We start from the raw sequence: 143318 nt of genomic DNA, 5'->3' as shown, positions 1-143318 counted from the left end.
GAGAGAGGAAAGAGAGCTCTGCTTTGAGTTGCTGCCACTTAAAAAAACAAAAAGCAAAGCAAAGCAAAGCAACAACCCAACAAAAAAAAAAACCAAAAAACCAAAGCTCACAAGAAAAACAAAACCCTGCATGTGCATTATTGCCAGCTGAGAGTTACCATCAGTGATGAAACCATTACTAACACACACTATTAGATCTCTACAGATCACTCCCTGTATCCTCTGATTCCTGCTGCATCTATTGCCCTTGCTTGGCTCAGTCCTAACCACCTTTCTGTCACACCTACGCCCCATGCCCTAGATACATTCTCTCTCCTGTTGTCAAAATTTTTTTTTTTTTGTTTCTCCATGAAAAAGGAAGAAATAGCAGTCTGACTTCACTGCAGCAGGCTAAAGGGTAGCATCAGATATGGCAGAAAAGCTGAGGAAGACAGCAGAAAGAGTGCTGAAGAGTAAAATAACTTTTCTTATAGAATATTAGAAATTAATTGTGTAGGCATAAGTTTAACTGTAGCTCACTTACAGCTTAGCATGAGTTGGGTCCTGCTCAAAAACTAGCATAGGTGCACTCTAAATGAACTCTGTTTGCTAACATGAATGGCTAAGCAGAGGATAAACAAAGACTGGTTATCTTCAAATAAGGACAGAGACCCTGGAGAGCCCCAAGGCTGGCCCAAGCTGTAAGATAAGAGCTGCCTACCTGGACATGGAGAAAGACTTCAATGAGGTGTTGGTGGACCCCAAAGATTGCCAACAGACCCAGAGGAGCAGGGCAGGTGAAGATCTGGTGCACAGCTAGTGAGGGTATAAAGGGCCAGGGATTTCTTGGTCCAGGATCCCTCTCCAGAGACACACAGATCGAGCATCCATGTGCGGCAGCTGAAGCAAGAAAAGGCACGGATAGGAATGATGGCATTGGAGACCATAGCTAGGGGACATTGCTTTGGAACAGGGTCTATGCTAGGACAAGTACAGGATCTGGTGAAAAACCTACAAGGGCAACAGCAGCAAGCTGAGAGAGCAAGTGGTGTGTACCAGGGTTTATAGCCACTAGAATACATTTCATCAAGAATTTTAAACTGGAACCCAGATCCCCAAACCTCCATATTTGTGTTTTTAGCACTTTATTCTGAATCCCGCAAAGGCTGAAGTGTCTTTCTTGGGTATCTGTGAGGTAGCAGACCTATAAAAAAGGTAAGAGCCCTTTATTCCTCCTGTTTACTCAGGCAGCTTAAATAGGAGTATCTCTGCTCTAGATCTGGGATACCACTTTGCTAGGGGCCTAGCTGGAAGCCTCTGTGATATGTATTAGAATATACTTGGGGTTTTACCTTTTAGGCACAGATACAAAAATATACCTGGGAAAAAAGTGTCAAAATTAGGACCCGACCATTTTTATTTAAAGCTGATGAAAAATGATGCCTAAGAATTGAAAGCTCTTTAGCTGAAAATCTAGTTTCTGTCTGGATATACCACTATATGGCATCATATATCAGGTTCCAATTATACCCAGCAAATTCTGAATTCTCCTGCCAAGAGAATTCAGAGATTCACATCACTCCCAAAGCACCACAGAAGAGTCTGATCTCTGCTCCTCCATATCAGTCACAAAAGCCATAGGCCTCATGAGAAACAGAGTGTGTTCAGGTACTTTAACTACAGGGGCAAATGGAAGAATAAAGCATGTGTAACTAATGATTAATTTGTCCTGCTTATGCCCAAATTGTGATACCTGGATTCTGACTGGCCCTTGACAAGTAATTCTGACTGCAAGTTAACCCAATGAGAGGCATCTTCCCAACACAAAAAGGATACTGACAGAGGAGCTCTGGTGCACCTTGTTTAGCAAGTTTAAGGATATCCCTGATGCACAGCTGACAAATGTGTCATGTGCCACGTTGCTGCAAACTCTGGACTATTACTTTAAATTTCTAGTGAAGGTAGCTTTAAGCAAAGGTGCTGCTTTGTGCAGGGTAGCTTGAAGCAGAGGCACATGTTCTTTTGTCAGTTCAGTTGGGTGGAAAGTCATTCCTAGGAATCGCAAACCAGGCACCTAAAATTAGTCAACATTTTTTACCACAACCTACCTTCAGCTCCCTGTGTCCTCGTTCCAATGTGGATAACAATACTACCTTCTAACACAGGGCTGTCATAACAAGGAATTCCATTAACATCTGTGGATATCTCAGTTATTAGAGGGGAAAACATCAGAGAAAAGCTTGTAGGGAACAAGCTTAATGTATCAATTCAAGGTATGCTGTAATGCATATAGACCACCACATTTGGAGAGAGGGTTGTTAGTAAACAGGGATTTACATTTGAGGGATGCACAAATGATACCCAGGCATTGTGTATCCCCCTAATGAATTAGGAAAGGAAAAACATCACATATGAACATGTAAATTAAACCCACGCTGTAATGCATAAAGAAGATGTTATGGGACACCACTCTTCTGGAACTTTCTAATTCTTTATGGCACAGCAACATGTATTTTTAATGTGGGGTTTTTTGAGGTAACATCCTTAGCAAAGATAATTTTTGACAAGTAACATGTTTCTGTAGTTCAGTTCTGGGAACCAGCAAAGACCAAGAGGTCTATACAGCTAACAAAAGCTTGCTTCATAACCAAAAGACATAACTGCAAAAGACTTCAGCTTCCATTATCACCTTATTATAACTAGGTCGGAATAAATAAAGCAGTAGATTTAGATTTTAAAGGATAATTATGAATTTAGTATGAATGAAGGCTAGATAAGGTTGCCAGTTGAGAGAAGGGTCACTGAAAACCCAAAAAGTATTTTTTTTTCCTTTTTCAGATTACAAAGCTGAGCAGTAAAACAGCATAAAGATCTGTGCAATAGTAAACATGGCAACAAGGTGCCTAAAGGACACAAGTGTGAAGAAAATTCAGTCAGAATTTAATGAAATCAGGTAAACTGAAAAAAAAATAAGGTGGTCTGGATAAAATAATACAAGCTTTTTCAGATAGCTGTCATCTGGGAGAAAAAAAATGGAGGGGTGATGAATGGAGAACAAATAAATGCATTTGCTAATAAGCAGAAAAATAATACAGTGTGTACTTTGTTAACAAACCAAAACAAAGTTTTTGCAGTCATGCACCCTTGGTTGACACTTTTAATCTACAATACGATGGTTTAAAATGCCTTTATTTTCATAAAAGCTATGAGCACAATTTTATTTTTCACAATCAACTTGGGTAGAAGTAGCACCATGCCTAACAGGGGGGAAAATATTCTTCATTCCAGGGCAAAAAACATTAAAAATCACATCAGGTTGTCTGAAAAATCAATCCCTAAAGTGGCATGTAAACATGAACAAAGACTGGCAAAAGCTTCCTCAACTGTAAGCAGTTTAAAAACAATTGTCACAGTCCAATGACATTTAAACCATGAAAAAAAACATGCGAATCTGGGAGCAAAACTGAAAGTATGTAGAGGCTTAACTCAAAATCACCATATCTGGGTATTTCTTGAAGAGAAAACCCCACAAACAAAACAGGGTCACGGGAATGGGAATGCACCTCTAAACAATCTGCCTTTGCAATGGCAGCATATTCCCAGAACTCCAATTTAATACCCTGCTTTGGTTTGGATTTTGAATAATCCAAAACTGCCTTTTTTTTTTTTTTTTTTAAGAGACTCCGGAGATGTAAACATGTCAAGGAGAAAGGGAGGAAGCATAAAAGGCTTCCTCATTGAGGTTGTGCACATTGAGGTTGTGTTGCTGTGGCCTCACTAGCAGCTTTGGGGGTTCCCGTGTCCCATCCCCGGTCTGGAGCATGGCTCCCTCTGCTCGGGAAAGCACCTGGGTATTTCTGTAAAGCAGAGCAATAATCCTCTCTGTGAATAACGCCGGAAGACAGGCAGCGCGCTAACCCTCAGACTGAGAAATTTGACTCACAAATCAGATAGACCTAGGTTTGCGAAGTTCCAATACGTGGAGATAAAACACTTTTGGTACAAAACTTGGCCGTGGGCACGTGAAAGTGTCGCGGATTAAGCCCAGCTGGAAATTAAGCACCACAGCTGCTCGCTCAGCCACCCCACTCCCCCACCCTCTCCCCCAGTGGAATGGGAAGGAGAATCAAAGTAGAACACGTAGGTTGAGATAAGAACAGTTTAATAATTGAGAACAAAGTACAAATAAAAAAGGTGAATATCCCTTTGGCCAGTTTGGGTCACCTGTCACGGTTATGCTCCCTCTCAGTTTCTTTTGTGTACCTTTTCCCCAGCAGAGCATGAGACAGACACACAGAGACAAAAAAGGGGATAAACGCGAATTAGGATAAACACGACATAGCAAAAATCAAAGCATCAGTATATTATCAACATTATTCTCATTCTGAATCAAAACCGCGGCACGGTACAGGCTACTGAGAAGATATTTACCCCAGCCCAAACCGGGGCAGAAAGAAACAACTTGATGGAAAGGGTGAGCAGTGTCACGTTATCCAGGCGACTGATGTAACACCGTCACCGCAGAAGAACTGATCACCCGCCGCCTGCAGCAGTTAATCTGCTTTCATGCTCGCTTTCACTGCGCTTCATCCCTCCCCCAGCCCCTGGGCCGAGCCCCGAGGCTCAGCCCCGCAGCCGCAGGGCCCTTCTGCCTCCCCATGCCCGGGGACCGAGCGCTGCCGCGGGGGTGTTTCTGCGGGGCACGGGCCGGAGCCGAGGCCGCGCCCGCAGGCACTCGCCTCGGCTCAGACAAAGCGGCCCCGGCCCTGACCCGGGGCACCTGCGGCGCGGCTCCCCCGCCTCCGCCGCACTGCTACCTCCCCTGCCTCCCTTCCCTCCCTTCCCTCCGCCGGCCCCGCACGCTCCCCCGCCCCCGCCCGGCCCGGAGGCGGGGCGGGCTCCGGGCGGTGCCTCCCGCGGCGGGGCCGAGGCGGCTCCTTCCGTCGGTAGCCGCGGCTGCAGCATGAGCGGGCCGGGGCTGCCGGGGCCCGGCGGCGGCGCGGGGCTGCCGCCGCTGCCCAAGAGCCTGAGCGGGCTGCTGAACTCCTCGTCCTCGGGCGGCGGCGGCGGCCAGGGCGGGCGCTGGCGGGACCTGGAGCGGCTCTACGCGCAGAAGTCCCGCATCCAGGACGAGCTGAGCGGCGGCGGCCGGGGCTCGCCGCGCCCGCCTAAGCCTCCCAACCTGGACGCGGCGCTGGCCCTGCTCCGCAAGGAGATGGTGAGCGGGGCGGGCCGGGGCTCGGCGGGGGCGGCGGACGTGGCGAGCGGCGGCGGGGGCGCCGCCACCTCCCCGGGGCCAGAACGGCGCCCGGCTCCGGCCCCGGGTGGGCGCGGGCGGCCCGGGCCGGTGCAGCCCCCGCAACGCGGCCCGGCTGCTGGTACCGGCGGCAGGGAACGGCCGGGGCCGGTGGCGGCGGGGCCGCTCCGGGTGCGGATGGGGAGCCGCTTACCGCGCCCTGCGGCACCCCTCGGGACCCGGCACCCACGCTGAAAGGCTGGCGTGAAAAAATACCCCCGGCTCGGCAGTGATTCGTGCAGCCCAAGCGGCTGTGATTCGGTGTAGTTTTCTCCAGGACTCTGTTTTGGTCCTGTAGCGCGGCGTTATTATAGCGAAATTCTTCCGGGCGACCTGGCGCACCTTTTGATCAAACACTAACTGGGTGTTGGTGCTTTGCTCGTGCAAGCTGCAGCTGTAATGACTAATAATAGCCTAAGCCTCGCGCGCTGAGGATTCTGTAGAATCAGTACAAGAAGGACGAGGAGCTGCTGGAGAGGGTCCAGCGGAGGGCCACAAAGATAATTAGAGGTCTGGAGCATTTTTCCTGCCAAGTGGGACTTCAGGAGATGGGCCTGATTAGTGTGGAGAAAAGAAGACTGAGAGGGAATCTCATTAATATATATGGAATATCTGAAAGCTGAGTCTCAACAGGATGGTGCCGGACTCTTTTTGGTGGTGCCCAGCAACAGTGTGAAGAGCAATGGCCATAAACTTAAACACAAGGAGTTCCACCTCAACATGAGGAAGAGCTTTACATTGAGGGTAGCAGACCACTGGAACAAGCTGCCCACGAAGCTCATGGAGTCTGCTGTCCAGAGACATTCAAAACCGACCTGGACAAGTTTGTGTGTCATCTGCTCGAGGTGACCCTGCTTTGGCAGGAGGGTTGGACTGGATGATCTCCAGAGGTGTCTTCCAACTCTAATAACTCTGTGAAGCATATAAAATATTATATTGCTGACAATCTGCCAAGACTGTCTTTCTCAGGCTAAAAATGTGTTTAAGGACAAGAAGCTTTTTTGAAAGGTCCTTCTGTGGATTTAGAAGGACAGTATAGTGTGCTGAAATCTTAGTCTGCCACCAGTGTTTCAATAGTTAGAGATAATTCTTAAAACTGTGTATTAGAATTGCCAGTTTGCATTAAAGCTCAGGAAGAATGGGCGTCTGTTGACTGATGGGGCTTTCTTCTGCAGTGCTGTAAAAGGAAACAAGGACATATGGTCTTAGTCGTCTTAAGCCTTTCCAAAAAAGCAGAGATAACTCATTAGGCAAGTCTAATCTATTTTTTTCCTAATTGGAAATCAAATTTACATACTTCTCAAAGTCATTTGATAACTAGACTTCCCCTTTAAACTCCAATACTCTGTTGTTCTTGATGATAATTTGATAAAATACTTCTGAAGAAAAAGATACTTCTAAACACATCAAAGACTTTCAAGCAACATGGTCCTTGGTTCCAGATGTACTTGTTCGTGGCCTGTGCAAATTAGAGAGACTCTTGTGTACCAACAAGCTGTCTTTCATCAGGAAGATAAAAGCACTTTATTACTGATACTGAACACTCTTTATTGCAGCAAAGATATTTTTTTTGAGTAATGGGTTTGCTTTAAATTTTCCATGGTGAGTGAGGAAGAAATGCACAGAGCATCTTTTCCTGCATGATCAAGCAAGGTACTGTGTATGTAAGTTTTTAAAGCTGAGAAAGTGATGAACTTGGATGCTTTGGAGTGGGAGGGAGGAAAGGAGAGGTCATTTCAGAACTATGATCATAAGGAACAGAGTTATCACATGGAATTGTGCACTATAGGTTGGCTTATCAAGAGTCAAGCACAGCTTGGCTGACATTAAAAACTGTGGTAATGCTATCAGGTTGGACATTTCTCCAGGCTTTTCTTACCGCGGGGATTATACTTTAAAGTTTTGAAGAGGCTGCATTTTTCTCAGTAGACTTCTTGTTTGATTGCTTGATATTAGTGGCAGCAACAAAATATAAGATATTAAACATAACCATTTGGTTTAAAGACCTGTTATGTTAATTCTGCTGAGCAATTTTTCTCTTGAAGTTTGTGCTTGGCAGTCAGTAGGATTGAACTTCACAGAAGGTGCTGAAGTCTTTTATGGGGCTGAAACAGGAGAGCTGCTGGTGACAATGCTCCCACTTTTCTTGGGAGACAAAGGTCGCTGGTCTCCAGGTTGACTTTTTTGGCTCGATTCACTCCTGATTGCTTTTTGAGCAGCTCTGGATTGCAGTCTTGTCCCTCAAACATTTAGCTCTCATGCAGGTCTGCCAGGTGGATTTCATGCTTGTATGTCAGAGTGTTAAGTCCAACTTCACAGAGTTCTTTCTTACCTGAGGTGAGCTGTTTAGGTTATAAAGGAAAATGGGTGAGCAAAGTAGCATAGATCTGAAGTGGTGGAAGGACTTACCTGTAATATCCTGGCAGCTAGCACAGTGTTCCGTGTCTTGTCCTAAGTCTTCACATTTAGCCCGTGCTGGACTTCATGTTTTAGCTTCATGATGTCACCAAGTAATTTGTATTGTTATTGAAAGATGCTGTAACCTGTTTTTCTTAGTGGCATTGTGGTGTGTGATTTTCTTTTCTCCCCACTTTCAGAAAGAGCTGCTGGTAGGGTAGTTCAGCAATGTCAAAGCAAGATCTTCATGGTAGCTTCTTGTGGTTTTCTTGTGTGCTGAGTGTATTTTCTTGAGTCCTGAGAATTTAGAAGCATAAGGAAAGGTAAGAGTTCTCATTCTAAGTAAAATACAGCCTGGCGTTCAGGTTGCAGTAAAGGCTGCTAACATTATTTATTTCCTCTTGACATGAGTTGTGGCAAAAACTTTTTTTTTATGAAACTGAAGCTCACTTGGAGCAGTCTGTTGGCTTAACACTTCCTTGAAAAATAAGGCTGAAATGGCTGTTTCTCTAGAATCTCTAATTGGGTTAAAATTTGCTGCAAGACAAAACCTAGTTTTAATTTGATCTGACTTGGATAGGTGACAATGTCAAGTGAACTCTCCATTTTGTTGCCAGGGAGGAAGGGAGACTGAATTGAGTTCAATGAGTAGCTGTATTTCAGTTTGCAGTGCAACATACTGGTTTTGTACCTGATATAAAGATGCAGAGATGCAGCCTTTTTTTTTACTGGTTCTTCAAATCTTTAATTTGCTCTGGAACTAATATTTGAGAAGCTTAAGGACCAAAATATTAGGTCCTTAATTATAATCAAGCCTGTGCTTGAGTGGCACATGAAAATACTCTGAACATTTGCAAGATATGACGTTTGTCCTTGTGTCACTTCTGCTTTAGTTTTGCTGCCAGGAAGTAGTGTGCTGTATTGTGCTAGACGTATGTGGCTTTGTCTGATGCCTGTGTATGCCAATATAGAAAAGAAAATTAAAGTAGAAATACTTAGCTGGGAAGTGGGGAAACCAGTCAGAGTCCCATTTAAAACTTTTACTTCAAGCAGTTTCAGACAAAAGCAGAGCGCCTGTGATGGTGTGAGAGAAAGATGTGTGAGAGACACACAGTGTTTCTGGAAGAATATCTCCCTTGCTTAATGAGGAATATAGACTTTATGAATTTATCTGCCACAGCTCCTACAGCAGTGAACTGCTTGTTGGAAGTTAAGGACGTCATTGTAATACAACATTTTGAAGAACACTTTGCATTTGTTCTGTACTATTGCATCACATCGTTCATTGTTCTTTTGTCCAGTTTATCCCGTGGGGCATCTGTCACCTTAGAAAATGAATTTTACTTTCACATTTCGTAACTGTTCAAGGTGGAAAGAAGCTAGAACCTCCTATTTAGCAACAAAAGATATACAGCATTACACTGCCATGGAAAGACAATTGTAGTAATGATTGTTTGGATTGTTCCCCCTTCAGGTTGGCCTTCGGCAGCTGGATATGTCATTGCTGTGTCAGCTCTACTCCCTGTACGAATCCATTCAAGAATACAAAGGTGCCTGCCAAGCTGACTCTAACGCAGACTGCTCGTATGCCCTGGAAAACGGATTTTTTGATGAAGAGGAGGAATACTTCTAGAAGCAGGAAGATTCTCCTCGAGGCTGACTGAACTGAGGTTCTTTTGTTCTTCTCTCCCTATAACACACCTCAACAAGAACGACTGGAATTTGTATGGATCCCTCTTCCTGAGGAGGAACACCCAGCTACCCCGAATTGTGTTAAATTCTCTTATTTTAACAGATTGTCAGTACAAGTTACTCATGCAAATACCACTTGAGCAAAGTGCTGTACTTTAACTTTTGAAGAGTCTTCAGACATGCTTGACAAGAGTTTTCAATTTAATTTGAAAGGTGGGTGTTTTCATCTTACAAACATTGGTAGCTTATAACTGGAATTCTAATTGTAGTAGACAGCAGCGACTTCCTGAGTTGTAATAAGGGGGGAGGGAAGACTCTGCTATGGTGTAAATAGCTCAAGGTGATTTTTGGGGGGGTCAGTGGCATTGATAAATGCATTTTGAACAGGCATCTGGATGCACGCACATCCTCAGCACTACTAAGCTAGTTCTGCTCTTACCGGCTGCATCCAGTTTTGTACTGGGTGAATTGTTTACACAGTTTTTTTTTTTTTTCTCCTTAAGCTAATTTATTCATAGCTTACAAGCTGTACATGTGATAGTGAATGTTATCAGCAGGGTTTTTTTTCTGTTGATCTAATTCACTTTCTTGGTACTACCACTTGGCATTAACTTTTATACTCTTCTCTGGATTTCTTGCATCGACGTAGCTCTTCGACCTGCTAAACGCTGCTCTGAAATGGTTTGCTTAGCTTTTACTGCACTGCATAGTAAAAGCACATTTTCAAACATAGTCTGTCTGCCACTATGTGGCTTGGAATATCATGAACTCTTGTGCAAGTGTTCTTGATCATATGAAGAATAAAGAAACCTCTCATATGACACAATGGGACAAATTGCAATATTTTATACTGGGTGAACTTTGTTGCTGTAAGGTAGATGACAGCTCTTTTTAAAAATGCGAAATACGTATTTTGAGCACATACTTTGCATATGTTAAAACTTTTTATACTAACTTGTTCTTTGAAATATAACTTATTTTTGTTTTCAGAACTTACTAAAGCACTTGATTAAGTTTTTATTAATTCATAGTGTGAAATGCTTAATCAGCTGAGAGTTGCCAACTATCTGAGTTTTCACCCTTCTCTATTTTAAGTAAAATCAACTCCCAATGTCATTTTAGTTTCTTAAAATTAATTCTGAAGATTGCTGTAAAGCACAGTGCCTGAATCTTGACACAAGGTAATAATTAAGGGCTTAAACCTCAAAGGGTTTTTGCATGGTTCATGTCTGGCATGCATGCGGTTTGCAGGAAGAATTGGAGAGCACATTCTGGGGTAGCTCCTCTGTTAGTTTTTAACAAAGGCTAGGATGTTTCAGTGATAAAAGCCAAGAGACTTCCAGGGTGCGTTCCCTCTAAAACTGGCTGATTTTAGTGGAATTCAAAGGCCACAAGAGTAAAGACTGTGCTGTAATTGTGTATGTGTATAAGTTCTTAATCTAGTCTGTGGTGGTGGTTGGATATTTTTTTAATGTTAATTCTGGTCTAATTGCTTCACTCACCCAAAACTAAACTGAATGATAAGGAAAACACAGATAATTCAGATAGTTATATCTGTACTTAAAAGTTGTGTGCCTATGTGTGTATACATGTATAAATATATATACACACACATATTTACATGCAACTTTATGCTTTGACTTAAGAATGTATAAGCTTTTAGTATAATTTGCTGTGCTTTTAGTATTTACATGAGGCTTTTTCTAGTCTGTTGAAGTACTGCTATTTTCTTGCTCTTTCCCCAAAAATAAAAAGCATGATGTTTAGCATAACTTTCTAATGTTGTGTGTATTTTAATTTACCTTTTCAGTGAATACAAACCCTATCCCCCTTCCCAACCCTCCCATAAGAAAACTAGGACTAGTCATCACCCTGGACTGAAGAAAGCAATTTTTGAATTGCATTGGAAAAAGTTCCACCTACCTCTATTTGGAATGGAATTTCCCGCTTCTCTGTCTTAATTGGATTTTATTTGGTTTTGAATTCAGGAGAAAATCCTGTTTCTACTCCTAAAACTAATGATTCTGTCTTACAGATCTTTAGACAGGGCCATTCCTTAATAGTCTTGGTGCTGAGAATGGACTTGAGCAAAATTCACAGTATTTTCTCTTACATAAATTAAAAAGCAAAATGATTTATGTTTCTAATCGTGCTCAAGATTTAGGTAACATGGAACGTTTGGCTGGTATTCCCTGTACCAAGGGAAGAATAAAAGTCCTAAAATATTACTCCACAAAATTTGGACTGAAAAACAGGATGGATTATAAGGACTTGCTAAGATTTCAGCACCTGTCCCTTTTAATAACACCATCTTGCTTGGGAGAGAAGTTATAGTCTGTGTTCCTAAGGAAAACTCAAATGCCATGAGGGCTGGCTAGCCAGATGAAGGTTTTAAAAAGAAGAAATTTGTTTTTAAGTCTATAAGCAGTTGTTTCAGAGGCTGATTTCTATGCCTGATGTTGCAGTTGTGAGCTGTATCTCTTTACCACATTATAACAGCACGAAGCAGGGAAATTGCTCTGAAAGAGAGGTGCTTGGTATGAAAGTGTAGCTTAAATACTGAAGAGTTGCTACAAGCAGCTTCAGTCTGAGTTTGGTGGATGGAACAGAGTCATGTTACTACAAAAGCTTCGTACCCGTGGTCCAAACCGTGTCCCAGCACAGCTTTCCCATTTTGACTCCAAACCCCAGTTCATCTCAACTCCTTAGTTTTTAAGGGTACCTTTTAAGGATACAATGAAAAAAACCCTTGGAAATTTCTCTACCCAGTGAACACTGCGCAACTTTTCCAGTGCCACATAGCACATGCAATAGTGAGCAGGCCCAGGAAAAGACAGGTTTACAAGGAAGCAAGGTCAGGCGCCTGCTGCCCAGAGGTGGGAAACTGTGAGTCCAGCAGTTCAGAGGGTAATCTACCCTGTGTGACCAGAATGGCCTTTCTCCAAAGGGCCTATAAATATGGTAAAGCAGTTAGAAATAATTGTTGGTTCTCCACTAGCTGTACTTGAAGTTTTATTTTTACTTAAACAGCATATCACTCTCATTCCATTGCTATGACAACTGCAGAGTCATACTGTCATAATTACATTACAGTTTAGTTCCCTGGAAATTTCCTTAGTCTACAAAAAGAGAAGAGTCTGGAAGGAGTGCTCTGCTTTGGAGAATGTGGGTGCCAAAACGTAGTGGGTGACTGATACTAAGGCTAATGTAACAGATGAGCATTTAGGTTCAGCTTCAGATCCTGGTGAAGTCACTGACAGTGCTATTGACTTTAGTGTGGATTGACTTCAAAGCAGGGATCTTTTCCTAAAATCAAAATTGCTATTTGTTATTTCCAAGACTATGGAACAGCTGCATACTAAGATAAAGGAGATATTCAAATACACACCACAAATGTATTACTAAAAGGTGCTGCTTTCATGCACTGAAATGCAGTAGGCAATCATTGGAATAATTTCTAAAAAGCATGAATGTTGCTTCAAAGAAAGAGTTTTCCAATGAAGGTGGGGCAATATTGCACTCAGTTTATGTGTCGTTTAGATGCTTGCTAAAGTCGAGGATTTAGTACAATATTTGGTTAGTCATGAAACTGGAAGACTAGGAGAAGAACTAGGCAAAAATTATTATAGTATTTGTAATTAATTTAGTCCCTAATCATAGGTAACCAAATCATTTTATGTGGCTTCTAAATAATTTGATTTTTTTTAAATTATGTTTACAATTTCTTGTAAAGAAGAGAGTTTGCAAATTTTAAATGCAATGAAGAGAGTAGCAGAGTGCTTATAATTGATCACCTAGTACCTATTTACAAACCCAAGATTTTGTGTCACACTTAGCCTTCATCCTAAGGAAACAAAGTGCATGCAGTAAATCTGTCCGGGCACTTTCTGTCAGTCTGCTTGCTATAAACTAGATCTGATAGGACTGAAGTTGGAAAGTTGCTCTGTTCTTAGAAACCTTTTAAGAATTTGGAGCTGGAGGGGAGAGAGAGACTTAACTGCTTCTTCCTTGGACAGGATCACAGGATCCCAAAGGATCCCCTTTGGCTTCTGTTTGGCCACCCGGCTGCCGGAAGGCAAAAGCTGGGTGGTCAGGCAGCTGCTGGCAGCTCTGCAGTAGCTGGGGCACTGCAGCGCTGGGTGCCAGGGGGGCCTGTGGGAGGGAGGTGAGTCTCAGCACATCTTTTAGAGAGTGAGGATGAAAACTGCATATACATCAAGGGGCTCTGGGAAACCCCCAGGTGCTGCCTTCAGGACTCAGTGGGATGCTGGAAGAGCAGTGGGGAAGAATGTAAAGAGTTTCTGGAGGTGAGAGCTTGGCACAGTTTGGAAGAGATGCTGAGGTCCCGGGACAGGAGTTCTTTAAAGTCCCTTATTTGATTAGTTCTGCTGCTGACACCTTGGGGGATTTTTCATGTCCTTTTTTGACCTGTTTTAGAGACTTGTCATGTATTTTTAACAGGACAGTCATTTGTTGCAGGTACACACTCTTGCTTAACTGAAAAGAACATGTTTTCTTTTACTTTATTTAGCTGCCTAGCTAAAGCCATCCATTTTCCTTGAGGAATTAGATGGCTCTGAGGGCAAAGGAAACGAATTCCCCCACTCTGCTGTTCAGCTGCCTGCTGGAAAGGAATGTGAAATGGAAGGATTAATCAAGTATGTGCCAAAGGGAACCCTAACAACAGGTCTTTTCTCCAATGTACAGCTCTGTGACCTTCAGCGACTTAGAAAGAATTTACTCTGTTTTTGTGATGCCTGCTTGTACAGGATACATTACCACAGCAGTTTGAGGTTCATATTCCTTTTCATATACGACATGCATTTTCTCAGAAAATAACTCCTCAGAAGTACATTTTTCCATCCATTATCTTTGGTTTATTTGAAGTTACTACATTTAACTTTGGACAACGCTGCATGACCTAAGGAAATAACTTGTTTGTTTTTTTAGCAAAGTAGTTAAAATATTTCTCTTATTTGCAAAGTCATCTTCTATTGATTTTAACATTTTCTGTGAGTTTCCAAGCTCCCTATGTGGTAAAGCCTCTTAACTGCTTATTCTATGATCCTGGCCACGCCAACTCTGCAGGTAGCTTTACAAACACTCAGGGTCTGCTGTGGAGGACTAGGTTCTGCCACAGCTGAAAGAGCCTGGGGGATCTGTGCACAGGGACACGCTCTCCTGAGCTGAGGTGGTGTGGAAAAGCCGAGGTGGCCGCACAGAACCGAGATGTGCTCTAGGGATTAAAGCCTAGGCAAGGCTGGATGTGTGCTGGACTGGCACCTGCAGCTTGTGGGGCAATTGTAAGGAACCAAGAGGATTAGCACGGGGTTCTCACTGAGATGACTCACTCAGCAGTGAGTTTGGCTACTTGGTTTTAAATGACGGAGGAACTTTGGAGGGGATGAATATTCACTGCAAAAGTCTCTTTCCCTTCGGTTTTTGGCCCCTTCTATTTCATCTGTTCTATTCACAAAATTTAACTAAATTAATGTGGAAACGACCAGCCCCCTAAGTAATGAAGCCCACATATGATTTCAGAGGAATGTGCTTTTAGCAGTAGAATTTACATTTTTCAGATAAGGTTGGTATGCAAGTTAAAAAGACAAAGCCATCTGCTACTGAAATACACAGACTTGTGACTATTTTGGCTCTTCTCTGACCTTCTGCCACAGATTTTAAATGCATTTGTGCTAAGACTTTATTAAGATAATGTCTTCAAGAGAATGTAATCTTTCAGAATACCTCAGTTGAATATGCAAGGAGAAATCCCATGCAAATAATGGATTGTTAGAATTTAGTGGCTGAAGCAGATTGTTTGGAATTGTTGGTGCATAAAGAGTTCGGTTCTGTGTCAAACCACTGCCTTAAATTCACGTTAGCAGTTCGATCCTCCTTGCAGTGCTAACAGCTCACTTTCAGAAGTCACAAGCATTTCTTCCACAGGTCAGAAATGTCCCTGTGATTATCTGAGTAGACACATGAGTAAGAGTTTGTGAGCTCCTTTTGGCTCAGGATAGCAGGCGCTGTCACAAACAATAAAGTTGCCTGTCTGAGTCCTACCAGCTCTTGCTTAAACTCTTCTGACTCGTCAAACAGCAGAACCTTTTAAATCATTTACAAGCAGGCAGTGTAATAAGGTCTTTACTTCAGTTATGAAAGCACCTGGATGGCAGGGACAGTACATTTTGATGGTTTTTTTCCTCTCAACTCTTTACAGTATCTTTGGTTACCTGAATCTTGATTTTAACGAAGTACTAATTATTTGTACTGAAAGGCCTCATGGATAATGGAAAATTCAAACATTGCATGCAGAGGTGAACTAACAAGCAAAGTTTTGAAAAGGTAAAGTACAAGCTTAAACAGGACCACATTTTAACCTGTTCCATTACTCCTAAACAACATCAAAGGCTGTATTGTGGAATAAAATAACTTCTTATATGCTATGTTGCACTAAAGGTAAACAACTGAAATATTAAAATAGTTTGGTATAGGGGAAGGACATTTTATCAGAATCAGCTGAAAAAATTAGTATATAAAATCAGAGAGAAAATTAATTTATAGCATTAGAGTATCAAAGCTCTGTTACTATCTGGATCTTGTCATGTATGAACAATCTTGGATCTTTAAAATAACCTTGCTCTTTCTGACTGATACTTAGTCAGGATGCTCAAATTGGAGAAGCATGTCCTTAAATACCTTGCATCATTCATATAACCTGTAGAGAGCATGGAATATATAGCACCTATTCCCTGTATAATTTGTGTGCATTTTTAGAAGAGGAAAGACATTTATGAACATTTCTAAAGAGTTCTAGTGTATTTTTGGAGACCATCATTGCACAATTGCTTGCATACAGGATTAACCCTTAAGGATAAATAAGAGAAGTAGAAATTTGCAGTAATCTCTGTGGGGAAGAAGGAATTCTGGGTTTTGCATATATTTTATCCTGTCTCATGCCCTTTCTTATAGGGTTTGCTTGAGGTCTGAGTTCTCATATGTAAATAGGTTTTGTCTTGTCTCCAGTGCTTTGTGTGGTTACACAATGGGACTTTTCACTTATCACTAGCCAGTCATTCAAAAAGTCCTTTCTGTTTCCCTTGCAAATACAGGATTGTTTGAAGTTTTCAATGTTCCTTCTTCTCATAGAGAATAATACTCTTTTCTGTGCTTTCAAATGAAGGTGTGTACAGGCAGAATGCATCAATCAGTGTTAGAGAAGCCAAGCAAGCATATCTCATTATTACTGAAGACATTTATTTGTATAAGCATCTGCTAAAATGTGTGCCCACTAATGAAAATTTACACTACAATTTCTTTTGCAAATGAGGAGAGAGTTTGTAGGGATGCATTTATTCTCCAGGAACAGAGCTCTCAATGCACCATGCCCATTCTCTCATTCTCTGAATTACTTTCATTTGTAGGCACTAATTGTATTTTTGTTTCAGCTTAATGGTGTGTTACCCAGTGCTCATGTCCTTACAAAAAGTCTGTAGTAGATACGAAGTAGATAGAAGCCTGAAGTGCAGGCTGCCTTGTTCATTTAAAATTAAATCTTCAATGCTTTGTGGTCCTTGCAGCCAAGGAATTTGTTAGATTTTCGTGTCACTGGTTCAGCACGTCTAAGCAGGTGGTAGTGAAACCTGGAGAATAAAATTGAAGGACAGAAACTTTCTAAAAGACCAAGCCACCATCTTCACAATGGATTCCTCAAGTAAAATATTGTATTTTCACAAAATCATATTGCTTGAATAAATGGTCATAGTTGAAATACAACTGGGCATCAAACTACTACATGCAGTGGGAGCTGACAGGTCTTCTAATTTAGGAAAGGCAGCTTAGGTTTGGTCTCTGAGAGCCAGAATCTCTGCCTGCCAGGGAGAACATCTGTCAGGAGTGCCTATCCATCCCAGTGGCTGCGGAAGGACCAGATGACCTCTGAGATCACTTCTAGCCCTGTCTGATTCTGTGAAAACAAAACTTCCCGAGGGGGTGGCAGAGGCAGCTGCCTGCTCAGGACAAAGAGCTGAGCCTTCAGGAGCAGCTGCTGCAAGGAGTTTAGAGGAGACAGCACTTTCCAATATAATGGCATGAAATGACAGATGGCACCTTCCACCCTGCCATTATAGTGAGAAAGGATCTGCACACGAGGGCTTCCTGTTTTGCCATCCTCTATTAAGTCGTGTTGGAGAGAATTAAAAACACCTCTCTGAACTTTCAAAGTGCTTGTGCAGCTGAATTAGATTAGAATCACCATGCTGGCATTTTGTTACATAAAAGTAGCTGAGTAACAATGAGAGAAGGGAGACGTGATCTCTACATACTTCTGATACTGTTTTGTCAGGGACATGACTTTTTTTTTAAACTGATACAATCTGTTCTGTTGCACAGTACTCAAACTATTGTGGGAGGAAGGTGCCTTTCTTGCTGGTGGCCTTTTCTTTCAATGTAGGACCTTTAAACAGACAGAAGCTGCACCATTTCACACATAGATAAGGCAGAAAATGCACAGGCTGTAGAAACAGGATTGACCTTCCCTCTCCTATCTACACATACACACACATCATTTACATAAATTGCACAATTCAGTTGAGCAGAAAACTATTTTAGGGGAAAATCCACTAAAAGAAGTGCAGAATACATTTGAAAATATGGGAGTTCTAGTACAAAGTCTTGTCATGTGGTTGTGTAGAGAAATGAATACCTGCCATTTTGTTTGTCCACAGCAAAGTTCATTTGCTTCTCTAAAGAAAAGGGTTCAAATACTGTCCACCATTCCTGAAAAAATTCTTCATGAATCATCAGTGTTTATTTTCATTTTGCTCCCTCCCAGGACAAAATGAGTAAGAGATGGATTGTGCTTTCCTTGCTGTGCAACCCATCTGCCATTTTCACACTACTAAGTAGGATAAATGTCCTTAGAGGGAAACAGATTCCTGCTTTGGACAAATTTATAAGGCGTATGCGCAATGTAATACATTCTCCTTTGGTCCCTATCCTGCAAAATCCAAGACATTTTTTCTGGTCCTGGTATGTGGCATGTTATTATCCACTGGATGTTCTCAATAGGAAATGTTTTCTTCCTAGTTATTATTACACTTCTGTTGGCTTTTGATTTTCAGTGATCAAAAGAATGCTGTAGCCCTACTAAGAGAGAGACTATCTCTACTCTAGCCAAGACATGATACATATGTGGCTTTGATGGTTAAAACCAAAGCTTTATTCTGGAAGAGAAGTGAGAGACCAAAGAAAGGATCAAAGTTAAGGAGTGATGCATGTATGACAGTATCAGATGGGCTGCAGCTTGCCCGGCAGGGAATCACTATAAAGGTAACATCCACAGATGCTTACAGAGTGAATATGCAGTTCTGAGGAAGGAGTGCAAGGTGAGTAGAAGTGCTTATATGTTGTTGAGGTCTTCTTTTCTTGTTTAAATCTGTGCAATGTTATTGAATTTGTTTACTGAAAAGATACCAATGATTTGTACTATATTTTAAGAAATATTTTTCTACACAATGTACCAGTGCTTTCTACCTCAAAGTCTCAAACTGTCAAATAAAATACCTTATTTTTTCTTTTAGATAGCTGAAAGCAAGATCAGCTAATGTGCCAGTTCCCTTTGCTCCAAGTTTTTAAACCAATTTCAGATTTATTTTGGCAAACAACAGCTGCAATAACTTCAAAATCATAATAAGGGATCAGTGATTTGCTGTATATACTCCTAGAAGTCTTCATATGTGTACATTCCAGAACTGCATGCCAGCAAGGGTCAGAATTAAAGCTCCCCTTATTATAACAAAGACTTTAAACATGTCACCTTTAATATTCACATTCTCTGGCTCCTGGCATGTCTGTTTCCTATCTGACATTCATGGTGTTGACTGACTCCTAACAACCTGCAGCTGAAAGGACTTAATGCTTTTCATCTTTCTAAGCAGACATGAACAATTTAATCCTCCCCCAAATCCTGTGATGGTGGAGATACAATCATTTTATGGAGCCACATATATGACTTGCTCAAGGTCACAGCACTGGTCAGCCTTTGAGCCAGGATTAGGATTCAGGTATTAATTCAGGTCCCCAGTCCTGTGCTCAGAGAGCCACGGCACGCACTTCTGTGCAGCAAAACAGTTCTTCTGCCTAAAAAAATGTCCTCAGAATTACAGTCCAAGATTGTAAGAAATCAAAGGGATCATCTGGATTTATTTCAGCAGCAGCCAGCACATGTAAAACCTCTTAAGTTCACACTCTTATGCTTCTATGTAAAGGAATTTAAACCACATTTTTACCCAGGGGAAAAAAAACAAACAAACCTAAACAATAGCTATTATTCTAATGAATAGCAATTAAAACATCATTAGCAGTATTCCCAAATTGCTTTGCAGACCTGTCATTTGTCTACACAGATCTCAAAAAAAGCTTTACAAATTTAGGACAGCAGATCAAGATTTTATGAAGCTCCTTATGTTCATATCTTCTTTCTTGCCACCTCAGTAATACAGTAAGCATTATCAGAAAGACTAAGAAGGTCAGAACAGCTAAGAGGCAGGAGAGAAAGTGGGAATCTTGTTATATATAACTTCCTGCAAATTTTAACTGCAGAAACCTGAGTTTCAAATTAATTAATAAACAAAAATCCTATTGATTTTTAGCAGTGGAGGAATGCATTCATTCTCCCTCCTGCCACATGAATTTTTGCAGAGCTCAACAAGATGCAGAATAATCCCAGCTTGTGGGACTGTTTAGGTTTATAAGAGATGTCATCCTGAAATAATTTGAATTTTATAGCTTTCGTGGTTGTATCTTGAATTGACCTTGATACCAAGTCACTAAAACAAATATTTTGTGGTCTGTTTTTCATCACTAATTTCATTCTCCAAACTGAAGATGGATGTTAATTTTTAAAAGCTTGGATTTGTGATTTTAAAAAACAAAAGTTAATCACAGTACACATATGTAAGAGTGTCTGTGTGTTCCTTCCAGTTTTGAAATCAACAGTGGTTTTCTCAACCAACTCCAGATTGGCACTGCAGTGCTTAACACCCGTCGGCTGGGGAGTGCTCAAGGAATGCAAAAGCAGGCAAGCCCTTGAGAAACAAGGGCATGCTTGTTTTATGAGAAATCAGCTAATAGTTTTCCAGTACAGATGTCCTGTTTTACTTTCAGTTTGGTGAAGACTGGGGTAACAAATGGCAGCTTATATGCCTCTGAGATAGGACTTGCGTGGAAGAAAGGGCTCCCTTGTCTGCATGCGCAGGAGGGCACAAGGGTGGTAGCCCTTGCACCAGCAAAGCCTAATGCAGCACACACTAATGCAGAATGAAGGGAGAAGCTCTGCTGTTGCACTGCTCTTCCTGTTCAGTGACTCATTCTAGCACTGTGCAATTGCTAATTCTGCCTTATAAAAGTGTATTTTCAAGGCTGTAGTGCAAACCATTGAGGTAATGAGGTTACTGGTATATTTTCTAGGGAAACCCCTAGACTTTACTGCTTGGAAAACATCTTTTGCTATGTTGTGTTGTCACTTAGACTGTTACAAAAATGTCTGCAATTAATACTCTTCTTTCATGTTCATCATTTGTAAACTTGGTAGTAGAATGTTTTTATATTTGCTTAATGATATACTCATAAACATCAGTACTGCATATTTTCTTACAAAATTTTCTTGAGATGCTATCTCCTTAGTTTTTATTGCCATTTTAATTTTGTAGTTGCCTGCCAGACTCCTACTTTCTCTTTTAACCCTCCTTAGCTTTTACTGTAATTCTCAAATTCTGCATACAATAATTTCTAATTACTTGCTACATGGCCTAAGGACCCACAGGAGTTCCCAGTTCCCACTGTGCAATCACTAAGCCATTGCTCAATCCAAGTCTCAGTAACACCCCTGGTTTTTCTGTGCATTTCATGCAACACAGTTCTGAATTTGCTCCACAGGCCACAATACCCCTTCGGATTCCAAGCAAAAAAAGAGTTTCTATAGGTTCACTCCCAGGCTCCTGTATTTTTAACTCAAATAAATCCTCTCCTATAACTTAATGAAACAGATTATGATACCCAGAAAGGGCTATTTGCCATCCATCTTCCAGTACGGGTAACTGTTTCATCACAAAAAGTTTATGGAAAAAAGGTAAGTTCAAAAGACAAAAAAGAGTAAAAGCAAGAGAGATGTGATGGTTTTAAACAGGCAGAACCTTAAAATAGTCTTGGCTCTCTCTGAAGCACCATATGCTTTCAAAAGCATAAAAATTGCACTCATCTGGCCCCCCCTTCCCAGTGGGTGTCCTTAAGCTCCCCCTAGATTTATGAAATATTAGTGTATTTGTGATGTTAGTTTTGGTAAAGGAGTAACTTTAACACCAAACAATGCTGAATGCCCTACATTACTAATGATGCCTCTGAAGACTGAGAATCTGTACCACACCTACTTTTTTCCACAGCTCTGTAGCTTTTAATTGTCTTCTCTTGCTTCGAAGTTGTGTAAGGGCAGTGGTGGCTTCTGGCAGCATTACAGAGCGCATAACAGATACATTATCAGCGTATGTGACACAATAGGTAAACACTGCTTCTTTCAGAATGTGTTCATGTCCATTCTAGGTGTTCTGAAAAAAACCTCAGAAAATACCTGAAATCAATTTTTAAAAATTTAAAATTAAGTTTAATTTAAGAAGACTATCCTCAAATAAAATTTATATACATTGCACTTACAATTTTACTGCTGACAACATCATGTTTACATATAATAACCTGCATTAGTTACACTGAAGTGGGCTCCACTCAGCCTCTAGATTGAAACCACTGCCAGTGCCAGTGTGGATGTCAGATGCTCACCAAAGCTGCTCTGTCACTCCCCAGTTAGGCACTGGAGAGAAAACAAAAGGAAAGGCTCATGGGTTGAGATAAGGATGGAGAGAGTTTAGTCACCAGTTACTGTCATGGACAAAACAGAGTCAACTTGGGGAAATCAATTAATTACCAATCAAATTAAGAGTCTCACATACTTCAAAATGTTGCAGTTTGGGGTTTTTTGCTTTCCCTGACAAGCTCAGGAAGTTGCGAAGTGTAACAACATAACAAAAGTGCTGTCAGCCTTTGATTTAATAAAAGAGAATCAGCAACCATTTGCTTTTCTGACCAAGTAACTTGCATAGCAGGGGCAGTTCCATCAGGCAAACATATCTGATGTCTTTTGTGGTCATAATCTAGACTTACTCTAAACCTGTTGGGAATTGAAGATGTTGCAAAATGTTTTTTGATTCATTCTGGAAAACACGGACATGAGACAGCATGTGAGGAAAACAAAGAATGGAAATAATCCCTATGGACAGTAAAGCCTTCCAGAACTCAAGCAGGAGAGTTAAATATTTGATGGAATGAATGGAAACGGATCTGCATAAAAGTGGGTTTGTGCCCTTTTTACTGTCTTGTGGAAATTGATTCTGTCAGTTCCTTTGTGGGCCACTTAGCTCTCCTTCTGCCTGCTGAGGAAGAAGGTGCAGAACTTCTATAAATGTTTCTTCATTAATTTAGGCCTAAACATTTTTGTCTGTTTGTTTATTTTTAAACTACTACTCTATTGCTGAATGGCCTCACGTTTCAATTTTTGTTTCCACTAAATGTACAGCCAGATGAGGACTGGGTGTGGGGGATGTGACTTAAATACAGAAGAAGCAGTATGCCGAACAGCCCTGCATGTTGGAGGTCAGTCCTTTCACTCTCTCTTCAGCTTTCAGAGCAAAACAGCATTTATGAGATCACACAAAATTTCAAGTATTTATGAGATCACCTAAAATTTCAAGCCAGTTTAAAACTATCATTCCTAGAGATTACTCTAGAACTAGATATTTTATTAGTTTGGATCGTTACACAAACATTCCAGAGAATGCAGCTTGGTTTTCCCACTGTAGTTTCACTCTGGAATACTTGCTTTTCTTCTAATAAACTATTTGCAAATGTTCACTTTTCTCTTTGAAAATCTGGTTTTGCGGAAATATAAATTTTGGCTTTTACATTTTTCCACTGACTCCCTTCCTCTTAAGGGAACAATTCATCCTCCTCTCTCTGCCAAAATGCACTGATTGGTAGGAGGGCTGGGTTTTTTTTAGTATACCTTTCTTCTTACAGCCACAGCTATGCAGCCAGATTTATAAAACTCTCAGGACTGTGAGACATTCATGTTTTTAATGGGAAAATAAACAACCTAAGGCTGAAGTTTTATGGCTTAGCACAGTAAACAGTCAAAGTTCTAATGGTTTTTTGTTATCTATCACCTTCTTTATCCCTATGAAAACAGGGCTTTTGGAGCCTGCTGGCAGAGATCATTCTTAGAAAATTATCATCATGTTTTTGATATTTCTTCAGTGGGCTGACATTTCAAACATCCCATCCCATTTTCTGGAACAAGTAGACCACACCATTTTCCAAAATTAGTCCAAAGAAGATGGCAAACCAAGGGAGTATTCGGTTCAAGTTCAATGTAACTGCAAAATAAACCAGAACAAATTTATCATGTACCACTTAAGAAGATCATGGAAATCATATGAGAATTAACATTAATTTATGTGTATTAGAAATCACACGAATTTGTAAAAAAGTCTCCATTCCAAAGACATGAATAAAATTAATATGAAATTTTAATTTTTCAGAAACTCAAAAGAAATCTGTTTTATGTTTCAATGATCCATGAGTTGCCTCAAATAGTAACAGATGGATCTGGTGGATATAATACCGTATATACAAAGAGATAATGGTGAGATAAGAGGTACTCTTTTTCTTCCTTTTAAATTTTTTTTTGTTTCAATCACTTTCTATTAAAGTTTAAGGAACACAGTTTTAAACTAGAGCTATTTCAGTCACGCACCTGATATACATTAAAAAGATAATAATAATGACTTCTGTAACATCAGCAGTCTCTCACACATATTCTATACATATAATGCAGTATATAAAATGCAAAAATGTACCTCTAATTGCCTGAGAGTTTGATATCAAGACAAAGACTTTAATAAATGCAAGGCACAAAGGCGTGTAGTCGTGCTCCCAAATAACAGCTGGAATTAGCAGGAGCTTTCCATAGGTGGACAACAGCAGTGCTTTGAGAAGTAAGATGAAGTCAGACTTTCCTTTCAGCATCTCAGGTGTCATCCACCACAAGGTAATAAAAATGCCAATGAAAAATGAAGTTTGTTCTGAAAGGAGATAAGAGGCATTGGAAAGAGAGAACAAAATGCCAAAAATCAAGTCCAGATCTGAATGAATTTCAGTACAATTACATGTCCCAAATGCAAAGGAGTCACTTTTTAAAAGCCACAGGCAAATACAAATGTTCTCTATCTCCTGTGTTCATTTTAATAGCCAAATATTTCTTAAACCAATTCAGTATCACAACATTCAGAATAATTCTATCACAGGATTCTATCTGTAGGATTATAATATTTGTGATTTCTGACTCCATATAGCAGAGGAAGTTAAGCATGAGAAGCTCTTCACTTCCACTTTTTAGCAACAAGAGAGGGTTTTTTTTTCAACTGTCTTGTTAGGTTGTAAGACAAAATCAATCCTTCTTTGCAAAAGGTCACCAGCAATGAACCCTTTTTGTCCAGCATGACAAAGAACACCTAGGTGAAAACACCACTGAGCTACCAGACGTTTTTTTGCCACCACTCCTGTGATATGCTGGCATTAATGCAGATGTCAAAGAAACTCCCACAATAATTGTAATAGATGAGTCACTATTGAAAAATCAGTTCAGTATTTTTACTGACATATTATAAAAACTTACTTAAAACAACATCAGACAATAAAGGATTTAAATTAAGCTCTGAATGTGTAAGAAAAATACTAGTTTTAGTCTGCAAGTTTGATTAAAACACTATCACATCTGAAAAAGTATGAGAAAAAATGGTTTAACCAGCATAGAACAAAACCTCTCCCCTGCCTTCAAGTGCAGTCTTAGAAGTATTTACTCTTTATTGTGGATGACACTGGTCTATATTTTAGTGTATTTGTTTAAAAAAACCAAACCCAAGCAGATACAGCTTTTCCCAATTGTTTACTTTAGTAAGGCTATATCACCTTAATGAATAATAAACCTTGAAGTCAACAGAAACATGGAATAAGGCTGAGCTCTATGCTGATCTTCAAACTATGTCAATAGATATCAGGCAAAGATTTCTGGATATTGCCACTTTTCAGTCTTTTCATATCTAATGCTGATCATATCAGTCTGAACTGTCATCAGGACCAAAACAGGCATTTGCATTAAATGCAGGAAAATTAGAGAGTATATGTGTAATTGTGTAACCACACTGGGTTGGACATCACATCCGTTCTGTATCAATTTTTGCAGTATGGGCTTGAAGTTTTTCAATACTTAAAGAGTATATAATACAAATCACCAGTCTTACCTAAAGAAGCTATGCCAAACATTCTATAAAAATCCCATTCTTTGGCATATCTGATTAAGTCATCAGGATCTGTATTTTGGCTTGAATCCTGTAGTTGCAACCACCTGATATAAGCTTCACAGAGCAAACAAAATACACAGAGCTTCCCATGAATCTGGTAAATGAAAGAATAATAACAGGAGTAGTATTAAATCAGCATAAATTAAAGCATTAGCAAGAAATCAGTATTTAAAATACATTTGAACACCTCTACACAAACTCTGTAGTTGTACTATAAGCAAAATGACTTCTGTTGAGCCACTAGTTTAGCATGCACAAAACTGCATGAACAATTCTGTACAGAAGAAGGTATATAACTGTGGTTAAGGTCTGATCCATACCATTTAAAACTGGGAAGGCTATTCAGCTAGGAGTGAAAAACCAAAATTGTGCCATTGATAGCATATAATTATACTATTTAAAATTTCTGTTTAAGGGCAACTACTCCAATCAGCAAACTGGTTTAAGTAGCCTTGTTCCCTGGGACAATCTCCACTAGAAGAAATTGGTAGTGTAGTTATACCAAAATATTTCTTAGCTCATATAAGGGTAAGGCACCAAAAATAAAGGGAGCAACATAGCAAAAAAAAAAAAAACAAACAAAAAAAAACACTATTAAAAATATCTTCTGAAGTGATGTCAAAAATTATGTTGTGAGGGCCAACAGTTAGCATGTTTTCACAATATACAGTGTATAAGCCAGTGCATATATTAGGTGATTTCTGGTCTTATACAGATTTAAACAAGCCATAACAATTTCCGTGCTGGATTCTACTTTTTCCATTGAAGGCAAGTTATGCCAACTGCACATCCATGCACAGGCTTTGCCAGTTTAAAATTCAACTCAATTTATTTTAATAGATGAACTTTTCAGTCAGTCCTTGCAGAAGCCTCACAGGAAACATCATTACCAATCTCTAGAAGCCAAATTATTGAAAAATATTTAGACAGATTAATGCTTGAAAGATGAAGCAAGTGTATTTATCTACACTGCTTAAACTGAACTGGCTAAGAGGTACCAACATGAACACATACTTATGCTTAGAGATTTCGCTCTAGATTAGCTTCCCTCTTCTGGGAAATCAGTCCTTAGAGAAAAAATATGCAATACTAAAACACTACACCTCTACACTCCAGACTGGCCATCCCAACTATGTAATTCTGCATCAACCACACTTAAGTGAAAGCCACCATCTTTTGCTTTGGTTTTGAGGGCATGGTTAATTACACAGAGAGAAATTTATGAGAAATTAGTACAGTAAGTTTAACTGGCACAGTATTGTTATTTTGGTATGTTATACTCCTATTGCTCATTTGAAAAAGAATTGTTTCCAACAGAAATTCAATTTGAAAATTAATTTGCAATTAGGTCTTTCTCTTACAGTGGAATTTAGCACATCATCCTTTTAGCACCAATTAATGTGACAGGCAGGTTAGAGGTTAGGTAGAAAACTGCATTAACAGTTCTTTGCAGTTCCTTCTCTTTAACGTGTAAGATGACTTTGTATTTGCTGGCAGTGCAGCATCACTTCTGTGAAGACAGAAGCTGTCTGAGTAACAGTGGGAGTTTGAGATTCCATGTGTTCTATTCATGATATAACTGGTTCAGCTTGCTGGAATCTGTGGAAGTGCAGGAGATGAACAGTCTTTAAAGTTTTATAACTATTACAACAGACTTACCAAACCTAAATATATTTTTAACAAAAAAAGCCACAAGCTAGGGACATAGAAACTTACATTTATCTTTGTATTGAAAAGAATGTGCCTGTATGCTTGTGCTTTGCATAAAACAGCATTAATCAAGATGATAACAGGATCATACTCAATGTATTTATCCACAGGTTTCTGGCAGGATTTCTGAAAATCACAAAATAAGAAGAATTAGGGGGAAAAAAGGAAAGGAAGAGTTTATAAATTTTTTCTCTGATCTTAGTAAAACTGGATAAATACAAATCAGCAATTCAATTTTTATTAGTTTTTCCCTAATGTCATCTTCATTTTCAATACAGTTTTCATCCATCCAGAAAAATTGCTGCTTCTCCCTTGACACTACACTTGACACACAGAGTTCCCTTATAAAATAGAAAGATTTATTATTGATTTTTACAGGGTTTGGATTAAGATCGATAATGAAATATGCAGGAATGGACTTAGTTATCATTTTGTGCTCCACAGATGCAAAAAACTAAACTACTTTTCTAAGACTCAAGAAATGCACCAGTATCATGCTAAAGGTTAACTGATCATGGCTCATCTACTGCATAATTTATTTGTGTTATTTTGGGTACCTTTTAGAAAGAAAATTAATTTCTTCTGTAACTTCTTTATTTTCAGAGATGCTTTATCCTCCTATCCTACCTTTTTCTTCCTTTCAAGGAGACAGTAAATGTTTTTTGCTGTTGCATTGTTCTTCCATACTGTTAAATTGTCTGTTTCAACTAGTTTTCCATCATTAGGCAAACACCAATACATTCAGAATACTGATAATGTAGTTTTCACACAGATCCACAGCCAGAGAGTCAGTTGCCACTAAGCAGTGGTAGGACACTAAAACATCACTTCTCCAACACATCTGCTGGTTCTGCTAGAGAGGTTATTTCACCCAGACCACTAGGAACTGCTGGTCATCAATCCCCTCCATCTTTATTGACTTACCTGCCTGGCTGATCACTCCTTGATTTGAGTTAGGGCTAATAAAAGGCTGTTATACTGTGAGCAGGAGGGTTAAATAATCTCACAAAAGGCTCATCTAGCAGACCTAAGGGGGAAGTAACTTCTAGCAGAGAGCTGAGGAGCAGCAGAGGAGCAGCAGCCACCACTTCAGCCCAAACAAGTGCATTGCAGAATGGTGCTCTCCTGCAGGCCAGCTTTCTCCTGCTGCTAATCCTCCAGTCTGGCTACTTGGTTCCTCCAAGCTGTCCTCAGCTAATCTTGGTCCCCCAGACCTTCACATTAGCTGCCATGCTGAGAACACAACAGTTACAGAAATTATCTCTATTTCAATTATAATGAGTGCATGGTGGTGCACTGCCAGAAGAGAAATGTCGGCACACCACTTTCTAAAATGCTGCAACGCACCTACACACAAATGCCCGGGACAGAACATATAGGTTTCTCAATTCTCATTTTTCTGTCATACAAAGATCAACTAAGTACCACACTGCTGCTCACTCACCCTGCAATAGGATGAGGAGGAGACTCGGAAGAAGGTAAAACCCATGGGTGGTGAAAAGAATAGTTTCATAATTGAAATAAAGCAAAATATAATAATAATAGTAATGAAATGGAAGATAATAAGAGAGAGATAACGCCCAGGAGAAACAAGAGCTGCACAATGTGATTTCTCATCACCCACTGGCCAATGCCCATTCCATCCCTGAGCAGTGATCGGCCCCTCCTGGCCAACTCTCCCAGTTCATTTACTGGGCACGACACTCTATGGGGTATGGAGTATCCCTTTGGCCAGTTTGGGTCAGCTCTCCTGGCTCTGCTTCCTCCCAGCTCCTCGTGCTCCTGCTGGCTAGCAGAGCATGGGAAACTGAAAAGTCCTTGACTTGGCTAGAGCACTAATAGCAGCAACTAAAACATTAGTGTGTTATCAACATTATTCTTACTCTGAATCCAAAACACAGCACCCTACCAGCTACTAGGCATAAAATTAAATCAGCCAAAACTAGGACAGTGTCCAAAGTTAACACTGCCTTGTTTTTAACAGAATTATTTCTGTAGAATCTGAGAATGCAGAATTTCACCAGCAAATTGACTCAGAAGTCCAACATCAATGTCAAGGAAAGCATCCGAACAAATGCATAAACTGAATACAGGGTTTAGGAAATGCTGCAACCTCTAATCAGTGTTTGGTCCAGTTTAAGGAAAACCTCATCTCATTTCAGTAAGTCAACACTGCATATGACAGTACACAAGTTAGAGGTAATGAATTAAAAAACTCCCTCAATTAACCAAGAATTTGATAAGTCTAAAAATAAAGTGAATTAGATGGAAAAAGGACATAACACAAGACCACAGTTACAAGATTTCATAGAGTGAAAGAGAAATTGCTACTTTGATTAGAGGCAGTGTCTTGCTGAATTTCTTTCTACTGGGAAATCATGAACCTATTCTTATAGGTAGTAATTTGCATATGTCACATCTCTGGATTGATGTAGCATTGGACAAGTGCAATTTTTTTAGTAGGTTTATTCACACAAGCACTGGGCAAAGTAAGATTATTCAACACAATGGGTGTCATAAAGGTTAAGATGAAGAGTATCCTACATAAACCCAGTTTTATTATGCTCTCAAATTCTCCTACAACAGAACATTTTCTGACCAGGACCAAAAATCTTTCTGAGTAAAGAATGGTATTTTCAATTGGAGGATCCCAATCAAACACTGATCAAAAAATTTGCAGTTAAGAGGTATTGAAAAATTTTCACTGACAGCTGACATGATTTTTAGACAATGAACATTTATCAGACCAACCATGCAGGCAAAACCAACAATTCAGAAATTTACTGCAGATATATACGGAGACTGCTGCAAATGAATACACAAATAGTGGTGTCTTCTGCCCCACAGCTTCTGGCAGCCAAATACCAAACCTTCTCTGCAGCTGTGAAAATTATGTTGAATTTAGTATTTCTGTCTCCTAGAGCTATATGACAGCCCTATTCTTAATATATTTTATATTCCTAAGACGCTTTATTTCTGAGTCTCTGTTGCAAGAAGGAAAATCCTCTGTGCTTACCCAGCCAGTGACCTAGCCAGTGTGAGTTCACCCAGGGATTTGTGAGACCTACAAACCACCTTTACTGCAAAAGATTTGTGTGTGCACTGCTACGGACTAATTGGATGATGGCTGCTGTACTATTAGTATACTACAGAACTAATATGCCCTCAAGGAAGAATTTTTTCCATACCTGGCTATTTCATTATTTTTTCCAGCTATACAACTAAAACATCTGACACCAACCTCAAATGCCTAGGAAGGAAACCTGTGAGTAAAGCCTGTCTTCAGCAAAATCAGTGCAAGCAAGGACTGATGCCGTTTAAGTACACATATGTTTCACTAGATATTTTCAGCTAGTTAAAGGGATGGAACTTTGGGGACACTGATAATCCCCAACACTTTGAGAGAAGATTGTTATGAGCAGCTCAGCTATGGAGAACTGCTTGCACACTTAAGATTTTAGTCAGGCAGTTTAACTACAATCCTGGTGCTCACGTCTAGTTCCCCACTGCTGTTCTGCACAGCTCTAGTAAGGCCTGGGCAGCATCAGTCAAGAAGGCACATCTTTAACACACCTGAGCTTTTTCATCTTCTTTGGACTTTCACAAAGATGTGCCTCAGTTATCACAAAAGCAGGAGAAAGAGGCCACTGGATTTCTCTACACTTTTAGCCATTTTTCAACTTGTGCCTTAAATATGTAATTGGCATCAGAAATAAGTAACTGGTATTTTTTCTTGAAAAAATAGACACAACTTTGATTAAAAGCTACTTTCAAATTATGTTGCGGAAGAAAAAAGTCAAGCTTCACACCATAAATTCTATTTACACATCTTCTTCTGATTTGGCAAATTTAAGGAACACTATGAGTGTTTGATAGTGACATACAAAAATCCAAAAATATACTGTGCTCCCCTAAAAAAGGATAAGTTAAAAATACATCAATATTCCAGCAAATTTAAATGGCTATTACTTTAAGAACTGTTTGACTAATCAAATATTTAGGAAGATTTGACTATGCTTCTTGTTGTTTAAAATATTCTTCCACTTTCATAACTTAGAAGTTTGCTTAGTTATCTTAAAAAATTTAAAACCAATTAGCAAAGGTAAATTAAAGAAAAAAAGAAAACTTCAAAAGTGAGTACAACCATCTTCTTCATAGAGTAGCATATGAGATTCTTTTTGATCAAAGCAATCCAAAACATTTAAGGAAAGTAACATACATTTTAGAGTCTCACTTGTATTAAATATTACCAAAAAAAAGTACTGATATGTTAATTTAAACTTCATGTTTATCAGCCTTTTATAAATCACTACTCAAAAGACATAACTCTTGCTTTGTTCATCAAAGATACTCAACTTGGAAGCAGTTTTCACAATGTGTGCCCAATACAGTATACAATTATTTGAGAAAACACCTTCTGTCCCTGAAGGATAAAGTTTCTTACGTATATGAACACAACTTTTTTTTGGATTCATCTCTCTAATTTTAAAAAATTACTTATTTTTAAATAAAAATACTTTGGGATGGGGTTTGTGGAAAGTAAAAGAATTCTTGAAGAGGAAGCCATAGGACATGACAGAAAGTAAAAATATACACTGAAGAATAAAGCTTCATCCTGATTTAAAACTACCATGAAAACCACATCAGGAATACATTTGCAAATCTCTGGGCATTAGAAATATCAATGAAACAGTCTTATTATAGTATACCCGTCTCCAGGGTTTGGAGTTTGGCAAAATTAAGATGCAATTTTTTGCTGGACTACACATACAGCAAATTGTAACATTTACATAGCTTCCACATGAACAGGGGTCCATTTGCATAGGTTCTTAGGCAAATTAAAGGCTCTTGTGAGAGTGTCCTTAATCCCAATTGCACCCTTAAATAACAAAACACATTAGCTGTGCTGCTTTCAGAAATGGATTCTTTATTAGGGATGGAGCCAAGTGTCACAGTAGAGTGAAAAACAAAACAGCCCAGTTTCAGATGCATTCAGTTTCAGAAAGCAAATTTTAAAAATTGTTTTTCCAGTAGTGAGTTGGCCTGTAAACAGTTACATAAAATTAGCATATGTTATTTTCCAGGATGATTTCTGTACTCTTGATAGATTCTTTACCATACCACAGAAATGCTTTGCATTCAAAGCAAGGCCTCTCTGCCTTGCTTAAAAAAAAAAAAAAAGAAAAAAAAAAAAAGAGCTTTTCAATTATTTTTTAATTGCAGAAAAGGGAAATGAAATGTTGAAGTGTGCACTGCTCAGGCAATTTGGCTTTCTTATTACAAAACACAAGGGGGATCCTGACTGTGCTATATATATTGCAATAAGTAATTTATTTTCCTTTGTTATGCTCCGGAGCATTTTTACATTTTATTTTTAAACATAACAACATATATGAAATTGAAAACCAAATTTTAAAAATGTTTGCATGCTTTTCCTTCTACTTCTCAATAAGCGAAGTTTGCTAATTTCTTTCTGTATTCATTGCACTTTGCAGAGTATATTTCAGGTTAGCCAAACATGTTCCCACCCCACGACCCAGAATTATTGCTGTAGTTGCAGTGTTATTTGAACAGTATTTTTTTCATCTCTGTTCTAATGGTTGGTTTGTTATATATTCAGTAAAGATTTGCTGTATTATTAACAGATCAATTAAATTTTAAGGGTCTCAAAATAATTACCAAAAACCTTCTCTAGAAGGAGCCACCTAGGCTTACTTTCACCATCGCTTGTCTCTGGAAATAGGGAACACATCACTACATCCACAGATTAGGACTAAACCCAGACCCAGGAGATGCAAAGTGAGTCCCAAACGTCACCTCCACTGGAGACAATCCTAACATGCCCACAGATTCCACACCCTCCCCTGTCACTCCTCAGTTATCACACTGAACAAAAACCATATTGAACAGGTCCAGCTGTCTCTTGTAACGCTACTTCCACAGCTAAGTATATGCAGGATGAGAAAATGGTTCATCCACTAAATGTGAATCTCCAGCAAGAAGGAACGTGCAATGCCAGAGGTCTGGGCTAGGCTTCAGCTGAAAATGGTCTTAATTAAACAAAACAGATTCAAAGAGAACTTGAGGAATTTATGGCACTTAGCCACCTTGCACAGTTATTAAGGAAAGCATGACCTTTCCAACCCAAGTGTACTGTATGGACTTCTATGTTTTATAGAAGAAAGTTCCTTCAGCATCCATTGCAAATTTATTCCCAGAGTGGATAATAACATTTGTGAGGTCTTTAATGCTTGCCCACATTAAAATTACAATATGGAGTTCAAAGAAACTTTTAATTGTATTAAAAGTAACTAAACTGAAGCAACATTAGGCTGAATTTCCAAAACTGTACTCTAATATTGTGGGCTGGAAACACATGTTCCTTAATGGAAGCTTTTAGTATTTGCCTCTGGAAAAAAATCATTCTTCTCTTCAACAAATTAACAACAGAATACAAAATCGTGGTATTTTGCTTATGCATTCAAATGTAAATCTTCCACCTCAAAATCACATCCAGATCAGGTTAAACACATCCTAAAATAAATGTAGGGCTAGACAAAAGTTGCTGCTGGGAGAACTTAGCTTCTTCAACCTTGAGATAATGTTCCAAAAAGTGATGAATGACAGAGTTGTCCTGAGAATGGCAAAGACCTTTTAGATGCAGATTTCTTAATGTATCAAGGATAACTTTAAAATTGTATTTGGGCAAGTCTGTAGGTCAGTATGAAACAGTGATGATCCTGACAATGTTCTGCTTGTTCCCAATTTTCTGGGGCCCTCTATTTTACTTACCATATGCAACAAATGTTGGGGTTGTTGTCTGTTTTTTTTTTCCTTAAGGTGTCAGTATTTCCAGGTACTACTTGAAAATGGGAATGAAACACAAGTGCTTTTTAACAAAAAAAAAAAAAATAGCCAGATGATGCCCATTGGCCTCACTTTGAGTATCAATATACAATCTTTCTATGAATTTTTCACTTCTTCTCTCTTAATGCTACAGGGATTACTCAATGCTGTCATTCCACGAAGACAGCTGAAAAATGTTCTCAGGCTGAGTGATCACACTTTCTAATCTCACCTCAGACCTTCAATTTTTCTTAAATACCTTCAGCTTTTCTTAAGTTTTTAGATGCCTACACTCTTAAGTTTTATACATAACTGATATAAATGATGTTTTACACTGATAAGAGGGGTCTTCATATATTTTTAAGTGAAGACTTCTAAGCTATCACTATTTTCATGTTTGATCATCAAGAAGATTCATAACATTGACACACTCATATCACTACTCATGAAAGTCTATGAAGGGTATCAAAGGACATTTAGTACTTGACTATTTTTCGTTGTCAGCAGCATGATGATGAACGACTTTCCAGGTCTCTGGCCAGAGCACAGCTTTGTCTGCATGGAATAGAATGCCTGCAGAGGGTTGGTACAGTGACAAAACTATCCTTGCAAATTAAAAAAGAAAAAGTAAATGAAGCATTGCTCTTTTGGAAACCATGGGGCCTTGGTAGCTGGAGACATGAGTAGAGCTTTCCTGCCCTACACAGATAAACCTGAAGTCACATCAGTTCAACTGAAAGAATCTTTTGATCTTGGCAATCTTTCAACATTCTCATCTCCACTTTATGTACCGTGAGCTAACATGTCTCTGACTCTCAGCACTGCCTGGGTGGCCAGAAATTGAGGAAAAGTTTTGTGACGATACGACATGCACCACGTAAGAGCAGCTAGAACTGAAACTGAACCATGATGACTCACAACATAGCCAGAGGAAACAGACTGGTACGAGTCAGTGAAAAATGGTACAGATCTGGGACTGCGTGGAGAAAGGTGGACAGAATTCCAAATTGCTAGGAATGTGTGATTCTTTGCTCTTTCTTTTACTCAGTTCTTTATTCTTTTTATATGAGTTTAGCATTTGTGATGCATACAGCAACTGGGACTTAAGTCTTTGATTCTACGTGGCATGCCACAAGTCCAACAGCCCAGGATCTTTAGTCCTCAAATGGTTAAATGCCAAGGGGAATGAGTGCCATCTACTGGCTCCCAGGTTGCCTTAAATCTGTTAATCAGCACCAGATTAATAAGCAAGAGGAAGTTGTAGAAGTTGTAGACTTCAATGAGGTCTCCCCTCAGCCTCCCCTTCTCCCGGCAGGTTATGCCAAGTGACCTCAGCTGCTCCTCATATGGCTTCCTCTCTACATCCTTCATCAGCTTTGTAGTCCTCCTTTAGATGCTCTCCAATAGCTTTACATCTTTCTTAATCTGCTTTGCCCAAGAATTGCCCCCAGCACTCGAGGTGAGGCCGCCCCAGCACAGAGCAGACCAGGACAATCTCCTCCCTTGCCTGGCTGGTGATGCTGTGCCTGATGCCCTGCAGGACAGGGCTGGCCCTCCTGGCTGCCAGGGCACTGCTGGGCTCATGTTCAAATTTCCATTGACCAGGACCCACATCCTTTTAAATAATCATCACTCAGACCCTGACATGTAGGTCCAGTGGCACGGGAGCTGTGTTCAACCATGGAGCCACGCTCAGATCTGCCCTTCAGCAAGAGCCGGGCCGAGCACACACAGCAGCAGACGCACTGCAGTGCCCTGCACAGAAGCACGCAGGCCACTCAGGACAGCTCCACCACTCAGGTGCACTCAAGGAACGGGAGGAAATGACATTGGGAAGCAGAGCAGACAGAAAACCTGCAGAATCACAGAATGGGTCAGATTGGAAGGGACCACACAGGGTCATCTGATCCAAGCTTCGTGCTCAAGCAGGGCCATCCTAGAGCATGTGACACAGGATTGTGTCCAGATGGTTCTTGAACATCTCCAGTGAGGGAGAATCCACAGCCTCTCTGGACAATCTGCTCCAGTGTTTGGTCACCTGCACAGTAAAGAAGTTCTTCCTCATATCCAGGTGGAACTTCCTGTGCATCAGTGTTGCATCCTGGGTTTGGGTTCACATTATGGGTTTTTTCTTTGTTAGTTTTCCAGTTCTCTGTACCCTCGTGCATCCCCCGAGTTTTCCCCTACTCCTGTGGTTTCCGTGCCCGTCTCCCCGTTCTCACGGTCCCACTCACCCCATAGTGTCGTGCCGTGTTCCCACTGGTCGCTGTAGTACACGTCATCACCGCGATGTCTGTACCCATTGGGCGGGAGGGCTCCCTGTCCGCCCTGTCCCTTCCCTATTTCATCCCACTCCTCAACATGCTCGAGGCCATTTGCGTCCGTGCGAAGCTGGGAGCGGTTGCAGCTTTTCCATCGCAGCTCTCGCAGCCAATAAAGCATCCAGCCGCCACGCGGATGGATTTGGACGAATTCCCTGCCTCTTTGTTTCTTCCCTCGCGCCGACGGCAAAGCGCGGCCAACAGCCCACCCCGGAGCGCAACAGCAAAAGCGCCCGGAAACTGCGGCGAGCCCCAGCCTCGACAAAAAGCTGAGACGCCCAAGCCGGGCATTCAGGAGCTGATCGGGGCAGACAAAAGTAAAGAGCAGCTGCGCATCAGTATCTGCCCATTGCCTCTTGTCCTGTTGCTTGGCAGCACCGAGAAGAGCCTGGCTCCATCCTCATGACACCCTCCCTATTTATATACATTGATGAGTCCCCCCCTCAGTCGTCTCTTCTCGAGGCTGAAGAGGCCCAACTCTCTCAGCCTTTCCTCCTAAGATACCTGGATTCAGGGAAAGCATGGCCGGAGCCCGGCAGCAGGGGGCGCTCCAAGGGTCTCAGGCGCCCGCGTGCCACCGGGCCCACCACCACGTGCCGCGCGCCGCGTGCCGCCGGCTGACGTCAGAGCTTCCCACGTGCATTCCTGGCCTCCCCCACCCACTGCTCGCCGCCCCGACTCACGCAGATGGAGATACGGAGCACCCCGCGCTGGTAGTCCCGGTACAGCTCCGTCGCCTCCCCGTTGCACTCGATACAGCGGTAGGCGCCGAGCGCCGCCATGGCGCGCGGGAGCACGCCCAGCCCTGTCAGCGCTTCCACACCGCCTCCTCGTTTCCGCGTTCGGGAGCGCAGCCGAGGCAGACCGCACCGCGCTGCATCCCGGGAGCTGTGGTTTTCCCGCCGCTGCCGCACGCTCGACTGCGCCGGCGGGGAACTCCATGTCCCAGGGGGCAGTGCGACAGCGGCCCCGTGGGAGGGGCGGCGGGGGCACCCCGTGTTCCCGGCCGAGGAGGCGCACATGCGCGCCGTGAAGATGGCACCTGCCGGCGCGTTGGCGCGCCGTCCGTGGGTGCCGCTGGCCGTGCTGGCCCTGCTGGCCCGGGCCGCGCTCGCCCTCACCGAGCGCTACCCGGCACTGTCCCTGTTCCAGCAGGAGCGGCACCGGCAGCGCCACGGCCCGGCGGCGAAGTGGGCGGAGCAGTACTCGGCCGAGTGCGGTGAGTCGGGCGTCGCCGCGGTGACCGTCCGCACCCCGGGCGGCGGTGCCGAGGCCGCTGGAGCGGCGGGCGGGGGCGGCGGTGCTGGTGGCGGGCCCGGGGCGGAGCGGGGTCCGGCGGCCCCTCGGCCGTGCGCGCCGCTGCCGCTCGGCTGACTCCGAGCCAGGCTGCTGGCGGGTGAGCGGCAGCGCCGAGCCCGCCGTGCCGGTGTGCGGCGCGGAGCCACAGGCTGGGGCAGCCACAGGTGAGGAAAAACTCTCACCCCTGGGACGGGCGAGCCTTAGGTACCACACGGTCCCTGCTGCCCTACTCACGTCCCGAGCCCAGCGGCTGGACTCTGCCTGCTTTTTAATTCCTGCGCTCAGTAGTATGGGGATATGCCAGCACTCCGTGCTCGTATTGCGGCGTTTCTCAGCCTCTACAAGGAGCTGCTGGAGACGGTCCGGGGGTCTGGAACGTCTCTCAAGAAGAGAGACTGTGGGAGCTGGGCGTGTTTAGTCTAAAGAAAAGAAGACTGAGGGAATTTCATTAGGCTACATAAATATCTCAAAGGCAGTTGTCAAGAGTATGGTGCCAGACTTTTTAGTGATGCCCAGAGACACGAGGAGGAGCAATGGCCACAAACTAAAATATGACAAATTCCACTTCAACTTGAGGAAGAACCACTTTGTATGAAGGTATTAGAGCACTTGGAACAGGCTGCCCAGGGAGCTTGTGGATTTTCCCTATCTGGAGACATTCAAAACCCACCTGGATGTGTTCTTGTGTCACCTGCTCAAGGTGACTCTGCAGGAGGGTTGGACTGGACGATCTTCATAGGTCTCTTCCAACTATATCAATTCCGTGTTTCAGTGAGTGAGATGCAGCTTGATTTAATTTCAGCCACAGTTACATGTATTTTACTGGTGAACTCGATGCTTCTTTTTATGAGTGCCAAGTTTGGGTAGCAGATCTTCTATTTTTCAGGTTAATTGGTGTCTTGTAATACAGGCATAGTTAAAACTATTTTTATCTGCTTGGATATCTTTTGTGTCTGGATCACGTGGCTTAATGTGTTACAATTGTTGATCTTGAGCATGGTGTGAATGGGCCATACAAAAATGCCAGTCTGAATCACAATGTGCACATAATACAGATGCAGAGAAAGGTCTATAAATTGCTTGGAATGTGATACTAAATTATGTATAAGAGAGTAACCAGTGATGTGTCATGACATCTTAACTGTCAGCATGGGTTTGTGATTTTTTTCTGCCCTTTATTTCATAAAGCCTGTGCTTGTATTGACAATTCCCGTGGTCCCTAACAACTAATATAAAACTAGTATAATCCATTTAAATAATAGACGTTGTGGAAATAACTTCTTATGAGTTTTCTGCACCTGGGTTTTTACTTTCTGCCCTCCCTCGTGTATGTACCTTTGTCTTCACATTATAAAGTTCTTTAGTTGGTTTTTATCACCTTTTTATGTGTGTGTGACCACAGTGGCTGAGAGCCATAGTACATAAACATGAAATCAGATCGTGAAAGTTATCTCAGGTAACCGTTGCTACAAACGATTCAAGCTTAAGCATAATACAAGGAGACTTTCACCCAGTGTTGAGATAAAAATCTGTATACCCTACAAGTTAATAAATGGCAAAGCACTTGATTACATCTGTTACTAGACCTGACATGAATGATTGACTCGAGGTACTCCTTCAGAGGTGGAATTGGAAGATTAGATTTTGATTTAATGGCAGATCTTTTAAAGAAACCGGTGTAACTAGGATTGATACAAAGAGTTCTGCTTGAATCATCAGGTATGTCAGGTACCTTGCATGCACTGGTAGTAAGATAGGCCTGACTCACAGAACAACATACTTACCTTCAAATAGCTGTATACCGATTCACTCCTTGATGTTTAAGTGTTAGGACTAAATGAATTGTCAATTAAAAAAAATCCCTTTAGCTCTCGGTCTTTGTTTTAGTACAACTTGCACAGAAGCTGAGATTTTCTTTTGGTCTCAAATAGTTTTCCCTGTAGGCTACTACAAGGTCCAAAGTACTTTATCTGGTTGGTGTTTCTGAAAATGAAGACAACTTCATTTTCATGAATTTTTTAGTGTGGTTCAGTTTTGATTGTGTCTGACTTGCAGACAAAGGCAGATCCATTTCTCCATATGAGTAAAGCAATTTTTTGCCCCAAGAACAGCAAGATTTGAGGGGGCCTTTCCCTGCTGTAGCTTATGTCAAGCTTGTGGCTTGGCTGTCTTATTCCCTACCACCTTGCAAAAAATTCTTTCACTAAATCCTTGCTGTTGTGACAAAAATTATTCGAGAGGTAGGCCATGCCTGCACCTCTTTGTTTTGATGTCTGAAGTGAAAGTTTCTTGTTGAGTCTGCAGCTAAAACTCTTAAGTTACTGAATCACAAGCACCAACAGGAAGAAGTAATGTGTTAATAATGCTGGCATAGCACAGGAGTGTTTGACCAATGTGAAGAGCAAAGGGCAGTGATGAAACCTCATGCTGGGAGCACTCTTTTTGGAAACAGTGAGTGGTTTGCTGCTGTTCTCACAGGACTGACTTTAAACTTTGAACTTCTGCTTTTTACCACTCTTGCTTTTGTTGTAAAACTTCTCCCACTGGTTATCATTTATGGCTCAACGTAGATCCAAGTTCCTATTTATAGGGAATGATTTTAGATGGTGCTTTGACTTCTCTTTAGAAGAAGACTGTTTCTTTTTTTAGCTCTGTGCTTGAGAGATAGGGAATTAACTGCAATCCTTAAGAAGTCAAAATATAAGAGTACACCCTGCCCCCCAGCCTTTCAAACTTAGTAGCAAGTTTAGATTTACAAACATCAAGGGAGATGATAAAATTTGGTATTTGTGACATGGTTTCAAGGAGATAATGCTGTATATTTGTTTTTTCCTGTTTATTCTTGAAACATTTAAAGATTATAGAAGCTTTAGGTTCCAAAGATTCGAAAGCTAACAATTCTATTGGAATAGCAATTAAAAATATCATGTAGGGAAAATAGTGGTTTCTGTAGTCTATCAGTCTGAGAGGGTGTTATTGATTATTATTGTTACTTCTTTATTTTTGGTATCTTAAGCTTTTTCTCAGCTATGTCAACAAGCTGTGTTTGACTTTTAGGAGAAATGAATCAGTCTTATGCTTTTTGAAATGACATTCTTAGTAGCTTACCTTTGTATATGTTCGGTCAATTACAGTTCATTATTCTGGCTGCTTTTTACAGTCTTTATGCCTCTGCAGCTTTTCTGCAGCTTTTCCACTACCTCTTTATGGTCCATTCCATTTATTTCCCTCTCTGGGATTGGAATGATAATTTTATATGTTACTTTTTGGGTGAGAGAATGGAATCAGTGCTGAAAGAGGACATGCCTATCCCAAGCTCTTGTTATTTGCTTCCAGCTTCCTCCTTTTTCACCCCTGCCCCATTTTTTAGCACCTCTTTTTATTAATCTATTTCTAACCATAAGCATAAGTAGGGATAAAACTAATTATATAAAGCTTTCATGTCAGCTGTTGCTTCTCTGGCTGTGCGGGTGTAGTGCTATGGGCAGAAAGAGCTTCATGAAAGTTGTGCCCTATGGGATGCCCAGTGGGGAAGGTGTTCGGCCAATCATGAAGAAATGTGAAACGTGGTAATAGAGCATATATGTAACTCTATGAGTTCCTAAAAGTATTTTCTCTTTCTTCTCCCAGATTCATCATTTTTGCACTTCCATGAATCGGATTGTGACATAGGAGGATCATCATCTTGTGAATCTATACTTTCCTTGAATACAGAAAAAATTTTGGTACGTTATCACAAATATACTGTGCAAAATAATTTTACTAGATTTTTGAAGTTACACATCACTTCAGCTGCATAACCAGTTAGAATGAAGTTCAGGGAAATAAATGCAAATGGATCTATTAATCAATAGGCATAGCTGCTCAAAAGGCTTAAATAAGAAAAAACTCAAGTTGCTCATAAAAGTATTACTTTGTAGCAATCTGTCATGATTCTCTAGGGCTGTCAACTAATTGAATCAGATGTTATCACTGAGAGCTAACCTTTACCTCAATCAACCAGTTATTTTTTTGTTTTGGGAGTGCAGGAGCTATAACTGAAAAAGGGGGAGATGCAGTAGTTTCTACCCATATTAACTTCCTGGGGTTTACTACAAAACATGTGTAAAAGAGTAATGATTTCTAGTCTCCAAAGAAGTAACATTGTGCAAAGATGAGAGAGACTTCAGACCATGTTTCGCTAAATGTGATACTGACCTGGCATGTGAAGAATATTCTAACGAAAGTAGAGTATTTTTTGGTAGAGAGACCTCAAGAGGATTAAAGAAGATTATTTTGGAATTTGGGTTTTCTTGCAACACTACTCTTAGCCTTTTGAGAACAAGGATTTGATGTTACATCTTCAGTCCAGTAGAGTACAGGCGTTGAAAATCTTCAAATTGTTTCCATGTGAATAAACAAAGTAGAGTTGGCAAATTTTTAGAAATTATTGGCAATGAGGGAATGTGTAAGCAATATTATGACTGGAAGCAACTTCTCCAAAGGTGGCACTTGGAATTAAAACTACTGTACTGCAAATTCACTAAGCCGATTATTTAACTTGAATATTCTCCTTGGGCTTCATCATATACCGGTCAGAAGATCTTTCTAGTCCAACATACCAGCAATTCTTTCTAACACAGTGAAATATATATGTTGGTAAGAAATTTCCCTGTTAAAAAAACCCAAACTGATTGTTTCAAAAAGAGCAAGAATTAAACCTGTTAGGATATGGTGCTATGATGAAAATTCTCCTCTTTCTTGAAGACAGAGTTACTGACAATTTTTTTGCATGTAGAATTGCAGGATGTTTAACCTGTATCTGAATTCAGGGTTTGTTGAGAAAGTGTGAAACCACTCTTTCTGCCACCCCAATGGTTCTGTTACTCTGTAATGACAAAATAGATGAGCTAGTGGTACTTCTCTTGCTGTCACATGCAGCTCAGTAATCCATAGGAAATTATTCTAATGTACTGTGAGATTCTTCTGCTTGGAGCTTATTTTCCAATATCAGTGTGGAATCTTGCTATATCTTATCTTTGTCTGCAGACAAAGATGTGTAGATCTGTATTTGTAAATCCACCAAGGAAGAGGTTGTCCTTCAGTAAAAAAGTTGTGCTGTTTTTCCTAATATTAAAACGATTATAGAAGAATAATGTTTTGCAGAGGTAAGTGTTAAAGGTCTTTACTTGAAGGTGTTAAAGGTCTTTATATTATATTGGTGATATAAAAATATTGTGTTTGTAAATGCATATGGATTGCAATGTAGATATAGTTTTCGTATTGTTATATCTGTTGAACCCTGCTCATTTTTGTGCTGTTTTATTAATGGTTTTTCTCTGTAAGGGAAATAACTGCCACACTCTGTTACTGTAGCAGTGCAGATATAGGTGGAGTAACAGTTTTCACTGTTACAGTATAATGCAGAGCTCATACATTAACTTTTTATTGCAGTAAAAAAAAAAATTTGTACAATTGGTTTGCTAATCTTTTATGCTTTCCAAAATACTCAAGCTCCTAGAGCACACCAAATGTTCTCCTCATCATTAGACACACGGCAATAATTGTGCAATGGAATTTGACCATTTAACTTTTGCACTTTGTAGATAAACTAAATGCCTGTGTTGTGGACACAATTATTGTGACTACTTTTGATTGGACAGGTAGAACAACCTCAAAGGAGCACAGTAGTGGAAATGAGCTGTTTAGTTGAATTGAAAGAAGATAACTGAGTGGAGAGAGATGTTATTTTTCCCCCTTCTTGTTTCCTAAAACAGTTTGAAAGATCTGTTGATTTAAATGAATATTTTGTATTTTTCTAACATAAACTACTCTGGTAGGCTTACAGCTGTCTATGGAAAGTACTGGTGAAGGTAAACAGAGCTTAATATTTCTACATATCTGAGGGGCTTGTCTTTGACAGTATTGGTTTCTATAGGTGCCTTATTTAGGGAACAGACATCCTAGATAAGGCTACAATTTGAACAAAGTGCAGAACTGATAGAATGTCATTGTTGAAAGGACAGACTCTTTAGTATGGCATTGTGAAGTTTAAATTTTCTATATTGGTGGAGTGATGCTCTTCTCACTGTTTATTTTCAGTGTTTTACTCTTCCCTTTGCAGGAGACAAAGGAGTAATTACAGGGTGAACAGTATAAACTTTCGTATGAATTAAGGTGTCTTAAAAAGACCTGAAAACTTCACCTTAAGCAAATGCAATACAGAAACATCCGTCCCTCGTAAAATGCTGACAGCGTTCTTTCTGAGGTTGGGTTACCCTTATGTTAGAGCAGAAAACAGCAGCATCTAACTGAAGAGAAGCTTTTCTCCCTGTGGAAGAGTAGGAATGAACTTGGTTTCAGTTACCGTAGTGAAATCGCATTAGGTTTGTGTTTTAAGGCATTCTCTCAAGGATTTAGGACATGGATTTTCTGTTAAATTCTATGCTGTTGTTTGCTGAGCACTTAAAAATGTGATGTTTTACAGAGTCAAGCGAAGTTGCTCGCTGAGCAAAAACGATTTCCATTTGCTACTGATAATGACAACACAAATGAAGAATTGGGTAAGATGTTTTATATAAGGTTTGTGCAGGTGAATGATGTGCTAATTATTAGTACTAAATGTTTTGAAAATTGGTGATTGAAGTGAAGCATTAATTTCAAATTGATCTTAATAAGTTTGAAAATACAGCAAGTTTTCTCTGGTTGTATAAAACAAATACTTATCTCGGTTGCTAAAAACCTTTCCTACTTTCTTCACTAGAATTCTTCCATGTCTGCTTAAGCAGATGTTCAAAAAGAATTCTGATTAAGTCTTTTTTAATATGCTCAGCTACTTCCTGTTTCCATTTTCTGTGATTATTGATGACTAAAACTGTTCAAACATCTAGAAAATGTTACCAATGCAATATGCTTTCTGTGAAGCATAGATCTTGCATCTGTTTCCTGTCTCCACACTCCTCCCATCAAAACTTATATGCAGCAGGAAGACTTTCTGAATTATATCCTAGGCTGCTACTTGAAGTTTTTTCAAAGCACACTTAGCACAAAAAAAGGGGGGCATTTCAAATAAATGAACAGGAAATACTTTAATCGAGGGACTCAAAAATGGAGTTGCACTGCTTCTTCAAATAGAGGTGTTATGAGGCAGCGAAGAGATTGTTGAGGATGCGTGTCAAGGAAGGCAGCAGACCATCTTTTGTATAAGAGCAAAGGGAGATTTTATTCCCCTCTAATGAACTTAATTAAGAAGGTTTTTTTGGACGTAGTTTCTACCTTCACAAATTTATCCAGGAAAATTTGGGGGCTTAATATTTTTTCATATTCCTAGACTACCCAGCTATGTTCATAGGATCCTGCAAATACCAAACTTCTATTCAGATGAAAATATCGGATACTTTTAGTATCTGTTCTGTAGACTTGGAATGCTATGCTAGAAGGTCTCTTTCCTCGTGTTTGGCATGTAGGCTGGCACCTATCTACCCACCTTAGTCCAAGGATGTTGTGGTGTGAGGAGCCTGGTTTGGTCCTTCTTGTTTGTGCATGTTGCTTTTAACTGTTCTGAGGAGAAGTAACACAAAATGTATGGGGCCTTCTGAAGGGATGTTGGGACTGAAATACTTTGGGTAATGGGCCATTGTTAACCATTAAATTTTTTCATAATGAAGTACTTGTAGTTTTGTAAGTATTGTAGTATTAAAGATTAAAAAAATCATAAAGATACCGTGTAAAAAGAAGGTGGTACTGTATCAGCTGCTAGCTGTCAGCCACTTGCCAGAGTTTCACAGACAGTTCACAGTTCAGTTTGGCTTTTTGCCAGGTGTCTTGTAGAAATTAAATACAGTTGTTATCAGCAAGACAATTGAGTGACAATGTAAGTCTTGGTTATCTTGCGTCCTCCACATTTTTTCTGAACGCTGGAATGGTTGAGTTGACTTTATTTTATGTTCCATCTTTTCTGTGTTCTGGGATTGGAACCCTAAAGATGATACTAATAACGTACAGTCTTGAAGAAGAATGAAATGACGCAAATTCAAGAGTTCTTCATCCTGTCCTTCCCCTGCCCATTTTTTTCCCTTTTTTGGTAATACTCTGTATTTGTGCCAAGTGAAGCTTTTTATGTATTGAGGAGAAAGCTTATATTGCACAGTAATATTTCCTTCTTCATAATAGAAGTGCTCTGACAATGAGACAAGCTCTGGATTAAATACACTTCTTATTTCTCTTTTATTTAACTGTTTTCCTTTTTTGATGAACTGTGCTTAGCAGCACTGCCAAAACAATGTGGCTCTGCCTGCCTGAAACACAAGTGTCTGTGTCCTATTAATAATACCTTTGCTTGAAATGACTTACTTGTCTCTTCTCATGTTTGAATGAATAATCAAGCTCAGAGGTGTCTCTTCCATTGCTAAATTCATTGTAAGTGGGGAAAGGTGAAATCTGCTTGTCGTTCCTCTGCCAGCTGTTTGAACAAACTGCCTGGGGAAAGTTCTCTCTAACTTTCATAGCTGTGGTCTTCAAGGTACTGTGTTTTGTTGGCAGTGTAGACAGCTTAGTTCAGAGTTAAGAATTGCGGGAGATTAAGACATGCAAAATGAAACAATCTTGAGATATTCAGCTGTCAGAACTGAACTTCAGTCATGCAAGCAAAACTAGAGTTTTCTAGTCTTGTGATTTGACTGTATTTTTATGTCTTGTGGAAATTACAGGAACGTATTTCTAATGGTCTGTTTCTTTTTCAAACACTTGGCTTCTGCTTCAAATTGGGGGATGCACAAAAACTTGAAAAGTTTTTCATAATTATAACATAGGTAAAGACTCAGTTGTTTTTCAGTTTCAGTTTTATAAATAATGAAATCAGGTTAGTTGAGGTATTTTTAGGTAATTCAAATGAAGGAAAACCTTATTGTGAGCTAATAAAGTTTAGCAATATGTGCACAAACAAATGGAAGTTCCTTAATCAAATTGTCAAAAAAAGTTAGTGATAGCCAGGTGGCACTTCTAATTGAGAAAGCATCCAGGACTATTTTATTTTATTTTAAAAGGTACTATAAGTACCTTTTCTGATCCTGAGTATTTGAGAAGTAAACATGGACCCTTTCCTGAACAACTTGCAAAAAGGAGAGAAAAACCCCACAAGCAGATCACAAAACCCCAAAACAGCTCTGAAGAGCACAGTACGAATTGAGTAATTAATGAATGCTAGGTAATGGCTGAGGGAATGTCATTTTGGTGGCCATTCAGGAATCCTCTGATTATTTTAATCTTCACTGCGATGTAGGAACTTAAACATTTTACAATTTGGTAGTATTTAATACTTTTTTAAAAGTCACTTTTTTTTTATTTACATTTTTAATGTTTTGTTAGCAATTGCTTACGTGTTGATTGGCAGTGGCTTGTATGATGAAGCTATACGACATTTTTCAACAATGCTGCAGGTAAGTTTTCTGCTTGGATCCCAGAAAATAACTCAATGAAAATATCCATTGCCACATATGGCTTTTAATAAAACAAATATTAAATTGAGGATTTTTAAATGAGGGTAATTATTCTACTGTCTGTTCGTTTTCTTTTCCATCCAAACATAAGCGTACTGTTAGAACTGGGTGATCAGTATCTTGGTTATTTGGTGAGTATTTTTCTCATCTGTAGGCATAAAGTTTTATGGCACTTTGACCAAAAAAGCACGTGTTTTCAGAGCCCTGACCTCTGCAGAGCTGAAGTTTTTTAGACTGTGTGCTTGTTGTGTAGGATGAGATATTTTAAAGTAGACTTTTTTGGGTGACAGCATGTTGCCAGTAACGTGAGAAAAAAAAGCCCTGACGGAGATAATTTATTACTAGTGGCAAGTAACACATTGCTTTCACAATGATAAATGATTTTGTATGCTGGCTTTATCCTTTTTCAACTGTAAGAATTTGATTAGTTTAATATATAAATAAAACATAACTAATACTTATATTATGGGTGTTCTTCCTGACCAAAATAAAGCATTCAGAATCTTCTGCAGCTAAGTAGGGGGTAGTCACATTTAAAACAAAATCAGCCCAAACAATTTATAAGCTTCAACTAAAGATGATTTAAAAATACTGCATTTTTATTGCTAAAAACCTGGAACATCTAGAAGCATGGACATACTTTTTCATTTAAACTGTTTAAAGTACACAAATGCAAGCTGAAAGCAATACTGCAAATAATAGCATGTTTTTTTTTTTTTAAAGTGTCATATGGCTTGTTCTTAAATTGAGTGGAAGTGTGGCAATTTAATGGAATTATTCCAGGGAATTTATCTGAGGACAAAAATGATGTTTGGGGTTTTTGTTAGCTTTTATTTTTATTTGGTTGATATAGATTTGTAGTGATATCTGTCTTTGATTTATTTTAATGTGAGGATTTTTTTTTTTACCCTAATGAGAAATCCTGCTTCCAAAACCACTGGATTTACGTATTGTTTCCTGTCTTTATTCAGAAGGAAACTTAATATAGGTGAAGATAAGCAAGATACACCAAGTGTAGAAAGGTACTGGGAGAAGCGTTTATGTGATAGAGTACCTCTAAAGTGCCCACATCTCAGTGTGAAGTATTCTTTAATATCATGCTTATGGTATGCCTGAAAGGCTGTAATCATGAATGTTCACTCAGTTTTCCACAAGGCAATTTTAAATACATACAAAGTGAGCATTAAAACACTGAACTGAATAAAACAGCTTTGCTTGGCCATGGTGTTAAAAGTAGGAATTTACCTACTGTTGATGTAAGCCAAGTGTAAACTTGGAATCAGCTGAGTCTGGCAAGCTGCCAGCACTGATGTGCCATGAATTGTGTTGTTTTGTCCACAGCAGAGTTTGTTTCTTGGGAAACTGTTTCTTGGCAGATGTCCCAATTAAAAAAGACTAGGCCTGTGCTACAAACTTTTGTGGGACAGCTGTGTTCCTTGCAGGCGTGCAGATGGCAATTCCTGACTGGTTTTCAGGGAGACTTGACTGTATAGGCGTTGTTGTGTTGACAAAACAGTTTTTCTGTGTAGTTCTTGAAATTTGTATGGGAATCTGTGGTTGGAGTAAATGACATCAAACAAGAAGTAGGGTGCATCCTCCCTAAGTGCCCAAGTAGGAAAGTCACAAAATTAAATCTAACTCAAAGAAAGTTGGCTTAAATTTTACAGAACTCTTTTGGTAGAATACCTCTGGTTTTAATTGCTGTCTGAATATAAATTCCATCAGGATGTCACAATATCTTGCTCCCAAATTTTAAATCTCAAATTTATATTGTATACAAAATAAGCTTTGAGTGGCAAAATTGTATGTTTCTTATCAGTTCAGTGACATGAGAGAGAAGAAATTACATAATTAAGAGTAAGGTTGCAGCTAATGGATTGGGTAACAGAGTATTCTAATAAATACTGTGTATTCTAATCTGTTGTAATGTACACTGGGTAATAGCTTCTGGTAGGTGGTCACTGGCATGATAACTGCTCTCTGTTTGGCTTTTTTACCAGACAAATACTCCAGAACAGTTCCATTAAATTGAATTGGAAGTTGTGAGCATATGAAAGTATGGACTGTAATACAATAAATTTCTTTGCCTGGCAGTTGTGATTGTTCATTGCTTAGTACTTTAGATCAGCTAAAATTAAATACATATTGAAAAAAACCAAAAAGCCCACACCACAAATTAATATTTTATTTGTTTAACAGGAAGAACCAGAGCTGGTTAGTGCAATTTATGGACGAGGGATAGCATACGGAAAAAAAGGACTACATGTGAGTAGATATTTTTTTTTTAATTAATACCCAACTGAATTATTTGAGTTTGAGCTATAAGAAAGCCTGTAATAGGAATAACTAGACTGGTTAGAACGTGTTAAGTACACCCCAAAGTCTTTATGCTGTTCTGCTTCCATGAGGAGTCTGTCCCTTGGCTGGTGCACTGTATAGCATAGAGGGGTCTAGCAGATCATACTGCTCAAGCCATGGATACTTTTGCTTTGTGAGACTGTGGAAGTAAAGCTGCATGACATAAGTGTGCCAAAGGAGAAGGTTAGGCACTGTTGTGAGTGGTAGATAATAAGGCTGTGAGCCACACCTTCTTGAAAGAGTTGCCTATTAAAATAACAGGCAGTGTCTTGCCTCTGAGAGACAGGTTTATGAAGTCCCACTGAATTAATCTCCTTATCTGTATTTCATTTGGAAATGAAAAAGTCTTTTGCAGCCTGGGAACATTGTCAGCTCTTCCAATACAGTGGATTTTGCATTGGTTTTTGATTGTTTATGTCTCTTGATAGGTAGACCACCTTAAATTTGTTAAAAAAAACCTCCAAAGTTAAATTACTTGCTTGCAATACTTACTGCTCAACTAACTTCTTGAGCAGAGAGAAATTTATGAGTAGACTGTGGTCCTTCTAGGACTTTGTGGCCAGTTGAATCATAGTTGAATGGTTGCTAGAGTTCTAGAAGAATGAATAATTGAATAACTTCTTGAAAATTTTCTTTGTACAGAATGTTTAATTATCTAGGAGTGCTGACAAGAGCTTGAAGTCCCTAATATTTGCTTGTTTTTTAGCATCAGCGTGAGTTTGTTTTCTCAGTTTAGCTAGAGGTTGATACAGCTTCACTTTGGAAAAGTTTTTGAGTGACACCTTCAAGACACAAAGATGATATTAAGCACAAAATTGCTTGGAGACAAAAGAAAAAGATCAATGAAATCTAATACAGAACGTGCTATATAATTACTTGGACTTTTTTTTTCTAATGAAGTAACTACTTCCATCCCATTAATTAAGAATGTACTTCATTGAGGACAGTTTAAAATGTTATATAGTCAGGGTGCTGTTGGTGTCACCCCATGTATCAGTACTACTTGGCTGAAGTTGCAGACAGTGCTGATGACAACATTGGTGGGTGTGAGTGTGCCTGTGTGCAGGAGTTCATGTAGGAGCTTGAACCAGCTTTGCTGCCAAGCAAGGTGCCTCTGGAGCTATAAATCTAATATTTATTCACAGAGTTATATTAATAAATTTTTAGAGGTACACCGCAAAGATGATGTGTACAAATAAAGTTTAGTTTCACTGTTTGTGGCAGACAGGTGTTTTTTCCCACCTATTTGCAGAATAATGTGTCTTGATATTTTTAGCAAAGGTGTGAAGAGCTTTTAATATAAACTGTCACACTTTTAAACACTTAGCCAATCTAGTTGTCCTTCATCTTGAGAGTATATTAGTCTAAGTTGTTCACCTTGTTTATTTTTTTCCTTTTCAGGATATGAAAAATGCTGAACTTGCTCTGTTTGAGCTCAGTAGGGTGATTAGTCTAGAACCAGATCATCCTGAAGTATTTGAACAGCGAGCAGAAGTGAGCATTTTTGTGTCTTCTCAGACTTTTGGAGAAGTTGCAATTATACAGTGTTTTCAGTTATATCTTAACAGATTGAATGGCTAAACCTTGGTGTTCTATTCTCCTTTCTTTTAAAATATACGCATTTTCTCTCAAACAGTGTAATTTGTGGAATATTTAGTTTTAAAATAAGACATAGACGATATAGAGTTACTCCAGCCAGTGGAATGGCATATATTTTGTGTAAGTGTTCAGTTTTTGACATCCTATATAACAAGATTATTTGTGTTTAAGGGTTTTTTTATAAAGTTAATCAAAATATCACTTGAACCTTACTGTTTGCACCTTCTGTTGCCTTAGTAAATCTGCTGTGAATACTAGTTGTTAAAATAACAAATTTTTAAAAAATGAAATGTTTTAGGTTTATATTTGTGCATGTAATTTAAAAATCATTCCAACCCACATATATTTTTTATTTTGAAAATCAAGTTTTGTTTTGCTAACTAAATTACAGAAAATGGATGTTAAGAAGGAGCTTTGTAGACAAATCAAAAGTATAAATATTAAAGTCAGCATGCTGTATAATGATAGCTGCCATAATATTCAGAATTTTAATGTTTTTCGTGATCTCTTAGTACATTTGTGAAACTTGATCTAAAAATGTGAAATGCATTTGAATAATTGGAAATGGACTATTTTCCATTGGGGGAATATTTTTTTCAAATAAGGCTTAGGAGAATACTTTAATGACACTTTCATTTGAATATGTTGAAACGGCTTGAAATTAAGTATTTTGCTTTGACCAACTTGTTTTTAGTTTGGAATACAGGGTTTCTGTGAATGTGGTGATGTTCATGTACACTGATAGTTTTGAGAAAAATTCTTTCAGATGTACTCTTTCATAGGGGTTTAAAAGCCATAATTACTGAAATTAATAGTGGAACTTTCCAGCCTATTCTAGCAAATACAATTACTCTGTTAAAGCTGAACATGGAAAAGAATAATGTTCATACTTCTAAAACAAGTCTATTCAGTCTGTGTACTCTAAACTGTTTTGGTTTTGTACTCTTTAGATACTGTCCCCACTAGGACGAATCAGTGAAGCATTATCAGATCTCACCAGAGCTATTCAGCTACAACCATCAGCAAGACTCTACAGGCACAGAGGTACCCTTTACTTCATATCTGAGGTTAGTGGATTTTGGGGATTCTCTTTAGCTTTGGTTGTTTGGGATGTTGTTCATTATTTTGTTGACTTCTGTGCTATTTGTACTTTTGTTCTAGAACTTCTTTTGTATTTAGTTAAAAAAACCCAAACCAATATAATAACAAAAGCCCTAATTCTCCTGCAGCTGGCTTTCTGGACAGTTCAGAGATATTCTCTAAGTATTTCATTTGTAAATCTTTTTAATGCCAAGAATCAGTGGACAAGTACCTTGCATGCACACCTCAGATTCTTTTGTGTTTGAGGAGTCGAATGTGGATAAAGATTTTGACTTGATTTATAACCTGCAGCTGCATTTAATTAGTATCGATAAACACCAGTCTAAAAAGGAAAATACTTATGGCCAAGGCAGTAAGTCTTCTACATACTTAAGAAAAAACACTTCTCACAATAAACAAAAAACCCCTACAAAAATGCTAACATCCCATTTTGCTGTGTGATCTGTGTGTTGTTCTTAAAACTTTAATGTAGAACAAGTAGCTTTATCTTCAAAGATTGTGTGAATACTAGATAGCTGATTTCCTGCTTGATTCTTCTGATTTCACTGTTTGCTTCCAGCTGTTTTTCCCTTTACCATGTTTTATACAACAATTCCTGTACAAGTTGGAAGTGTATTGTGCATTCTTTCATCTTCTGATTGGTAGTTGATAATCATTGCTGCTTAGCCCTGAGACTGATTTCATATATTAAACAAAAGTCTGAAGTTTATTTTTATGGAAATAAAAGTACGTATTCCTCTTTATCTGTTTGGTGTTTTCTGTGTCATCCGAAATTTTCTTTATCATAGGATTATGCAACAGCCCATGAAGATTTTCAGCGCTCACTGGAACTGAACAAAAATCAGCCAATAGCTATGCTTTATAAAGGCTTAACCTTCTTTCACAGAGGACTTTTGAAGGTAAAGCTATATTAAACAATAGTTCATGTAGATCAATACCCTTTATTTGAAGTACTTCCATAAAATAGTAGAAATATCATTGGTGTTGATGTATGTATTTTCTCTCACGTAAGGAAGATTTTTAAGGTAAAAGAGTGCAAGCAAAATAAAAAGATTCCATGATATGATATGTAAATACTGCAGGTCTTGTTGAATCTTATTAGGTCAGCGATAACAGACATGTTTAAGAAGTGCTTTGAAAGATATTTGTATTTAGCACCTCTGCTAGTATTCACATGATTACGTTCAAAAATTTCAAAATGAAATGGAGATTTCCTAGGTTTTGGGAAGGGGAGAGGGATGAAGAGGAAAATAATTTTAAACTCTTCCTTGAACGAGCTAGGGAGTAATCAAGGAAAAAGCCTTGCATTTATGTATGCTTATTTCATTTATATGTTGTTTCTGAAAGGCCGATTTCTAACGCGGGGGAAGATACTTGCTCCTTCAGTTTCTAAAATCAGCAGGGAAGTAAGTTCATCCCATGTCTTCTTTAAGTTTTCACCATTTTTTGACTCAAAACTTCTCTCTGTTTTAGGTGTAGTAATATTTCCCCTGTTTCTTGTTTGTAAAGTATTTAGAGATACTGCTGCTATTTTCCACAGTGGAGAGTAATTATACAAGTTTTCTGAAATCCTCAGTTTGAAAAATTAAGATGCAGTGGTGTGATTCCTGGATTCCAGCAGTGGAAGCTGTCTTTTTTTTTTTAACCTCTGGTAATAGGTTGGGGTTCATTAACGGTTGTATGCAGAATCTGGAAGGAACCCAGGACTCCTGAGTTTTAGCCCACTATCTTTGACAGGCCAGCACTGTTTTTTTAATCTCTCTTTTTTTTTTTTTTTTTTTTTTTTTTGCAGTCCACTTCCTCACTTTTTAAATATCCAAGCAGGTGTTTTTTTACCGCAGTCTCACTGTATGCTGTGAGAACATCAGACTGTCATTGAACTTTTATTGTCTGTATCTTCTTGCAGTAAGAAGAGATACTTGCAAATAATAGTCTGGATTTCTGATTTTTGCTGTAGGCAACAGAGACACCAAAAAGTGATGGTGAAAATGCAGCTAACAAAAATAAATGCTGTCTCAGTTAGCAGAATAGAAGCAACCTTTTCTTCTTTCTGATACATTTTCAACACATTTCTGCACTACCACCTCCTTCCCCCCAATTTCTTTTCTCAAAGGAAGCATCTTCCCTCTCTGATATTCATGTTCAGAGAGATTGTCACTGAGTGGTTTTTCATCCCCAGGTACACCTTAGCTTCTGGTCAGATTCAGGCTGCATTTCAAAGGAAAGCTATGCATGCAATCTGTTAGGTTTTATAAGGCTTGCTAAAAATTGAAGATTTAGGTTGAGGGTGGATGTGTTCATTTTTGAGTGAAAAGAGATTTGTTTGAATCACTGCTTTTGGGAATAATAATCTTGGTTTTAAAACTTATCTATAGGATATGAGCCTACCCATAGTTGTAGGTGGCTGTCCTACGTTTTTGTTCAATGGGTATTTTTGTGCACGTTGTAGTGCTCAGAATATATTTGATAGTTTTTCTAAATAAGAATTTCTAAATTGACTAAAGATACCAGTAACTCTTTACTTACAGCATCTAATTTATTGCACTGAAGACTTCAAGATACTTTTCGGGCATTCCTTAGTAATAGAGAGTAGTTGATTATTCCATCCTTAATTCTAAGTCTCAGTTTTGAATATTCCAGTTTGTGTAGCCACTCTAGTTTGAAAAGCTGAGTTCTTAATCGGATTCTTTGAAGAGGAATATTTCTTTAACCACATGCTTATTTTGTTAGCTTTTGTTTTTATTACACTGTATTTCTTACAACAGCAATAGTACACACAGTTGTGTGAGGATGATCACTTACTCTGTAATCCCTAAAGAGAATGTTCCCAACTGAGGAAATAACAAAGAATACATTAGGACAATTAAAGGCAAAATGCAGATTTGAAGGAGTCTTTTGGACTCCAAAACTGAAGAGGTGTATTATGAATGAAGAAGGAAGACTGTAAGGAGAGACTGCTTTGCCTTTGGGACCAGATTGTGCTTTGAAAGCAAACACTAAAGGGATTTAATCGCTGAACTCTATTAAAATACTAAAATAATTGCTTATTCCCACTGCATATTAGACAAAAGAATTCCAGCTAAACCTGTCAGAACTGTACAGAATGTTTTGGTATTTAATTTATTATGTAATAATTTTTACTCTATATATTTTGTAATAAATTCATTTTGCAATAAATTCATTTGTAATACATTTTATAATAAAATACTAGAAGGAGTGCTCATTCCCACTGTATATTAGGCAAAAGAATTCCAGCTAAATCTGTAAGAACTGTAAAGAATGTTTATGTATTTCATTTTTTATGTAATAATTTTTACTCCATAGATTTTGTAATAAATTCGTGCCTTATTTGTTCCTTCCAAAGCTTTTGATATACAGCCGTAAATTCCATAGCTAGTAACTACTGCGGATGCTGAAATTTAACAAATGTAGTAAGTTACAAATTTTTCTGTTGCTCCCTTTCTGTAGGAAGCCATTGAATCCTTCAAAGAAGCTCTGAAGCAGAAGGCAGACTTCATAGATGCATATAAAAGTCTGGGACAAGCCTACAGGTACTCATATTCAGAAGTAGTTTTAAAGTCCTTTTTTCATCTGGTCGTGTTCTTTAAAATGCCCTCCAAGTTTTACACATTTGTTACAAAGTTGTGCAGAACCAAACATGGTATTTGGTAGCTCCAGTAGCTAATGTGGCTATGTCAGGATATGTTCAATGTAAATAATTTCTATGTTTACTTTGTATTTTTAATTTAGTCTCTGGTAGCTCTTTGAGTCTCACAGACTCAATGGTTAGTTAAATGGCGGTTTTCAGTAAGATATGTTTTAGGTGTGCTAAATGATTTTTAAATGATAGAAAGTGTTAATACAACATGAGCTGTAGCTGATGAAATCATGCTTCAAATGTAGTGGCTTTGGTGTTTAAGCATTTATTTGAAACTAAAGAGCTGTGGTTAATCACTGTTCTGCTAAAAATTCTTTTTGGCAAATGTATTTAAAACTAGTAAACCTTGTTTATTTTTTTTTGAGTTGCTCTTGTTTGAATTACTGAATTAAAAAACTATGATAAACTAGATTGTATACTATTTCTGTTTTAATTTCCTCATGACAGTTTCTCTGTGACTGTTTTTACTGTCTGCTTACATGTACAGCTGTCCTGCACATGGAGTAATTAGTTAGTTTCAGTTTTCAAACACCATATGCTTTTTTTCTTACTCAGCATTTAAGTAGTTGGTAAATTTTTAAGAACATGTTTGTACTTAAAAGTTAAAAAGACCTCTCCAAGGTAATTTTTTCCAAGAATGTTTTGTGTGGAAGTTTTATTTACTTTAGTTTCTGAAGAAATACCTTAGGTATGTGTTTTTACAGTTTTAATGTCTGCTGAGGATTGTGAAGATCTGTGGTCTTCTGGGGTTGTATTTCAGAGTACATATTTCTGGGAGTAACAGACTCTGTGCAGCTCTTCTGTTATTACCACAGAAGAATAGTTGCAAAATTACTGCTTTTGCTCTAGAAATTTTCCTTTAGTACTGTGTTTCTCTTCAATGATATCTCCTTTGGACACCTTAAAATCACCTTTAACAAGTAGGTTTTTTGTCACTATTGCCTTCTGTATTTTTCACTTTCCACATTCTGGAATCACCTAGAGAGCTTGGCAACTTCGATGCTGCAACAGAGAGCTTCCAGAAGGCTTTACTGCTGAATCAAAATCATGTTCAGACATTGCAGCTCAAAGGAATGATGCTTTATCATCATGGAAGCTTAGATGAAGCACTAAAGAATTTTAAGGTAAGCAGGCCCTAAGTATACACAAAATTTAAGTGTTTTAACAAGGCCTTGTATTCAACAAGTGCAATAAAATGGACGTATTTCAAAGTTTTTCATTCTGAGTGTGTGCATTTGAACTAGAAGTATTCTTTTCTGAAGTCTGCCTTAAAAGATAAACCTTAACAATTTGTAATTAAAAATGTAATCTTGCTAAAACTAAGGTGACTTTTTTAACTGTCTTATGTGTTTGTAAAACCAAGCTCTGGCTGAAGTGTTTTATTTTTCTTTTTAAGCTGATAATTGTGTTCTTGCTAATACGTTGACTTTAAGGTTTTTTCATATTGGATTGAAGGTAAAATGTACTAGTCTGTAATTTTCATCTGAAAATAAGTTACAATGTTTATCTAATTTTTCTAGAGTATTTTCTTTTGAAAAATTCTGCATATGTTGTGATTCATCGTGCTTGCAAAAATTATGTTGCCAAAATCTTGTCTGTCTCTGCTGGCATTAAATAATTGCCTTATTTTGGAGACAGAACAAAAAAAGGCAGATGTTATTTGTATGCCCATACTCTTAAAACAAGGGATGAAATAAAATGCCTTTCCAAATGAGTCTGTGCTTATCCCAAGGAGAATACTTGATGTGCATCATTACATATGCACCTTCTAGAACCCAGTTTGTAGATAGTGATGTAATTGAAAAGGTATTTCTGAGATGGAGATACTCTTCTAAAGACATGTAATTGCTGGAAGAATTGGAGCATTCATTTCTGAATCATAAACAAGAATTTGCTGTGTGTTTAACCTACAATAAATAGCTGAATAACATAGAAGTGTACTAATGCAGGAAGTAGTGAAGAGATGAATAGTAGTGAAGACAGAAATGATATATTTCTATATAATTAACCCCAAATTATTTGTAATATTGTCAGGAGTATATTTTGCCTAATTTCACCCAGCTAACGTTGAGCTAATATTTTTAGAGCAAAGTATGCAAAGGCATATTTGCATTAGCAAGGTTTGGGTTTTCAGTTTTTTTCCCTTTTGATAAAACTGAAAATATTTTTTCTTACATTTGCTAGCAGTTTAAGTGCTCAGCAGCATTGGAAAGAAAATAATGATGGAAGTGGATCTTAATAATCAATAAATCTTAATTGATTATTGCATCTTTATTGATTATTACATTATTCTGGCCAGACACGTTGGATTATTTGAAGATATTCTTTCTGTCTCTTGATTTATGGGTGCTTTGTTCCTTTAATCTCCTAGAGATGTCTACAGCTAGAACCATACAATGAAGTGTGCCAGTACATGAAGGGTCTCAGCCATGTTGCAATGGGACAGTTTTATGAAGGCATAAAAGCTCAGACCAAAGTTATGTTAAATGATCCTTTACCAGGACAGAAGGCCAGTCCAGAATATCTGAAAGTGAAATATCTCCGAGGTAAGTTGGAATTGGTTTTTTTGGTTTGGTTTTGTTTTGGTTTTTTTTTTTTTTTTTGTTTTGTTTTGTTTTGTTTTGTTTTTTTAAGATATTCTTAAATGCTTCACGGACTCTAAAAGTGCAAGCTTGCTTGTAGTTATGGTCGTTCTAGAGAAAACTGTAGATTCTCATGAGCAGTGTTGACTATGTATGTTAAGAAAAAAGTACACTGACTTATTGTTCATCCAGTTAAAAGCTAGGTCCAAAACTGGAATATACATTTCTACATAAATGTAGACTGTTGTGATGCTTAGCTGAAAAAGGCTTATTTCTATTGTGGAAATTGGCCAATAGAAAAATTGTATTATCTAAAAATAATGACTTACTTAAGTCGTGTTATTTAACTGACAAGCATATAACCTGGTTACTGTTTTTGTGTAATGGCATAAGTAAACTGATTATGCAAACAGTATTTAATTTTATTTCTTTCCTCCAGAGTATTCTAGATATTTGCATGCACATTTGGATACCCCTCTTACAGAGTATAATACTGATACAGATCTTCCTGGAAATTTCAAGGATCACTGGGCCAAAAATCTTCCTTTTCTTATAGAAAATTATGAAGAACAGCCAGGGTTACAGCCACATATAAAGTGAGAATTTTTTTTTAAGCCTATTTTAAAGTGGGGGGGGTCTGCCATTGAATTGAGTCAGACTGAATTAATTTGTGGCATTGGGTGTAACTGCAACGTACTATCTATGTTCAGTGGACTGGAGGAGGAATGAGTGTTGTCTATCCCATCTTTAAGTGTTTCTCACACAAATGGTATTGATTTGTAAGACACAGATTTGTTTGCCAAATGCTTTCAGGACTTTTATAGCCAAGCTATGTCTGATGCATGTTTTTCTCCTCTGTAAGAGATGTGTTATTTCAGAATTTTGAAAGCTATAAGCCTGATGTGCAAGAACTCATATGCATAGCTGATCATCTGGGTTCCATGATGCAGTATGAGACACCTGGATTTCTTCCAAATAAAAGGATACATAGAGGTATGCTGAAAATGTTCTGTACATTTGAGAGGGGACGAGGGAGCTAATGTGATAATTGAATGCTGTATCTTTTCTATCTGCAAATTAGTTTTATGCTCTGTTTCTTTCAAATCAGATAGAAAGTTTAAAATAATCATTATGTCAGCATTTTCTTGACCTAGCTGGGCACTGGAAATCAGGATCTTCCAGACTTTTCGATGTTGTCCATTCTTTACCTGTAAATACATTGCTTTCTCACTTCAGTTTTCCTGTCTGTGCTGCACTGAGTATTTGGCTCTAACTGGTTTTCTGTTTCTGTTGTTGGTACCTCTGTCATCATGCCTCACCTCAGCAATGGGATTGGCCACTCTAGAAGTAATGCAAGCTGTGCAGCGGACTTGGGCAAACTCCAAAGTTCGGATGAATGGGAAGACCAGACTGATGCAGTGGAGAGATATGTTTGATATTGCTGTGAAGTGGCGAAGGTAATGGTCACAGAGGACAGAGAGCAAGCCTGGACTGGTTGTTGTAATGATGAGTGCTCCAGCTGACCAAAGGGCTTCAGTCATGGAGAAGAAAATGAACACTTGCTGCCATTCTGTAACTAGAAAAGTTCTGATAAAAGAAAAGGATGGTGTAGGTACAAGATGTGCACTTCTGAAAATACTCCATTTTTCTTCTTCTATAGAGGAGAGAAAAAATCAGAGTAGCATTTTCCAGTTGAAGCAAAGCTGTGAAAAACCATTGCAGCTAAGGCAAATAAAAACTAACAGTTTCAACTCCAGAAACATCAAATGTTTGAGTTGTATGGTTTTTATAAGAAAAATCCCTGTGTTTCAGGAAAAGTTCTTTTCCATAATCTCTGAATTCTAGCTGTTGCCTAAAATTGTTCTGTCTGTGAATAAAACTCTATTAGAAATATTACATGGATTGAAATGTGTGCCAATGTTGATGTCCTTTGTCTTTGTAGGATAGCTGACCCTGACCAGCCTGTGCTTTGGTTGGACCAAATGCCTGCCCGGAGCCTTAGCAGAGGTTTCAATAATCACATTAACTTAATCAGGTATGAGAGTTTTACCAAACAGCATTCCCACACAGACTAAGTGGTTGTACCAGAAATTCCCAACTCTTTGTGAAACAGCATTTTACATCATTGAATGTATATGTGCTTATTGTTTGACTTGAATATTTGTTTTATGATTTCTGATGGAACATTTGGGATTTGTGCACAGTTTTCCCTTATGAGATTTCCTCATCCTGAATTTCAGTTGTACAACTGAGTTATAGCAGTATCTAACAAGGATCCAGAATATGTATGTTTTTACATGCTGTTTTTATTTCCCAAATAACCTTAAATGTAAAAATTTTATTAAGTTCATCATAGTTGTAGTTTTTGTGAATGCTGCCTCTCAAAAGGGGTGGCATCATTATTGAAACAATGCTTTTCTATTAGCTTTAATACTGATTTACAGTGAAGAGGAAAAACAGTTCTTGTAGTTGTTTTCAAGGCAGGCCAAAGTAAAGTAAAAATGACAAAATAAGGAACCTGTGAAAGGTAACAGTTGCATTTCCAAATAAAGGTAAAATTTAAAAGATACAACCACTGTTGTACGTTCCATCTTCTCCCATGCTGCAAAACTCTGTATTTGTAGTCATGACAGTGCTACCTCCCTTGAAGTAGTGCAAGTGTGATAGACTCGATATGGCAACATCACTGTCAATCACAGGAGCAGAGTGTTTGTGTAAGTAAATATGTAGCCAGGTTTCATCTTAATCCACCCCCTCCTAGGAAATACTGAATCTTTGATCTGTCATTCTACTTTTATGTATGTCTACCTCTTTGTTCTTTGAGAAGCTGTACTGTAAAAGGAGAATAAGGGTAACAAAGCCTTCTCACAAATTATTTCAGGCAGAGAAAAATAGTGATGTTCTGATTAGCAGAAGCTAATGAGGGTTTGTCCTCACTCTTCCTTCCAGTCTGTGGAATGGACCCTAGCAGCCTCTCCTTTACTTGGAGTGGTTAATGCAGCATTGAACTCCAGTGCAGATCATATACTTTGCAAGATGTGCTGCGTTTTGAACAGTCTTGTGTTCAGGCTTCTCTCTTCACTCAAGCCAAGGGTTACATTTGGGCTCCAAGCTCCTTTCCATCTTTGCTGTTGCTGCATTCCTGTCTTGTTGTATGTACAATGCAGCAGAAACCACAGCCATCTGTACTTGGAGACAGAGATGCATTCCATACTTCACCTGTTTCTTCATGGTTTTATTTCTAAATGGCACAGTAAAAGCCTAACTTCTAGGTGATCTGTGTTGGCAGAAATGCATTCATGTAGCAACACTTAATTAACATCCTGAAACTAATACTGAATGTTTAATCTACGGAAATATGTCCTTGTACAGAATCTCTGTGTCATGAATTCTTGTTTTGCAGTGGCCAAGGTACTTGTTTTCCTTTCATCAGAGAGTGCTGGCAAAACTGACCATGTACTATTACAGCTGTTTTGGTCATTTTATAGGAGTCTGTAATAAGCTTCATGAACATGCAGAACTGTAGACCCACAGTGAGCCTAGCTCTAACCTTTTTGGTTTGGCTCAGCCTTTTGGGGATCTTATCAGCATTTTGGATGTGCTTGTTTCATAGCTAACTGGTGGTTTTCTGAAAAATACTGGTTTGCTGCCTTTTATGAAGAAACAGTAGATTTGAAGCAGCCTAAATACCACTGCCTTAGGAGTTGCTTGCACTTTAGTACTGGATGGTGACTGCATTCTTTTTGACTCTGGAAACCTGTTCGGTTTGGTCATTCTTCAGCCTTAAGTAATAACCACTTTCTTTGATCAGCTTTCTGTTGTGATTTGTTTCTGCTTTTGGCTCCATCCTGATTATTTCACATGATGTGAGGGATAAAATAAATGAACATATTAAGTGGTAATGGTTTTTTTTTTTATTTATTTTAGTTTTGAAGCATGTTCTACTTCACAGATTTCTAAATTACAATTTCTTCTTAAAGAATTATGCACATTTGTATAATTTCCTTTTTATGTTACTCAGCTTGTAAAATGCTGATTAAAGACACTAATAGGGCACAGAGCTAATACCCTTTTCTTGATAACTGAGATGGATTTATGGTCTTTTGACTGTCCTTCAGGAAGATATACTTTGTTTTATAGTTAGGTTATAGTTTGAAAGTTATTCTCATACTCATATGACTAAGGCTGAATTCTTTCTAAAATAGCATGGCTACCTGACAGCCAGGTGTAACAGTAGATTTAGGCTGACAAATAGCAGTTTGCATGGTTATTTTGTATATTAAAATAAAAGCTGTTCAGTCAAACAAGAAGTGTAGCAACAGAAGTTGGGTGATCTTCTAGCATTTGTAAAAGATGTAGTCATGCTGAGCTCAAGCTGTTCTCTAGGTTTTATTTCATCTGAATTATACACCAGGAATTTCTGTGGGCAGAAATACTTGGATTACTTGTCTGTTAGCACAACCTTTTTCTTTACTTGAGTTCTTTCCATTGGAAGTCCAGTATTGTTCAGTGATTCCTGTCAAATAAGTCTTGTCATGGAGACATTAGCATTCAGTGTCTGCTGAGAAAATTTGGTTTTTTTCTTTTCCAGAATGGCAAAATGTTTGAAGTGTGTCAGAAAACAAAAACCTTTTTTGTTTGTTTTGTGTCAATTTGGGGACCTTTTTAAAAACATACATAAGAAACATCTTGCATTTCACAATTGTTGATAGGATTTCAGATCTTAATGTTCTCAAGATGCAAGTGTGTCATCTGTCTCTTTGTTGGTCTATAGACAGGGGTGAATTTGGCTTATCTCCTTTCTGGCTTAAATGATCAAAGCTACTAAGTTTGATTTAAAGTAGAGAAAATGTTTTGGAAAGCTTTAGTTGTTTTCATAGACAAAGCAAGGATTTGTGATCTGCTAAACATTAATGATATGCTTAATGTCCTTATTAAAAAAAAAAGACACTCTGGAACACTGCAACTTGTGAATTCTTGGTGGTAGTGTTTACTAAACAAGAATAAAGAGTGGGAATAGACACAAATCACTTTTGACCACCCACCAAAAGTCTTTCTTGGTGCGACAGCTTCTAGATGGCCTTATAGAAGATAGGTCTGCTTTGGACGTGTTTTCCAAGATGACACTAAAGGAGAATCCACTTCCTCATGCTGACACGCTACTGCCTGTTGTACAGATATTTTTTTAATACAGATGGGAAAGGATGGGACGTACAACAAGGGCAAACTATGTATACTAGATTTGTCTTCATCCTTCCGCTTTCCCTGCCTCCCTTTCCTATGTGCAGATGTGTATGTGTTCTAATTCTGTTCAGTTTTTGAGGACTGATTGCTGGTTTCCTGAGACTAGGCCTCCTAAGGTGAGAGGCTGTCAAGTGAGACATTAGACAGGGACTTGAGCTGACAAAAAGCCCTTAAAGTGGAAAGAAAAAGCTAGGTATACACAGCTTCCTGTGATTGACAGTGGTTTTGCTTCCTCAGAGAGCGATAATGCTTGCTTTATAAAATCTTGTTTTGTAGACTGGGAGAAGAGGAACGACTCCTACAAATGCAGTAATGGTATGTAATTTTTCCTCTCAGAGTGGTTATAATCCTAACAGATTTCTACCACATTTCTACATTTTAATTTTTTTTTAACTTACTAGTCCAAGGGAAAAAGCAACACCTTTTAATGTTTTTGTTTTTTCAGTTACTACTTGTAACTGTTGGATTTAAAAGCAAAAATACTTCAATATAGAAGGACATAGGTGAATAAAGAAAAATACATGTGGACAGTCAGAGCAGATCAACATATATATTGCCAAATATGTAAACTGGACCATGTTGGTTCTCTAGATGTGCAAATTGAGAGTTCTTATCTAGTTATGTTGTATCTATGAGTCTAGGGAAGATTATATCTTGTACAAATTGATAATTATCGTATATAGATAAGATTTGCTGGAATCAGGCACACTAAAATGGAGAAATATGCATGGAATGTAGTTTATCAGAGAACAACAATTCTAATGGTACATGACTTTGAGCAAGTTCACTATGTAATCTATATTTAAAATGGGAGACTGGCAATTCACCACGTAGATAAATCCTACATGGTTCATTCCTTTAATATACAGAGCAACTGTGAATAAAATTGTGTCAGATATTAATGACTAATATTTGTGTCCTGGAATGTTGAGTTGAAAAACAAGACTTGAAAAAACCTTTTCTTTTCTTTGTAGGGGACAGGTCATTAACATGCGGTACCTGGAATACTTTGAGAAAATTCTTCATTTTATCAAGGACAGGATCCTTGTTTATCATGGGTAAATTACAGTTTTTTTGCCCCCTGCTTTGTTCTCCTGGTAATAGTGATCTGAATTTTACATAAAATTAATTTCACAAAGTTTGCAAGATTTTTTTTTTTAGTTTAGCAAGTTCTGGTTTCCTTAGCATATATAATTCTTTTAATTCTTACTGGAAATGGAAAAATGTATTCATTGCCACATAAAGAAACTTAATAGGAAAAAAACCTGTGAATTATAGTATATCTAGAAACTGATTTGTAGCCATGGTTCTGTCATGATTGGATCTCTATTCTTTTTGAGAATATGATTTATTAAAGATGTTTGGTTTCTTCCTGGTAGAATCAAGTACAGTTACTCTGACTATTGATATAAATTCCTTAAGAAGTGAGGGAAAAAAGGGAAACAAAGATGTGGAAGGTAATTTTCATTGAAACAGGTGTTTGACGAGGAGTTTTAAATGAGCAGAGAATCTTTACTATCTGTTATGTAGATGGATTGGTAGATGCTGTCCTGGAACTGAAGAGAGTTGTAGAATCTTGAATGAAATAATATGACTAAAGGTAATAAGAAAATTGATGTGAGCATCTGTACTGAATACAGTGGCTCAGTATTCTGATAACATAAAAAACTAAAAAACTCTTTTAGCTTTAAGCCTTCCAATTTTCCTCTGGCCTGGTAACTTTTATTAAATACTGAGTTCTGTTTTTCAATCTCATTATACTACTTAAATATCAAAAAATGAGAGCACAGAAAATCCTTATAACAGTTGAAAATGTTCAAGTTTTAGAAATTTATGATAGTTGCTGAAAATATGTAAGTTCTGTAGTAACTGGCAGTCTGTCCTATGTTGATAGGAAGTTTGTTCAGAGGAAGCCCAGTAGCATTTGACCTTAAACCAGACTAATTTGTGGTGTGATTTCTAATAGAATTTTGTTCTTAAAATCTGGTATAGTGTAATTAATAATTCTTAGACCAATACTGCAACAGGTTTCTTCATGATTCAGCTGTGCCTGCATCTGAAATATTTACTGACCTTTGAGGCTACCCAGATGCATCTATTTTGTGAAGGACATTTCTAACTTTAACTCTCTTCTACTTCCATCTTTCCTTACATAGACCCCCCTGCCCACACACGCTCATGCAAACACTGTTTGATGCTTTAAAGTGGCCAATAGCAAGAGTAAGACAGAATAGTTGATTAGAATAAGATAAATCTGAATACTGAAATTGAGGTTTGAAGCTGAAAAAAATTAAGCTGAGCTGATTTAGCAGAAAATTGCTTTTTGAATTATAGGAGACCATATCGACAAGTATAAAGGAACTAATTTTCTGAAAATAAATAATTAACTTTCAATAACTTACTTCACTATGGCTAATTAGGTTAAAGGTATGTCAATTTCCAGAAATTTTTCATATGTTCAACTGTTGTATTTCATATTTAATTTTTTTCCAGTGCTAATAATCCAAAAGGACTGCTAGAGGTTCGAGAAGCTTTGGAAAAGGTACATAAAGTAGAAGATCTTCTTCCTATAATGAAGGTAAATTACAAAAAAACTTTAATATATGGTAAAAAGCATAAAATGTGTTCTGGGAGATACTCAGTTCCTCAAAATAAAACCATTGTATGTAAACTTAAAATGAGTAACAGAAATACTAGTTCAGGTTACTCCAAATCTGGATATATAGGGTTGGACCTTCCCTTTGATACGTGCGAATGGGTGATGCATATTTGAAATGCTTGGCCTAACTGTGAACTGGTAACAAAATAATGGGAAACCAAAATGTTAAATGTAATTCTTTGATGCCAATCTTCTCAACCCAAGAGGGTTTGTAGTCAGATCTGCCATAGTGGGCTCACTCTGTGCCTGTATAATAGGAATGAAAAAAAAAAAATTGATGTGCCTGTAAGGTTAGGAATATGGAAGCTCTTTTTACTTTTAGGTTTATTGTTCAGCTCAGTATGTGGTGGGGCTGGCACAGGGAAGTGGGGGAATAGTTGTTCCTTGTGACTGATAGCTAAAATGAAATCCTGGATAACATTTTTGAGCTTAGGAAGACTTAGCAGAAAAGGAGTAGGAAACTTAGAGATTTTATTCCTGCTGCTGGTGGTCTTTGTAGAAAGGCTTTGCATATATGACCTGCAAAATGATTTATACTCTTATCTCAACTTGAGTAGTAAGGCTTGAGCTGGGTTTAAGTAAAAGTTGTTCTCCTTTTCCCCCCATTCCTCCAAATTAATCCAGGGTGAACATACATCTAGGGTGTAAGTATTTGGGGGTTGGGGAAACAAAGATACAAAGTATGCCTTTTTAAAGGATTGTACAGGATTTTAATCAGAGAATAAAATTTGGGAAGAAACCATTATGCTAAATAGAGACAAATTCTTTACTTTCTTATCTTATGTGTCCACACTGGAATTTTGTATCTAAGCAAAGCAGCTGGGTTGCCATAGAGCAGAGATCTCTGAAGCTGCCTTGCTGATACTCCTGACAGACTGTCTGGGTTTGGATGTGTTCTTGATACTAATGCTCACTCATGCACTACAGTTATCTTTGCAGAGGAACTATGTGGTTTAAGCACTACATTTTTCTCTGGGTTTTAAAATGTGTTGTGAATATATGTTCTTTGAAGACACCCTAATTTAAGAGGTCCTTTTTATATTACTGTCTTGTTCTTGGCTTTGAGGATGAAGCCAAATGGATACAAACCAAACCTTAACAAAAGTTTTTGCTGAAGAGGTAGTAGGTGTTGGGGTGGATGGACAGCTAAGTGTTCCCTCCTGACACACAAATATGCAATCTGGTTACTTTTTAATTAGTAGGACAGAAAAAATGCTACCAGTGGATTTTAAAAATACAGGTTACTCAAATTATGAAAATATATAAATACAGCAGACTGTACATTATTGTTTCAAAGTAAATGTCTCAACTGGCAGCAAATATTCTTCCCAGTTTCCATACCTGTACGTTTTGGTCTGGTTTGAGTCTCCTGCATCCCATTCCAAACTGTATCAAAGTGGAATGCTGTCTCATTAGAGGCTTTTTGTTCCTTTAAAATAAATGCATATTCTCTTGAAACAAAACACCCTAGGTCACAGGTTTTGGGTTAATATAAATAACTGCATGAGTAAACACTAGTGCATACTAGTCTTTATCAGTGCCTATATGAGTATCTGTCTAATAGTGAGGTAATTTGGTTATTTGGGTAGCTGGTGAATGCTGTATGTGGAAAGCTGGGCTTTTGGCTTTACTTAAAAGCAGTTTTGCCTGGTTTATACAACTCTGGCTACAGTGTTACTCTTAGATATTGTAGTTTTGTAAAATTCTTAAACCTCGAGATATTTTCCTTCTGATGAGGATAAACATCAATTGTAAGTGGATCACAGTTAAGAAACCCTTGTTTTGAGTTGTATTCTGGAATTCACACTTGGACTAATGCAGCCACTTAGTGTGTCTTAGTGTAAACATAAAATGGGGTCTCAAATTCCTGCTTTTCCATTTACATTGTCACACCAAAAGGTTGCCATCAACATGCAGCTTGGGGAGGAATCTGTACAACTTGAACTGCTTTGTACAATGGCTTTTCATAAACAGTGCATTATATTCACTATTTAGTTATAAAGTTGAATGCCACTAGGCCTCATTCAGTATTTATGGTTTCCATTCAGAAGGAAATAAAGATGAATGAAATAATACCACTGACAGTAACTTTGTTCTGTTATGTAAATTTGTCCACGTTCATTTCTAGTCCATGTATTTTATGTGCTTCAAAGCAATAGGTAGACTGTCTCTGCTACCTCTAATATTACTTTTTTTTTTCTTTTAAAAGCAGTTTAACAGTAAAACCAGAGATGGGTTCACTGTGAACACAAAAGTCCCCAGCCTGAAGGATCAAGGGAAAGAATACGATGGATTCACAATTACAATAACAGGAGATAAGTACGTTCACTGTTTTCAAGGGTTAGGGTACATTAAGCAATGATGAACTGTTAGCAATTAATTGTCTGAAATGCCATTTCTGTTCATATAAAGTGGGTTTTGTTTTTCACTAGTGGCATTTTTGTAAATAACTGAAGTTTATTCATTTGAGGGCTTGATTCCTGTTGTGTTTTCAACAAGAAGGGAATTTGGATAACACTGATGGAACTGAGATGATTCTCAAACATATAGCACAAAAGTGATAAGAGACCTTGTTTTTCAGCTTAGGCTATAAAATGCCTAAAGGGGAAAAATAACAAATACTTCAGTCTTTATACATATCAAAATGCATTTCTTCTTGTGAGACCTTGTATTTTGTGTTGACGGAGAAGTCCTGAATGGAATGGAAATTTCTGTGATCTAAGAATAGAAGACACTCTCTTCTCTTTCAGATTTTGACTTTTTTATGTTTGAGATGTTTGCAGACCTTCTATCTGCAAGTGAAAATTTAAATAGTACCTGAATGTGTGAGAATACAATCAGGAGGCTTTGGGTCACTCTCTGGGTGAGACAGTAAATGTCTCACTTTATGGATTCTGATTTCTGAAAAATGAGCAAAGCCAAAGCTTATAAGCACTGTCAAACTATAAAAACTTTAATTTAAAAAAGCTTAAATTCTATGCATTGGTATTTTTCCCAGAATTTGTGTGCTTTCAATGAGTGGCATAGAATCCAAACTTCTCTGCTAAAATATTAATGTATCTCTTGGTTTTTTTATTTTACATTCTAAATCATAGGATTATATATGATGAAAGGGCATTAAAAATATGGCCTCACTATTTTGAGAAAAACATTTTGGTGTCAGTAAATAGCCTAGCTTTGTTCTGGACAAACTTGTTCAGTGTCATTCAGTCTGTTTGGATCCATAGTTTGTAACTGCTTTATACCAAAACAATCTTGTTTTGGTAGTTTAGAAATGAAGAAAACTACGTACAACATTCTGTACAAAAATCCTAAATCTGTGAAGATATTTTTAAATTTAATATTTCTTGGTTTTTACCCACAATTTAAGTGAAATACTAATCTTTGTCAGGTATTCTTTAATGGAAATACTTCATCTCTGATTAGGTGGCGGTCTTTATATATTCTTTCAAACTTAGGATGTGATGCAGCATTTTTAATTCAGTGATTTTTGGGGATTTTTAATTAAATGGGAAGTAATGCACATGATCTCTTGCTTAAGGAAGATGATAGGAAAAAGGTGATGTGTAACTGTAGTAGGTTTGTAATTTATCCTGGATATGCATCAAGTTCTGTTCAAAAAATGTCTTACCTCCTTTTCTTTTTCATTTGCTTAACAGAGTGGGGAACATACTATTTTCAGTAGAAACTCAGACAACAGAAGAGAGAACACAGCTGTATCATGCAGAAATAGATGCACTATATAAGGACTTAACAGCTAAAGGAAAAATTCTTATTCTGTCTGCAGAGCTGGGGGTAAGGCTGTTCAAGGAATTATTAATTCCTTGAAAAAGCCTTTTATGTTTTTATACTCTCTGTTTAATAGTCTCAGTTCTAGTACTTTTTTACAGAGCTCATAGGTGATAAAGTCACTTAAGCCCAATTATGACAAGTACCATAAGAAGTTGCTATAATTCTGTCACTTAAAATTTGCTGGGCTTTCCCTGTAGTACTGGAGAATGTCCAGGCAAGATCTCAGTATTGCAGTGTGTTCTGGTTTTTTCCTATTTTTCACCTTTGTCATCATCCCTGCAATACTGTTCAGGGTTTGGCTCGTGGTGGTTACATATGAGTAACACAAATTCATGAGAAGCACTAGAATTGTGTTTGTGTTGATTTGATGTGCTAGGACAGTCTGACTACATTTGAGCTTGTGCTTTTTCTTTATCATCCTTTACTAGGTGTGTAGGTGAACTGTGTTTCACCTAAATATTAAAGATAAAGCAAAGTAGTTTGTTCAAACATCTGCTAATCAGACTTCAATTTCATAATTTGACATTTTCACATTTGAAATGGTTCTTTAAAAATACTTGTGGTAATGCAAGACTTCACAATGTGTACATTTGTAAGGTGTTACCTGGCTATTAAATTATCTTTAATTCATGTTTTTTTCTTCTCTTAGGAAGTAGATGCTGTTTGCAACTTGATCCTGTCACTAGTTTATTACTTCTATAATTTAATGCCACTTTCAAGAGGATCTAGGTTAGTGTTGGTATTCATCATGTCTGTTACCTTTAATTCCTGCCGTACGATGTCCATGCCTTGCAGTATCTTAATGTATTTTTTAATATTAATATTATTTTTAATAGAGCTGTGTGCCCTGCACAGCTTTTCCTTTTCTGCTGCTGTGACAATGGGAACTGGCTTAGTACTGTTTTAAAAGCTAGTTTGTAATTGCTAATGATAACTATTCATAGCTGCATGTATATTTAAAGTGATGACTAGTCTCAGCTCAGTCTTTATCAATATCAGCTCACACACTGAGAAGTGTTATTTTTAAATTGTAATGCTTGGTTTTCTAATCCATACTGTGTTACACCACTATAATTTCACTTAGGAAGTTTTTCTCAAATGTGTATTTAAGATGAAATATACTTTGGCATAACTTACTCTAATGAAGTACACTAAAATATTATTTTAGTAAATTGTTGCAACTGTTAGGGTCACCAAATGAAACTGCAGGATAAAGTTCCATATATCACAGAACTTTTCAACTGGAATTCTAGTTTAATGCAAACCTGCTTACATCTAAAACTATTCTGAATCTCTGTTCCACAAAGCACTTAAGCACTTAATATCTTTAATCTCACTTTTAGATACAGTTCAGCATGTAAAAACCCCTGAGACTTTGGGATTTTATAATCATTTTGCATTTATCTTACAGAATGTAAAACTTAAGGGACATTCCATCTGAGATTCACAGTTCAAAAAAAAAATTAAGTTAAATAACTGAACACCTTTACAGTGCCTCTAGCTCTATTGGAGTAGAGTTCATAAACTCTTGTGGGCTACAGCTGATCTTCTTGGGAACAGGAGTCTTTGTTTTCAGCCCTATGGAGTCTTAAGAGTGCCAAAGTCTGAAAATATGGTTCTGACTAATGTAGAAACAGTAGTAAAACTCCTTAGGTTCATAACTTCATTCTAGTGATGATGGATAGTTACAGTGATTTCACTTTTTAAATGTTTTGTGCTTGTTTTTTTTCCTTCTAAAATAACTGGCACGGTAATCTTTACTAGCCTTCTATGAAGCAATACTATGTTCCATTTCTTTTGTAGTCTAAAAGAGCATTATGGAAAGACTTCTACTCCATTTGTTGCTTTTCATTTTATTCTTTTAGTGTGATAGCTTATTCAGTGATCATGGGAGCACTAATGGCAAGTGGAAAAGAAGTATCAGGAAAAATCCCTAAAGGAAAGGCAAGTATCAAAATATCAAAGCTCAGTCTTGATGGAGAAAGTAATACTTGTAAATGTAGGGAAAGAGCTGTGAGAATGAACAGAAGTTGCATGCTTATTTGCTGGAGATGGGTCAGCTGCATGCTATGATGTCTTGCAGCCTGAGAGAGTATTGAAAATTCCATTGCTGTTCTGACAGCTGGTTAATTTGGAGATGTCATGCGCAGTAATTTGGATTAGTCAAATTGTAGCAGTTTGGTCCAACAGGAATTACAAATCTTTTACTGAAGCATTTCTAGTGTGCTGAGCTGCTCTTTTCAGCTTGCTTTGAGAAGGGTTCTGAGAATACTGGGGCAGAATTAGTGATTCTTCTGGCGCATAGCAGAAATTTTCTGTCTGTACTCTCAGCGTATTGTAGAGCTTTTAGTGCTTGATTAGTAGAAATGCATTTGCAATTTCTCTTGATTTCTCCTTCTCCTCTGTGTTCTGCTTAAGTCAAACTAAGTCCTAGTTGTCCTAGTTTTTAAGTGACTCCATTTGAGTATTATACCACCTTGTTTAATAAAGGATTTCCTTTTCTTCGACAGTTGGAGGGTGTTAGCTGTATTACCTTTTCAGCATGAAAGGAGTGAGAACACCTCTGTCTCTTTAATGTATTGTCAAAAGAATCAGTAAAATTCCAGTAAGAATCCCAAGTTGTTGAAGAAAATACCCTGCATGGATAACTGAAGAAAGGGTGATTTTATCTTTTGTTCTAGAAGGCCCTGAAAACAATGCACTCCTTTGAGTACAATGAACTCTAGTAGCTTTTAAGAGCAAACAGCATTTGCTTAGCAGCAAGAAAGCTTCTTTTCAGTACACCATTAAGCTGCTATCTTCCCCATTCTGTGAGAGTTCAAGCTAAGGTAAAACACTTCTCTGGGATTTCTTAAATATTTTCTTAGGACTTGATAGAGTAATATTTTGCTGGCTGATTTTATGCAGGCAAGCAGAGTTGCAAGATTTCTTCTAAGCAAGATTTCTGACTTACAGGAACACTGGGGACATCTTTACATTTGAGGGTTTTTCCTGAAACAGTGCCTGAGTACAAATAAACTTGTTTTTTAGAAAAGCTTTCACGACGTGGAAGAAATTGTGGAATGAAATTGGGAGATTATTTTTTGCCTGAGTTGTTAGAAGGGCTAAGCTGGTCCCAGACTTATGATAACATGTATTTTCAGGCTGCTCTGTAGTCAAGGGTGCACAGTAGCCAAGAGTCCTGCTGTTGCCTGGCAAGTCATTCAGAAGCCATGGCCAGTGTAGCTTCCAGTACTGGTTGTGTTGGGGTATGCAAACCCCACTGAGAATTTTAGTGCCTGGCTTGAATGCTGACTTCAAACAGATGGTGAGGGCACAGACTGGTTTGTAAGCTTACTCCTGTCTTGCCAAGAATATAGGTAACAAAGCCCTTCCTAAAGTTAGAGGAATGTCCCTTAATGTCTCTTCTGTTTTCTTGAATTTTCAGCTGGTTGATTTTGAAGCCATGACAGCACCAGGGTCTGAAGCATTTACCAAAATAGCAAGGAGCTGGATGAATCTAAAAAGGTAAATCCTTTTGTTCAGATGGGGACTGGGGAAATAAAATATGAAAGACTATATGTAAAATTCAAACCTATACTAAGAAATGTTACTTAGAAATTATGAGTTAAGTAAAGGATTCAGCGTATTTTTAACACTGTTTAGGAATCAATGAGAAGATTTGCATTTACATACACAGTAGTGTATTTCTAGTCTAACAGAGTAGTTAGTAGTCAGACACTCAGTTATGTATTGTCCTTTGAGGAAATTATTTGGGTTAATGTTTTCTTCATTTTGTCCAGTGGGTCAAATTTGTCTTTTTATATTTTGGCTCATCATTAGTACATCTGGCAATGAGTGAACAAAGCCAGAGGAAATTTTTGACCCTTTTTTAAAATTCCTATGGGTCTCTTCAAATTGTGTATCTGAAGTAATTTGCTTATCCTTTAGTTCTGTTTTGATTTGGAGAATAAGTGTTTTCAAAGTAGGTAGACATTTTAAATATGAAGAATTCCATTACTTAGTATAGGTGCCTGACTGTTGTGCAATGCTTCAAATTTTTGATTTTCATATGAATTTATAATTTAATACTGCGTACATTGACAAGGAATTAATATTATGAATCGGGTGCATTTGATTGGTCCCCAAGTTGTGACTCCCCATACAAAATCTAAAAATCAGGCCAGACACAACACCAGTTCTAGTATGCTTCAAGTCAGGGTCAAGACACTTAAAGGGTTCTGAGAGAATTGGCCAAGGTCCTTACAGGGCCATATCTATAATCTTGGGAACATGGTGTACATCAGGGGACATTCTTGGTTACTGCAGAAAAGGAAATCTTGAGTTCCTCTTCAGGAAGGCCAAAAGGTAACCCAGAGAAACTGTAGGCTGGTCAGCTTCATTTTGATCCCTGGGAAAGTCATGAAGTGAGTCCTCTAGGAAAGCATTTCAGTTGATACGAAGGAAGAAGTCACAGAAAACAATCAACATGAACTTACCAAATATTCTGTGACCCAATGATGGTTCTCTGTGGTAAAAACCAACTTTTGGGGATGATAACAATCAACATTGTTTATTTTTACTTCAGCGTGGGTCCCACAGTACCCTTGTACTATATCAATATAGCACATTATAATCTGGACAAAAGGACAATTAGATGGATTAAGATGATGTTTGGATAACCATGTTTAGGGGGTACTCAGCACTTTGGACAGTAAAGACTGTAATAAACCAGAAGAAATTCAGTAGAGAGCCACCAATATTGCCAAAGATCTGGAGCACATGCCTTAACAGGAGAGACTTGGGCTTGTTTAGCCTGGAGAAGATAAGGCTCTGATTGAAGAGCATCTCTGCAGGACCTGTGAGTGTTTGGTGGGAAGACAAAAAGCAGTGTGCGTGAGTTGAAACAACGTTTAGACTTGGCCTAGTCTTTTCATCAGCAGACTGCCCAAAGAGGCTGTGCAGTCTCCACCCCTGGAGATTTTCAAGACTTGATAGCATGAAGCCCTGACACCCTGAGATTTGACTTCTCGGTTGACCTTGCTTAGAACAGGATCTTGGATCCCATACCTCCTGAGGTCTGGTCCAGCTTCCTAGAGACTGTGGAACTCTGCATCTGCTCTTAGTGCCAAACATCTCACACTTATTAGTGTATTTAACTTCATTATCAGGGGTTCTGAGCCTGGTGAATTTCACTAGACTATAAAATCCCTTCCTAAGTGAAGAAGGCTAATACAATTCAAGGACATCTTTGTCAAACTTAGACTAAAAATCTACTTGTAAATGAGTAAAATTCAGTATTCATTAAGGAGTGACATTTTTAAACGACAGGTGTAGCAAGTTGTGGATTTTATTAAAAGTAGTCTCTAAGACTACTTTTAATAAAGATATTAAGATATCTTAAGATAGCTTAAGGTATTTCAGTGCTACCCATGTGTTTCTGCTTCCCTCAGCTGTACTGTTGAAACTTATGGGAATCCATGTCAAACCAGATCAGGGAAGTCATTCATGTTAAAAATAACCTTGCCAAAACAATTTATTTTTAAGCAATACCATTTTGTAGTACAGTAGAATCTAGGGAATCGCTGGGTCAAAGCAGAGATGTATAATAGGTGAGGAAATGAACCAGAGTGGAGAAAATGCTTAAGTTGACTTTGCTGAGAGAAAAAAAAAGAAGAAATCTGAAGAACTACAGCCCAAAGGACTTGATATAATAACATGAAGGTAATTAGCCTGAGAGGCTGATTTGTGTGTGGTAGACAAATAATAGTGGATATGGTAAATAAGGCTGGAAGGCTTAAAGCAATGTATTTTTCTTTAACTTCTGCTGCTTTTGAAAGCTCTTCTAAGTAGACATGGTTTTCTTTCTGTATGGTGACGGAGTAGTCATGAAAAGCAAGAGCTGTTTGTGAACAACAGATTCTGAGAATCATTGAATCGTTAAGGCTGGGAAAAAACTTTAACATCATTGAGTCCAACTGCTAATCCAGCACCACTGTGTTCACCACTAAACCATGTCCCCAGGTGCTGCATCCACACACCTTTGATGACTTCCAGGGATGGTGGTTGTACCATTTCCCTGGGCGGCTTATTCCAATGTCTTCACCCTTCCCATGAAGAAATATTTCCTAATATGCCATCTAAACCTTCCCTGGCTCAACTTGAGCCAATTTACTCTGGTCTTGTCTCTTGTTAACCTAAAAGAAGAGACCAACCCCCATGTGGCTACACCTTCCTTTAGGTGGTTTTAGAGGGCAATAAGGTCACCCCAGAGCCTCCTTTTCTCCAGGCTAAGCCCCACCTCCCACAGCTGCTTCTCCTAAGACTTGTGCTCCAGACTCTTCACCAGCTCCATTGCCCTTCTCTGGACTCAGTCCAGCACCTCATTGTCCTTTTTGCAGTGAGGTGTCCAAAACTGGGCACAGGACTTGAGGTGTGGCCACACCACTGCCAAGTACTGGGGGACAGTCACTGCCCTGGTCCTGCTGGCCACAGTATTGCTGACAGAGGCCAGGATGCCACTGGCCTTCTTGGCCTCACTGCTGGCTCATGTTCAGCTGCTGTCAACCAGCGCCCACAGGTCCCTCTCTGCCCTGCAGCTTTCAGCCCCTCTGCCCTAAGCCTGTTGTATCGGGTTGATTCTAGACGCAGGTCCCAAATTTGTTGGAGAAGGTGATGAGGTGAAGTCTGAGTTAAGTTAATGGGCTAACTTGCAGGGAAACTATAAAACTCATTAAAAAATATTTTTTTTCTCTTTCAGTATTTCACCTTCTTACAAGAGCCTACCATCAGTATCAGAGACTTTTCCAACCCTGAGAACGATGATTGAAGTACTAAATACAGACTCATCTCATTGTCTAAAAAAAACTATAGTTGTTGTATAATTTATACAAATAAAAGGTCAAGAGGTACTGCTTTGTAAATTATTTTTAATGGCAAATTATGGTTAAAATGGTTTGATTTTATTTTGGTTTTCTTAATAGAACAAACTTACTTGACTATTTATCACCAGTAAAAGAAATCTTTCTGTGACCAATAATATTAAAGAAGAAAAAAGAAGCAGAACAACTGCTTTTTCATATTAAGACACACTCTAACAGAAATAGTTAATCAGGGGCCAAACTGAAGAGCAGTAAGAAACTTGATCAGTTATGAAAATCTATTTAATAAAAAAATAGAAAAGTAATCTTCATTGGAAATAACGCTATCCTACTTCTCACTGGTTTTTTTTCAAAGCCTCTGCACAGAACACTTAGAGCTCTACCATGTGTGAGTAACTGGAGAATACACAGGCATTTCATGTAGTGCAGTCCAGTGAAGGAACAGATGTCAGCTTAAAAGAATGGAGCTCAGGGAAACATCATTAGAAAACAAAACCAAACCAATTACTTATTTGGAATTAGGCTCTTGGTGAGTAAATGTCAGAAACACAACAATCTCCCTTTCCAAGTACCCATTGATGGTGGTGGTTGGCAAAAGTTATTAAAAGAGTGACAGGATTGAAGTATATTGGGAATACTAGCTAGTGTTCCTTGAGTTGTTTTTTGTTGGACAGACTTCGCAGCATTCTGGAAAGGCAGGTTTCCTTAACCAAACCATAATAAAGGCAAATTTGACCACCTGTATGTTTAGTACTAATAAATATGAATTCTAAACTTTCTCGATCAGATTTTTTTTTTTGCAAGTAAGAATAAAGGAGGCTTGTAAGTTTTCATTAAAAGAATTGGGATGGTGTTCATTTGTGCCACAGGTATTCCCAGCATTCTGTTCTTGAGTACCTTCTTCTATCCCACTAGAAATAAGCACTGTTTGCTTCTTCTGTTTAAAAGTCTAGAAGTTTAAGAAACCTCTACTACATTTCATTAAGGAGGAAAGGAATTGGTATTTTCCTGGAAAAAACAGCAGCCTGGAAACTATGCCTAACTTTATACCCTGATTGTGTTCTAATGTGATCTTCTAAGCCTCTTCTAAGTTTTGTTATGCCTTGTATTATTCATTGAGAAAGGGGAGTTATATTGGCATTTGACCAGACAGTCTTAGGAGCTATAAAAAGGAGGGGTTTTGTTTTGGGGTTTAGACCAGAGGGAATGGAGAAGGGGTGGTGTGGAAGAAAAAAACTGCCTGGACAAACAAACCATGTGCAATTGTCTGGGTTTCCTTGTCCTCATTTCTTACTCCTGTGACTGACTTCATCCCCACCCCCTGGTGGCAGACAAAAGAGATTAATGGGAGACACGGGAGGGTTCGGGATAATGTGTGTTACACCTCTTATGAGAGTGTGTGTGTGGCTGCAAATGTGTTTCAAAGGTTTCTTTCTCTGGGCGTGATGCAGATGACTAAGAAAGAAAGCGAGCTCAAGTCAAGTGCTCTCAAACAAGTTTAACAAACAAAACAGGATTATATAACTGGGCTGGTATGTGATGACTTGGGGAACTGTAATTACCTCCTAAGGACCAAGTATGTGGAGAAATCTAATTATCATTTTCCATCCTCTTCTGTGCCATCTTAGACAGCTGGTCTGGCGATACCATTTGAACTCTTAAATGGGAACATTAATGTATTGCAGCCCCAGTCATTTATCTATTATGAATGATACTAAAGAAAGCAGACTGAGGAAAAAAATAGGCTAAGCAATGAAAAACCATTAATCTGAACCTCAATATTTGTGCTACTTTGTAATGTATTTTGCAGACAATAAAAATTTCCCCTGCAACTACCTAGGCCAAAAGTCAAAATAGATTTAGTCTCACATAAATCTTCTGACATATTTGCCTGTCTTAGGTAAGCTTGATTTTTTTTCTCTTGTTGTTTGTTGGTTTTTTGGTTTTCTTTTTGTGAAAAGGAACTATGCTTCCCCCACCTCAGGAGACTGGTCATCTTTTGGGAATTTGTGTGTGGGACCTAGGTCAATCTTTTGCCAAAATAAGGACTTGTTACCGGAAACAAGCATTTGTACAGCAAAGGAAGAGACCAGAAAACCTAATTATTTCAGCCTTTAGGCATCTATTTTACCAATGTAACTAATACCTACTGTACAGACTTGCTACACTTAGGCTGCAACTTTACTATCAAATTAATACAGAGGCTTCGGACCGCCTTGCACCCTGACTGGTGGAGTTGGAGAAAAGCGCCTGTGCCAGGCATCCTCTCTCTTCTGACAGCAGCTGCTGTCTTCTATCGTGTTAAGAAACACGTAGGACTTATTTAGGGAGTGCGGAAAGGCAGGTTCTTGGGCACGGTGCTACTCTGCCAGCTGAGGCAAGTCCTTTCGTGGTGCTCCTGGCCCCGGCAGCGTGGGAATACTACAGTTTACCTCCTCGGCAAGAAGGGGAAGGGCTGTGGGAGACGAGCGCTGCGGGCAGGAGCACTTGAGGGCCGCGGGGCCCGCTCAGCCCCACGCTATCGACGGTACCGAGACCGAAGCAAGCCCGGGGGGCGGCGTCCCCGCTTCCCGCCCTGTCGCCGGCCCGGGGCGCCGGGAGAAAGGCGGCTCCCTGCAGCGGGAGCGGCGGGCGGGCGGCGCCGCGGGGGAGGCGACAGGAGCCGCCGCGGGCTGGGCGTGCGGGGGGCGGGCAGCGCGGGGCGGCGGCCGCCCGGCTTTATAGGGAGCGAAGGAGGCGGCGCCTGCGGGAGCGGAGGGGAGGAGGCGGTTCTCTTCCCGGTCCCATCCCCAATCCCGCCGTGCGAGTGCGGGGCTGGCGGCGGCGGCGGGGTGGCCATGGCCTCCATGGCGGCGGCGATCGCCGCTTCCCGCACGGCGGTGATGAACGGGAACCGGCCGCTGGACGAGCGGGAGCGCAAGCGGTTCAGCTACTTCTCCTCTCTGAGCCCCATGGCGCGCAAGATCATGGCGGAGAAGGAGCGGATCCGCGAGCGCTACGGGCCCGAGTGGGAGCGGCTGCCGCCCCGCCAGCAGGACGAGATCATCGACAAGTGCCTGGTGGAGCCGCACGTCCAGGCCCGCTACGCCGCGCACCGCGGCACCACCCGCCCGCCCGCGCCGCCCGCCTCCTACCCCAGCCTGCGCCTCAACACCGGGCAGAAGGTGGTGCGCTTCGGAGACGAGGTACCGGGCTCGGGGAAGGGGAAGGGGCGCCGGCGGGGTCCGGGCGGGAGCGGCGCTGCCCACCCCCGGCACCACCGCGACCTCCCCGGGCTGCGGTGCCGCCGGCGCTGGGCTGCCCGGGGTGGCGGGCGTTCCGCGCCGTCGGCAGCGGGAGGGGTTGCCCCGGTGATGAGCTTGATTCCTTTCCCCGCTGCCCGGCTGTACAGGAGAGCGGGATGTTCACCGCGCGAGAGGCGCTGGGTCACACCGTAAAGGCAGGGAGGGCGCCGGCAGCGATAGCGCTGAAGTGGATTTTGCAGAAAGGAGACTTGGAGAAGAGGACGGTCTCAGCTCCCCCATGGCGCTGGACACAGTCTCTTGCTGAAAATGGGCTGTAGGGAATGTTTACACTGAATTAAATCTCTTCCTTTTCGTTTCTAGTTTTAGACACGGTTAAAAATACAACACTGAAAACATTCCAGCTCTTGGCGTGTTTGACACCTTAAAAAAATGCAGCCTGTTCCATGTCACATGCCAGGAAAAACAAGGGTGTGGAAAGATAGATGGCAAAAAGTATGGATTTTGAACCGTCTGGGAGCCATCTATCCAGTGGTGAAGCGTGGCAGCCCTTCTGGAAATCCACAGTAAAAGAGTACCCGCTCTGGAGCAGTGGGTCGTATTACCGAGTGTGAGCCCTTGAGGAGGCAGGTCTAACAATGCTTGAAGAGACCTGACAGTACTCTTCAGATACTGTGTCTCTTATTCAGTGTATTGATTCCCTTTGCTTTCTGTTCTTATACATCTCTATTATATTTTTTTATTCTTGTATGATTACAGAGCCGGTTTCTTTCACTATGACCATATAATAACTTTGAGTGACCTATTGTTAATTATGTGGCATCTACCAGAAAAAATAAATCTGCTTCTCCATTTGTAATCATCAATCCAGTTTAAAGAGAGCAGTGCTACTTTTAGGCTCCTCTCCAATATCCCTTGTAATGGGATTTCTAAGAAGCATGTGGGGCACACTGATACTGGGCATCATGGTTCCCAATCGGCTTTGTGCCAGGAGACTGCTGCCGGTGTTTCCCCTGTCAGGAAGGTGTGATGCTGTGCTGCACACACATCATATCTAAAGCTAGAGAGCAGAGGATGTAGCTCAGGTTTGTCTAGTTCATGATACCCAAAATTCTAGATAAATATTTGATAGTAATGGCCAAAAAGAGGTGTAGAAGGACACAAGACAACAAATTTGGTTGTGCAAACAACCTTTGAAAAGAAGCTTAAATCTGAAGTTAGTTGTGAAAGAATTTAAGGAGTGTGGAAAATAAATATGTTCAGTTTTCCCATCCTTGGAAAGCTCTGCTGTGCTTTCTGCTTTGAATTATGTGGATCTGGAAGGAAAGCAAGCATGTTTATAGGCTGTTGTGCTGCACTGTATGGAAATAATAATTTCCTAAACATCTAGAGAGTCCATCTGAAACTGGGCAAATAGTTTTCTTTCCCTTCTTCTCCCCAAATACAGTTACAATATGCCTAATGTTAATGTTTCTGTAGCCATTAACCACAGAAGGCATGGTTCGGCCAAATACTCAATACAAAGTGTTTAATTTTGGAAGTATCTGCCTCAACTGACTTCCTCTTTGACTTCTAAGCAGAAGTTAATATAAATTGTTTCTCTGAAGAAAAGAGATTCCACTCATTTTGGCATTCGCCATTTCTATTTTAGTTCTTCCAACTGTACTACTGAGCCTTGGAGCCTTTCCTGGCTCTTCATCTGATAGCTTCCTCTCCCCTGGCTCCCTTGCTGGCATTCGACCTGATTGTTGGACATTTGCCCTGGCTGACAAATTGTTCCTCCTCGTCTCGCTGTAGCAGAGCCACCGCTGTGCCGGTCCCTCACCAGTTCGGTTCAACTTCCCGGGCTCGCGAAGGCTTGGCCTGCAGAGCTCTGTTATCTCTGTGTCCTGCTCAGACGGCTCAGGGAGCTGTGCCCCTGCTGCCTGAGCGAGACTCAGCTGCTGACGCACCGTGGTCACCCAGCCCTCGCTCAGGACGATTGGACCGGTCCCGGCTGCTCTCCCTGGCTATTGGTGTATGGTATCCTAAGGCAAGGAAACGGAGATTAGCCCGCATGCCTCAGAATCACTTCTGGATGCTGCAGCACTTTCAGTGACAGTGTTTTGGCCTGATGATGGTCTTGCTGATACACCTGGTCCAAAAGTTTCATGTTTCCAGCCACAGCTCATCTTCCCTGTTAACTGATGTTGAAATCTGTAGTGATCTACCTGGGCTTGCTTAAGCATGGAAATTTGATCTCTCTGACCTCATGTTCTTTGGAGGACATGGTAGAAAGCAAACCAAGAATGAATACTGAAGATACTGATTTGCTGGTCTGGGCCTCTCACTGTTTCAGTCCCATTTTCATGCATATGACCATTACGATAAGGTTGTCCAGAGGATATATGTAGTGGTCTTGTATTTCTGGACAGTTGCTTCCCTCTTTCTCGCTCCCACCATTTCCTGTATATCTCTTCTAACACCAAATTTATCTCCTGAACTTGTAGCCCAGGACTGTAAGTTCTCAAACTATAAACAACTCTTACATTTTCAAAACACCTTTGAGTATGTTGGCTGTGTGGGAAGGGTGTTACAGAAAATAGACGAGCAGTAACAAGACCGTGGCATCCTGTAGCCATGATCCAGTCATTTGATAATGCTAGAGCACTGCAGCACCATGTGTGACTCTTAGCAAATGCCTGGAGTCATTTCTCCTTCCATCTTACCCTCATTGCAGCATCACCAATCATGAAGTTGGTAGCAGAAGCCCTGCAGGCACTGTGAACACAGTTTCAAAAGAGAATTAGGCTAACAGGGTCATTTCACACCCCAGTGAAATAGGTTTTGTCCTGTTTGCTGAAGATCGACTTGCTATCATCGCACATGAGCCAGCTTAGGAGACTATTTGTTGCTTCACCATAATTTTCTGTCTCTAGACAGCCCAGGCCTCCTGACCAAGGGCTTTTGGATGCTGCAACAGAGCTTCCTCTTTCCAACAAGCCTCCAGTTGCTGGCATTTCTCCATTTATAATTTCTTCATTTTAATGCCCATAGTGGTAGAAATGAAGATTAACTGAGCAGACAGAAATCTGGAATACAAACTGAGATTGAGCATGAATGTAATATAGATGGATTATTTTTGAAATATGCCGTAAACCATGAGGGGAATAGGTGGAAAACCAGCAGTATGTGAGAGGCTACCACCCTTTGCACACTTTGGCCAACCTTTGATAATGCAACTGATTTGATGTCAGTTGATGCCACTGGGTTCTCTCTGGTTCGGTGAAAGATAGGTTAGATATACAGTTTGCAGCAGGTTCTCACTGTTCTCTTAATACCACCCCTCTTTATCCATAAGCGTGTGACATACTCATGGAGTCATGGTCTGATTTTTCCTTTGTTTTTTAGTTCTTTTTTTTTCCTTTGAATTGATATTCAGTATTTGAGCAGTAAAATAGTTGGACATGAAATAACTGAACTTTTTATTGGAAAAAATGCCATATGCTTTAGGAAGTGGTAAACATCTTATGTGGAGGGAAGACAGGTAAGAGAGTTTGGTTAGCTTCATTCATTGTGTTTTAAGAGGGAAGCTTGACTTACCTGCCTTCCGGCAGAGATGCTGTTTGTTTTGCTTAGCCTTAAGAACTTTGGCACCAAACAAAGGATCAACCCTTTTACCTCCCTACTTAAAATTGCTTTAAGGCAACAAATAACCGATATAGCAAAAACTTTTAAGTTGGGCCTTCTAGAGATTTGTGCTTTTTAAACACCCAGAAATGAAAGGCAGCTTTTGAGTGCAGTAAAACCTCAATAACCAGCAAGTCGTGTTCTAATAACACTTCTGAGAAGCATTTATTGGTGAGTTTGTGTCTTGCTCAGCTACTGTCAGCTGTGCTGAACAATGCTCATGTCAGATACACAGGCACATTTCTACCAGTGTCTTCCATTTGGAAATTCAGATGTTGTTTTGCAGCAAGCTGCCTACTTATAGCAAATGTAATTTGTGATTCTTTTTTATATATTTTGCAGCTGGTTGTTGAAGTAAAGTGTATGACCAGATTTTTGCCTTTCTTTCTCACTCGTCTTTTTCAGCTTTGAAATGTGTTGCATGAGGCCCCATTTCTTACAAATAGGTTCTTTTTTTTTAACTCTGGTGAACAAAAGTTTATTTATTTGCCTTCTTTCTGGAAGAAGGCATTGTTGTGTGCTGAAAACAAAAGCTGATCAGATATGTATTTTTTCTAATCTATGTTGATGATAAATGGCATTGAAGCCTTTTTATCTAGAATTTCCAGTCATAATTCACTTTTGTTAATATTGAAATAGTTGATTCTTTTGCTCCCAGTTGTTTCAAGCATGTAAGAACTTGTTTATTCTACAAAAAACCTAAGTTACTTCTCATATTTTGTTGGTGATAAACACGAATCGGGCAGTTTAGATAGCACAACACAGCTCAACAGTATCCTGTCTTTTCACTTGGTCCTCTGCATGTTCTCTGTGTGAAGACACATGAGGTGGAGGCCAAAAACTTCCTTCCCTTCCCTGACAACAGGCAGAACTTGCCAACTGTCTCCTTCATCCTAGCCCCAAGTACACTTCAAATAACCACAGACATCAATTGCTTGAAGATTTATATCCTCCAGCCATGTTTTACCCTATTTTATTCTTTGCTATATGCCATGGAAAATCTTTTGAATGTGGACAGAGCTCCTCAGCGTTACTGGCACTGAGGAGGCCTGGGCTGTGCAGCCCAAGAAACAATGAGCCATCCTTTTAAGTAAAAAAAAAAATGAAATCCTTTTCTTTTAGAGAGCTGCTGCCTAACAAGGGTCTATTACTTCCATTTTACATAATCTGTGAAACTCTTAGAGTATCTCTGACCAGAACTTTTGACAAGTGTTACCAAAATTAATTCATTCCAGGAACTTTTTGCTTGCCTATGCTGGAGGTTGAGGTTACAAGTTGCAGTGCCAATAAGGACAATGATGCTTGAGGAGACATCAGCTTCTATGCAGTGGAAGGCTGACTTGCTCTGTCCTGGAGGGAATGATGTATCCTGCTGCATGACAGCCTCACACCTTCACTCTGCCTTCCCCATGCTGCTTTTTCATCCCTCTCTGGTCGGCCTTTTGTCCTCAGGGCTCACTCAAAGCAGCGGTGTCATTGCTGAGTTGAGGGTGTGCAGGGAGTGTTGGGTAAAGAGCTGTCCCTGCCAGTGCTGTCTTCTCTTGCCTCAAATACAGCAAAATAAAGAACTGGATGTCTTGGATCTGGGACGAGGATGACCTTGGCTTACTGCCAAGTTTAAAACTGATCCCCGGTTAGCTTGCTTGTCCTGTGAATGGCAAGAAGAGAGAGCTTCCTCTAAACTCTATATAAAGCCCACTGGCACCTGTGCCTACACATCTGGAGCTTTAAGGTGCTGTAACTGCATGCAGGAATGTTACACTGTTCTCTGGACTTCAGTTCTGTCCTTTACTGCTGTGGTTGAAGTCAAGCCCTGATTTATCCAGACCCCATGCAGAGAGAAGTGTTATAGTCCTGCCTTGTGTGTGAGACTCAATCCAATGGTTAGGTTCTCCCGTCTCTCTTCCCTTCTGGGCCGTGATTCCTCTCTCATGCATGCCTCAGAAATGGAGTGCCAACTCCATTTCAGAGGCAGAGGATATTGTCCTAGAAGGAGTTTGAAATAATTAGACACACCTGCTGTGAGGTATCACACATTGAGTGGTGTGGCATTCCCATGTAGACCGCAGCAGACCACAGTGCCAATGCTGATAGATAGTAAAAAGCAGACTTTTGCTCCTTTTCTCCTTTAAATGTTAAAACATCTGAGAATCTGTTTCCTGGATTGAGAGAACCTGAATTACATTTGTGTTCTTGGCAAAAATTTCCTATACCAAATTTCATTTTGGCCACAATATGTGATTAAGAAGAGCCCAGGCCTTTCCTCTTAAATGAGCTTTACCAGGCCAGTTCTTTTTATGTTCTCATGTATACCACAAATACCTTGCTGCTAGAAACCCTGTGTTTCACAGATGAGTAATAGTTGGGGTATGACATGTTTTTATGTTTAGGAGATGGTTTTAGACACTTCTAATCGTGATCTCATAGCTCTAGGCCATAAAAATCTGCCTACGGTGAAATAAGAGAGGGCAGATCAGGAGACTGTTATCAGATGTCTGAGAAACATTCCTAGAAAGGCAGAGACCAGAAATAAGAAGAAAAAAGCAGCCACAGTGAAATGTGGAGTTCCTGTGTTGTGCTAAAACATGGCTGAGTTCTGTTATTCTCTGAACAGCAGGAGTGTGAAAATCCTGCATGGTCACTCCTGGCCTTTCCCTTTCCATACGGTGTTCCCACTCCTGTTCTTTCCCTGCTGTGCTGCCGTGTCCACAGGCAGTGACTTGCCCAGTATGGAGGGTGCAGCTCACCACCTCTACCTGTGGGACCATCCAATGTACCAGTGAGTCCCAGCCACGACTAGGAATAGAAATGCAATCATGTTGTTGGAATTCTTCAACAAATATGAACAACAATCATTTTTCAAATTATTTTCCACCCTTTCTTTTTTCAGTGTGGGCTGCATGTATTTCCAGAGGGCATGCCATGTATGAAGAGATTGTTTAAATTTCTCAGTTTGGGATTATTTTCAGAAATGCGGCATCTTCAAATAATGGATTTCAGATTTTGTGCTGTGGATGTCGTGTGGCTCCTTCAACAGCACTGAACATGTATTTCAGAGTGGCTGTTGCTGCCGTGGTGCGATGATGTGTCCTGTTGGGGCTGGATCCAGCTGTGGCTTGGCCCGATGGCCACACAGCTGTTTCACTGCCCCACAACTGCTTGGTTGTGCACGTGCTCTTTGGTCTGCCAAAGGGAGGAAATGGGACTTGATTTCCCTAAGGCCCCTTCTCCTTTTTTTGTTTCTGTCCCTGTGTGTTGCTCGTGGCTACCAAAGAAATGCCTAGTAGAAAACTGGAAATATAATACCTTTTAAAGCTATTAGTGGAGAAACCATTTCAGGAGATTTAGGCCAAGCTAAACCGTCATATATTTTGTAGATTAAATTGGTATAGTATTGATAACCTTCCCCTTAGAGGACCTGCTTTCAGACAGTCTTAAAATGTAACCAGTGCCATCTTTAAGTAGTGCTTTCACTTTTTAGTCAGTTCTGTAGCAGTGGTTGTTATAGTTCCAGCACTGTAACATAATGTCATCTGTGTGATGCTTCTGAGAAGATGAAGCTACTCTTCTGATTTTTAGTCGTTCTTCAATTTTATTTCAGGACATAACTTGGCAAGATGAACACTCAGCTCCATTCTCCTGGGAAACGAAGGTAATTAAACAGCTTTTTTGTTTTTTTTAATGTTGCTTTGTCATTTTATACTGTTCCTTCTGTGTTTATTGTCTTCATTTTGTTACTTGATTAGATTAATGTCACCTTTATTCTGTGCAAGCAGTATAAAGTGACCATACTGCAAATCAGACAAGACTGGTATGCTTTGATTTACATCAGGAGAAACTCAAAATGTACTTCATGAACTAATGTTCTGGCTTTGAGTGCAGATGTAAAACCAATTCATTACTTTTTTTTTTGGTTGCAAACTTTTAAATCAACTTTCTATGTTTGGTAAGACCCTTGTCTCAGATACTGTAAAAACATAGCTACATTTCACTTTTAGGTCAGGGGTAAAGTACCTAGAAGATGGTGTGAGAAATGTGCAGGTATCTCATAACTTCACTGGATTCTTTCTGAAAACCTGTCTAGTGCTTCATCTTTTTATTATGAACTAGAATGTTGTCATAGGACAAATGTAGTGAAACTTGTTAACCTAGGGCAATGCTAGAAGCACTGTGTTATTTCCTCTCCAAAAGGCTCCTTAAAAGAATAACATATTTTTTTGTGGTGAGCTGTTTTGGGGTTTATTTTACACCTCACTTTATCTCTGGTATTTTGTTAAAGCATTATTTATGGTGGGATTTTCATATGGCTAACACAGAGCCAGAGTTCTCCATCTTTCTGAGCCTGCAGTGTGAGGAAACACAGTTGTGCCATATGTGTGGTGGGAAATCCAGTTTAGTTCTTCTTGGAGAAATTCTGGAAGCAAAACCACAGCTCATTGTCTTTCTCAACTGGGTATGGCAGGCATGTTAATTTAATCACACATTTCAGACTTCATGTTTTCTGTCCTTACCTGCCAGAGAAAGCTGGTACTGCACTGTTCCCTATTTTTTTTTTTTGCCCTTGAACTACGTAGATAATCATGTATGACCTTATGAATATAATCTTAGCCTAATGCAGAGTAATTATTTGGAAATGCCAGTGAATACTAAATTAATCCAGTTGACCTGAGACTTAGCCCTCCCTGCTCAAGGTCACTGCCTGTAGCTGCACCCCATCTGTGCTTTGCAGAAGCTGATTGACCTATAACTTGATGTGACTCCTGGGTCCTGGCAGCCTGCAGTGCTGCGGTTTAAGAGAAGCCAATGCCAGTCTTCGCTTGCCTTAAAACTCCCTTAAAAGCTGTGATGGTTCAGGAACCAGTGGAGGATTTTTTGTGTCTCTCTTTCCCCTCTCCCTCCTTGCTGACCAGAAATAAAAGCTGTGCCACAGCTGTGGGCTGAAAAGTTGCTTGATCTTTTTCTTTAGCAAAAGTGTAGAGAATCCATTTTGTCTGGATTTATGGGGTATGGTTTGGTCGGTTCCTGTGGATTCTACCTTTTGGTTTTTCCACAGTGTATCAATCTTTCAACCAAATCCTTCCACTGCTGAGTCTTCCTTTTCAAAAGTGGAGATCTTGCTTTGTGCTTACTCTTTGATCTTCCCTAACTTTTATGAGGTAATACTGGAAGGCAATTTTTAATGAGGTACCAGCTGAGGAAAAAGTAGCCTTACTCAAATGGTCCCATGTGAGGAAACCTGAATGAGCTGTTCAAGAAGGTTGGTGTGTTGTAATGCATTGTTCAATGACCTGTGAGCCAGACCTGTTCCCACTGTTATTTAAGGCTGTCAGGCTCTTTGCATTCCATGAGCTCTACCCAGGATGGGTTGTTCTTTCCACAGTACTCTTCTCCCTGGTCTCCCTTTAGTGCAGAGCTTTTTGTTTGGTTTGTGTTTTTTTAGCACGTTATTGCCAGAATGTGCAGGAATATGCACTGGCTTACCCAAGGAAGGGAATGAGGCTTTTGTAGAGCAGAAGAAAGTAGAGATGTAAATCAGTAAATCCAATAGGCTTTTTTTTTTTTAACAACAAGAAAGAAAAATAAAGTAGCAAAATTAGTATTTTCTGTAACTAACATGAGGGAAACTGTGAGGGGGTAGTGAGAAGTGTAGAGAAGAGGGGAGGGCGTGTATTGTCCCAGGTTGAAGGCTCTCAGCTGTAACAACGATGCCAATAGGGATTCTAGTTGATAAGGTATGGACAAATTTTTCTCACTGTAGCTAGAGCCATGGATTCCCTACTTCCATGGCAGTCAAACTTACCCAGAGAACAGTGTACTGAATTGCTGTCATTTTGTTCAGAACGTTGTTGAAGGGCTTGGTGACTTCACTTGTGTCACAAGTAAACTTTCTGTATTCTCATTTTAAACATAAATGTGAGATAGGGCTGCACTCATTCGTATCACAACAAACACTTACCTGAATATCACCACTATTTTTAGAAGAGTATTTCTTGTCTCACCTTTTTATTTTTAAATCCTCAGACGAGGCAAACAAAGTAGAACTACAATGTAAATTGCCAAGTTAGCTGTTAGACAGCATTTAAAATAATATTTTTAGTAGATAACGATATAACTTCTCGGAAGGAAAACTTTGGAAGCAGTGAATTCTCTTGGCACTGGAAAAGGGCTGACATTTTAAAACTAAAGATTGAATTGGAGGGAGTGATTTGGTTCATGGGTGGAGCCCTCATGGACATAACATGTCTTGAAGTGTGGGTTACATTTTTAACTGGAACTCTACCCAGGTTTATGAATTCAGGGCATTCTATTTATGGCTTCAGGTTTACGTGAGATGAAAGATGACATTTTGGCTGAGTTTAGCCTTTGAGGTTTCTTGGTTTGTTTGAAGTAAAAATTCAGTGAAACTCAACACGGACCTCAAGATATAAATGGAAAACAAGAATCATGCCTGAACTTGGAAGTAAAATTTCTCTGCAACTCTTCCTAAACTCAGAACTTTATGGGTTTTGTGATTTTAGATTTGGGCAGGGGCAGGGAGGGACTTAATTTAGTAATGGGCAGAAAATATTTCAGTTTGCCACCTCAGTTAACACATGGAATGCACTGAGCAGCATGGGAATAAATTGCAATTTACCTCTAATCCATGCTATTAACAAAAATAGGTTTTATTCCAAATGCTTTAAATTGACACATGCATATCTAAAGATTTCTTTATCTTGATACAGGTAGAATAGTTGCTGATTCTCTTCTGTTTTCAACAGGCCCTCAGGTATTTGTTGAAAAGAGAAGCCTCTGAGCTGTGTTTAAAATAAAAAAATAAATAAATAAATAAATAAAAAAGGCAAATTGAAGAAGTGGCAGGCTTCAATCCCTTCAATAATCTGGTTGTTGCCTCCCTGTCTGAATTCGCTAATTATATTGCTAGAGAAGTGATCTAATCCCAGCAATGATTTAGGGAGAAAAAAAGCTATGTTCCACTTATAATAAACATGCTTTACCAACTGTTTCCTTTATCTAAAATTGAGGCAGTCTTCAGAATCCTTCTTTGTACAAGCCCTAGTTGGTGTTTTTTTTAATAGGAACACAGTGGCAGAAGAGAATATTTTCCTTCCTTCCTTAGCAGCATATTATAATTGTTTGTTACAAGCTATAATTTGGCGTGATTATTTTTACCAAGCTGGCATAAATGGCAGCACTTCCTTGGAAGGAGAGCGATCCCTGAGCTTTTGAGATTAGCCTTCCCTTTTTGATTTAGACTACGTATGTTTAAAACACAGTGCTGTAAAACTTCTGTTGACTATAAGTTCTTGAGCAAAAAAACCCCACCAAACCCAACCTGTGGTAAGAGAAGCTGTGTTCAAGGTTTATTTTAGTCTGTATGGCCAAGTGTAAGAATTCAGTTACCTGCATCAATCTTTGTCGGTTTTGAGCATAAAACCATGCACTGTCAGTACAAGTTTGCTCAAGCTAGCCAGAAACAGTGGCTGACTGGATTCAGTTCATATCAGCAGGGTATAGAATGGAATTTTCTCCAAAGGTCCATACTATATAACATTGGCATTATCTTTCTGTATGGACTAAAATTACTTAGATTGGTTTTGAGTGCTTTGCTCTATTTTTTGCCCTTGCAATTTGCCTCTGCTGACCTAAGGATTTCTTTCTGACTCTGAAAAGATCCTGAAAACACCCATGGTGTGCACAGGAAACAAAGCAAAAACTGCAGCTGCTTTGAGCCCTATATTTATTTTAGATTTGTCCATTCAGCAAAGCAAAGTCATCTTCTAAATCTTTTAAAATTGTCTTTCTTACCTCTGCATTTATCAGGCTGTTCTTAAAACAAGTTGCTTTTGACAGTGTTTCTGTAGTCTTTGTCTCAACAATTTGGATTTTTCAGCCTGCCAAGCAAAACAATTTGTTTTGGCTGCATTTGCGTGACTGCTTAGTAAAATACTACACATTCCTGATGAGTGAATAAGAAGCTTTAAAAGATCCTGAGTTCTTTGTGGTCATCTTGTTTTTAATATGTACTTATGAACTGAGACCTGATTTCATACAGTATAATTAAATCATGACATTCTCAGTGCCTCTGGTGCCTCTCTTTCAGCATACATTGTTTCCCTTGAGTATATAGAGCCACTGTTACAATTTAGTGGATTATTGCTGCCTTGAGACTGAAGTTTGGTCTAAATTCTTTAATCCAGTAAATAAAATTCATAGATACCTTCATATGGTCTTTTTAAGGAAAGATGGACATGCAACCTCCTAAAACCTACAATTTATAATATTATTTATACTTATAATACAGAAAAATGATCAAGACAGGACTTCCTGTATTTAAACCCTTTCAGTGGTTTGGGACCAGAAGGATAAGACTGAAAAGAACACAGACTTCTAGGCTTGCTTTACCTCAAAATACTTCTTTGTACATGCTTTCACATGCACTCTCTACCCCCTCTCTCTTAATGTGTTGAGAAAGACTTGCTCACGCAATATCTTGAAAATACTACTGTTGTTAATAGCTTTTATTTGAATTCCAATAATTTCTAGAAATTACAGTTGGGACTGTACTAGTCTGTCTGTAAACTCTTGAGACTTTCTGTGCTGAACAATTCCCAGAAATACCATTTGGACAGATGGTAGGAAAAAGAAAATATTTTTATTTTATTCCTCAGATGGGGATTTATACATACAGAAACTGCAGCTCATGTAAAGTAATACAAAATCAATGAAAGCAGTGGGGAACTGAAACCCTCTCTCTAGAATCTCAAACTGCCTGAAAGACAATTCACTTCTGACCATGAAATCACACCCCACTGTTCAGTGTTTGCTTCCCCAGGGTGGCAGCTGGTAGAGTGCCACAAGTGCAGTTCTGCTTCTGAGCCCTGCATGGGCAGGTGATGCTCACAGCGACTCTGCCCCAGCCTGGGGAAGGCAAACCTTTACAGGTGAGCTGCTACCCTAAGTTTGGCTGGGGCCAGGAGAGATGTGCATCAAGATATTCTCATGGCTGGCAAACCTAAAGGAAAAGGACATTTTTTGGGAGGGAGGGAGGGAGGGGGAGGTTGCTGTCTTTTAAATATAGCTTCCTTCCTTCTCCTGCTGACGCAACCAATTGCCAATTTGCAATCTGATGTAAGAAATTGAGAGCAGAACTCTAATTAAAATCACATTTGTAGTGTCTAGTGACTCATTAGAGTGTGCAGTACTACTCATTACTTAGATATCAGCATAGGGTGTTTCACACATGGGCCTTTTCTATCTCTGTGAAATTATCTTCCTACTTGGGCTGCTGCTCTGTTGTTTGGTTTGTTTTTTCCTTGTGGGGGAGGGTGTTTTATTGCCAACTTTTTGACTGGAAAGATATTGCCTATTAATCATTTTCTTTCATCAGCTACATTTCTTAGGGGTTTAGATGTGTTAAATAACCTCAGAAGTCAAATAGAAGCATTATATATTCCAGGGAAAACAGAATATCTTGTGACTGGTCCACAGAAGTTCTTGGCTTCTGGAATTAAATGCTAGAAGCAGAATTATCCCTGTGACCTCTCGGAGCTGTATTTACATCATGCTGAGACACAGTGCTTTCAGAACCTGTCGGGGTAGTCTTGTCTTTGCCTTCCTTGTGGGAGAATGAAAACTCCTGAAGAAGTATTTTCATTTGGATTATTCTGTGTCAGGCTATGAACTGTTTGATCTCCAGAGCATTCTGTGAGACAGCTATGCAATCTCAAACGTCAAGTGGTCATGTCTCTTGAAATGGGTGCACCCTGTGGTCTCTGCACCAAAGGGCAAAGAGGACATCCTCTGCAGAACATGCATCCATGAGCAGGTTGGAAAGGTACAACTGCCTGAAGTGCTGCTGCAGTGCCGCACTCTTCTCCACGCTAGGAGCGATGTTCCACTTCCAAACCACAGCTCTGAGTTGATATTTTGCCCCATAAAAAGAGCATAAAATATCACCACAGTCAGTGGCTTTAGCTCCACAGCCTAAGAACTTCTCAGAAAGCCTGGTTTTGCTTGTCTGGCTAGCTGCTGTTGAAATGCTGAGCCATCTTGTTGGTTTACTTCTAATTTTTGTTTTAATAGATCCATACCTCCATTGGTGTTTTTTCTGGATTTTATTTCCACTACCCTGGTGGACCTGGGGGCTCTGATGGCTGTTTGTACTCTGGGCACTGATCTTCCCTCTCCCTTGGGCTGGGGGGTGGAGGAATCATTCTACTGGAAGTGACTGCTGCTGTGATGGCCTTTAGCTACTGTCATCCTCAGTGGGAGCCCCAGGACAGGCTATTCAGAAGACAGCAGACTGCTGCAGGACAAAAAGTAGCACTGTTTTAATTCCTACATGACTTAAGTCTTCCAAGATGGATTTTTTTTTTAAACCTGTCTTTAATTTTTAGAATCTGTCTATTGTTTTTTCTCTTGGCTACTGAGGAATTGCAGGTCTATTTTATATTGTGTTGTGGGTTTTTTTAAGCTGGGATTTTATCAGTTCTAAAGTCTTAAAGCATCTTAACTTCAGGGTGGTAAATCACTATTCAGTAATACTGCCAAATGAGCTTAGGGAAATAAATCCCTATATTTTAATATAGGGAATGGCAGTCACTGTAAATAATCCTCTACACCATTGCAGCTATGGTTTGTTTATGCAAGATTTATCTGTGAATAAATAGCCTGCTCTTAATTTTACGTCATGACTTGTTTAAAAAAAATAAATCAGAGCACTAAGGTTTTTCCTCGTAGGTTTTTGCTTGCAGGGTGGGGTGCTGAGTTGTTTGGTAAGACTTGCGAGTATCCTTGCACTCACCTTATTCTAGCTGAGCTATAATTACTTGCAGCTTGTTTATGTTCTGCATCTTTTGATAGCGCAGTATATTCTTCATGAGAACACGGAGCTTGGTGCTCTCTTGCCTACAGCCTTGGAAAAATGATGCATCTAATTCTTTAGAAAGGTCAGATCTAAGTCCATGAATCAAATTATGTGTAGTCAGCTGCTGTTTTAAAAAAAAAATGTTTTATAAATAATCAGTTGCTGGCTTAACAGTTGTTCTTTGATGAGAAGTTTCTGAATATTAACTACTAGGCATGTGAGTCCTGCTAGATCTAGAGTCCCTTTGAACTTCACATGCACAGTAATGTAGGACTCAAGATCAAACACTTCAGTGAAAATTATATGCAACTAGGACTTGTTTTAGACTGAAGCCCATAGATGCTATTGCAGTTTCATTTGGGAAAGGCCGGGCAATTAAGTAGAATGGTGAAGAAACATCACAAATTTGTAATGAACTTTCAAAGTGTCTTTCAACCATTTGTGGCAAAGGCTTCAAGTCCTCTTGAGATTTTTTCAAACGCAATCAGGCCCATAATGACAACAACACAGCTTTAACAGTAAAGGCATTCTTTTTTCCTTGCATTATTTGTTCCTTTTTACTAACACAAGTCTGTGTGTTAGGTTTTTCTTTCCTGGCACACATGCTTACATGTTTCTCAGAGGGTAATAAGGCTTAACTTTTATTAGCCTGAAGAGTGTCTAGCTAGTTGAGAATCATTTTACTGAAGTGGTGGTAAGTAAAACAAACATTTTGAAGTGCTGTTCACTTTTCTGTGACTTGTAAGATTATTTTCATGTGTTAACTGTGGTCACTTGCTTTCCTGGCCCAGTGTTACCTCTCAGAAATGGGTAAAGCCATCTCAGCACTGCAAGTGAAAACAAACCAGAGCTCTGGAATAGGTGAAGAACTGGTCCTGCTGGAGTTATTTCTCTTCCTTCAGAGGGGCATTAGAATTATAAAACGATTCACCTATGCATACCCATTACATCTAATCCTTTATCTTGGAAGCAAATGGACCTGCAGCCAACTATTTCAAAGACTATAATGGAAAATTGCCTTTTGAGCTACACTCCAAAGCTTTTTTCCTTAAAATTTTCATGTAAAACATCTCTGACTTTCAAAATGCATCTGCAGCTGTTATAATGTTTTAGTGCCACTATTCTAATGTTTCAGTGCTGTTCATGCTGTGCACTGCTGCCTTAGATGGCACTGAGTAACTCCAATACAATTGCTTTCTCTGTCTCCTCTGCAGCACGTCTGGGACTTTTATGTTTGCTTGCAGTTCAGACTTATAAAAATCATTATTTTTATGAAACTACAAAGATAGACATTTATGAGGAATTAAGTTATCTTTGCTGTGGTATCGGTTGTCTGAAAGCTGTCTCACAGTGGGCTGAGGTGTTACCTGTGTGCACCAGGGTCAGAAAGTAAAAACTGTATCTATGTAAAGGGCTTTGAAATGCTGGGTTTTTTTTTTTCTGTCCCTGAACAGAGTCAGATGGAGTTCAGCATTGCATCTCTCTCCATACAAGAGCAAGGTGGTACCCAGCTGCAGAACGAGCAGAGGCAGCCTGTTAAAGCAGCACCTGGTGTCCAAGTCCCTAAATCTTCTCAGGCCAATAAGACCCCTGGCTCTGAGGGGCTGATAGCAGCATCCAGGAAGGAAGAGGAGTCGTCCTTCTGGAAGATAAACGCAGAGCGCTCGAAGTTTGAAGGAGACAAGTCTGAGTTCCAGTCCCTGACCCCCAGCCAGATCAAGTCCATGGAGAAAGGAGAGAAGCCCCTTCCCTCTTTTTACAGACAAGAGTCTGCTCCAAAGGAGATGACCAAAGCTGAGAAGCCCAGCATAACTAAACCAGAGAAGTCTGTTGTCCCCAGCACACCTTCTGTGTCTCTTGAGTGGGAGAAACCTCGACCTACTCAACTCCCTACTAGTTCTCTAGATGACTTCTTTCTTCCTGATCCACCACAGGATCTGGCATCTTCTAGGACAAACAAGGAAGATACTGATGGTACTATACTTACAGACCCACAAATGCCTGGACAGGTGAGTACTGCTATACCCACTGTCCTTATATTTAAGAACTGTACAGCACATTAAAATCTGGCAGGGCCACTCTGGAAAATTAGGGACTCCAAAAGGCACTAAGCCATAGCTCAGATTGATGGCTTTTTTTGTCTTCCAAATGTGAAGAAGTCTATTTAATCTGTTAATTAACAGTCTGTTTAACATGTTAACTTCAATTAAGTGCTTTTCAACACATAGGATAAAGGCACAGTTTAACACCAGAAATGCTGACAAGGCACCAAGTAGCTAATTGACAGCAACCTAGCAAGTTGCTGTATCACATAAAAGAGGTTGTGGGATTTTGGAGTTTTATTTGAAGAAGAAAAACACTTAATGGAAAGAATAAGCTTTTTAACTTGAAAAGTAGGTGAACTAGGGTCTAGCATACTTTATTGGTACACACAGCATAGTGGTGAATGGTGAACTAGTTCTCAGCTGTTCCAAGCAGTAGCCTGACAGCCACTTCCCAGTGCTTTGTCCCAGGCAGCTGTGCTGCTTTCAAATGTGTTTTCTTTTAAAGTCCAAAACAGAAATAGAATGAGCTTCCAGAATTAGCCTTCTCAATGTTTTTTTTAATGAAAAAACCCAAACAACCCAACAACATAAAATAACCTTAAGCATTTCAATAGCCAGTTGAAGCTATTTTAAAAAGCAGATGCTGATCTGTGAGAAAAGAAAGGGAACAGCAGGATATGATACAAGGAGGGGAAAAAAAGAAAGAGATCAAAAGCTTGAAAACTGTGAAGTAGAGAAGAGGAGTGGTACTTCAAGCACAGCTGTGCAGTTTTGTTTGAGATCTGTGGCATCGCTCTGGCAATAGCCTGACACATTACTGTACACCTTCAGCAATTCACACAGCTTTTTCTCTATTTTCCCAACTGTGATTGTTTGAATTCCAAACAAGAAGATGTAAAGTCTGAAAGATGCAGGGTGAGGTAACTAGTTACGAGAGAAGTAAGTGGCAGCACTTAGGAGAGAACAATACTTAAGCAACTCCAGTGTTTGAAGCAGTTTGTTTAGTTAGCATTTTCTGAGGCTGAGGGATAATGCTTCCTGAGCTGCCTAGCTACAATTTGTGAACATGATAGTCCTTTAATTTGTGTTAAAGGCTTTATAATGTTTTCTTACAAAATAACAGTTTCAATTCCTTTGTGAATGTTTTCAAGATAACTGAAATAGTTTGAAAAGCCTGTTTTCTCTCTCTGTGGAGAAACAACCCTCCCATGTGAAAATGGAAACAGAGGAGCAGAGAATTTCTTGTATGATAAGAATTTTCTTCCTTTTGTCTTTTCTGGATTATCTTCCCTGTTCTGGGAAGCCATGCTCTAGGAAGGGAATCCAGAGACTCAGCTGTGCCTCTTGAATACTCTTCCTTAAACACTAGAATCACCTTAAATGTCATGGCTAACACTGCAGGAGTGAGTATGTTCTGGATAGCCTAGTAAATAACTTGTCATCAAAGTTTAATCTGTGTAGTTTTCTACAAACAACTGGCTCTAATTGCAACAGACAATCTGTTGAATTAATTATGCTTGCCTTCTGTGTTTGTTTCATTCTCTGAAATTCACACTGTAGTTTAAAAAATTGATCTTCATTCATTTTTTCCATGAGGATAAAAAACCCCATTTTTCCTGCAGACCACAAGAATAATTTTATTTTTATCTGGAGTTGCCTTTTTGGGCATTCTGAGTTCTTTGCCGTGTCATGTCTAGCATTTTATGGTGTAGCTATCATAAATAATAATAATAATAAAAATAATAAATGATAATAAATAATAAATAATAAATTACCATAATTAACAACTACATCTTATTTCTTTTTTTTTTTTTTTTTTTTTTTTTTTTTTTTTTTTTTTTTACCTTGCAGACTAGTACAAGCAATGTTATCTTGAAGACTGGCTTTGATTTTCTAGACAACTGGTAAAAGATACTTCAGAACAGATCAAACCAATTCTGGGGAAGGAGTGGAACGCCTTTCTCCTTGTATGTTAATTTACTAGCATTTGTGTCTTTTTCTAGAAGTAACTTTCAAACTCTTAAATGTTGCCTTTGTATAAACTTTTGTAATACCGTAGGCATTTTTGTTTTTTAAACAGTGATAGAAGTGTGGTTTCATTTGGATATTTTTTTAATATCTGTTAAAATTTTTAGTAGCTACTGTATTGAGAGGATGGGAGAAGTTACTGTACACATGTTAAAGAAACACAAAGGAGAGTCTCTGTGTCCTAGAAATGGAACCTACAGGACCAGATTGCTGTTTTCAGTGGAAACCTTGCTAGCGTGGCTTGTAAGAAATAGTGTTGCATGTGGAGTGGTTCCAACCATACTTCAGATAGCTAACAAAAAACAGTATGAAAAGCAAGCATCCAGAATTGCATTGATTTGTAGATTTCGTTTCCTTTGAAAGTATCTTTTGTATCACTTACTGAAGACACTTTTTCTTCTGAAGAAGGCAAATGCATTGCCAAAATGATGGATGCAAAACAGCACTGTGTTTGTACCCTACAAATCTGCTAAAATAACTTAAGAGTGGTAGAGAAATGACCTGGGGAAATGGTGTTTCTGGTGTTTGGATTGAAGACTTGGGGGTGGGTAGAAAGGAGTGGGACAACACCTAACGAATTTGAGAAATTCTTCAGGGAACACAATTTTACTGCCTCCTTACCTAGAGCATAACTCCTCATAATACTAGTGCTGGAACTACAGCACTGAGAATTTCTGGAGTGTAGATTACCTTTGTGTTAGTAAACCACTATGTTTATGGGAGGTCACAGCAGTATGAGGCTTTTTTGGTTTTTAAGCAGCTTATCGTCTCAAGGACTCATCAACTTTGGTGCTTTTTCCTCCTTGTGGGTTCATCCTCTTTATTGTTCAACATCTGGCTTACATTTATTCCTAAGGTGCAGAGAGGCATCTCAAGGTGGTCCTTGGCAGTGTTGCCTCCAGTTCTGCTTTTGAATGATCTTTGGTGTTTAAAATGTAGAGAACAAGAGTAGCTGTCGTTTGGATCTGTTGTCTCTGAAATGCAGCATGATTTACACACTGATTCTCACTGTGTTTACCTCACCTTGAAGCCTTAATTCCCCCCCACACAGCCAGTGACTGGTCTGCTCCAATGCCAAAGGTTTGACTTTTCCCTTTACCTCAGCAATAGTCCCATAGCGTTTGTTTGGGGTAGAAGGCAAAACACAGGGCTCTAATGGGTCCCTTCCAAGGCTGTAAGAAGGTCACCATCTCCTAAGCCATAGTTGTGCTAGGCTTCTCATGGATTAGCACTTGACATTTGGTTCAGTGCCAGGGGCAGTTAAATGTGCAGAATTGGATGCAGCAGGATTTTTCTGCTTGTTACAGGAAGAGTTTGCAATGTCCTGGAAGAATCCTTGCCTCTAATTGGTGTGCTGCTTGCTCTGAACAAGCAGAGTATGCTGATAGAGCATTAAAATTTACTTGTTGGACAAGGAAAATGCTGCAAGCATTCATTTTGTTGCCCCCACAACCCACCAAAAAACAACCCAAAAAAACCCAAAACACCAAGGCCAAAACCTCCACTTTTTCTAGTGTTTTCTTAAAAGGTTCCTTTAGCTAAATGGTAAGATCATCACAGAGTAGAAGTCATTGTATAGCATACTCTTATTTATAGGCTTCTGAAAGCTTTTGAACATTCTTCCTGAGATGTATAAACTCCTGTAGTTTGTGGATGTTATCTCTGCATTCAGCAGTTCAGAAAATACTTGTTATTACCATCCTGGACTTCTCCGCTGTTTTTTCTTTTGTGGCATTTGCTACAAGCATCCAGAGTTAATACAGCTTAGAACAACTTTAACACACATTCTTTAGGTGTATGATTGATATTGATTTGCACCTTTCTTTTAAAGCTAACAAATGTTAATCTTGGGGTTTACAATTACCAGTGAATCTGATTTTCTGTACATTCAGCTGCTGAGAAGTAGTAAATCAAAAATGAAGATGCACATTCTAATCTTACTCTGATTTGGGGAGATCTGAAAACAAAGTCTCCTACTGTCAAGGAGCGTTACTTTAAATCTCTGGTAATATCTTAAAGCTTCTTAGGGAAGAACCTGGGCTGCCTGTCTCTTCCATCGGCTAACTCGACCCTAATACACATTGGGACCAGCTGGTAGAACATGCTGCAGAACTTTTTACTTATCCTGGTAGGTTTTTCCTGTGCTTTGACAAGAGTTGATGCTCCTTCTTTCTTGAATATGTTTTTATTAAACATTCTTACAAAAATGAAATTGTATTTGGTCACATTTTATATTAACAATGTTTTAATAAAGTCACTTTAAATAGAACTGTCAAGTTTTTTGTGCTGCTTTGTATGTTTTCCTTGATACTCTGCTTTCCTCGGTGCCATTGGAGTCATTTGGGGCATCTTGAATCTGCCTGAGAGACAGCCAAGAATGATTTGATCAAGAATTTAGAAACAGAATTTTTTGTATCGGGGGTGGGGGGGAAACCAACACACTTCAGCAGTTTTTTCTAGCCTTTAAGTGAATCTGTTTGGGGAGGTATCCTTGGTTTATCATGTAATCTGACAACTGGGGGCAGGATGAGATTTGGGAAGGCGAAAATCTATTTGTACTTCATTTAATAGACTTAAACCTAACACACACACTCTCCCACCAGTATCTCCAGGTAATCCAAAGCAGTATCTGGATCATTATTGCAGAAGTAATTTGAAAACTGCATGTTGTGGTTTAGCCCCAGCTGTCAATGAAACATCTCACAGCTGTTCCTTCACTTCACCCAAGCAGGGCTGGGGAGAGAACAGGTTATGTGTGGGCTTTAAAAGCATCTCACAAAAAGGAAGGTGCTAGCAGAGGCCACTGGGTAGTCTCACTGCCTGCCTTTTGTGATATGCAGCAAGTTCCCAAAGTGTAAGAGAATCAAATGTGCAGCCACAAGGATAGTTTTTCTTCTGCATGCTCACATCTACTTCTTCCAGAAATGTATCTGGAAAAACAATTTGGTTTGTACTCGAGCTGGATTTCCAGCAGCTAAAAAGGCATTTGGATAAGAATTTGGTTTGGAAAGACTTCACAGCCAACTAAGGGTGGTATTCCAACTATATTTAGGATGTGGCCTACACATAATTTGCTTCAATCTTGTCTAAGCTCCCTCAACTTCTAGAAGTTCTCTACTAAAGGCAAATCCACAGCATCTGGGCACTATCTAAGCACATGGAGCCAGCACATCTGATGTATGAGTGAAGACTTGTAAGAGCAGAGTAGAAAAGATGCTGTGGCTGAAGAATGGTGATTGATTGATTGAATGGTTGATTGATTGATTGATTGATTGATTGATTTAGTGGTGGCTTTGGTGGTATTTGCTGAGATTGGGACAACCTTTGAGGTCATGGTTGTGGGTGCTGGTGCAGCACCCAGCAGGCAGAGTCCTGCTGATCACTCAGCAACAGCATCCCTCAAAGAGCTTGCAAGTCATGTCCCTGGGAGACAAACCCAACTTTGTAGGGGTTATTTACAGACAGACCTCTGGGCTTTGCTGTCCAAGTTTGCCCATCACCCACTTGAATCGGTATGATACTGTATATTACTCTGACAGCAAAACCATAATGTGGTAACCAGTGACAGGGCCTGAGGGAATGGCCTAAAGTTGTGTCAGGGGAAGTATAGGTTGGATATTAGAAAAAAATTCTTCACTCAAAGGGTGGCTGAGCACATGGCTGTGAAACTTGGACCTTATGCAGGATCAGGATATAGGGCTAAATGCCCTTGGCAAGTCAGGATTTGACTGGGATGCCAACAAAACAAAAACCATATAGCTGCCCTGAAAATAGCTTACTGTAGTTTTCCTATAATGCTTGTCTCCAAAACGAACAAGGGAATGAAAAATAAAATAAAATGCATGGGGGAAGAAGTCTTCTGTGCTTTTTGGATGGCTTGACTTCAGTGACCAAACAGAGGTTCACACAAGGGACTGACCTGAGCCCTAGCTTCTCTTCTTACCAAAAGTGTCGAGTGCCAGTGACCCTGAAGTTCAATGGGTCATTTGTCTCCTGAGTTTCTTCTCTGAAGTCCAATAACCACTGAAGGCAGTGTTTTAAAATCTCCCTCTTGGAATAGGTGCAAATTATCTCAGGAGAAATGTTTTTGTTGCTGTGAAGTGCTGGCTGCTATGAAAAGATGCAGTGGCATCCCAATGGAGATGGGAGAAGAAGAAAAGGTGATGGAAGAACAAACAAAGTTCAGCTGGGAGGAGAAAATTCACCACATGGGTCCTCTCCACCCTGACATTTCCAAGCTATGTGAGCTGGAGCACTGGCTCCACTTAGCTTGGTGGCAAAATCTATTTTGACTTGTAGGAAGCCCAGGCTTTATTACAGCTGTTTGTTATTAAAGTTCTAACTGAACATCCTGCTCTCCTTGACACATTTTTCAGACCTTACATCTGCCAAGAAAGAAACTTCTGGTGTGTGCCTATAAGCTTAATGCTTAAGAAACCCTGCTCTGGCCTGAGTGTTGTACTGATCCCTTTGGGTTCCACCCGTTTGGCTGCAGCTCAGTTGCTCCAAGGCAAGAATACTGCAAATGTTTGTGGCCAGTAATTAAAGCTTTTTTTCATAACTTCTCTGTCCTGGAGAAACTGAGCTGCTGCCAGTGATTCAGAGCATATAGGAGGGCACCTTTTGAGCTCCCACCAGGCTGGCAGCAGTGCAGGCAGCAACTGCTGCAGGGACTGAAGTGTTGGGAGCTGCTGCCCGGGGCTGTGCCACTGCCTCTAAGCCCTCAGCACACCCCATGGCCTGAGTCTGAGACACACTGAGCTCCAGAAAGTGAGTCTGGCCAAAGTCCCTGCAAAAGTACTGACAGATGAGAGCTTCTTGGCCCAGTGTCCTGCCAACACAGGAGTACTGCTTCTTGCTTGTCCTCTGTTTCATCCTCTCTGGCTCCCATCTCACCGGGAGAATGGTTTAGCAGTCACTAAAAGCCATGCAGTGCCTTATTAGCAAGAAAATGTAAAGTTGCAAGACATTCTAATAACATAGCGAGGCATCAGAGACCTGCTTTCACTGGGGCACACCTAACATGTTAAATTTCATGCAGATCTTAACTGCTTTTCCTCCAAAAACCACTAAAAGGAGTTGAGAAAGGGAAAAAAAATCCCAGATAAAATAATTCTGAATGCCCAATCTTAGGGCAAGTTGTACCATATCTCTACCACTAGCCTTGACCCAAGCTTTGAGTCAACCAGATAACTATGGCATCAAATCATCTGACTGTGGAAATCCCACAAAAGTCCCAAGGAAGCTTCTTGTCACTGAGGTTTCACAAGTAACATTTCAGGAGCACTGGAGACTAGGAACAAGCTTAGCAAAAAGCAAAGTACCCTCCTAGATGTTCTTCTCACCAGCTGGTTCAAAACCAGCCCTGATTGGGAACAAGCAAATCTTGCTTATGACTTGGAACGAGCTTCTCCCCTCCAGCCACATGCAGTTCCTTGTCACTGATGTGTCCAGCACCTCTCCACCAGGAATGACATTCATTCCCCCCTTCCCAGCATGGTATGAACATGCCAAAGCATAGAGCCAGGTCCCTCAGGCTTATAGCCAGTGATGGAGACCTCTCCCTGCCCCATCACTGGTCTAGGTCACTCCTGGCAGGCAGCTGTCCCTCTTGGGCTGTCAAGACTCCAGGGCTCAAGGGGTGGGTTGCTGTTGGTGGATGGAGCAAGAACCAGGAGTTGGCCAGTTGGGCACTTGCTGACGAGCTTGTCAGCCTCTGGTCCAGCCTGCTCCAGCACTGGGCTTGCCCTTTTAAAGGAAGCTTTTCCCACCAGGCTCGCTCCCCAGCAGCAGGGATTGTTGTTGCAGCAGCAGCTTAGCAAAGGGCCCCATGCCAGGATGGGAAACTTTCCCTTTGAGGCATTTGGCCACCAGTAGCTCATAAGCCAGGCACCAGAGCCTTCCTGCAGCCCATCGGTCCTCATGACCCTGAGCAAAGAAAAACCTTTCATCTTGAGCTCTTATTCACTCTCCAGTCTAGTGCCATCCTGCCGAAGCCCCCACCCCTGCAGCAAGCACCTCGGTGGAGGGGCCACAGGAAGGTTTCACCAGCTACAGCAAACTCTCCTAAAACATTTTGTTTAAAAACCCCTGGGCGAGTTCTCACACATGCCTGGAAAATCAGGCACAGAAGTATTTGTAAAGCACGGCCATTAAGAGACCGCTGGATTTTTGTGGGCATTCTTTAAATATGTTATTTTTGTCTCTATCAACATTTTATTTTTCTTTTGTACTAGAGGGTGCAGAACCCTGAGATGTACAGAGCCAGCCTTGGTCCCTCTGCTGGCATCAGCCCAACCACCAGGTCACCAGCCTCGCCCCTGCTCTTTCCTCACACTGGAACCCAGCTCTTTTCTCTCTTCCAACACCACCCTCTGAAGCCAAATGACTTTCACCAGTGTAGAGCCAGAAGAGCAGCTGGAAAAACTGGGTTGTAATGGTAACGGCCTGGTAAGGGAAGTTACATGATAATAAGAAACAGAATCAGGGGTGGCTTCTGAATCTGGTCCCACAGGTTCTAACCAGCACTCAGTAACCCCATTTATAGAGGATTTCAAATGAAATGAAAAAAATCCACTCCTGACTCCTTTTAACTGTACAGTTTCAGTTAAAATCCATAGAAGCCACATTACTGAGTTCTTCTTAGTTAATTTGCAATGAGTCCCCCAGGGTATTACTTTTGCTAGAAACGCCATTAAGCATTTACAATTAAGTTCACTGTGAGGCACTTCTGGTTTTAATTATATAGCATTTATAATGCTTCTTCTGGCACTCTCTTAGCATGGAAAAAATGAACCTAGGATGTAGAAAGATAAAAAAGCTATTAATTCCAGGGCTAGAAATGCCAGATCGGTATAGTTACAAACAGATTGCTCTCTGTAACCCAGCCCAAACAGCTGGCTTTTAGTGTTCGGATAGGAATGCACCAAATATGACAAAAATGTCTTTATCTGGGGGAGCTAATTTTAGACACTTATTTTGGCCAGGCAGTAGAAATACTTAGAGAAGAAATCATTAAACTTCCAATGAAAAAGCTGTTTTTGTAGGATACATTGCATGCAGTGTTTCCGCAGCAGCCTTCCTGTGTGTCCATCACAGGGAGACTGGAGCAGCTGCTCAGCCCAACCTGACCAACACCCAGCTGAAATACATGGGCTCCAGGGAAGTTGCATTTGCCAGTGGCTCCAGCAGGGCAGTGAGAGCTGATTGCCAGCACCTGTGGAGTCTCAGCTTCCAGACCAGCACACACGAGAAGACCAAATGCCGGCTGTCAGACTGGCTCAAAAAGAGCGGGCAAGCCAAACAAGAGCATGGCCCACATACAGCTTTGTAAAAAGAGTGATTATAACCCAGTGACAGAGAGAGGGAAAGCACGTGGCACATAAACAAGTTGTTACTAGAGAGGTGCACTGAAAGATTTTTAATTGATCCAGAGCTTGGCTGTTTAAAAATTCATAGGCTTCAAGTTACTCTTGCCACGTTTAAAATGACTTCAGCTTTTGAGTTTAGCAGCCTCAGCACTTGCAACCAGCTACTTACAAAATGTGGTCAGTTCAGTTCATGTCCTCTTGCAAACAGCTGAACCAGTCTTGTGCAGAATGTGTTCTCTTTCCATGCCCAGTCATTGCAGGAGACTCAAAACCAGTGGTAGTTGTAGGGAAGGGGCATTCACAATCCTGAAGGACAACGAGTGTCAACAGGATACAAACAAGGATATACATATATTTTTAAACTCAAGAAACTGGGGCTTAGAAATTCTCACTCTTGGTAAAAGCAACTGAAACACTGACAATCTGCCAGCGGTTCTGCTCTCAGCAAAACTCCAAGCATCAGAGTCAGCTCCATCTGTCATGTTGTTTCCAGAGCAGATTGTGGCACAGCCCAGCTCTTTGCTGTCCCTTTTGGCAGCAGTGCTGGGCCTCCACCCCAAAGCGCCTCCTCCTGCTCCGGTGCCAAAGGGATGACCTGGGATGGAAGCCATGGACAGGCAAGCTGCAGTGATGGGGGCATTGCTGCAGGACACTTCCACTGAAGTCTTTGCCTGCAAACTTGGTGTGACCTCAGATCCCTCGCTTCACCTAGAGATGCCCTTACAGTCTATCCTGCAGGGATGCTGGTCACGTGTGTGTGTAAAGCACATCCAAGTCCAAGGACAGTAACACTGACATTTTTTGTTACCTTTTGAGCACCGGCAAGATGAAGGCCATGGGGGCCTGTGGATTAGGTTTTTTACATATAAAATAGAAAATGAAAATAGAAATAGAATATGAAAACCTCCTGGCTGGAGCAGTTGCTAATAACCATGATAAAGACGAGGACAAAAGTCCTCCTGGCCTGTCTCAGCCTCAGTGACACCAGTGATGGATGGCAGTGTTCCCCTTCCCAAATTACTCACAGTCCACAGTTATTCTCTGTGAAGAGCCAAGAGGATGCCCCTGCCTCAGCTGACTGCATGAGGTGTAGCCCAATGAGTGAACATGCCAATTTTGTTATTACAGGACATCATTTTTCCAGTGTTGAAGTTATTCCAAAGAACTTTTCTGCACTGAAATCCCTTGGGTATTCTCCTGACGATGCAAAGTACATCAAGACTCCCGTTCAGAGACTTCCAGTAAAGCAGTGGGCTCTGATCCTGGCATCACCTCTGGCTGAATGCCAGAACACGGCTCAAAGCATCATTTTAAACTGAAAAGCTGCAAAAAGTATCAGCTGAAGTTACTTGGAAGCAGCCTCATGGTGGGAAGGACAAGAAATAGACCTTTGTAAGTCACTTGAGATGGTGGCAAAGATGCCTTTCTGGATGCTAGGTGGGACACAAACTGCTGGTGGAGTAAATGTCCCCACACTGTAACAGACTCCACACTGAGACCTGCACAGGAATGCTGCTGTTGGATGAAGTTGTGGCTGGCCAGTCTACCACCAGCAGCCCCAAATCATTTCCCACATTGATGTGTCCTGCAGAGGTCATATCCCACTGGTATGCAACAAAGATAAGCCTTTGCTGAAACAGTAGAGTTTATGGAGAAATTTAAATTCAAAATGCACTTACAAACAGAAAAGGCTGCCAAATGTGCCTGAGAAAGAGCTTTCTATAACCCATGGATGTTTCAGGACACACACTCACACAAGGTGAGACAGGACCTGGCACACCCCAGCTGTGTGTAGCTGGTGGTCCTGTCTCAGGGGGTTCCCAGTTCTCAGCAAGGATGCTCGCCCTCACATCTCTGTGTGCTGGGTCTCTGGCAGGCAGTTGTTGCCCTGAAATGGATATGTTTTCCTGCTTGGAAAACAGGGGCTTATTGTGCCTCTGGGGGAAGGCAGACCCGGCATTTCACTGGTGCTCATGCTGACAGAAAGAGAGACAGCACCTCCACAACGCCTGCCACGGTGCACATTTGGGGCCAGCTTTGGAGCTGAAGGTGTCTGCCTTCGGGAGTTACCCAGGGCTTCTGAGGCTTGTAGGGAGTGTGAACTAAGTGAGGCATGAAGAAGAGGCAAAAATGCCTGGAATATTTTTGTTTTGCTTTCTCATACAAATGTGACTGAGAAGAAATCTGTGTGTGCAATGCATATGCAGGGTGAAAGCCTAGAGCCATGGGAATAAGGGGAAAAATACCTGCAGGGTGCAGAACATCCTTCAAGTCTGTGTCTGGACACCAGGGACAGTTGATTCCTTGTTTCAAGGAGACCAATCACATTGTAGAGGCTTTAACAACCTACACAGAAAAGGGACCAACTGGGAAAAAAAGGCATTTTACAGTGAGTTATGCATTCTGTTGCCTGCTTGGCCTTGCCACTTGGAGAATATTTTGAGTTTTGAAGTCTGGCTCCCATTTAGAGGCAAAACAAGTGATGCAAGATTGATTGACAGGCCTTTGTCATGACAAGGTTTGTTGCACTGGCCACAGGGGGCTCTCCCTTACAGCACCGCAGCCCGGTTCCCACATGATACACATGCACATTCCTATGTCGTTCCCTTCAGAGGTCCATGAAACATAAGGTAGATTTTTTTGGGCTCCACATTAATAAGTAACTGCAGAAACAGTTACAGGGCAGAATTTTGCCCCTGGGACAGAGATGAGTCCATGATTATGGGTAATTTTCTGTGCAGGGCACAGGGGCTTTGGTACCCTTTCCCAGTTAATAGTGAAATTGGATAATCCATCCATGATGAACCCAAAATTGGCTGTCAGTACTTTCAGGGGACCAGCTGCCTCACTACTGGCAGTTGTGACTGAAGCCTTGTACACAAGCTGTGCTAAATGTACCTAAAACACATGTGTATCTCTATATAAAAATAATAATTTATATTACATATTTTATATTAAGTATATAAGCCTACCTTAACATACATATTAATATGCTTCTGGAGCAGTAGATTTCCATAGCTCCCTTCCATATCTCCCCATTTGAGAGATGCCTGAGAGCAAAGAAACTCTGGAGAGAAAAGGAATGCTCCTCAGTCAAAATGCAGCATTAGAAAACTGATGTTAGGGCTTCATAGGTCTAAACCACAGATTTCCACTCTTGGGGTAGTTTGGTGTTAATGCTTTTCAAGAACTGGTTGTTAATGATCAGGAAACTACTAAATTAACTACTCTGGAGAGTTAATTGACCAAACGCTTTCAATCATTTATTGGGGAAGGAAATCCTTGCCTGTAAACAAAGCCAGTGTAGGGTTATTTCATGTCAGGAGTGGTAACAACACATCAAGACATGTACAAACCATGAGTAAAGGCCACTGAAATCATCAACAGGGTTTAGACTTCAAAAACAATAAATTTGGATTGATCTTTATTTGTATTCAGTTATTTTAAGCTTTAAGACTTCCTCTAATGCCATTTTATAGATATTCTCAGTAATCATAAAAGCTGAAACTTCCAGTAAAAATCCTGACAATTCTCACTTTCTGAGAGGCTTCTGGAGTAAATGAAATTCTATGGCACTGACAGTGCAACTGCAAAGGCTGCCAGCAAGGAAGGCGCCTTTCTAATCCAGACTGAAATTTCCACCCCACATGAAGCAAAGAGCATCTTTTCAGTTAGCCCAAATCATGGGTCAGGTCTTTCTGCCACAAGCGGGGCAAGCGAACCATGTCTGGTGTCTCTTGGGCCATCTTAGGTCCTGGTGTGACATGGTAATGGAGAAATTTGCTGTGGTCTATGGAGGGACACAAGGACAGGCGTATTGCCCTTGTGCTTTGGGTGTTCTGGGAACATCCCTGCACCCAGCCACAGTGGTGGGCTCCAGCTGCTGCCTGCCAAGCCCCTCACACCATCCTCATCAGGGTGTTTGGGGTGCCGCATGGCTGCATCCCAGCAGAAAAGCTGCTTTGCGCATGCGGCTCTTCAAATGGGCTTTGGCATTGTGGGAGATTTTTATACTCAAAAATAGGCATGTTTTTAGGAAATGCAGAAGTTAGGCGGCTGTCCTTGAGGATGTGCCTTGAGGAGCATGAGGGCAGTTTAAATGCAAAATCTGTACACAGCTGGGAAGGTTTCTTTCCAGTGCCATACGTGTTTGATTAATCAGATGAGATGCTTTTACCGGAGGTCTCCAATATTCTCCCATCCCCAAAAAGTGCATAGAGGCAGCCCTTTTCACCAAGAAGGATTTGCTCCATACATCATTCCCCAACATCAGTAAGCTCTAATAGACACTCAGCCCCCTAACATATGGCTCTTTTCTCCTCAGAACTTCTGGGGTGGTGATGGAGCCTTTGCTTCTGGTTCCCAAGACTTAAACCCATGATAATTGTCGCTGTTTATGTCTTACACTCTTTCATCATCCTGGAAGAAGGGAGCAGCACATTTGCTCCCTAGTGGGCTAGTCAAGCTGTAATGCCACCCAGTTAAGCCAGACTTGTTGTGAAATGTTTGCAGACTGCAGTGTGAGCTGCTGAGGGAGTGGTCCCTCTCCAGCTCCTTGCAGATTCCTCATCCCACACTCAGCCCAGAGCTCATTTCCCTCTCCTCACTCTGAGTTACTTATCTTTTCCCCAGGGGTTGTACAAACTGCACAGTGACTCTTTTTTAGCCTCCCAGCCAGCCTGTGCACCTGTTTTTGATCAAAATTTTTCTACTGTAGCTCTTGTTGGCTCAGAAAAGTGCTTTGAGAAGCTTGAAATTTCCTGCCTCAGGAAGGAATAACATCTCTCTAAAAGAGTGCTGTGGGATCTGTTGGAAAGGTATTACCCATGAGCTGCAGAGAAAGCTGGACTTATTACAAGGATCAGAAACTGAAACAGCCTTTGTCATGGCAGGACTAAAGATGTCAGAACTCCTGGCTCCAACAACGTAACCCAAAACTTGGCCTGCTACCCTTGTGACATGGCACATTCATTAAGATACTTCTCAATCTCTGTTTCTTGTGCTCAAAAGTTTTCCTACCCCAGTTCAAGAAAATACATCATATATGATGTCCCTGTAAGGAATAAAGTCAGACAGTCTCCAGCTGAACCTGGTAGGACAGAAAACCAAGCTGACGCTGCAGCTGATTGTGACTCATCCAGTCCCCTTTCCCCAGGGACATGAAGAAACCCTCCCCGAAATGGCAGAAATATTTATACAAGTTTCAATGCTGAAGAAGAAATCTATGAGGATGTCAGTGTCTGTACAACAGCCCCCTTGAGTTTTATCTTCACTCTCCTTGACCCGTGTCCTGACAGAACTTTCGGTAAGCTATTTATCAGGCAAATAGATAAACCAGCCATCATCATATCAACATATGGTGACAGTGACTGAGAGCTACCCTATTAATTGTTGACCCCATTTCTATTTCAGTCACTTGTCATGTCCTCTAGGAAATGAATGGGATCAGTCATGATAAATCCATTTTCTCTGTCACTAGATAATCTGCTTTCAAGCTGGAGTAGATGCTGAGATGCCCATATGGGCAGCCTGCTGCTGGATGACCAAGGGGGCTGTAGTGCAATGTGATTGCATCCCTGAAGACTTGTATTGGGTCCCCTTTGTACAATAAATGGTTCTGCTACACAGTATTGTGTCCTAAAATGCCCTGCTGATATATCAGAGAATGGGTCAGGTTGGAAGGGACCAGAGAGGGTCATTCAGTCCAGCCTCCCCGCTCAAGTAGGGTCATCCTAGAGCACCTGGCACAGGATTGTGTCCAGGCAGTTCTTAGACATCTCCACTGAAGGACGCTCCACAAATTCTTTGAGAAATAGGGTCCCACAGATTATTTCCTGAATGAATGACAGCCTTGAATTTGGGTGTTAAACAGATGCAGAAAAGCTGAGTGTCTAACAACCAGAGGAGGCTGGAGAGAGATAAATGCTATTTGAATTACTCAAGGGTTTTGAGCCCAGATCTCCTATTTCAGCTCTGATCACTGGGATATGGACACCTTACTGTGGTGGTTGGGACCTTCTCAGGTCCCTGTGCCAGAGCTACTCTGCTTTGCAGCGAAAAGGGGCAGTTCTTTGAGAGGTCAGGGATGGAGAGAGTGTGCAAGCATGAAAAGTACAATTTGCTGGTCAGACAAGGAGAATGCTTGCCATGAAACACTTAACTGTCTAGGGACACAGCAACTGCATCCCAGCAGTGGGTGCCCTGAGTGCTGGGCTGAAGAGTTGGACACAGATTTTCTCTCTAGCCCCAGCAGTGCTCAGTGCCCTGCACAGGCACAGCTGGAGCTGGGGGGCTGGAAGAGCCAGGTGTGTGCCCTCAGTCAGCCTTCTGCAGGCAGGTGTGAGCTCCCAACCACCGAGAAGAGAAGCCAGCTCAGCTTGGACCCTGGCTGCCAGAGCTCCTTCCCAAAGCCTTGCACTTGCCATCCCCCTCACTCAGGTCCTGGTACAGCCCCACAAAGCTGTGGGGAGGAGGGCAGAGGAAGCCATGGGTCTGGAGCTGGAGTGCCCTCCCAGAGCAATGCGGCTGCTCACCCTGGGGACATTTTGTTTTCACTTTATTTGTGTCCCTGGGACCCAGCTGCTTAGCAACTGGATAAAATTGTCACAAAATGCTGGCATTTCCCCCCCTCACCAGGGCAGTAGTTGGGCTGTGTCCTTGGTGGGGGCTGTCTGCCAGGCAAGGTGGCCACACAACACTCATGAGGGACCCCCCCATGCCTGTCCTTGTTTTCCTGGGTGGCCTCTCCCAAGGTGCGAGGGAATTTGGCCCTCATGCATGGCAAACACTGCACTGCAGGTAAGGCATGTAGGCAGCTCCATCTGTCCCTGTGGGCAAATGAAAAATGAGCACTTTTTAGATCTGTGATAAATGCTTTTTCTCCTCTGAAAGACCAGGGAAAAAAAGCACACTTCAAGTAGTCCAGATAAGTACTTGAAATTATTCACTATTTCTGCTGTATACTTGAGGGAGATGAATACACCATCTCACTTTGGTTCAGAGCTTTTTGTCTAAAAAAAATTTTAAAATGGCAATTAAGAGTTATAGCTATATATTCCTTGGGCCAAAAGAAGAACAGGCATGTGTCTAATGCCTGTTGCTGATTTTGCTCTGTTTGAGTTCTCTGCCTCTGTGGATAATACTCAAAGAGGTATCCAGGCTGCCCAGGAGGCCAAATCCTGCTCAGTGGAGCTCACTTCCTTTGAAGAGTCATGCAAAGGACAAAGGATGAAAATAAGAGATTTTAGGAGAGCATTTATAACACACTTGCCCTTATAAGTGCCTGACGTGCAGAAGATAGTTGCTGGCAATTGCTGACATCTTGTGTGTTTACCTCAATCAGCAAGTATTTATAATTAATTTTTAAAATGCTGAAGTTCCAGCCTTGCTGGGAACATTGCAAACTGCCCTCAGCACTCTGATGTTCTTCCAAAACACATGCTGTCACAAGTCAAAAAGCACAAAGGCTCACATATTTCAGGGGGCAGGTGGGGGACTTGTGGAGAGATAATGCAGTTCAAATGAAAATTATTTAGATAACTCATCTCTAGCCACAAATATTAAATTTCATGACTGGAAGCAACCACAACTGTTATAAATGGGGTGAACTGCCACATCACTTCTAGCCTTTCTCCTGCCTGACACCACAGCCTCCACAATATAGAGGATTTGCCAGCAGTGGGATGGGCAGATTTCCCTTTTTTTCTTTCTCCTCACTCCTCCGCAATGTCTTGTTCAACACCTGTGCTGACACATGAGTTTGTAGGCTTCCAAAAGACCTAGTGGGACTTAAAATAGGTCTGTAACAAAACCAAAAGAAAACACGAACAAACAAACCCAAAACACCTACCAAAAACCCCACAAAAACCCCAAACCAAAAGAAAGATGCAGCATTGCTGAGCCACTCCTTGGGAGCTTTTTGAAGAATCAAGGATGCTTCTGACCACCTTGTACTCACAATGTTTACTGATGGTTTCTGTCTCTGTTTGTATGGAGAAAAGGCAGAGCACCATTTCAGGTTTTCAGATTTTTTATTTTTTAAGGCAGTTTTTCGATGGTAGTTTTCACTACCTATCTCCCTTCTGGCCTCAGCAACAGTCTGGGAAGAAAACCTACTGCAAGGCAGGAAAATACCATTGCCAAATCTACCATCATGGTGGTTAGGGTGGTGGAGGTGGTGGAGGTCGGGGCAAACCGCAAATGAATATCCTCACCAAAGGTTTATGCCTTGAGTTGATGTTGTTCCTTTAAACTCAGAAATGTGCCATATCTTGGAGCACTGCCCAGCATCTTGGGGTGCCAAGGTGGCTAAAAGGACACAGGGGAGCAGAGGAGAGACAATCAGCTCCAGGGCAGCAGCCAGCCCCTGCTAACATCTAACTTAAGGCTTTAGCAGCAGGTTTAGGGTGAGATTTCCATTTTGTTAGGTAGTGGGAAAGCATGATCAGATGGCAACCCTGTAGCTAAGTGATTCTTAGTTTTTTCCACTCACATAATTATGAAAAATGACTCTCATGTTCCCCATTAATGCTGCTATTAGCAGACAAGGCAGGGCTTCCCAGCAGGAGCCATTCTTGCTAACAAGGTCTGTGTGTACCACATTAGGGAGTGTACCACTCCCAGCTTTCCGAGCACTATAAGGGATTTGCCATTGCTCCTGTAATGGTACAGAGCCAAATACATCTGCATCTCATATCAGAGAAGGCAGCAAGCTCTAGCTTCAAGGTCCTTGATTAAAAGAAAACGAGACTAGCCAGCCCAAACTCCCGCTTCTGGGCAAAGTTGCCCTCCTGCTCTAACACCACTGCTCTAACTGCGGGTGCAGTGCTGAGAAGAACAGTTGTGTTCAGGTGGGGCTGTGAAATCAAACGTCTCACTCTCCCATTCAGTCACTCACACAAACAGTGCAATACCACACAAAACCCCCACCTCACCAGGGGCTATATAATCCTCCATCTTCACGCTGCAAAAGTTACTGCCAGAGTTACTCTTCCTTTTTAAGATGGGCCTTGCTCCAGTGCAGAAAGGAAAAGGTCTAGCACATAGGACAAGCAATTACTGTTCTTCACCTTGATATTGGCAAGGCTTTCAGCACAAGCATCTGTAACATCCTTACAGCCAAAGTGGTGAGACAGGAACTGTGCTGCAACAGAGTCTGAGTGGCCATGGAGCAACCCAGCTGTACCTACAAGTTCTCTTGGGCTTAACTCCCTTATGTGGCCTCTGCTGCGGCTGTGGGTGTTGTGTAAGCCCCAAGGCAGAACTGGGACTGGGCTCTTGCAGAGAGCTGGCTGCCCAAGAATGAGGCTGATTCCTAAAGAACTCAGATGTTACCTCCCAAGATCCTTGTGGTACAGTCAGCAGGCAGCCCCGGGAGTGGGCAGAAAACTCCTCAGAGCTTTTTTTTTAAATGCATTGATTTTGTTTATAAAGCCGAGGAGATTTTTGCCTGTACCTCATTGCTCCCACCTTTATTTATAATTTTTGTATAGCAATCTTGATTTCTCTGGACAACAGAGAAAATGTTGTCTGTGGAGACAACAGAAAGCTACACTGGTAATGCCAGGTATTGAGACATCTCTTTTCTTCTGCATAGCATGTGAACAGTGGTATATTACAACAAATTTGTATCCACATCTAAGCTTTTACAGTGAACCAATTAAGGATCTGTGATTTGGGGTTGTTTTTGTTTCAAGTGTGTGGCTGAATGTTCATAGGACAGTCTAGATTTTATTCCAAACTTTTACAAATTTAGACAGCTGTCTCTGGTGCTGTAAAAGAGCATACAACCAGGACATCTGAAAATCAATACACTTCATGGGGCTCAGTACCTTGCAGTATTAATCAAATACTGCAACCATCACTTTTTGCTTAGCTTCCAGCTAGCTCCAGAGTATTTTCTGCATAGTTACAAGATTGTAACTCCTAGAAAAAAAGGAAAGCTGGTATTTTAAACACCATGATCTTTATGTTTTTTCACTGTTTGAGCTTCACCTTTACTGCAGCTTGATTTTCTTTCCTGAATTGTTCATTAGGTCTAAATCTAGAGAAAACAATACCCTGTCTGTCTCAGTAATCCCAGACAGTAGGGAATGCAAGGCTAGCCTAAGGCCATCTGTTACACTGCGAGAAAGGTTTTAGGAAACAAAGCCAGCCAGTTGATTCATTATAAAATAGACATAAGTTATAAAGATTATCATGGAAACAAATCCTATGAAGACCTCTTAAGTCTCTGGCTGCTATTACTGTTACTTTTTAAGTCAGCACTGGCTACCCACATCACATGAATAATACTGTGTAAATCACAAATGCAAAATAGCATCTGCAGAGGTCAAGATCTTACCGAGGGGTACATTTAGTTAATCTAAAATTATTATAGTTGTTCTTCTGGAGCATGGCTGGTGTGGGACACAATCTCGGACTGCCTGGAGGAAAAGGGCCCCATGCAAGCCCTCAGTGTCTCAGAGGTCACGTGTTTCTCTGAAGATGATGACAAACTGTGTGCAACTCTGCAGAGATGGGCCTGTGGGACACTCACTGGCTACACAGCAAAATGTGAAGCAGAGGAACTTTGTTGGTAGCAGAGAAAGGACTAGGAAAATGTGAGATGCAATAATTCTTCCCTAAAGTACACCTGTGATGAATGTCAAACCTTAGCTTAACCATCCTTCTAAGAGACCCTGGACCTGGGACCACAACTATTAAGAAGTGAATTTTCATCCACACAGTCCCTAGTCTTTCTTTGTCCACAGTTCACCAGACTGCAATCCACGTGGCTATGACAGGGTACTTGCCATGTAGCCACACATTATGCCCGGAAATAAATTCCAAACGGAACAAGTTTTATGCAACCTTGTATTTTCAAAAGCCCCTTACAGGAATCAGTAGCCAAGCAGCAATAAAGACTTTTAATCACTGTAGTCTGTGCTATGCTGAAACTAAACACAATTCTATTTCATAAAAACCTGTGGTCATTCAGGAACAACAGTTTAAGCCTGCCCGAGAGGCATATGTGCTCAATCCAAATGCTCAGTGCCAAATCCAGTACTAGGCTCTATCAAAAACACATGATCTGACACTTTAACTCATCCACAGGGCTGGAGAACAGAAAGGGGGGCAGCATGCATGTTTCTCTGCAGGAAATCTCCTGGTGAAGTTTGCATGTGAAGGGGACCTCAGCTCTTGGGGCAAAAGTCTCGGCAGCAAAGTCGCAAGAAACTCCTGGCATCCAAATCACATTTCTTCAGATGTTCATTGCCAGGTTGATAAACTAGCATCAGAAAAAGATCAACTTTACAATTAAGTATTTCATGCCCTTCTCCCTCCCCATGTCTTTCCCCAAATGAGAGCCATTCCAAAGCAGTGCTTTGCTCTGAATTGACCCCAGGCAGGAAAAAGGACCTTTGCTCACTTGGCTTTTACATCCTGTCATTAAGCAGAGACCTCAGCCAGCAGGAAGGAATAAGGCAAAGCACTACATGCTGGAAACAGCAGTTATTTTATTTGCATCCCAGCCGTCCACATTCGTTCCCACATTTCTTTTCCCTGGGAATTCATTGTGCCTCACCCCAGGAAGCTTTGGCTTAGTGTGAAATGAGAGATGGCTCACAGCAACAGGGAGACAAGGAGAGCACAAGAAAATAAGAAAGCTGTGCTGAGGATTTTGAGAAGCAAATGATAGACATACACAAGTGAGGCTGATCTGAATTTCTGGGGGACTTAGGGGAGTGAAAGACACCACCCCCCATTCCCATCTGCTCCTTCCTCTTTCCCCCACTGAAACCTGGCACCCAAGGAATGAAAAAAAAAGCAGAGAAACTAGAAAGGGGCATGGGAAGCTGTCAATATGCCACAGGGCAAGGAAGGAAGGAAATAGCTTGGAGGAGATTTAATCAGTGCATGGGCTGTAAAATTCCAGCCATGGTGAAACCTATAGCAGATACCCCACTGCACTCTCATGGACACTTGAAGTGTCATACAGAAATACTCCAGCTCTTAGAAGAGGACAAAGCTTTAGAGAAACCCCATCACTTTGTCAATGTTTATGAATCTGTGCTCATACCTCGCCTATATTCAGGCTGATGAACTCCTTGTTTTTCACACTCAGTGCTTGGAATACTCCTGAAATGAGAAACGGACAGCAGTGCTATAAGTGTACCTCATTCATTTTCACACACGAGCTCTCCCGCCCACGACGGACAAGTGGCCATGCCAAGGAGAGGGAAGGCCTGGTGCAAAGGCAGATTGCTGAGGATTGCTTAGTGGTGGCAGCTCCTCTGACAAAGCAAAGTCCTTGCAAGAGGAAATGTCTTGCTGATTTAAGGCTTTTATGCAAGGCTCTCTTCAGGACTTGTCTGGAAGAGGTGTCCTGAATCTGCTAAACAGTCAGATTTGGAGTATACTCTGAAACCAAACCAAGCAATTTGCATTTCTTTATATATCTTATTTAACTTCTATCTCTCAGAAATTTAATAATTCCATTGCTACAGTCAAGCCAGAAAGTAAAGAGAAGAAAAAAACAAAAAAAAAATCAGAAAATAAAGTTGATTTTTCTTCTCATAGAGTGAACTGAGTTTTATTTGACTTTGCAGCCACACTAATGACCACTTTATCCAGCCATTTATTCAGCCTTTTAACCTATCACTACTACTACTGGTTTGTAATGAGAGTGACTCTGTTCCAGAAGTGAACTGAGGCCTTGGGTGCCTTGATGTACAAGGAGCCACATTTGAAGCCAAAATGGAACATGTCACATACAAGGTACAGGAAATACCTGCCCAAGTACATGCCAATTTTCTCTTTCCATGAGGCAGAAGTAGTATTTGAACATTGAACTTGTGTGATCCCAAATAAAGCTCCTGGGTAAGCCATAAGAAGGGTTACAACATGGACTTTACCAGCATTCTTCACATGCCTTCAACATTGCTGCAGAGTTTATGTAGCAAGCTCTATTCACATGGGGAAATTTTCCATTGGCAGCAGAACATTTTTCACTTTACAGGAGAAAAGCCATCCTACATGCAAATGCTAAACACAGCTCCTTTCTGTTGGCCTTGTACTCAATCTCAGATATTGTGCAACATGCTCAACAGCCAAAAGCAGAATGATTTCTTTTTCAAAGGGGAAGAAATTCCAGAGGAAGAAGATACTCACGACTCGCATTCTCCAAGCGTATTAGGCAGTTAAGAAAATCATCAAATTCAATCTGGAACTGCTCATCAGAGTATCGGAGGACAATCAGTTGCAGCAGGTAATTGTTGAGCTGGTATCCTTCCCAAAGACACACAGAAAAAAATTAGTAACCTCACACGTCAGGGGGAATCTACAGATCCCTATTGACTAATCTTGAAAAACACTTAATGGGAGGATACTCGGTGTCACACATCCATCCAGAAAGAGATCTAACCACAAAGTTCCTTAAGTCTGCAATGAATAACAAGCTCTGAACTGGAAATTTTTCAGGCACTGCAGTTTCTAGTCCATGCACACTACGATGTATGAGAGACCGTTCTGTCTTCTTGAATTTGGAGGGATTTCTGCAAAATTATCTGCTTTGATAAATATAAGTTGTTATGAAATACTAATGCAGCGATTTCTCTTCATAGCAGCTTACTCGCTATTCCTTCAACCCTTGAATGTAGATGGACTCTGAATTACTCTGTTTCAAGGTCTAACCCTACACATGTGCAGCCCTGTTGAGTTTAACAGAGCTCAATAAAATATAGAGACTGCTCTGACTGCCTGCCCTTCAATACTGAGGGTAACTGGGGCAAAATTCCCCTATTCAATGTGCCCAGGGTCTCTCTGGGGTTTAGACCTCCTTCCTGTTCAGAAGTGCCTGGACTGTGTGATTGATTGTCCTCTTCACTCACGCTGATCTGCCCAACAGGTTTAGCAGAAAAAGTGCAGTGCTTGTCTTACCTGCAGCTTTAAGAGCACCACGAAGCTCATAAGAGGACATGCAGCCAGATTTATCAAAGTCAAACTGAAGAAAGATACTCTGTTATGAAAGGAGCACACAGAAAGCTCAGTACTGTCATATGAAAGGAAGCACAGATACAGCACAGAAAGGCAAGGTGTTTATCTCCAACTGCATAGCATAAGCACTTAAGAAAGCTGAAAAGACTTTGGTCTAGATCCAGTCTGATTTTATAATGGAGGAACAAATCTTGGTCCCAGTGCTCTTTGTCATATGAACAGGTTGTTGTGACTTAAACAAGTACTGCCAAATCCAAGCATTTAAAAAAATGAGTTGCTCTTCATTAAAAATGTCATGATTTTTTAAAAAATGATTTTAACTAGAAAGATGTATTGTTCTCTGTCTTTTAATTCTGAACTGACACATTCTCTTAATCTTCTTTTATGTTTTTCTCTGTAGTTCTGAACACTAGAGACAAATTTTAACATGATGTCACTTACTTAATAATGTCACTTATTTATCTGCTTCTAAGTATAAAAGACCTGAATAGCCACATTCATGGTACAACCAAGAGAACTGGTCAAACAGTTTGAGGTTTGACCTATATATTAAGCAATTTGCAAGATGGAGTTAAATTCCATCCTTTTATTGAGACAGCAAATACGACTCTCCTTTGGAATATGAGTTATTTGGAGCTGTTGTCACATTCAGCTTAAAATTTTCCAGCAAATATATGTGCAAATCTTCCTACAGATTACAAGGATTTCTCAAGCCCTTTGCTGAAACACAATGTATCCTTTGTTAAAAGAGATGTAGCATTAGTACCCAGAAAATGTTGTCCATTTTTGATGGGCTAGACAAGAAGCAAAGAACTGCATATTTTAAATGCTTTGGTGAAGCACGAATTCAGAAAAACCTATTAATGGCCATAAGGAAACAATTATAATGTCTTTTATTTGAATATTCAGTCTGTGATTGATTCTGCAAGCCTGCTTACTCTTACTGCCATATACAGTGGCTGGGAAATGTGTTTAAAATTAGAATCAGCACTTTCCCAGACTTCAGTACAGTTGACTCCTGAGAGATCAGTAATGAAAATGCAGGGACTTAGGAAATTATTATTTCCTACTAGTCATGAATCATCACTTTCTTCTTCTGTACAACAGCAGCTATGGAAACTCCTTAAGTTTCCTTTTGATTGGCTTGCTTATTAGTGTCCATTGCATTCTTTATCCCAAACATAGTTGATTAGCTTACAAAAATCTCAGTTATTTCCAGAAAACCATTATGGTTTATCATCATGGAAAGCTAAGAATGTCTTTGACTATCCAAAACAAACCCCATGCTTTTAAAACATTTGTTTTGTGTTAAAATTCATGGCTTGAACACGCTTCTGTCTCCATTTTTGTCTGCATATACCTAATAAACTGTTCGGGAAGTAACTAATGAAATGGAGGAAAAATTACTGTGGATAATGTCACCTACTATCCATTTCTTCAGTTTTTCCCAGAAAACTTTGAACTCACTGAATTCCAGTTTCCCGTTGCCACTGGTCTGGTAATATGAACTAAGGAAAAGGACTTGTTATATGAAAGTCCAAATTCAGTCTGAACTTATCAGAGTAGTTCCCTTAAGCAGAAAATGTTGACTGGAAAGCCTATGGTGCTGCTGAAACTGGCACTGGGATTTCTCAAAAGGTAGAGTTCCAGCAGTTACAGTCATGCCTGTAGCTGTGATACTGGAGGAACATCATATGATATAAAAACACAGCTGAGCAATTCAGTCACTATATGAGGAAGAAAGATTATTCTAAGGCAAGAACAGTTTTGGATTTAAATGGGATAGAAATGACTCAGAGAATTAAATTACCTGATTAAAACAAATTGCTACTGTACCCAAAGGAGTTAGTCAACCAATGTGCTGTTCAGTATTTTTATCTAGATCTGTCTGTTCTGTTGCAATGGCTCAACCAAAAATTCAGAGGAGTAGTGGGGTGAGACTGGCAAAATCTGGTCCTTATGGTCTGAAATAAATGCTTGTATAGCAGTTCTAGGAGGCAATGATTAGATCTGCCTGGCCTCCCCTCTGCTTGAAGTGAGGAACTTATTTCACTGAGTTATTGATGAACTGAGTACAGTTCATTTCCAAGATGAGGCACCTGCTCTGAAATGCTAAACAAGGAATGGTCCCATTCCCCTTCCTTTTTCCATCTTGCCAGGACAAAGCCCTTGCTCAGAGGGACACTGGCTCAGTGAGCATTCATGAAGGTCAAAACACGCCAAGCGGGGTCTAGCTAACACCTGCTGTTATTTGAGCTGGTGACATTACTGAGGGCACCCACAGATCCCAAGGACATTCTCACTTCTGCAAAGGGTTTTTTTTACCCAGCCAGGTTCTTCTTCCCAGGGTCATGTAGAACTCTGTCCCTGCTCCTCACCACCCCATGGTGACAGTTGCCAGGGAATTCAGTAGCATGTGACACAGAGGAGACTGTGCCAGCATTGACTTGGGTTTTCATTTTTCTGGTTTTTCTCCTCCATTGTGCTCCAAATAGCATGTCCAGAGTGCGATGGTTATGTCTGCATTCCTTGTGCTTCCAAAGCAGAGGAAGAGATGTCTCCCTATTTATTCATATATGCAGAGATTTGCTTGGAAGCATTGCAAATCATGGAAAATATTCAGTTGTATCCTAAATAGTAAACCTGGAACTGCTGCATTCTCCAGGGTCAAGCGCAGGCCCTGGCTATGTGCCAATACCATGTAAGGATGAGATGTGAACATGGACCAGCTCCTTTCTGAGGCTTGGTTTTTAAGCAAGGAAATTTAGGACTAGTACTATTTCTCATTGCATGTTCAGAGTGACTAATCTGCATTGAATTTTAATATTATAAACTAGCTTTAACAGGGTAAAGTTCTGTCTGCTTTTGTTTTCTCTAAATGTTTGAATGGATGGACTGGAGCAACAAAAGCAAAAGATAAGAACATCTCAGCTGAACAAGACATAAACCCAACATTAGATACTTGCCTTGGTAGGACTGTTTTTTCTCATGTGTAACAAAACTGTTTATGGGCAAAGCACACTGCAAAAGCAGCTCTACCTGAGAAGAAGCCATGCTAAGCAAACTCAGCAGGAACCAGAACTCTGCAAAGGACAGATCTGGTGGGGAAGCACCAGGGCTGTGATACACCTCACTCGATGTCTGAGAAGTCATTTAGCACCCCTCAAGTAGATATATCCAGAACAATTAATTACACTACCCATTTTGCTATCTACAAAGGAAGTCTAGAAAGCTGGCTTAGATGTAGACACCTACACCACAAATGCCTAAATTTGGACAGACAACTCTCACCCAAACGTCTGCTTCCTGGAGTCCCAGGAAGTAGCTGAAAGACCAGATTTTCCAGTTTTTTAAACTAATTGTCAAAAAAGAGCTTTGATATCAGCAATTTTCACCACTGCTGGTCCTTAATTTCTGACCCATAACTTGCATGTACAACTCTGTCTGGTGAATTTAGCCCCCCAGACAATAGACTTTTCTTGAGTTAAGTTTTATAGGTCTCTTTCAAATAAACAGCTTGAAAAATGCACTGTTCTCTTCAGAAGCAGCTTGAGATTTACTTCTAAAGGTGGTCAGCATTAAAGCATCTGCCTCTAAGTCTGCAATATAAAACAGTTTGTACTGAAACTCCTAACCCTAAATTTCTAAAATAAAAATCAGGATAAAACAGTATTTTTGTTTTCTTTGGGTAGTGATCTGCCATGATATTACCAAATCCATTTCTGACATCCACAACATATAATGTTATGGACAATTATATTCATTCTTCATTTAGCCTTCTTATTTGAAAGGATACATCCATAAGAGAAATGATATTTCGGCATGAAATGAGACTTAAGTTCTTGAATTTTAAGTTCTTTGCTGAAAAAGAATAATAATACAAAAGAAATCATGGGCAAAGCTGTCTTTAATAAGCAGAAAGGAGAAAACTGGACTAATGAACAGAGATAGCTGACTCTCAGTCCTCACTGTGGGAGGGCTGTGAACTGGAAGATGAAGGCAGCTCTCACCACAGAGAAGTCTCAGTCCAGACAAAAGATGCATTTACTGAAGACATGTCAGGAAATACTGTCCTTGATTTGTAAAGCAGGAGATGAGGTTCAGGGAATGACAGGTTTCCCACTGTACAAAGGGCCTGTAGCAGGATCATGAGCTACATCTAGGTCTTAAATGTCCCATTCTAGTGCTTGTTTTTCCACAGCAGTGTGGCAGTGCAATGGAGAGCTGGCCTTACTGATCCACTGACATGGATCATGCTGGAGGCAGGGCAAGCTTGTAGTTAGATCATGAACCAAATGCTTTCCTCTGCCCTCGCTGGCTCAAGGACACCAAGCTGGGGTCGTAAGACAGCCCTGAATTTTCTATATGTAAATTAATTAAATGGCAGATTTTATAAAGTTACATACAACCCTTAACTTAGAAGTTGTCAGCACTTACTTTTTTTTAATACAGCATTCAGAACATATTCAAGCTCTTCTGCAGATATCTCCATGTCCTGCAGAAAAAAAAAAAAAAGTGAAGCATCTGTTACTTGAATGTTTCTGTAATCAGACATACCAAAAAGCTCAGAAAACACAAACATCACTCATCTGTACTTTATTGCAAATCAACAAAAGAGAACCATATAAAACCCAGAAAAAGCTAAAAATTTAAGGGCTGGGAAAATACAGGAGTGCTGCTATGCATAAGTGTGTCTGAAGGAGATCTCAAGTGAGAGCTGTTGATGCAAAGAAAACTCAACTGCAACTGAATATTAAACCAGGCAGGCTCCTTCAGAACTTGAGTTCAAGCTTTGGTCCTCCTGCTTGCTCACCAGGGACTGCATCCTTATCCATCGAGCCATAAGGCATAGTGACATCTGGTGCTCAAACAACACACTACAATTAAGCATACTCCCAAAATATTTTGGGTTTGTTTCATGTATCCATGGCCCTGTATAGGAGTGGAAGTGTTTCCCCTCTTTTTACATCTTGCTCTGACCCAAAGTATTTTCCACTCACCTTTCCTGAAATCTGCTCAAACAGTGCCCGGAATTGCTTTTCTTCTTCAGTTTCTTGTGGGCTTGGGGTTGGATGTAGAGGCTGCAACACCAACCACACAAGTCCTTGTAAGAATTGTAAAGAATTGTAAAACATGACATTTCTCCTGCAAACAGCCCCTGTGCACCCCGGACCAGTGTACACCTTAAAATCAGGGTACATATGCTTCTAAACGCTGCCAGATCTGAGGCCTCCCAGCTACCTCTCTGCCCAAGGGGAGTCTCACCCTCTCATTCCCTTCACCTGAGCAAGTGTATAGCATGCCATTGCCTTGGTAAAAACCAAGAGCACCCATCCTGGAAAACACTTCTCACTCCTCTCATCCCACCCTGCACCATTCTGTTTCCCTGGGCCTCCAACAAGCACAGTGCTGTTGAGCTCTCTCCCGTGGCATCATCCTGGAACCTTCTTGAGAGCAGGAGCCAGAGGTGGCTGCACTTCAGCTTATTAGCCAGCACAGATTTATTTTGCTATAGAACATGGCCCTGATGTCACAGAAATGAAGATGTCGTCGTTCACTGGGTCCCCAGAGAAGAGTTTTACTAAAGAGGGACAAATTAGATATTGGCTTAGCTTGTTTCCATGGAAAGGCACACCACAATTAATGGCTTATTTGCAGGGATACACTTAAAGAGGAGCTGACTCAGACCCAGCTGCAATTAGTGCTCAGCAGGCAGACCAAGCCATTCAAAAGCAAAAGGAATTCAATCATTTCAGTAGGCACGTGCATGTGTAAGCATTCTCTCTCAAGTCCTGCAGATACCGAGAAGTAAAATAAAGATATTTGTATGCAAAATTAATGTAGGTCTATTAGACATTCTCCTGCCTCTTATTTTTCAAAATAAATAAAATTTTAAAATATGTGAACAGCCATGTGGCTCCCCAGTGCTAATGGGGGGTGCTTTCACTGCACACATGGTAGCTGACACCCACCTCTCCTGCTGGCTGGCACTGACTGCCTTCAAGGGGATGCGAAGCATAATGATTATGATTTTGATTGTTACAGCTCTTTTACCACATTCAGCAGAGCTTAGCATTTCAGTGACATACACAAACCTGGCAATTGTGTAATATTCCTGTGAAATGAAAGTGGTTTAGCCAAACACAGTAAAAGCAATGTGTGCAGGCTTCTGCTCAGCTATTCTCTTGCTACTCTAACTCTGTAGACTTACCTCAGGAAGATCAATGGCAACATTTTCATCTAGATCCCTGGAGAAAACAAAACCTTATTTGGTATCTGAAGGTATTCAACATCTGCTTGGGGTGGAAACTTGCTTATTACCTCTTCCCCAGGTGAATGATAAAACAGGGTTTTTTTTACTTAACAGGTTATGTTTAGCTAAAATTCATCAAACAATCAGACTTTTGCACTGTTTAAATTTTGGTATAAGCCCTTAGAACAGACATTAGGCAGGACTCAGGGAGGACACAGCTGTGCATGTCATCTGCTAAAGAATTCATCTCATTCTAAATTCATTATTCATTGTGAACACATTGTTTCCTCAGTATGCTTTTTTAACATAAAATTGTCTTTTGGACAAACTTTGGGAGGAAATAAACAGGAAGCAAACACTGCTGTATTCATAGAGACCCAGACAGTGCCAGCTAGCAACCCTTCCCTGTCAAACGTCCAGCAGATTCATCATGGCACACCCTATTTTTCCACCTTCTCAAATCCTCTCAAAAATAAGTCACATTTACAAAAATGTAAAAACAAAAAAGTACAAACAAAAAACCACAATGATCAAGAACTTGTCATGCTGGGTCTCTGCTGTAGAGCTGGGTGCCTAGCAGCCACACTGTCCCCAGCAGCCAACAACCACACGTGCAGGGGAGCACTGGAGGGCCCAAAGTTGTTGCTGACTTACTTAGTGATGGCTTTCTTCTCAGAGAAGATCCTCAGGCAGAAATCTGCCTCCTGGTGTGGCTCAAATGTGGTCGGAATAAGAATGTAATCACCCGGTGGCAGCTTGAATCGCTGGGATACTTCCCTTAAATTGATGTAGGTTTTGCTCCTGGCCTTGGAGGGGTGGTACCTGAAGAAGTCCTTGCCCAAGTGTCCATCTGTGTCTGGGCTCTAGGAAGGGAAAAAAAGGCAGTGCTGTACTGGCCAGGGTGTGCTGAAAGCCATACTCACCTCTTTCCTAACCACAGAGACAAATCCTGCCTGGCACAAGTGTCACCCCAGGCTGTGATCCTGACTCTCATTCCCTCTCCCAGGTGCTTACAGCAATTTAGCTCCCACCTTATGGCAAGGACTCACTACCACTGTCCTTTCCCACCCAGAAGGCAGGTTCAGAGCACTCTGGGACATGTCTTCCTACTTAAACATGCCCTGCCATTAAACACCACCATTCCAGATAGGGTGTCAGAGAGCAGTGACAACAGATTCACCAACCTCAACCTCACTTGGGGACAGGCATCTGTGTGTGATGTGCCCCAGGATGCTCAGAAGAAGCAATATTCCCTTTCCCTAAGCCAGGCAGGGGGTGACAGAATCATGGGCCTGAGGGATCTGTCCTAGGAACCCATGGCACCATGGGGACTCCTAAATTCTCCTCTGAGAGGGCTCCATCCTCCACAGGCCTTGATGTAACTGTTACTTACTGAAGGTTTTTTTAGGTGCAAGGGCCCCAAAAATGGGGCAGGGATACAAACCCGAAGAAAGTTCCAAACACCAATAGTGCAGCTCCTGTGCCGTAGCAGCATAGTACCTCATAAATAGAGTAGCCAATGGTCAGCATTTCAGCTCCAAGCTTCTTGAGTTTACGGCGACCCTTTTGCATCAGTGCTGCTATGAATGTGCAGTCATCTTGTCCATCGTCCTTCTCAGTCAAATGCAGCTTGATTTGTGGATTTATCCAGAAAGTCTCTGCCAATGTAAAGAACACCAGAGAGTTTCTTGACTCAGAATAATAAACCACCACCACTGCTACAAAAATACCCCCACCAAACCAAAAAATAAAGATGAGATTTCACTCAAACTTAGTTTTTCCATTAATCGTTATACTTCTTTCCACTAAGCTTTGCAAAAAATAAGCCAAATCCCAAAGTCCTTCATGGAACTAGGTGTAGGAAAGATTTTAGGCCTGGTGCCTTATTAAATTACCGTGGTTTAAATGAAGTTGTCAGATGAAATTTTGCTAAAATTACATAGCTACAATGATCCATGACACAGCTTCAGAGGCACATAAACATGTTGGCTGATTTGGGCTTTTTGTCTCATTTTACATTTGCTGCTGCAGTTCAACTGGCTTATTTGAACCTAGTCCTGCTCATGCAAATGTCATTAAGAGGTAAATCAGATCCAACGAACCTGAGAGCAAAACAAGCAGTCTTTCACCACAAAGTCTCACGTGGGACCATATGACCATTTATCATAATGAACTTTGTTCATTGCTGGTTTGTTCATTCAAAAAAACTAATCACAGAAAGGTCTTATCATTTAAATACAAGACTCTTAAACCACACGGTGGTTTGAGTTTCCTCATTTGTCCCTTTAGCTCGTTCTGGTCAGCTGAACTGTCCTGCACCCACAGCTCTGGCTACAGAGCTCCTCTCTGAAGAGCTATAGCTGAGGGCAGGTAAAGATTTCAGTGCCTGCTTCTCATTTTCAGACTGATATGTACTTACCTAGGAAATTTCTACATCCTCCTGCGGTGGCTCCCCGGACCCAGCTGCCTTGGTGGATGGTCACTTCCCATTTGTGGACAGTGCTGTCTTCCAGGGCATCTGGAGTCAGGTTGCAGATCTCAACTTTGTCAAAATGCACTTTGAAGTCTTCAAACTTCATCCTGAGCAAAAGATGTGGTAAGGAACAGGCAGTCATTCATTCTTGTGAAGGATGCCCAGCAGAAGTATTTATCCCCCCTCAGAGCCCCAGGGCCAGATCACCAGTTCATGTAGAGTAGCTTTGGTGACCATGGATATATGCCAGTGTACAGCAGGAGAGCAACTAGCTTTCACTCACTGTGGTGTAAAGCACAACCATCCTTTTTGTCTGCATCTCATTCTGACATCTCTTACACTTTTATTCAGTTACAATTGAGTCTAAGATGAAATAGAAGTGACACTGACACAAAACCTACAGTGGAAAGAGTTATTTCACCAACACCATGCTGGTCTTAATGGCTGTATCTGTTTTGTTAAATACCCAACCAAAGAATTGTCTGGCACATGCAGGAGCTAAGTCTTCATACAAATCATCTGTGTGTTCAATGTCAGGCACAATGATAGCACCAATGACACATGGTGATGGATTACCAAGCCATGGTATGATTACCTGTCTGCACTGCAATTAAAGTAACATTTGGGTCTCTGCTAAGGTTCCTAGGCTCAAGCTGCTCACTCTTCCCTCCCTTGTGGGTGCCTGGGACCTTGTTCTAGCAAATATATACACCAAATGTGAGAAATGAAGTGTGTTTGGACTTGAGAAATGTCTCCAACCTGCCCTTGATAGTAGCATAGACTCTGCTGCCTGCTATGTGCCCCACAGATTGCATTGAATATATTTTATGCCCAAGGTGGAGACACATACATGACAATTGGAATGAGGGAGCAAATGCCACAATTATGAGCAGTTTTGAGCTGCTAGGCTGGGCTGGTTGAAACTAGCCTGCTCAGCACCTGGAGAAGAAGATATGCCAGGAGATTTTATCTAGCAAGTACAAGGACAAAAAGATACCAATGGTCCTGTTGGCCAAGGAGTCAGTCCAGGACTGAGCAAACAGCCAAGAGAAGGGACAGCCAGAGCTAGGCACCACTGGGCATTGGGTGCAGCCCTGAACAAAAGGAAACAGTGGACAGAAACTATCTAAGAGACAGCAGCTTACATGGTGTGCACCACAAGGACAGGAGGCACATATACTCTAAGCCTGAGGGTAGCCTTGGTAGGCTGAACTTCCCTCTGTAAAAGCGCTGATGCATTAAGCCTTTGTGAGGGCAATGTGACATCTTGATATGTTTTGTGCTCTGAATTGCTATCTGGAAGAGCCCCCCTCTCTCTCTGGACCACAGAGATAACACACAGAAATGGATCTCCTCCCTAACACAAGCTTCTGTAACTGTCCTTTTCCTCCCGTGGCAGATGCCTAACAACAAAATGGAGTAGCAGGAGAGCCAAAGCCCTCCAAGATACAAGTTTATCTGTGGCAGTGGTAGATAGGACACAGCTAGCCCCCACTGTGCCTTGTCCAATACAGCTAGTTCCATTTTTCTTCCTCATAACAAATAGATGTCCATGGTGGTATTAATTTTCACTTGCTATGGGCCATTTTACAACTTGGTTTTGGTGTGGAAAGAAACAGCAGGGTTTGCTTTGCTGAGTTCTGCCCTTTCTTGTCAGCTATTTACAGATATTGCTAGCCCTAGGCACTGCTAATTCTCACTCTGATGCTTCGGACACTAAAGCAGGGGCAGCATTATGCAATTTTGGGCCCTTTGGAAATGTGCTGCAAAGCAGAGGAAGGGATTGCCCTTTACAGATTGGATTTGACTTCTTGGAGGTAAAACACCTGTTCTGATTTCCCTAGAGCTGTTCTGGGCTTTTATTTATGAAGGGAAAAGAAGACTCTGACCCTCTGATCATAGGAGGGAAGGGACTAGGAGGACTGAAAAGCTGATTTCTTAGCCAGCCACAAGATGCCCCTTTGCATCTATTAGAAGCACCTGGACAAGACTAATATGAAATGCTAATATGTAGCCAAAACATCTTTAGGGTAGTTAATGAGGTCAAAATGTTCTCAGTATGTAACCATGAAGATTTTATTGAGTTCCCACAAGTCCAAAGAACAAAAGGGTCCAAAAAGGAATTTTTTTCTATTAATTTCACTGGTTATTTGATGCCTCCTTGCACACTTTTACCTCCATCACACGATCAGGCTTTAAGTTCTGCCCTGTATTGTAATACTTGCTGGAGTTACTTGGGTTCCATGTAAAGTCTTTGTCTCCTTTACACTCACCACATAAGCTACAGCTGCAACCAGGTGAAACACAGACAAAAAACCCCCACCAAACCCAAAACCCAAACAAACACAAAAGCTTTTTGAAGAAACTGCATAGTATTTGCTATGTCAATAGTAAAATAACTCAAAATACCTTATGTAAAAATGCAGTAATGGAACAGCCACTGGACCTACTCCCCTCCAGTCAACAAAATTTGCAATAAATAATTTTGTGTGACTTAACATGCTGTGTTGTCTATCTCGAATAACTTCTCAGGCCTGAAGCTGAACTTTGGTTTAACTTGCAGGCAAAGTCTGGAATAGCTCCATTGCATACCTCTCTAGATTTCCATATGTGTAATAGAATAGAGCATCTGGCCCTAGAAGATGTGACCCAACACATTGCCACAGCACAGTCGATACGGGGGGTGGATCATGTGCAAGTCAGTCATCTGCTCTGAGATCATGAATTTGGCATGAAGAACACTTCACACTTCTACAGCAATTTCCACCTGTTGGTTTCTTTTTTTCATTTCATTTATTTAATTTAATTTCATTATTTCATTTCATTTCATTTCTTCAAATTTTCCACAATTTCACACGTATCTTGGTGCTCTTTTACTTTACGCAACTAGTAGTATGGCTTCTCAGGACTCATTCTCTCCCAGGTGATGCCCATGTGATACAGTCACCATCATAGGTGATACAGTGCCATACAGTGCTCCCTTCTGTATATCCTGCCCTTGTTCATGGGAAGGATTTAAAGGGTGTTACATTCATGGGAGACACACAGTATTTGAAATACCAATGCCACTAACTAAACTGATTTGAGGGCTTTTTTAATTAAAACAGATGACAAAGGGAGACACATGAAACTCTGAAAACAAAGGGACCATTCTACCTGCCCTCTCTTAGGCAGAAACTGAGAATTTCATCACACAAAGACTTCTTCCTTGTTGCTTGTTCTGGCCACTTGCACCTTGATTTCTGATTAGAGTCCCACACTTTAAGAACCTGTGTCTTACCAGAACTCTCCATCATCCCGTGCTGCCTGAGACAGGCGTCTCTGCTCCGATGGGCTGACTGAGCACCACTCTGCAGAGCTACAGGAAAACAAAACCAAGTTTTACTACAGGCATGTGGCAATTAATTTTCCCTGGCTCAGAATGACTGGCTGGACATAACAGCAGGCTGTTCTTCTCTCACATGTGTTTTAGTTGTGCAGCTTTCACAAACACAGTTGCATTTAAAAGGTGTCCTGATCCCACTGGCATTCATGGTTGCAAAGACCCAATTAATGCAGCCAAAAGCAGCACCAGGCCAAAGATCCCAAAGCTGCTCCAGAGTGGTCTTAAAATGGGTTATTGACATTGGGACTGGTCTCAGTGTTTGGGTTGGAGACAATACGGCTATTGGTAAACCTCAAGATGTTGGTAAGTAAACACCCTCCTTAAATCTGTATTCCATCTGTAGCACCATGATCTTTTTCACTCTTGTTGCTAATTTAGGGCCAGATGTTTGTTTCAAAATTGAGTCAATGGGAACTGAATAGGTTCCTTCCCCTGACAGAGAGATTCAGTGAAGTAACTGGGGCCCCAGGTTAAGTGTTTGCTTCCTTTTCATGCACCCCTTCAACTCTAGCTGTGGCATATCAAAACCAAAAAACCTGATAAAGCTTTCAGAAAACCTGGAAGTGCACTACTGTATTTCCAATTTGACTTAATAAACTTAGGGAGTAGAAGGCACCTTGTGTTGTAGTTTTTAATTCCAGCAACCACTGCAAAATGTTAATACAAGCTCCTGTATTGACCTGCAAGCCCCTCTTCATCCTGAGTTCCAGAAAGCCTCCCAAATGCAGAGTCAGATCTCTGCCTTGCAGAGACAGCCTTTTTGATGAACAGCATAAACTGCCAGATGCCTGTCCTGATCATAACCTCTCCATCTTTTTCAGATTTAAGAACTCATTATACACATCAATTATCCATGTTTTTCTTCAAGATAAAGGATCTGAGCTGATGTGGACATATTTAATTTACTTCTGAGCCATGATAAGGACAGGGAAATTCAAAGTAGTCCTACAAGTAGTTACATGTCTCAGCAATATTAAAGGGCCAGGCAGGTTATGGTTCCTCTCCTCTGTGCCTATGTAAATTAAAAAAAACTCAGAAGAAAAAGTGAAACAAAAATGAAACAATGCATATGTGCAAAAATATACTGAAAAGTGCGTGTTGGAGAGGAATGTAGTGTTACTTTTTTTTTTACCTTTTTTTTTTCCATTTTGTTTTGTTTGCACTTTGTTTACCATTAGTAGTAAAACCTGACTGGTTTTCAGGCCAACCCTGCCTGTGTTTTGGGGTCCTTCCACAACTTTGGCATGGAGAGGGTCTCATTTAATGCCCATTTATTATTATTAAGATATTACTCCTGATGTGGTTAGAAACCCGAAGCAACCAACCCCCAAAATAAAGAGAGATGCAAGCTATTCAGAGGGGGTAATACATTGTCAGTTTCAGTTTATCTGTAGTAGGACAAACTATGGATGTTGTGTTACAAGCACTACAGCAACAGGCTTGTAAATATTTAACCAAAAATATCACTCCAAATGTGTAACTTTTACAATTGGGAGTGTATTAATATTAACTTATCTCATTTATATTCATGCATGATTTCTGCTGATGCTAGGTTTTGAGGGCTAAACAACCTCAACAGTGTCCCTGCATTGTGCTGCTTTGAAAATACTGAGGGGGAGATGCTGTAGGGCAGTAACACTGTTAGGCATGTGCAAACTCTTGGTTTAATTTCCCGTGGAGCACCTGGGGCTGCAGGAAGCCAGCTATGGAGCAGAAGCTGGGATTTGGCCTTTGCAAGTGTAAGTGTAAGTGTGTAAGGGACAGTGTACCCACTTGTCACTCCAAGGGCCGTTCCACTCCACCTCTCCCCACGGGTTCCTTATCCTTACGAGCTGCACTTGCTGGCCCCTATAGCTCACCTGGGGAAGAAGAAAATAGAGAAAATATCAAGTGCCAGGATCTAGGCAGCAAGGCTTCTCCAGTACGCAGAGGCTGGTGTTAGCAGCTGGGCAAAAGGTGCTGAGTGCCACAGGAGATGTAGGAGGGAAAGTTGGATGGGAATTTGGACAACTTCCCCAGGATAACTTTCCCCATCACCTGAGGCTGAGGGGAGAATCCCTTAGTTTTTCCCCACATGTCTCCTTGCCCCGTGCTGCTGGACATACCTCCTCAATGCCAGTCACAGAGTATGCATGGCCTTTTACAAGGCCAAATGGGGTTCGGGCTTCTGACTCGGCAGCGCTGCTGGTCTGGAATAGGAGGAAAAAGAAGTGAATTTACCTCTCTCTTCAGAGTGAGACCACAAGTGGTGCCACCTGGTCCCTTCCAGGCTGACCCTTACTACAAACAGGGAACTTGTCTTTCTGCTCAACCATGGTCCCCTTTTGGGAAAAAATATGGGGGTTGTTTTAAGTGTTGTTCACTCAGAGCAAAAATGAGGTGGTTCCAGAGTGGAATTCCTCCTCTGCCCCTGTGATTTTGTTTCAGCACCATATACATTTCCAGGATTTCAATCTTTACTCTCAGACTGAGATCAGGTGTTCACATGGTCTCATTTCTTGTAAAAAGGCTTTGATGGACAGTGATGATGGTGAAGGGCCCCATCAGCCAGCTGAGTATCACATTGCCTAGTTCAATAAAATTTTAACTAGTCTTTGCAAGCAGCAAACTTCATCAGGAGAAAAAGTGAAACTCAAACCAGAAAACACTGAACCTCAAAGTTGAGGGCACCAAGAAATTGAGACCCCATTTCTTACTTACATCAATAGAACAGCCCACCATTGAGCATCTTTTCAGGGCTTTTTCTAGGATTTCATAGAAATTGTCAGGAGCCGCCTTAACATCATACATTTCTCCTATACCCCCAGTGAAATCCTCCATGGCCTCTATTGTACTGCCACCCTTCAGAGACTCGTAGCTGCCATTCAACCTGGAAAACACACACTGACTGTGAGAATTGCTTTCAAGATATCCATGTTTGAGAGCTTTCTCACACGTGTGTAGAGTTTCAGCAATAGCACTGAAGTCAAAATAAGTACCCCAGAGTGTACCCAAGCAGTAGAATCAGGGTCATTCTGCTTCCCTTTTTAGCTGCATTTTTAATTCATCCATTTCTCCGTATCTTTAAAGCCTGGGGGTGTTCTTTCTTAAGTGCCAGTTGTCAGGCTGGCAAGGGCAGCAGCAAAAGCTAGAAGCTGCTCACTAGAATTGTGAATACCATATGAACAAACTGTGAATAATGTATGTACAAATAGCAAATTATGTATGTGCAGTGGGACTTACTTGGCATAGGCTTTCTCTAGTAAGGCACTCCAAAATTCATTGAGTTCAGCTGAGTGCAGGAAAACCAGCCGGCCCTTGAAGGTGGGTAGTCGGTCATCAATCACGACATCCAGCCACTCGTTGTGCTGCCAGAACTGTTTAGAAAGGATAGTGCATGAGTTTGCTGACAGCACGGCATCTCCTGAGAGCAGGATTCTGGTGTCCCAGCATTTCTAATTGTAACTTGGTGACAATCATAGGCTCGATTAGAAGACGTGGAAATCATCTGTTCCTGCTCTGCCCTGCAAGGCTGCTCTCTAGGAAGGGTGGTCTGTCTTGAGAAAGCATCAAGACTAAATGTGTAGACATGTACTGTAGCTCCTTGCCTGGATAATGTCAATCACGTACCTACACCAGTGCTCACCGCATAATTCAAAACTCCTTTAGGACACACATGTGTTACAGATCCCAGTTCCACTCTTTTAAGAACTTATATCCTAAGTGAGGTGTGTGTGCCCAGGAAAATGTGAAATTATTTCTACAGCTATGTATCTGTTCACAAAATAGGAGTGGCTGTGTTTGTGCCTGTATGAGGCTGACGTAGCCCTCTAGTTTGTTTCTCAAAACATGAACAATGTAAGCTCAGAAATCCTACTTTTTTCAATGTCTCCTCTGCAGTACCTGTCAGCCTCACTGCAAAATACACCATGAAAAGTAATGACAGAGATGTGTTCATTCTGTGACAGATGTCCACCTTACCTGGAAGTGAAATATTCCAGCATAATCTGGCCCAAAATTTTGATCCAGTGGCACCACTCTTGCTAGTGTTTTTTCATTCAGTGTGAGAGAAGCAATGGCTGCTAATAGCCAGCAGTCACCTGTGGATTGAGAAGGGGGAAAGAGGAGAAAAAGGGGCCAGAGGAGATGCTAGCTGCCACTTCCCCTGAAACCTAAAAGACAGCCTGCATGTCCCCAGAGATGGTGTTCCTGCCTGGCCAGGGCAGAGTGTGCTTCAGTCTGGAGGGGCTGGCAGACAAAAGACTCCCTTGGGCTCACAGTACCCTTGAGTGAAGATCCTTCCCTGATCCTGAATCCCACTGCACCAAGATGGTCTCTGGCATGGATGGGATGGAGCTATCCAAGAAGCAGCCGTGGGCCAGGTGAGCCTGGGCAGGACCTCCAGCTCCACTGCTCCCACAAGTTCAGGAGGGACAACATCCCCTTCTCTGTGAGGACACTGCTACTGCTCCTCATGGTGCATAGACATGAACACATCCATCCAGGAGGAATCACTCACCAAGATCCCCTTGACAAATGTCAGTTCTGGTGGCTCCTCCAAGGATAAACTTGGGGTCTTTGACAATGTCCTGAAACAGTGAGACAGAGAAATTACTTGGAATTTCTAAGGAAAAATAGGAAAATATCACCATCACTCTGAACCAGAGCTGCAGCAGTGCTGACAAACCCTGTGAGCCACAGGGTACAGAGCTGTATTATCCTGCAGCAGTGTTGCCACCACAAAGAACAAGATGGGGAATCCTTGCTAATTAATTACAGTGTAGAGCAATTAAAAAATCAACTATCCTCATTTTTTTCATAATTAGTTGGCTGCTAATGAAAGGCTGGCATTCTTTATTCATCTGTAGGCAATTGTTAAAATATCATAGCACAAACTCATCCAGAAGATTGATGTCAGGCTGCTGCCCTGTTTAACAAGGCTTTTGTTTTCTTGCTTTCCTCCAATGGCAGAAAAAAATAAAATTGGCAATTTACTTTTAACTTAACTAGTTATTTACTTGCATGTAATACCTGGAACATACAGTGTCTGACAATCATGAGACCATTTCATCCTCCAAAAAGCAAACAACAAAGACAGCTTCAGTCCTGCTAATTTTTAGGAGGAGCTAACACTATCCACCCCATGTGGTCAGAGGGAATGGTGATCATGGTGGCATTACAGCAATTTTCAAGCATCCATTAGACTGGTTTAGTTCAATTACTAGTACCATGGCTGGATAGAAAAATTATAGTGATAAACCAATAAATGTGGCAGGAATTCTTCTCCATTTTCCCATTAACTGTATATTGAATGCAATTGATTGAACTGAATGGAAAGGGGGAGAGGAGAATATCTAATACATTACTGGAGGAATATGCCTGTAGTTAATCAGCCTGCCGTGATACATTATTGCAGACCCTATGGCATGAAGCAGATCCTTCTGCCTAAGTGGCAAATGCAACAAATTAATGGGGAGGGTGGGGGAAATAGAAGAGCACATTCAGTCATTTAATCCCTGCATTTGCCTAGATTAAATTCAGTTGCTCTGCTTTCATATCACTGCGTTTTCTCAGACCACAGGGCAGAATATTGATAGCTTTGTTCAGCTTCCTGCACTTACTGCTGAAGCACCTGCTGCTGGAGCCAGGGCACTCCCCCCAGTGAAGCAGCACTGCTGCTGCGGAACTCCCCCTGCAGAGGCTGAAACACTGCCTCTGGAGGCTGTATTCAGGAGGATGCTGGTTTGCATATTTGTTGTTTGCTTTTGCTGGGGAGGAGGTGGTGGCCAGGTTGTGCCTCAGGCACAGGTGCCTCGGGGAGGACGTACCACAGAACACCCTGTCCCCAGAGTGTGGAGCAAAGGGAAACAAACAACAGCTCCTCCTTACCTGGCCCGCCTGCTTGTTAAATACACTCAGTCTCGTTGGGACTGGGCATGAACAATAAAACCACAGCTCATTGCCTTTAGACATTGATACAGCAATGGCTGATAAAGTAGCTGATGTTCAACAACACACTTTGTTTTAGCACCATTGCTCTCAGGAGATGTAATTCTCATTGCAACTAATGCATTTAGCTGTTACCAAGAAGCCCTGTGTGTTAGCAAGGGACAAAATAAAAAACCTTTTCACGGACATAGGTTTGATTCATGACTCATTGTTTATTACACATCTCTGTAAGTCATACATGGGAAAATGTTTTCAACCTTCTATGTCTAGAGCAATCAAAAAAATTTTAAAAAATCAATTAAAAGGAATTGAAAGGGTGTTGACTGGACTTGCGCCACATTCTCTGCTGAACAAAAAAGAACACACTCTAGAGTTCTTGAGTGGATGTTGCAAAAATAATATTAATTCTAAAAGGACTTTCAGGTGGTATAATAATGTATCAGGACTTTCAGCATACTAAAGGACAAAACCCAGCATTCACACACAGCATGCACTAATTTAAGGATTCGCCTACACAAAGATATTGCCTGGAAGTAGGAACATACAGTCTTCAGAGAGATGAAACATAGTGACCTGTGACTGTCCTGATGCTGTATTAAAGCTGTGCTTCTTTAAACCCAAAAGAAAACGAATTGCATCCCAGTGCCTGTCTTGCACTGGTAGAGGGGGTGCATAGAGACCTAAAGCACACTGGAAGTGAGATTGTTTAGGTGATTTCTGTGATTACATTTCTCTGCCTGGTTCCAACCTGTCATACTGGTTGTCCATGGCTGTTCATACTAGGAATATTTATTTCTTACTTCCTCCTGTAGACCATAGACTCATTTGAAATTGGTAAAACCCATTTATCTTTCCTTTTTGGGTTGTTTTTTTTTCATTCTTCAATTTATATGTCTACCTTTCCCAGTCACTGAGGGAAGGGGAAGGGGAAGGGGAAGGGGAAGGGGAAGGGGAAGGGGAAGGGGAAGGGGAAGGGGAAGGGGAAGGGGAAGGGGAAGGGGAAGGGGAGGGGGAGAGGGAGGGAAAGGGAAAGGGAAAGGGAATATAATGAGAAAAGAGTCTTACATTCTTCAGATTGTTCTAAAATTTCGATGAAGGATAGTTTGAATTTGTAATTAAAAAGGATTTAAAAGGATTGCTAAACAAAATCACTAAATGTCTGAATCTTGGAGCACTTCACTTATGTAAGAAAGTCAGATATTCATCTGATACATATCTACATAGCTCACTGACTGCAGTGGGAGATTTACAGATCAATGCTAGTTGAAGGTCTTGCTCATGCTGCTACAAATATGCATATATGCAGATATATGCATGTCAAAGTAATGAGAAAGCCTTCTCTACTCTCATTACTAAAGATTAAACTCTAACAGATTGTAAATCAGAAGATTTAGTTTATTTGTCCCTGCAATTACCCTCATGTACTGTGCTATACTTCAACCAAGCTACTGAAAAATACTGGTGGGAGAGGCAGTAAAAACCAGTCACCACGGAAAGATGTTGGAATATAGATACCCTGCACAGAGGCCATGCTTTTGTGCTCCTCCTCTCCAGCTGTGGCAACTCACCTAGCACATGCTCCAGGCCCATGTTCCCTTTGCAAACTGAAATGTGTTAAATTGAAATTGTTACACCACCTCTATTTTGCTGCTGCTCCGGATGGATAATAGAGATGAAACTGATTTAGTTTAAATGCTGAGGAGCCAGAGCAGAGCATAACTAATACCCTGTCCTCACACATCCTCTCTGCCTCCTCTGAGTTTTATTTCTCACTGTGCAGCTCACAAAAGTGCGTGGGGGGAATTGGAGTGTAAAGGCAGATGCCATTTGAGGTAACTTACTCATCCTGGAAATGTTTCAAGTTCAGCATACAAAGATCCTGAAGAAAACAGACCATTCTCCACTGCCCCTGTGTACCATACACAACGGCACACAAGCTCTAAACCATCCCTGGTCCCATTTTACACCAAATTTTAACTATTCCGAGCCCAAAAAAGACAAACTAGCACCTAAGAGCTGAGGAAAGGAAAACTATTCTTTAAGATTTAGTGTCACAGCCATGTGCATTTTTGATGCCTCATAGCACTCTAGAGTCACCACACCCGAAGCATCTCAGCCTCACAGCCCTCTCCTGTGCTGGGAGGGCAGCCCCACAGGCCACCTGGCTTTCTGGAGCACAGATAAGCAGCAGTGTCTGTGGGGGCTGCACTTAGCATGTGTTAGGATCTGCAATTTTTTTTCACAGCTGAAACTTGTCCAGGAGTAACAGCTTTAATTCTGCTCTGTACCAGCACTATGTTAACTACCAGATGCTTATCACTGGGAATTGAGATAATTTAAACCTTTCTTTAAGTTTACTTTATTCTTTCTCTCCCTTGGTATCACTATCACCAAACAAAACTTTTTTATAAAGGAAGAAGCTTCCAGACTATGAAGAAAACCCAGAATAAACATCAGTCCTCAGCAAAGAAATTACATTTTTACTTTGGTTATTAGTTACAGAATGAAGGGGGAAGAAGGAACCTGGACTGATGCTGGGTTTGTGATCTGAGAGCATGTGACTGGTGCAGCTTCAGGCTCCCGCTGTGTTATTAATGACTGTTATGCAAGATGCATTAAGAGATACTCACTGAGCCCTTGGCTACTGCTGAATGGCTCAGTAACCACAGCATGCAATTGTAATCTCTCAGCGTTCCCTGATGGAATTGAGCAGGAAAGTGTAAGACTCTAGTACTCTAAAAGTTATAAGGTTTCAATTTTTGAGGTTGATCTTAATTGTGAATTTCCTACATTAACAACACACAATTTTACACAGTTAGAACATTATCATAATGTATTTTACCCTTAATTCCCTGTGTGCCCTCTTATTTTCATCTTTTGTCTGGCAATAATGTAAGAGAGAAGCTTATTACAAATTCTTTAAGCATGCACATAAATACATATGCATAAGTGTGTCTGTATAACCAGTTACACCTAAAACATGGGGTGAAGCCTTCCAGCCCTTTCATCCTGCAGCTTGAGCTCTTTGCGGGGGGCATCCCAATCCTGAGCCACTGTTCTTGAGGTAGGAAGGGTTTCCCCCCACACTTGATCTCCACATCTCCCTGAACACGTACTTGCTGCAACCCCGAAGCACAGCTGCCTGACCTAGGGCAGGACGGGAGGCACAAACACAACCGCATACTCACCCCAGGCCTCTTCCAGACGAAGGGAACGGGTGGGTTTTCACTGAAGAAGAGAGACGAATTGCAGGCGGGGAAGTCGGAGTCCTCAAAGAGGACGCCCCTGCGCAGGCACTCCCGCTTCAGCTGCTCGTAGCCCTTCCCCGAGCTGTGCGTGGCACGGGCACCCCCGGGATGCGCAGCCGGCCGCGGCTTCGAGTCCTGGTACGAGTAGGGCATGTCTGCCTCCCACCTGCCCGGGAGAGCCCGGCGAGACAAGGCTGAGCTGGTGGTGGGGACAGATCAGGTGGAAAAAGAGAGGGGAGCAAGGATACGAGAATGCCTCACGTGCCTTGTGAAGAAGGACAAGGGGGTGGAAAGGACTCTGTGGTGGGGGACACGGCAGTATCCTCCAGCCCTCCTCCGTGCCACCTCCTTGAGCTACTGCTGAGTGAGACTGACCTCCCGGCTGCTCTGCACAGCACCAGAGACAAACACCCTGAAAGCAAACAGGGAGGGAAGGCGGCCGGTCCCGGACACCCTGGGAGCCGGGCGGGAGCGGCCGGGGCTGCCCCGTCCTTCCCCGCGGCTGCCGGGCGAGGAGGGGTGTGCACGGCTCCGGCACCGCTCCCCAGCCGGCACGGCCCGGGCGGGCTGCCACGGCCCGGGATGGCTTCGAGGAATGCAGAACTCAGCCAGGGCCACTGAGATGAGCCTTGGGAGGGAAACCAGAGCCCACGGCGGGCTGCGGCCGCACTGCGAGCTTGCCTGGTTCTCCCAGGTGGGAGAGCAGCCCGGCCTGCCTGCGCAGGGCTGCCTTGGCGGGCAGGTGTTGTCCCCGTCGGGCGTCATGCAGGAGGGACAGCAGGGCCAAGAGATGGCCGTGGCCACTCTGCTGGCAGGAGCCTGGGTGCAGAGCGAGGGCTGGGTGTGCACAGGTGGGGTGTGCAAAGCTAGCGGGGAGGACTTGGAGCAGGACACGTGCTGGGCAAACACAGGAAGAGCATTGGAAAATGTTATCCTGAGGAGGGATTCTGATGGGCAACACACTGAAGGAGTCCTGCGTGCACTGTATCATGTGATTTTAAAAACAAATACCTGTTGTCTCTGATTCCAGGTTTCCTGACCTTGTTCATCTGACCACTGGTGAAGGGTTTGGAGCACAAGTCTTATGAGGAGCAGCTGAGGGAGCTGGGGTGGTTTAGCCTGGACGAGAGGAAGCTCGGGAGGCCTTATTTCTCTCTACAACCACCTGAAAGGAGGGTGTAGCCAGGTGAGGGGATGGGCTCCTCTCCCAAGTAACAAACAGTAGAGCAAGAGGAAATGGCCTCAAGCTGCACCAGGGGTGGTTTATATTAGATACTGAGTAAAAATTTCTTCATGAAAAGTGTTGTCAAGCATTGGAACAGGCTGCCCATGAAAGTGGTGGTGTCACCATCCTCTGGGATATTAAAAAGATGTGCAGATGTGTGCTCAGGGATGTGGTTTAGTGGTGGACTTGGCAGTGCTTGGTTAGTGGCTGGACTCAATGATCTTATTAATCCTTTCAAACCGAAATGATTCTGTGATTTTTCTTCTTACC

The 143318-nt window shown here is 40.7% G+C and overlaps 5 protein-coding genes across 7 annotated transcripts; 3 read left to right on the top strand and 2 right to left on the bottom strand.

Annotated features, from left to right (window-relative positions):
- The first annotated feature begins 4858 nt into the window (after positions 1 to 4858).
- On the top strand, positions 4859 to 9651 carry FAM89A (family with sequence similarity 89 member A). Its single transcript, XM_068185109.1, has 2 exons — positions 4859 to 5197; positions 9147 to 9651. Exons 1-2 carry the CDS (start codon positions 4943 to 4945, stop codon positions 9303 to 9305), a joined length of 414 nt encoding a protein of 137 aa, XP_068041210.1. The 5' UTR covers positions 4859 to 4942; the 3' UTR covers positions 9306 to 9651.
- Positions 9652 to 21995: 12344 nt separating this feature from the next.
- Positions 21996 to 37873, bottom strand: ARV1 (ARV1 homolog, fatty acid homeostasis modulator). Its single transcript, XM_068185108.1, has 5 exons — positions 37391 to 37873; positions 27547 to 27666; positions 25771 to 25924; positions 24328 to 24552; positions 21996 to 23844 (listed from the first exon to the last, which is right to left on the bottom strand). Exons 1-5 carry the CDS (start codon positions 37727 to 37729, stop codon positions 23738 to 23740), a joined length of 945 nt encoding a protein of 314 aa, XP_068041209.1. The 5' UTR covers positions 37730 to 37873; the 3' UTR covers positions 21996 to 23737.
- Positions 37728 to 77365, top strand: TTC13 (tetratricopeptide repeat domain 13). Its single transcript, XM_068185107.1, has 23 exons — positions 37728 to 37926; positions 41637 to 41731; positions 44473 to 44548; positions 47352 to 47422; positions 49682 to 49747; positions 51242 to 51334; positions 52390 to 52506; positions 53329 to 53439; positions 56009 to 56091; positions 57181 to 57322; positions 58570 to 58744; positions 59220 to 59376; positions 59643 to 59773; positions 60105 to 60237; positions 60723 to 60815; positions 64999 to 65082; positions 66518 to 66602; positions 68893 to 69002; positions 70343 to 70478; positions 71125 to 71204; positions 72341 to 72419; positions 73903 to 73982; positions 77215 to 77365. Exons 1-23 carry the CDS (start codon positions 37728 to 37730, stop codon positions 77336 to 77338), a joined length of 2520 nt encoding a protein of 839 aa, XP_068041208.1. The 3' UTR covers positions 77339 to 77365.
- Positions 77366 to 80076: 2711 nt separating this feature from the next.
- Positions 80077 to 99304, top strand: C3H1orf198 (chromosome 3 C1orf198 homolog). Its single transcript, XM_068185106.1, has 4 exons — positions 80077 to 80520; positions 87848 to 87898; positions 96571 to 97125; positions 99013 to 99304. The coding sequence occupies exons 1-4, from the start codon at positions 80173 to 80175 to the stop codon at positions 99067 to 99069; spliced, it is 1011 nt and encodes a 336-aa protein (XP_068041207.1). The 5' UTR covers positions 80077 to 80172; the 3' UTR covers positions 99070 to 99304.
- Positions 99305 to 109652: 10348 nt separating this feature from the next.
- Positions 109653 to 141980, bottom strand: CAPN9 (calpain 9). 3 transcript variants are annotated; one of them, XM_068185104.1, is made up of 20 exons: positions 141764 to 141980; positions 137146 to 137215; positions 136608 to 136726; positions 135870 to 136003; positions 135348 to 135516; positions 134753 to 134836; positions 134421 to 134506; positions 132543 to 132620; positions 129209 to 129369; positions 128290 to 128447; positions 127444 to 127652; positions 126748 to 126784; positions 125537 to 125617; positions 124974 to 125031; positions 124333 to 124397; positions 121963 to 122031; positions 120480 to 120558; positions 119712 to 119828; positions 118621 to 118679; positions 109653 to 110349 (listed from the first exon to the last, which is right to left on the bottom strand). In XM_068185104.1, exons 1-20 carry the CDS (start codon positions 141974 to 141976, stop codon positions 110248 to 110250), a joined length of 2148 nt encoding a protein of 715 aa, XP_068041205.1. In that variant the 5' UTR covers positions 141977 to 141980; the 3' UTR covers positions 109653 to 110247. The 3 variants fall into 3 exon arrangements, 2 of the variants coding, with proteins under 2 accessions (XP_068041205.1, XP_068041206.1); XM_068185105.1 differs by lacking the exon at positions 109653 to 110349 and adding an exon at positions 117396 to 117828; XR_010997399.1 differs by lacking the exons at positions 109653 to 110349; positions 118621 to 118679; positions 121963 to 122031; positions 124333 to 124397.
- Positions 141981 to 143318: the final 1338 nt, after the last annotated feature.

Source organism: Anomalospiza imberbis, chromosome 3 (genome assembly GCF_031753505.1).
Source record: "Anomalospiza imberbis isolate Cuckoo-Finch-1a 21T00152 chromosome 3, ASM3175350v1, whole genome shotgun sequence".
NCBI lineage: Eukaryota > Metazoa > Chordata > Aves > Passeriformes > Viduidae > Anomalospiza > Anomalospiza imberbis.
Note: the sequence above shows the minus strand (reverse complement) of the source record. Positions and strands in the feature narration are given on the sequence as shown.

Excerpts from the sequence above, each read along its gene's own strand:
- TTC13 (XM_068185107.1), top strand. The coding sequence starts at position 37,728 with ATGCGCGCCGTGAAGATGGCACCTGCCGGCGCGTTGGCGCGCCGTCCG. Across the intron at positions 47,423-49,681 it reads ATTTTTCAACAATGCTGCAG|GAAGAACCAGAGCTGGTTAG; the intron begins GTAAGTTTTCTG and ends TTTGTTTAACAG. Across the intron at positions 71,205-72,340 it reads CCACTTTCAAGAGGATCTAG|TGTGATAGCTTATTCAGTGA; the intron begins GTTAGTGTTGGT and ends TTATTCTTTTAG.
- C3H1orf198 (XM_068185106.1), top strand. The coding sequence starts at position 80,173 with ATGGCCTCCATGGCGGCGGCGATCGCCGCTTCCCGCACGGCGGTGATG. Across the intron at positions 80,521-87,847 it reads TGGTGCGCTTCGGAGACGAG|GACATAACTTGGCAAGATGA; the intron begins GTACCGGGCTCG and ends ATTTTATTTCAG. Across the intron at positions 97,126-99,012 it reads ACCCACAAATGCCTGGACAG|ACTAGTACAAGCAATGTTAT; the intron begins GTGAGTACTGCT and ends TTTACCTTGCAG.
- ARV1 (XM_068185108.1), bottom strand. The coding sequence starts at position 37,729 with ATGTGCGCCTCCTCGGCCGGGAACACGGGGTGCCCCCGCCGCCCCTCC. Across the intron at positions 27,667-37,390 it reads TGCTCCGTATCTCCATCTGC|AAATCCTGCCAGAAACCTGT; the intron begins GTGAGTCGGGGC and ends TGTGATTTTCAG. Across the intron at positions 25,925-27,546 it reads TTTTCAATACAAAGATAAAT|ATTCATGGGAAGCTCTGTGT; the intron begins GTAAGTTTCTAT and ends TTCATTTACCAG.
- FAM89A (XM_068185109.1), top strand. The coding sequence starts at position 4,943 with ATGAGCGGGCCGGGGCTGCCGGGGCCCGGCGGCGGCGCGGGGCTGCCG. Across the intron at positions 5,198-9,146 it reads CCCTGCTCCGCAAGGAGATG|GTTGGCCTTCGGCAGCTGGA; the intron begins GTGAGCGGGGCG and ends TTCCCCCTTCAG.
- CAPN9 (XM_068185104.1), bottom strand. The coding sequence starts at position 141,976 with ATGCCCTACTCGTACCAGGACTCGAAGCCGCGGCCGGCTGCGCATCCC. Across the intron at positions 137,216-141,763 it reads TCGTCTGGAAGAGGCCTGGG|GACATTGTCAAAGACCCCAA; the intron begins GTGAGTATGCGG and ends TCACTGTTTCAG. Across the intron at positions 128,448-129,208 it reads AGGATGTAGAAATTTCCTAG|AGACTTTCTGGATAAATCCA; the intron begins GTAAGTACATAT and ends TTACATTGGCAG.